This window comes from Nannobrachium achirus, assembly GCF_963921795.1.
Source record: "Nannobrachium achirus genome assembly, chromosome: 22".
Taxonomy (NCBI): Eukaryota; Metazoa; Chordata; class Actinopteri; order Myctophiformes; family Myctophidae; genus Nannobrachium; species Nannobrachium achirus.
The window spans coordinates 43,829,651-43,931,488 of NC_137829.1; the positions used below are offsets into that span (position 1 = coordinate 43,829,651).

General features: G+C 42.6%; 1 protein-coding gene across 1 annotated transcript; it reads right to left on the reverse strand.

Annotated features, from left to right (window-relative positions):
• Positions 1-17,779: 17,779 nt before the first annotated feature.
• On the reverse strand, positions 17,780-96,302 carry bard1 (BRCA1 associated RING domain 1; the record flags this gene model as incomplete). The annotated part of the gene is made up of 14 exons (XM_080752912.1): positions 17,780-18,348; positions 21,579-21,676; positions 49,998-50,090; positions 53,584-53,719; positions 55,021-55,138; positions 70,643-70,815; positions 80,736-80,816; positions 82,247-82,510; positions 83,020-83,200; positions 84,005-84,216; positions 85,034-85,413; positions 90,260-90,408; positions 92,750-92,806; positions 96,226-96,302. 14 exons carry the CDS (start codon positions 96,300-96,302, stop codon positions 18,007-18,009), a joined length of 2,361 nt encoding a protein of 786 aa, XP_080609038.1. The 3' UTR covers positions 17,780-18,006.
• Between the last annotated feature and the right edge of the window lie 5,536 nt (positions 96,303-101,838).

A 101,838-nucleotide genomic window follows, 5' to 3' on the forward strand; every position in this document is an offset into this window, starting at 1 on the left:
AAGTAACGCACACATCCTCCCGAAAAGCCGTGGGTGGACAGCATTTCTACACAAGAGTCAACCCAAGTCTGGGCAATCCCTTTTCGCTTAATTGCCCTTATTGTTTTCCCCCCCGCGGACGGACGGTCCGTATCCTACCAAAAGAATATTCCTACTAACAGCTTGAACTTGTTATCTAAGCAATTAGTGAGCCAAGAGCAGGCCGCTTTAATTTCCCTTAATCAAGGAGTATTGTGTGATAAATCACCCGGCCGGAGGCTTGGCACCAACAATACCCTGCGTGCAGAGATCGCTTGGCGCCGACCAGGAGACGAGAAAACGGGGGGGGGGGGGATCTACATATTGTCACTGTCCGGCGGAAACCTCGTATGGCTACAGTTCGCTTTGTATTTATCATTTTAAAAATGATTTAAACTAGTGTAAATAGACAATCTAAAAGCTTGGCTATTTTCGTGCTCGTAGATCTGCTATTTTCACTCGTTTTGTGCGACAGTCTTGTGTGATGAATCACGGCTTCCTTTATGAACTTTATGAAAAAAAAAAAAAAAACGTAACGATTTGAAACTTGGAGATACGAGGTTTCTGCCCGACAGTGACGATATGTCTTCGTGCTTTTAGAGCGGCATTCGTAGCCCCATCATTCACATGCATGAAACACGTGCACACACACTTTCATCAACACGCACTGTAGCTCATTTCAGTTCATCTCAATAGCGTTGCCTCCCCCCCCTCCCCCCACACTGCACCATGTGAAGCACTTAAGCCGACACGAAACTTGATGAGACAAAAGGCTGTTACCCGCCACTCCTCCGCTATAGATTACAACAATAGATTTTCCCTTTTGCCACCTCCTCCATATATCTGCATAGCTCAGCCACTGCGGCGCGGTGCCTGTTAACACCGGCCCCATAATAACTTAGGACAGACCAATGCATTGGCTCGATAGATTTCAATTCCAGGTTGGCTTTTTAAGAGTTAAAGGAGTAGTTCACCCCAAAATGACTTTTTTTTCTATTGATTACTCACACCATGGAGACTTGATTTCAATAATATTTTTGTTTTATGTCACTTTCCTAAGACAAAATATGTATAGCGATAAAAGTACCCCCATTGATTCCCGGATGGGGACCCAAATACATTCGAGTCCCCATTTGTGTATATTTACTATAAACAGAATTTTGTCTTTAGGAATGCGATGAATACAAAAATATATTATTGAACTCAAGTCTCCATGGCGTGAGTAATCAATAGAAACATTTTCATTTTGGGGGTGAACTACTCCTTTAAGGCAACACTCAACCCAACAAACCCTGCCTTATCTTGGGCCCCACCCCAACCACATCCCAGCTTTTTGAGATGATAAATACTAGTCATTAATTCAAAGGTGAATTCTGGTAAGCTTGCACAATTCATCACCAGGACTTTTTTTCATTTCCAGAAAATCCGTTCCCGTTAACCTTACAGACCCTATTTCTGGGCTCTGATGGATGGGCTGTTTAACTCTCAAATACCGGGAACGCGCCCGAGTCGCGTTAGATTTTAACCACTTTAACCATTATTTTATGCTTTAACTTTAGAAAAATAGCAGATATACAAGCTCACAGCGCGGCACTGAGTGCCGCGCTGCGAGCTTGTAGATCTGCTATTTTTGAAAAATCGTGAAAATGAGTCTTTGAATATCTTTGACCCAATCTTTGACCCGACTTCTAAATCCTTCCACTAAATCATGCTGTTCTCAAACCTTTTCATGTCAAGGACCCCCAAAATTACAGGTATTTGGCCGCGGACCCCATCTCAAAATATGTTTTTTCACACTTTTTCAAGTCAAGGACCCCCAAGAGGATATGTATTTGGCCGCGGACCCCCATCTCAAAATATTTAGTTCCAGGGACACCCCCCCCAGAAGTGAAATTTGAGTTACAAATGTTTGCTTAAAAAATACATATATTCAAAGATTTGCACACATTTTTACGACTTTTCAAAAATAGCAGATAGGGACCACCCAGAAGTAAATATTTAGTTATAAATGTTCGCTTTTAAGTAGATATATTCAAAGACTTGGGAAAATATAAAATAGTAGATCTACAAGCTCGCAGCGCGGCACTCGGTGCCGCGCTGTGAGCTTGTATATCTGCTATTTTTCAATGCAGTCAATAATCCTAGGCCTAAATGGGTTAATAACGGCTCCCAGCAGTCTGTAATGAGACAGAAATGAACATAGCATGAGGACCCCAGACTAGAAGAGGTGGCAGACTGAAAGAGGGAGTGGAGGAACACGTCACCTTAACCCATTAAGAGCCCCTGAAATTAACGGATTAAAATGTCCACGATGCCTCCCTCAGGCTGCATTCACTCCCGTTGTCTTATTTTGAAGGCCAGAAGTCCACAGCGTAAACACTTCCGGTCTGACGTCATCGCGTCCTGTGCCGGAATCGATCATTGTTTACGTGGTGTCATGGCGGATCGGATCGATGCTTTTCAACATGTGTTTTATAAGCGAGCATCTGCCTCCATCTTCGCTTCTAAAGTGTAGTTTTGAGATAATGGACATTAAAGATGAGATCCCCCGTCTGCCTCAATGTTATGGGATTACTATTTTGTGCTCGTGGATCCGTGATGATGAGAAATCAGCGACGGAGATCGGCTCGGGACGTTCCGCCATTGTACACGGTAGGATGACCGCCGTTACAGTAATATATTACTTTTCGCGAGATATCTCGGGAATGGCACTCGAGATACTCGAGTACATTTCGCGAGATATCTCGGGAATGGCACTAAATCGGTTAAAAGCCACTAAAACACACTCTTCTGGAGTGTGCAGGGCTCACGTTCTGCAAAGCTGCGGTGTACCTCGAAGGAACGCAGATCCTCAAGGACGCCAGGATTTGTGCCCATAGCGATTTTAGCGAGTCACAGATCACCCATTACTGATGTTGTGACTGTCAAAAAGTCAAGTGAAAAACATTTTCTAATTTGAAAAACTTGATTTGATTAAAGTTTATATTTATATATTCTGAAAGAAACTAATATTTTTCATAGGTTAAAAAAAATAACCCATTTAATTAAGTAAACTTCAATAATATTTAACTTTATACATTTTTTTTTTTTCAATCACTTAAGCCCTATTTACATATTCAAATTAGGCTAGATATACATCAATTTGGGCTGGGACTTTAACTGATTAATTGCGATTAATTAATTACAGAAAATTAACGCGATTAATTTTTTTTACGCATTTTAATCACACTTAGTTTTTGCACAACAGAACCTTCAGTTTCGGGCATACTGATCATAGCGATGCACCAACCAAGAGACAACAAACGCAAAGGGAGAAGTAGCCGATCAGAGCACTTTACGAAATTTAGATTTAAAAAACTCACTCGTACAACAAAATGTGTTTTACTTGAAAAAAAAAGATTCTCGGGTCAAATATTAATATGCGATTAATTAATTACAAAGCCTGTAATTAATTCGATATTTTTTTTTAATCACATCCCAGCCCTAACAACAATACAATGCGTCATGCTGTAAGCTTGTAGATTGGATACTTTTGAAATGTTGAAAAATAGAAACGCCGATGTGTGGTTTTTGAAAAACCACACATCGGCTACGGCTACATAATTGCAGATAACGTTCCTCAGAAAGGTGAAATAACGACCTGTATATATCGGTCTAGCCCCTGAAACAACGTGGGTGTAGTTCAATCGTAAGTCCAAAACTGTACCCCGGGTCATTTCTACCGTTATGATGATTTAATGATCTCTCACTGTAGAGAGACAGACCTCATCCATCTGGACTTGAGACTGCACGGGTCTGCAGGCAGTTATGAAACCGGCGTCTATGTTTTATCAATCAGTCTCAGAACTCCAACCTTTTGTGATTAACGGGGGCGTTTCATTCATGTTAATTACCTTAACTGTCAAAGGATTATTGAGTCTGTAGACGCGTCTAAATATGTGGCAGTGACGGGTATTGAGGGAAAGTGAGTGTTCCACGCGGCTGCCCGCTGATGCCTTATTGCAGGGGTGGGCAACTTTGATGATGGCGAGGGCCACTATATTTCTGCCTTCACTCTCTCCGACGGAGGACGATTTTGCGTCCTCTGTCGTGAAATCGTCCTCCGTCAAATGTATAAAGATGTTTGAAAATAGCAGATCTACAAGCGGAGCTTGAAGATCTGCTAAGCTGTAATGACCAAAACTAAGACTAAATTGACAATTTCGTCAACAAAATAAAAACTAGACTAAAACGTAAGGAGGGACTAGTGGAGAAGAGAGTCATTTTGTGTTTGGTTGCTCTCAGGTGTTGCGTGCTGAAAATAGCCGATCTACAAGCTCACAAGCTTTGAGAGCTTGTAGATCTGCTATTTTCAGCACGCGAAACAAGAGTAAAATCAGTCATTACGATGCCATCAAGGCCTGCCAAAATACATTTTAGTTGACTAAATCAACTGTAGATTTAGTCTCTAAAATTGTATATTTAGTCAACTAAAATTTGACTAAAACTAATACTTTTCAGGTGACTAAATTATGACTAAAACTAAATGAAATGTTATTCAAAAGAACATGATAAAACTAAATCAAAATTTGCTGTCAAAAACAACACTGGCTGAGGACCTGAGCCAACACTTCATTCTCATTCCCTCAACGCTGACTAGACAGGACGTTTTTCACCCTCATGCTTTTGACCCCCCAACGCTGCTCACCAACGCTCATCCCTTCTTCATCAACTCGCCACCAGCTGGGCTGCACAAAGATGAGCGACGGGATTGAGAGAGACTGAATTCAGGTAATAGTGGAATAAATATGTAACAAATATAGGCTAATGTGTTCACTTCCGGCAGAAAGCGTGAAAATTTGGACCTAGGGGTATTTTTGTGCGCCGAATTCAAAACTTGACGGTCCCAAGCACTTTTCCCCTGGGATCTGGCTCTAATTCACTTACCATACTAGGGAAAAAAGACCCCCCAAAAAATCTTCTTTAAATAGCATGTGAGGGGTCTATCTAGGGGGTTTTCATGATTCTGAATCCATTGCAAGCATTTGTTTTGCACGAAAAACATTCCTTGGGCAAGAAATGGACCCTACACAACTGTGAAAAGTGATGACTCATCACTAAACCATAGTTTTGTGGGGTCCATTTCTTGCCCAAGGAATGTTTTTGTGCAAAACAAATGCTTGGAATGGATTCAGAATCATATAAACCCCCCCCTAGATAGACCCCTCACATGCTACTTAAAGAAGATTTGTGGGGGCTTTTTTTCCTAACCCTATGGTAAGTGAATTAGAGAAAAGTGAATTTGAGAAAAGTGCTTGGGACCGTCAATTTTTGAATTCAGCGCACAACAATACCCCTAGGTGCAAATTTTCACGCTTTCTGCCGGAAGTGAACACCTTTTTCACATATTTCTCCCACTATAATGTGATTAAGATAAAGGAAGAAGCAGGGACAGATAGGGATTGCTCGAGTGGGGAACGAGGCACTTCTACGGTACAGGACTTTGTACATCGCAAGAAGTAGGTCACTTCGTTAGCTTCCTGAAACTGAGTTTGAAAAACTTTGATCACCTGCGAGTCGAGAGTCAGGGTGTGGCGGTAATGCCCCAAATTAGATGCAGGGCTTCTGATGGGACTCCAGCAGAGGCACGCGAATAAAACCCAAAACTCAGTTTTTGACGGCCCCCCTCTCGAAGGCAGGGTCAGGGGCATCACAAGGGGGGGGGGAGTGGGACTGAGTTACTAGGGCCCAAGGTGGAGGGGCCCTAGTAACTTTAGCTATTGAAAAATAGCAGATCTACAAGCTCACAGCGCGGCACCGAGTGCCGCGCTGCGAGCTTGTAGATCTGCTATTTTTGAAAAGTCGTAAAAATGTGTCTTTGAATATATGTATTTTTTAAGCAAACATTTGTAACTCAAATTTCACTTCTGGGGGGGGGGGGGGGGGGGGGTCCCTGGAACTAAATATTTTGAGATGGGGGTCCGTAGCCAAATACATATCCTCTTGGGGGTCCTTGACTTGAAAAGGTTTGAGCACCACCGACATGGAGACATAGGTTTCTTGCAAACATTATCACAATCTTTCAAAAAAAATAGCAGATCTACAAGCTCGCAGCGCGGCACTCGGTGCCGCGCTGTGAGCTTGTATATCTGCTATTTTTCCAATAGTTAACATTCACGGGGGGGCCCCGCAGTGAATCCAGGGCCCAGAATTTGGTGTGACGCCCCTGGCAGGGGTTCCTGCATCGATGTCAAGGTGTACGTATGCACATCTTTTGTGATTTGATAACATACAGTATAGGCTGCATTTGAACAACCACAGGACATACGGAAATACATACATGGTTGTCTGGCAACACAGCCACTGTAAAATCAGATTTTATTGTAAAACAATATCCTTTTATGTTCCTATGTAAAACAAGGACAACAACACACAGCCCGGTGGGCTCCGTCGTGTGAGCGAGGCCGACTATAACTTGCAAACCTTGAGAGAGATGACCTTTCTCCCGTGAGCTATGTGAAGCTGTGAAAAGGGTTTCAGGAATAATCCACTACGATCTGTCAGTGTTCATTCTCCTGTCGAGAGATTGATTCTTTTGTGTCTGTCCCCCCCCCCATGTGTCTATTCATATTACCACCCCCCCCCCCCCCACTCAGGGACGTGCTGGCCATTGGGAAAAGCGGGACAACTCCCGAACGGCCGGTTCATTCCCTGGCCGGTCCAGGCCGGCCATTAGGAAGAAAAATACAAATAAAATGCCGGCCTTCGTTCCATTTTGGGGGCTGGGCTGCCAACAAAGTATATCGTCACTGTCAGGCAGAAACCTCGTATCTCCAAGTTTCAAATGTATACATTTTTTTGCAAAGCAAAGCCCTGCTTCATCATACAAGGCTGTCGCACAAAAGTAGTGAAAACAGCAGATCTACAAGCACACAATGCCTCGCACCGCGAGGCATTGTGTGCTTGTAGATCGGCTGTTTTCACTAGTTTAAATAATTGTTTAAATGATGGTTTCCACCCGACAACGACGGAATATAACTCATGGCCCACTGGCTTGTCACTTGTCATGATCTGAAATGGCAAATCTTTGAGTAGCAGCAGCGCTATAGAGAGAGATCTCTCTCTATAGCGTGCAATGAGGGCCTCTCCAACTCTTTTTCTTCGTGCTGGGCTGAATCAGGGCCCCAGCACGTCCCTGTTACCACCCCCCCACTGGCCCACCCACCAAATCCATTACAAACCACAGGCTTGTACATGGGCTGTTTTGTAATAGGTGTTACCACTTGCTCTTTACACGAGACACCGACTTACTGTAGCTGGAAGCTATGAAAGATTGTTTAGTTTTTTTCCTTTTTTTTTAAAATAACAAAACTGTTACATAATGTGTGCCTGAAAAACCAAGAGAGAACTATCTGGATTTAAGGAGAGAGAAACACTGTTATTATACAATCAATTATATTCCTTTTCAGGGGCACCAGGGGTCTGTTGAAACAAATGTGGGATTACTATAATTACGTCTTCACAGAGTCAAACTTGTATGTAAAATGGAAAGAAAACTAAAAGTTTCTGGCAATCCCCCACAGCACGCGCGCCCAGCCCACACAGGGTCATCACTAACTCAGTAGAGACAAAGGGTAAGCCAGGGAAATATATATATACAGATCCTTCTCGAAAAATTTGAATATTGTGTGAAAAAGCATTGCAGATGCCATAGCACCCCAAATCATAACAGACTTCGGAAACTTCCCACTGTTTTCAAACAACTCTGACTTCAGAAGGTTGACATTTCGCTATTATAAATCCTTGTTTTGAGTGGTTTCGTGTAACAGTGTAATATTTTGAAATATGGACTTTTGAAATTCATGAGATGTATGCCATAGAAATTCAAAATTTTAACAAAAAAAGGGTTGGAATAATTCACTGAATGTCCAATGTATCTAGAATATATGAAAGTTTCAAGAAATATATGACAGTTTCAAGAAAATGTACTTTTACACAATATTCAAATTTTTCGAGAAGGATCTGTATATATGCAGTCAATTCAAATTACAAATTAAAATTTGACCTTTTAAAAGTGAAAAAACAACCTTTGGTGCTCCTCATGCTGTGAATATGTAAATATCTTCAAAAACGTATAATGTGTATTCTGACACCCTGAGGTTGGAAAAGAGGAAAAATGTGTATTATTTATGGAGAAAAAGACTATTTTGTTAAATAGACTTGAAAAACAAAGTGTTATTCAGAAAAAAAAATGGTACGTGTGTGATTTCTCTTCTTACTCGACTCTTACCTTTTGTTTGAATGAATTGTTTTATTTGCGATGCTGCTACCTACATCATTCACTGCCCTGCGGGTCACGTTATACAGCAGACTCTGCATGACAGTAACGCCGATAACAGATAGTGCAACACACACAATTCCTTAACTGCTGACGAGCGCAGTAGCCTCCCAGTGTCTAAATGTACCGTACGCTGGGCGGGCGCTGCATGGGGATGGGACGATACGCTGTATTATCGTTTTTCATGATAAAAGACACTCACGATAATCGTTATCGTGGAGATTTAATATATCGTGAAATTATCCTCAGTCATGCACTGGGATCGATTCAACTTTTATTTGGCGACAATGCCGAGCTGCAAATCCGTTACCACTTAAACCCTCTATAATTGGTAGGGTTGGGTATCGTCAGCGATACTTTTAATGGTATCGATCGCATGACGTCGATACTATAGAGTATCGGTTAAGGTAAAAGCGAACGATACCTTGTTTCGATACTCTTGAACACACCCCTGGCCGGTCACATCTAACAGTTGGGCTACTGAAAGTTTAATGACTGCTTTAGTAGAGTACACTCATTAGCCTACTGTGAAAATAGCCGACCTACAAGCAGATCTACAAGCAGATCTACAAGCACACAACGCCTCGCGGTGCGAGGTGTTGTGTGCTTGTAGATCGGCTGTTTTCACTCGTTTATTTCATTTTATTTAATGATAAAAACAAGCGGTTTTGGACATACAAGGTTTCCACCCGACAACGACGATATGTCCCTGAGCCCAGTCCCATCGCCCCTCCTCTCGGCACCTCAATGTCATACAAACCAACCAACAAACCATACAAGCAAAAAAAGCAAACAAATCACGCTGCACTAAGATTAACGCTAACCCTGGCGAAACACAAGATCCAACCCATTCCACCAGGTAGAGCTGTGTATAGGGCTGTCACGATTATTACATACTCGTCCAATCGCAGTTATTTGACATAATAGCCATTATTTGACATAATAGCCATTATTTGACATAATAGCCATTATTTTTCATTTTTTTTTCTCAATTTCTTTCCGCATTTTTTTTTCGCATCACGTTGTGAGCTTGTAGATCGGCTATTTCCACTATCAATGTTCTTTTTTAAGTATAAAGTTGTCAATTATGTAATTTCTTTGTATATTTAGGTTAGGTGTCATATCTATCTACCATGTGCAACTTCAAAGCCTAAAAGCCAAACGGAGATGTAATTTCAAAAACACAAAACGACAAAAACACAATTACAATCGCAATTATTCGAATGACAATTAAATCGTCATGTTAAAATGTCATAATCGTGACAGCCCTAGCTGTGTATTTAGGTCCAGATAAAAACCATTTCACCCTGACTTGCTGCCGTGGGAGACGAGAGAGAGCGTGAGTGAGATGGTAAGAAGATTGCGGTGGCTAAGCGGTGGTTCTGCGCCGCGCGGCGAGTTAAAGGGCATTACTCACAAGTTCACCCCGTCCGTCCGTCCTCCCTCCCTCCTTCCAATCAGGGACGTGCTGGCCATTGGGAAAAGCGGGACAACTCCCGAACGGCCGGTCCACGTCGGCCATTAGGAAAAAATGTAAAATAAAATGTCGGCCTTCGTTCCATTTTGGGGGCTGGGCGGCCAACAAAGTAAATCGTCACTGTCGGGCAGAAACCTCGTATCTCCAAGTTTCAAATTTGTAGATTTTTTTCGCAAAACAAAGCCCTGCTTCATCATACAAGGCCGTCGCACAAAAGTAGTGAAAACAGCAGATCTACAAGCACACAACGCCTCGCGGTGCGAGGCGTTGTGTGCTTTTAGATCGGCTGTTTTCACTGGTTTAAATCATTTTTAAAATGATAAATACAAGGATTCCACCCGTCAACGACAAAATATAACTCATGTAATTGGCCCACTGGCTTGTCACTTGTCATGATCTGAAATGGAAAATCTTTGAGTAGCAGCAGTGCCATAGAGAGATCTCTCTCTATAGCGCGCAATGAAGGCCTCTGCAACTCTTTTTCCCAGGCTGAATCAGGGGCTCAGCACGTCCCTGCTTCCAATACATTACCAGTCAGTCTGGGCTTCGGTCCTGTCCGCACCACTAATTGCCTTCTCCCACCTCCCCCCACCCACCCCACGGACGGGAAGGGGGAAGCAATTTAATGCAGCACGCACCAATCAATAGCAATTAGGCGCATCCCTGACTAATCCTATTGAAAACAGCATCTTGGGAGATGGCCAGTATAAGACCTCTGGAGGCGCAGGGCCAGAAAGATGCTGCCTTGCACTGGTGTGTGGTGGTGGTTGGTAGGTGGACACACGCACGTACACACACACACACAGGCTTGTACGCCTACCTTGTGGGGACATTACATAGACTTCCATTCATTTTCTGTGGCCTTACCCTAACCTCTATCCTTAAACCTAACCTTAACCTTTTTCCTTGTGGGGACCAACTTTTTGTCCCCAGAATGTGACCGTGTTAACAGTTTTTAGTCCCCAGATGGTGGGTAAAACAGAAACACACACACACACACACACACACACACACACACACACACACACACACACACACACACACACACACACACACACACACACACACACACACACACACACAGTAAATTTACCCCCATTGATTCTGGATGGGGACCCGAATCCATGTGGGTCCCCATCCGGAACGAATGGGGGTACATTTATTGTTATCACATTTTTGTCTGAAGAATGGGACAAAAAACGAAAAATATTATTGAACTCAAGTCTCCATGGCATGAGTATTCAATAGGAAAGAAAAGTCATTTTGGGGTGAACTACTCCTTTAAGTACAATTTTGAGGTAATTGTACTTTGCTTGAGTATTTTCCAATACTTTTACTTCGACTCCACTACATCTCAGATCCAAATATTGAACTTTTACTCCACTGCATTTATTTGAAAACCTTAGTTACTAGTTACATTGCAGATATAAATTATAATATTATAAAACACACATTAACCCACTCTAGCCCTATGTTATACCTTGGCTATTTGAAAATAGCCGATCTACAAGCTCGCGATGCGACGCGTTGTGAGCTTGTAGATCTGCTATTTTCAAAAATGTAGTACTTTTACTTTTGGTACCTTAAGTACATTTGTGACGACAATACTTTCATACTTTTACTCAAAGTACATTTTGAATTCTGGACATTTACTTGTAACGGAGGACATCTACAGTGCAGTATTGATACTTTTACTTAAGTACAAAATGTGAGTACTTTTTCCACCTCTGCATACGGTACACACACCTTGCAGAGACAACGGGGAGAAGAAATGTTTGTTGCATCCTTTCCAGCACCCAACGTGCCAACGTGATGACAGAGCGATTAATTGCCCTGGCTTTTCCTCGTTCTATAATTCATCTAGCTTTTTAATCGATTTTTTCTCTTTTTCAGGGGCTCATTTTCTTTGTGTTTGTTTGTTTTACCAGTAGCGTCGGCAATTAAGTTAATTAGATAATTAACTATTTCTGGTGAGTGTTAGCTCACGGCGAGACTCAGCACCAGGGACGTGCTGGGCCCCTGATTCAGCCCGGGAAAAAGTGTTGGAGAGGCCCTCATTGCGCGCTCATTTTAAAAATGATTTAAACTAGTGAAAACAGCCGATCTACAAGCACACAACGCCTCGCACCGCGAGGCGTTGTGTGCTTGTAGATCTGCTGTTTTCACTACTTTTGTGCGACAGCCTTGTATGATGAAGCAGGGCTTTGCTTTGCGAAAAAAAATTATACATTTGAAACTTGGAGATATGAGGTTTCTGCCCGACGGTGACAATTTACTTTGTTGGCCGCCCAGCCCCCAAAATGGAACGAATGCCGATATTTTTTTTTTTTTTTTTTCCTAATGGCCGGCCTGGACCGGCCGGGAATGAACCGGCCGTTCGGGAGTTGTCCCGCTTTTCCCAATGGCCAGCACGTCCCTGCTCAGCACTAGCTGAGATTTGCTGTTGACAAGAACACAAAGCAGACCATCGATTCCTGTACGGTGCACACGCGGTGCAAACCAGGGACGTTCATTTTATAAACATGCGTTTAACATGACTTTTATACAAAAAGAAACACCTGTACAAAACACAACATATATTCTATAACAGGGGTCTTCAACAGGGGGTCCGGGACCCCTAGGGGGTCCTCAGAGTTACTACAGGGGGTCCTCCAAATCTTTGTGTCATAGAAATATTTTTCTTCTTTTTTTATATTAACCACTTGAACCCTAGTGTCCTTATTCTGAGAACTTTAGCCCAAAATAGCCGATCTACAAGCTCACAACGCCTCGCAGCTATTTTTGGCAAAGAGCTTTGGTGTAGAGGGGAAAAAGAGCAGACTATACAGAGTGAAAGGTCAAGTTTATTAAGTATTGACGGTTCAAGTGGTTAAATATCTGAAAACACAAATTGACATGAATCCAAAATACACTGATGATTGTGCTGTCAAACGATGAAACTATATGGAATCTATGAAAAGGTTGTGGGGGGTCCCTGCTTCATCTCCCTCTCAACTAAGGGGTCCTTGGCCTGAAAGTGTTGAAGACCCCTGTTCTATAAAACATAGGTCTGTATGATTAAAACCAAAATAAATTGTCATAGCATGTATGCAACACAGTATACAGGCATTGAGTCATGTTATGGTGATCTGCAAATACTTATGCGAGGTCTATAGCGGTTATCCAAAAAAAAATATATAATAATAATAATAATACCATAGTCTTCAAAGAACCATGCTGGCATCAATACATGTCATTATTAATGTATCAATATTATACATCGAAGACTAGATATTCTAATCTAGACTTCACTTAAGCCCAAATTTTATATTTTCAAAACATTTCAAAAGAATTGCAGATTTAAAGCCTCACAGCGTGTTGTATCGTGACCTGCTATGAACTTGCAGATCTGCTATTTTAGGGGGTAAAAGTTCATATTATTGTCACAATAGTGACATCGAGGTATTTGGTCCAAAATGTCATATTTGATTTGGTCCATATCGCCTAGCCCTACATGCCATTGACTATTCACGGCTTGTGACACAAGTATCCACAATGGGGTGGAGGGGAAATGATGTAGCCTACCATTTGGGCAATAGCAGTGGGTGTGGTTTACTGGTGCCACGCCCATAGAGCAGTGGTTCTCAACCTTTTCAGGCTGTGACCCCCCCCCCCCCCCCCCCCCCCCCAAAATATCAAATATCAATTAAAATCAATTATTATCAGAATCCTGGTGATGTTTTCTTCTTCACAGAAACGTTTTACGGTCATGATTCATCAGGATCCTGGATGGCGTGATTCTAGGTTTAACATAATCGTTATTATCTCTATGGGAAAAATGAATGGCAGATTTATTTGTGGCACGAGAAAACCACGGCCATTGCTATGCCCTATATGTATTTTTCAACATGGAGAAGATTATGCAAAATAATTTAAAGTTATACCATGTAACTTTTTTTATAAAACAAATCTTAAAATTGTCCTAACTCTTAAATCGCTAAAGTTTTAGAACACCCACTCCGTTATTTTCAGCTTCTGAAGCCTTCTCTTTATATATTTTCTTCTAGCAGTGACAGGGGCGGGATTTCCCGGCAAAATGACGTCATCATACACTACCGGCCAATCACAGCGAGGGTTATACACTGCCGGCCAATCACAGCGCATCTTGAAGTGGGGTCGCTAGCTATCACAATAGGGCGGCCATATTTGTAGGCGCCCGTGTGTCTCTATCTATGCTCGGGTGAAACACTCCGTTTCTCCGGAATGCCTGAACGCACAGGAACCAGGGACCCCTCCAAAGATAGATCTCGGCGAGATGGAGGCAGACGCGGGGGTGACGCGGGGGTGTGAGGCCCGGTCCGCGGCGAAAAACGGCCGAAAGACGCGGACGCTACTGACCACTAGTTGAGCAACTTACACAGTATAGCTTTAACCCATTTAGGCCTAGAATTATTGAATGCTTTAACCAGTGAAAAATAGCAGATATACAAGCTCACAGCGCGCGCTGTCGTGAAAATGTGTGCAAATCTTTGAATATATGTTTTCAAAGCGAACGTTTGTGACTCAAATGTTGCTTCTGTGGGGTCCCTGGAACTACATGTTTTGAGATGCGGGTCCGTGGCCAAATAAATATCATTTTGGGGGTCCTTCACATGAAAAGGTTTGAGAACCACTGACACAGTAGTCTCTCAAGAACAGACTAACTGAGCTCCATTTAAGTGAAAAGAACCTTTTCTTTGACGATGGCTGACCAGATTGCTGACATAGAAACATAGGTTTTTCAAAAAAATCTTGGAAGCATTCAAAAGACATAGAATCGGGTAAAAATTCTAATTTTCACGATTTTTCTAAAATAGCAGATCTACAAGCTTGCAGCGCGGCACCCTTGAATATCTGCTATTTTTCAATAGTTAAAGCATAAAATAATAATACACTATAATGTGTACCCGTTCTAAATGGTTAATAATTATCTCAAATAATTGCTATTGGGCGATTATGTATTGTAACAATTGTGTCATGCCTGTATACCAAGGCTCGTCTATTTATAGAATCTGGAGTACAAATTGTGACTTTTGTGTCATGATAAGAGAGAATGGAAATGCTAATTCCTGTGATTTTTATGATGCCCGGGTAAACCGTACAACCCGACGTTTTACCAACATTGCATTAAAGTCAAGCTTCTCAGTCCATTTAGCATTTCCACAGGCTGCAAACACTGTATCTCAGTACGTTTTATTATTGGAGTCGATATTGCGATACTTAAAGGGGGAGTTCAGTCAAATAAAGATGATAACTAGTGTATTCTCAGTTTGTCACACAACAGAGTGATGTATTATTAACCAACAGACAAGATTTTAATGATGAAAAAAATCTAAAAGTTAAAAAAAAAGTGTTTCAAAGTGTGTCAAATCCAATACATATTTTTCTGGCCTTTCTGACAAGGACTGTAGGGGCGTGGCCTATGTACACAATGAAGCCACGCCCATTCACAGAAGTATCCACTTTGGTTTTCTTGATTAAAAAAAAAAAAAAAAAAAAAAAGGCACTGAAGTACATACTCAAAAAAGAAAGTAACTAAGTACATTTACTCAAGTACTTTGTATTCAGGCACTTTGACTTTACTTGAGTATTATTATTTTCATTAGTTAGTTTCCACAATGCAGTATAGTGTGATAATTTTACAGTTTTACTCAAGTAAAACATTTGAGTACTTTTTCCACCACTCTCACTCGCACGCACGCACGCACGCACGCAACACACACACACACACACACACACACACACACACACACACACACACACACACACACACACACACACACACACACACACACACACACACACACACACACACACACACACACACACACACACACACACACCGTGATTGGCTGAGAGGGGCAGCAGTTGCAGACAGTGGCGTCAGTTCAGAACAAGCTAAGGTATGGCAACATGACTGGTGTCTTATGACACCAGTCATGTTGCCATACCTTAGCAACAGGCACGATGAAAAGTACATTTTTATTATTTCCCCCTGTAGTCAAGGTATGGCAGCTGCATACCCCTGCCATACCCAATTGACGCCCCTGAGCAGTTGCCTGCTTCATCACCGCACCAGTCTGACACAGATACAGGGGGAGAAGGAACGCTAGGCTAGGCTAACTGCTAACCAAACGCCGTGGTCTGTGGAATGTCAGAGTGAAAGTGGAGTGTGGATTGATGCACGCACGCACACGCACAGTGTGTGCGTGTGTGTGTGTGTGTGTGTGTGTGTGTGTGTGTGTGTGTGTGTGTGTGTGTGTGTGTGTGTGTGTGTGTGTGTGGTGGGTCGGTGTGTGGTGGGGGGGAGCACTGTCTGCAGCAGCAGCAGTGTGGACGTTACAACAACAGTGTTAGCGTTAGCGACCAGGCTAGCAGGAAGAAGGGAGGAATTTGCCTAGTAACTGATCTCGGTAGCCTATCAAATGTAATTAATTAATAGCTATCACCGTGATGCGCAGATTACGCACCACGGTGACAAGCATTAAAATATGACACCCCAGTTATGATTAAAAAACGTAAAGCAGTCTTATATCACAATGCTGCAATATAAAGTTCCAATTTTTTTAACAGTATTTCAGAAATGAATATTCTACATATAAAATGTGTCTATAAAGAAATAGCTTAATTCCCTGAACTGGGCCTTTAATTACCCCCCGAGGAGGACAAAAAGTATACGACGAATAGCGTTATTGAATAATTTACATCAAACGGGTCCGAAGGCCTCCCGGGGTCCAAATGGACCACAGTCTTTATGAAGAGTGTACAAATGGAACCCAATGAACCCATAAGGGTCCATTTGGTCACATTTACACTCCGAGTCAAAACAACACAGAGGATTGTGCAGTGTACAGTCGTGGCTAAAAGTATTGGCACCCTTGCATTTGTAAAACAGAACAAAAACAAAAGAATCTTCCAGAAGCTTGGCAATTGAAAACATATTTTGCATCAACGTACAGTATTTGGTAGTGCAGAGGAACACAACATAAAACTAGAATAAATACAGAATCCTAGCTCATTCTTCAAAGAAACTTGCAGACATACTTAAATACACTGTACTTGAATTAGAAGCAGGCTATTCACCTGGAACTCACCTGTGGTGAGTCCAAGTTGACTTTAATCTTTAGTAACCACTAATCCACCCTGTTTAAATGGAGTAAATCCCTCATTCTGCTGTTTTGTGTCACACATTGAGCATGGACCAAATTAAAAAAATCACACTCGTGTGAACTGAGCGGTGGTGTGTGTGTGTGTGTGTGTGTGTGTGTGTGTGTGTGTGTGTGTGTGTGTGTGTGTGTGTGTGTGTGTGTGTGTGTGTGTGTGTGTGCAACAGCGCCCCTCCCTTAACATGTGTGGTCAGAAAAGGTTACTGCAGGCTACGGACAGGAGACAGACAGACAGACATACAGACAGACAGACAGACAGACCCACACACACGGCCACGTATAGGAGCGTTGTGACCACCGCTCGAAAAGGAGAGAATTGTCAGGAGGTCAGAGGTCAGATTGTAGCCAAGCATGGACAATCTGAAGGCTCCAAGTCCATCTCCAGAGACCTTGATTAGGGCTGTCCCGATATGACATTTTACATGACGATTAATTGTCACACAAATAATTGCGATTAACGATTTAATTGTGTATTTGTCGTTGACAATTACATTTCTGTTTGGCTTTTAGGCTTTGAAGTTGCACATGGCAGATATGACACATAACTTAAATATACAAAGAAATTACTGACATTTATCAACTTTCTACTTCTAAAAAATAACATTGATAGTGGAAATAGCCGATCTACAAGCTCACAATTGTGAGCTTGTAGATCTGCTATTTCCACTATTTCTGAAAATGTTTGTCAATGTATGAACATTTTTCAACATTCACGATTATGACGATTATGACAAAATATTTGCGATTATGTCAAATAATTACGATTAGACGATTATGTAATAATTGTGACAGCCCTAACCTTGATGTTCCTTCACTGTGCGCAATCTAGACGATTGTGTGTTGTGTTTTTATTTTTAAACAAATGCAGGGGTGCCAATACTTTTAGCCATGACTGTAGATCAAATTCGGGGTCCGAGAAAGAAAAGAAAAGAAAAGAAAATCACGGATTTACATCAAGAGTGCAAACTAAAACATTGAATTTGTGGGTCAAAGCGAACCAAACTTGAGGCTTAGAGCGAGTCCGGCACGGGCAAGAGGCGGAAGGCGGCGATGCAGTCAACGAGCCAGGTGGAGGGCGCCGACCACACCTTGCCGCGCCTCACCTCGGGGGGCGGCCCGTGGGGCCCCCGGGGGTCGTAGAGGATGTACTGGGTGCACAGGGCCTGGTCCGAGCCCGGCGGGGCGTGGTAGGCGGCGGCGCTCAGCGTCTGCGTGACGTCGCTGTCGGGCTTGGGCTGCCGGTTCAGCAGCTGGCCGCCGCCCGCCCTCAGCAGCTGGACGAGTTCCGCCTTGGGAGGCGCCGCGAACGAGCCCAGCAGGAAGAAGAAGCAGCCGTCGAAGAGGGGCGGGAGCTGAGGGGTGGGGGGGTAGGGGGGGGTTTCACGGAAATGGAGGACGCGAGATGGGGTAAGGGGAGCAGGGACGTGCAGAGAATGTTAGAGAGGCAGGGGCTGACATTTCTAAAAGGGCTTTGGGGAGAAAATATTGAAAATAGCCAACCTCCAAGCTCACAACGCGCCGCGACTTGTTGTGAGCTTGGAGGTCTGCTATTTTCGGTGCTTGATACCACAGTGAACTAAGCATAATCAAGTCAATACTGGAGGTGTGGCGTAACGGCATGGATTTCTACACAGAGAGGGATATTCTTTCAACATAAGATGCTGCACTCAAGTTTGGACAAGACAATTCTCTTGAATGCTGCCTTCAGGTATGGCATGGAAAGAGGGTGTTTGCATTTCTTTCACCATAGTAAAAACTGCATTCATGGTCTGGAGAGAGCACTTTTTTTACAGAGGGATAAAAGGTCAGGGGCTCAAGCCCCCTTTGATGTCTATGTGTGCAATGTGCCTGATAGGGCTGTAATCTATCCCTGTTCTAAGGATTCCAACTTCAGGGGGGGTTTTCCGAACGGACCATCGAATTAATTCGAACCATCGATTTTTTAATTAATTTAATAAAAACGAACAATTCGGCGCAGCGCCGCATTTTTGAGCTTGCAGATCTGCTACTTTTGATGCTTTTGTTTCTTTGAAGCGTAGCGTTGTGAGTTTCGACGCTGGAATCGAATTTGCGTCGTTTTAATCACAAGACTCGTAGCTTTCAGAAGGTATATAGCATGCTACGGTAAGCGGCACACACTCTTGTGTGTAGCCTAGTCTGTTTGTCAACATACGGTCCGCTGCCCCACGGGCGGGCCGTCAGGTCTTAATATGTGCGCAGCCTGCACCCGGCCGGCGATACTTAATTCTAATTAGCGTTCATATTAACAATTGTTAAATGAGCACTCAGATTTGCTGGGCCACCGTGGAATGCGATGTGCTGGTCTTTCACATTCTGATAATATTTTTTGTGTAAAAAAAAGAGAAAAAAAACCCTGAACCCATTAATTTAGAACTTCGATTGCTAACGTAAACGAACGGACGTTCGAACCTACGAACGTTCGGTTACAGCCTTATAAGAACATTGATAGTGGAAATAGCCGATCTACAAGCTCACAACGCGTCGCATCGCGGCGCGTTGTGAGCTTGTAGATCTGCTATTTCCACTATTTTTTACTTTAAAATATATATATGAACATTTTTCATCATGGAAGCGATTATGACGATTATGAAAAATAATCGCGATTATGTCAAATAATCGCGATTAGACGATTATGTAATAATTGTGACAGCCCTAGAGGAGGCAGAAACGCAGTGGGAGCCAGAGAGAGGGACAGACAGAGAAATCAAGACACGAACGCCCCTAACGAATCACAAGCGAAGTCGTTTCAGGATTCACGCAAAGCCCTGTTCCACATTAGCACTTTCTGCAAGCATCAAAGGCCTGGCTTCCGAAAGAGAAACAGCCAGGAGTTTAGATCCCTTATCTCTAGCCGTTTAAAAGATGTTAATCATTCAGCGGGATTCACAGGGTAAAACCTCACAGTCTTAACGAGAACAGAGGGCGGAGGGAACAAAGTGGCGCCCTGTTACCGTTTTCCCTTTGCTTGTAATGCATTTTAATGCTGAGTCATTGCATCGACTCGGTCTCACAGCTCTGCTGTTGCATTTCCAACAGTGGTGGGTACACAGCTGTTTGTTTTTTTTTGAGGCAAGAGACAACTTTCAGTGCTGCTGTGCTTTTAGCTCCCAAACTTGGGACCGCTTTGCGCCGCTTTTTAAAGCAGCAGGAACGGCAGCAAATCGGGCCGCCTGAGGCCATTCTATTCGCAGCGTCAATGAACTCAATTGTTTTCTGGCCCGTAAATTGGTTCTCAAGAGTTTCACCGATGTAGTGTGTCCACTGGCTCCCGTTCCCTCTCGCAGGCATGTCCTTAATTCATAATCGACATGGTCTTCGAACAGTGACCATTTCCACAGCCCAAAATGAAGAGGAAAGAGACAAGATACGTTGTAAAGGTAGGTTGCCAACCAATCAAACGGCAGGTCTTTGTCATCTCGTCTAAACAAAACGACATACATGACCTTGGCTAGAGATGGACTGAAGGCCTATTGTGACTTATCGTGTAATCGTGAGCATTCATGGGTTAATACAAAAATAAAATCTCACGACTAAAGAATTGTGTCCTAATGTGCCATTTGTGGAACAGTGTGAAAGGAGCCCCCACACTAGTGCTGTTTCCTACACAATATTATGTAAAATGATGATGTGTTTCTGCTGCTCTGCATACTGCCAACCAGGTGAAGACATCACAGCTTGAGGCTTTGCCTTTAACATTTGCTTTTATGAAATATCTGAGACCTTTAGGATTTTATGTGCATGTTTTTTGTGAAGGCACCTACCCTGGGGAGTCGGGGACACGGGGAGAACATGCAAACTCCACACAGAAAGGCCCTTTTGCCACTGGGCACTGATGATTAGGGATGGAGCTTGTTAATTGTTATTGATAATGAGCACCTTATCGATCCTGCTTATTGAGACGGGCTTTTATCAAGCCCACTATTGAACATTTTCTAATATTTTGTGAAAAGATATGAGACGACAAATTCAAGACATAACTGATATATTTTATATTGGCCAGTTTTTGCGACTCTGAGTTTGTTGCTGACCACCACCATAAAAAGATGACAATTGACAAAAGTAAAAAATATCCTTAAATATCATTAAAACAATCATTCATTAGTGTGCAATAAATGGCTTTATATTATGGATAGTACTGGAATAATTTCTTGATAGCCTCTTGTCTTGATTGTTTAAACATGACATCATGGGCCGCTATGCTCGATAACAAGCTTGATAAGCCCAAATCGGGTGTTATCGGGTTATCGAGCTACCCTTGTTTAGGGCTCCATCCCTACTGATGACGCGGAGGAGAGAACGCGTCCACAGCGTCCCCAGCGAGAATCAAACTCAGGACCTTCTAGCTGTGAGGTGACAGCTCGACCGACTGCGCCACCGTGCCCACTAAATGCTCTAATATTAAAACAACCGAATGTAGCCCATCTACTAGCTGTCCAAGAAGACATGCTGGCTTCCATGGACTCCAAATGACTGAATTCAGTGGTGGCGGCTGAGAACTTTAATCCATGAGCATTTGATGTGTGAGCGCGACCCTTTGCCCGTCTTCGCGTTCCATACTCACCAAGCTACATCTGTTGACACGGCTGCGCTGGGGGCCTTCTCCTGCCTCGTAGTCAGACTCAGGAATCCAGCTGCGAGCCTGCAGGCAGGCATCCAACCCTAACAGTGGACAGAGACAAAAAGAAACCCCAAGCTATGACTTTATCGAGTCAAAAGAAATGTATAAATAAAAACACACATAAAAACAGGGGCTCCAAGACAGCTGCAGATGAGGGTATACACGATGGCTGCGTCCCACTCATCGTCGTCAGCGGTTAAGATGAAAGCGCCGCCATCGCTGCGCGCGTTGACCAACGACAAGCGCCGTCCATGATGGACTTAACCCATTTAGGGCCTAGAATTATTGAATGCTTTAACCAGTGAAAAATAGCAGATATACAAGCTCACAGCGCGGCACCGAGTGCCGCGCTGCGAGCTTGTAGATCTGCTATTTTTGAAAAAGTCGTGAACATGTGTGCAAATCTTTGAATATATGTATTTTCAAAGCGAACGTTTGTAACTCAAATTTTGCTTCTGGGGGGTCCCTGGAACTAAATATTTTGAGATGGGGGTCCACGGCCAAATAAATATCAGTTTGGGGATCCTTCACATGAAAAGGTTTGAGAACCACTGACATAGTAGTCTCTCAAGAACAGACTAACTGAGCTCCAGTTAAGTGAAAAGGACCTTTTCTTTGACGATGGCTGGCCAGATTGCTGACATAGAAACATTATAGGTTTTTCAAAAAATCTTAGAAGGATTCAAAAGACACTTATAGAATCGGGTCAAAATTCTAATTTTCACGATTAAAAAAAAAGAAAAAATAGCAGATCTACAAGCTCGCGGCGCGGCACTCGGTGCCGCGCTGTGAGCTTGTATATCTGCTATTTTTCAATAGTTAAAGCATAAAATAATAATACACTATAGTGTGTACCCGTTCTAAATGGGTTTTAACGATGCAATTACTGTTAAGAATAACAGAAGACTTCAGGAGGGATCAAGCTCCATCTCTGCCTTGCCTCACTGGAGATGCGCCACAGTAAAGACTCCTTTATTCACATATTTTCAGAAAAAGATGAGAAACGTTTCCACTAAAGCGCTTGAGAAAACACTGTTGTTTTTTTTGGTGATTTTTATTTATTTATTAAAAGGCAGAAAATAAAAGTACAGTGAGACAGTGAAAATCAGCTGCCTTCACGACCCCATGTTGTCACCGATAAAAAAAAATATGTTTTTGAGCAATTATACTAGATATGGGGAGCTGTCTTCAGACGCTGCTATTTGCAGTAAATGCTCAGTTATTTGATTGTTGGTAAAAAAAACAAGAAAAGTAAAACACCTAGGCCGCATGGATCACAATTAAGAAACCTGTATATTGTGCATTTTAAATAGATAGAGCACAGCAATGCAGCTGAAATGACCGAAACATGGTCTGGAAAAAAGATGGCAAGCGTCATCCATCCCTGACATACAGTAGCATCGACATGATTGCAAATGTGTCTTGCCTTGGATCAGCGTTTCTCAACCTGTGGGTCGGGACCCCCAGGGGGGTCCCCAGAATTATTTTGGGGGGTCCCCAGATGATTAACTTAATGTGAAACATTGTTTTCTCACTCAACATTAAACAAAACCAACATAACGTTTAAGTGTATAGAGCAGGGGTCTTCAAAGTTTTCAGGCCGGGGACCCCCAAACTGATGGGGAGATGGAGCAGGGACCCCCTACCACCTCGTAGGGTGGGGGGGTCGGGGCTACGACATATTTTTTATTTTAAACATGTACAAGTTACAGCGAGCAGGGTGGGCCGTACCACTACCATTTCTAAACATACTACTTATTAACTGAGAACAAATGTCAATAATATCAACAATCTGTCAATTGCATAGTAATCATGTATTCAAGCTATTCAAAATGGATAGAATCATGATTTATTTTTAACATAAATGTGGAAAATGGCAAAAAAAAAAAAAAAAGAAAAAACATTTTTTGAAATCTGTTTTTTTTTTTTTTTTAAGCAATAATTTCGCGGACCCCCTGCAGTACCTCCGCGGACCCCCTAGGGGTCGCGGACCCCCTGTTGAAGACCCCTGATAGAGGGTATATGCACATTTCTAAAGTGACAATTTAAGGACTTTTTAAAGGAGCTATAGACAACTTTTTCTTGAGAAACGGATGCTAAAAAAAAAATAATGTTCGAAAATATTTAATAAAAGAATATGCTTCAAATATGTGTTTCTGTTTAAAAATGTCCACAAAAAGTGTAAAATAATGATAAAATAATAATTTTCGCCATTGTCGGGCCGACAGCCGACACTTTGTTTACATCCTATCAATCCATATAAAAGAATAGACTAGGATGTAAACAAAGTGTCAGTCTGACAAAGGCTAAAATGATTATTTTATCATTATTTTACGCCATGGACATTTTTGAACAGAAACACATATATGAAGTATATTTTTTTATAAAATATTTTCGAAACATTATTTTTATTTTAGCAGAAAAAGTTGACTATAGCCCCTTTAATACCTTTAAAATTGACAAATTAAACATTAACCAAATTGTCAAATATTAGAGGCAGACATTGTGAAAATAGCAGATCTACAATGCTCACAACGCCTCGCATTGCGAGGCGTTGTGAGCATGTAGATCTGCTATTTTCACAATAGAACCGTGTTATACAAAATGTGATGCCATAGCTCTTAGGGTGGGGGGTCCCCAGTTAAAATATGATTATTTTGGGGGTCGCGGCCTGAAAAGGTTGAGAACCACAGCCTTCGATATACCAGTAAGACTCCCTAAATCGGGAGATAAGTGACCGTCAGGTCGCATACACTTTAGAAGGCAATGGTAGCCAATCAGGAGGGAATATGGGAAATGGGACAGATCCATGTTGATGACATGAGTCTAGACATACTGTGTACCGCAAAAATGTGTTTAGCAAGAATCGGCCTCATGGTGGCGCTAGAAGAGGGCCATGTGAGAAATGGTGGTTGTGGTTTGGCAGCCAAGGAGTGTGTGTGCAAAGTTTGGCATGGATAGGGGCAACGGTGGTGGAGATATGAGTAGGGCAAAAGTGTGACGTGACGTGATGGAGAGACAGACAGACTGACAGCCGGGGGAGGTTTTGATAGTAACTGGGACCTGACGGTCGCAACACAATAAGCTAAAGCAGCTGTGCAGCAACATTGTTTGTGATGATAATTCATAGATTTTGCATCAAATACCGTTGACGCAAATGGCCTAGCTGGCCTATAATGAAGATCCACAAGGTAACGGTGCGTTTCACCCACACAACCACCTCTGATTCATTTCACCTCCCCTGGCCATTTAATTCCCCATGCGGTCATGCCTGGCTGCGAGATACAGTGACATTAACAGATTAGGTTACAATGTGTGTGAACGCCCTGTCACAACACGGCCATCTAAAGATCACAAATAAATTAATATACACACACACACGGGCCGGGCACCCGCGCGCACGCACACACACAAAGTCTCCGTAACAGTGGTTGGGTATAATTACATTTCCTCATCCCCCTTAATTACAGCTTTCATTTGGAGACCTTGTTAGACTTAGGCAGGAAGGGGGTGGGGGGATACTGGGGACTAATCCAGCCCTCGCTCTGGACGATAGCACTGGTTCGTTAGCCCAGTACCAAGCACTCATTATTAGCATATCAGCTAATTACAGTCGCACAGGAGAAGGAGACGCGTGTGATCTGCAGACCCTTCAAACTCTTGCCTTATATCCTAAATGAGTATTAGATTAAACACAAATTAATGCTTGTGCACTGACTGTAAAAGTATGAGGGCTTTAGTTTCCGCCTCGAGTACCAGCGACTCCACTTTGGGGCCTTTTCCACCGGGCAAATAACCGGTTCTGGTTCTTCCTCCCGCCTATGGGATGAACCAGAGGTGAGCTTTTCCACCGAGAACCGGAGTTGGTTCCGAACCGTAAAAGTTGGTCCGGAACTGGAACCACAAAATCCTTGTTTTTTGTGGTTCCGGAGCCAAACTCCTTGGCTCTGGTTCAATCTGGTGGAAACGCAAGCTGGTTCGCAAGAACGAACCAAGGTTCCCAAGCAAGTTGAACCGGCACTGGTTCTGGAACCGGTTCCTCTAGTGTGTTGGGATCGTGAACCGCAGCCATGTCAAGTTTCAGATGGGCTTTGTTTTACGAAGGCAGGGTCAGAGACACACAATAAATAACGGAAGGGGGGCATAATGCGCTCGGGTGGCGCAGTGGTAAAGTGGTTAAGGACCTCCAGGGACCCCCAGAAGCAAAGATTAGATTTTCGTCTATTCTGCATCCAATTTAAAGGACAACTTTGTTTTTTTACAACAAGGGTTCATAGTTTAGATTGTAATTAGAGAAAAGAAAAAGTGAGTGTTAAAATGTTTTCATTTGCTTCGTTCTATTGTTTTATTGTGTTTACCGTGCTAAAATGTGGGGCATGCGTACGCATGGGGGCATGCGTACAAGTGGCTAAATATGTCTTATTAGACACAATAAGCCAGCAGTTTCTTTATTGCTAATAACAGTAACACTTCTATCCCCCATAAGTCACATCCAACCATGAAAGGTTGCGTTGTATCTTGGGAATGGGCTTATTCTGTGTAAAATTACATATTTAGCCACTTGTACGCATGCCCCCAACCACTGAAATAAGAATCTCTAAAACAATAGAAAGAAGTAAATTAAATAATTTTAACACTCATCTTTTATATTCTTTAATTAAAATATGAACCCTTGTTGTAAAAAACGAAAGTTGTCCTTTAAGTCCACAGACCTGTTGGAAAACACGCGGTCGAGGTCGACTTTGTTTTAGGTTGAGTTTTCTGGTATTCAAAGATCTCTGCTCCACAATAAGACAACGCTCAGAATGGAGGAGCAGGACCGACAAGAAGCAAACCGTGGCTCCATCTCGCTGTCAGTGGCAGGCTACTGAGGCATGGCACGCCCAGAGCTGCACGCACGCACGTGAACACACACACACCCCAACGTGCACATGTATGTACACACATGTGCACACGAGGAACCGGTGAGGCAGAGACGTGATGCCAAAGTGATTGTGGAGAGGAAAGACGAGAAGTGTCAAGTGCTCGGCTGCTGTGGAGAGGACGGGGGAACGGGAGGGGGCTTCTCCACACACACACACACACACACACACACACACACACACACACACACACACACACACACACACACACACACACACACACACACACACACACACACACACACACACACACACACACACACACACACACACACACACACACACACACACAAATAGGCATGCAATGCACGCATCGACGCACAATTCAGATTTCTAACTTCTAAATAAAAGATGGCAGGGACACAAGAGGTGTGCGCGCCATTTTGCATTCATTTATGTACACACATACACACACACACACACACACACACACGCGCGCGCACGCAAAGAAACAGTAAAGAGATGCTGCTGCTGCTGCATACACCAGTCAAAGGGAATACCACAGACAGCTCTTTGACAGGACGTCCTTTTCACTTCCCCACCCAAAGCCAAAGCGTCTCTGAATGTCTAGCTTGTTGTTGTCGCTAGAAATGCCGCTCAAGGATGCCAGTGAGGCAGGTTGAGGACGGCTCCATTTTGTCTGGACCACACACAGCGGGACCAGCCCTATAAAGGTGAGTGTCTCTGACTGACTTGAGTCGGTCACAGAGTCACCGACTCATGAAATGACACCATTGGTCGGCCAGTTGGCCCAGAAACGAACAAGCCAATCGCAGAGTCAATCTTCCCTCCAGGAATGGGGTGTAGTGTCTTGTAGTGTGAGCATTTGCCCCTCAAAATAGATATGTACAAACCGGAAAAAGAATAAGTAATTTATGTGCAGTTTCACGTACAACCTATTAGGGATGAAACAAATACTCACGCTACAGTAATATCATGATGCAATTACGCAATCAACATTTATCACAATATTAAAAAATAGCAGGACACACACAGCGCGGCACCGAGTGCCGCGCTGCGAGCTTGTAGATCTGCTATTTTTGAAAAAGTCGTGAAAATGTGTGCAAATCTTTGACTATTATGTATTTTCAAAGCGAACGTTTGTAACTCAAATTTTGCTTCTGGGTGGTCCCTGTAACTAAATATTTTGAGATGGGGGTCCGTGGCCAAATAAATATCATTTTGGGTGTCCTTCACATGAAAACGTTTGAGAACCACTGACATAGTAGTCTCTCAAGAACAGACTAACTGAGCTCCAGTTAAGTGAAAAGGACCTTTTCTTTGACGATGGCTGGCCAGATTGCTAACATAGAAACATAGGTTTTTCAAAAAAACCTTAGAAGGATTCAAAAGACACTTATAGAATCGGGTCAAAATTCTAATTTTCACGATTTTTCAAAAATAGCAGATCTACAAGCTCGCAGCGCGGCAATCGGTGCCGCGCTGTGAGCTTGTATATCTGCTATTTTTCAATACTTAAAGCATAAAATAATGAAACACAAATTGTGTACCCGTTCTGAATGGGTTAAGGGTGGAAAAAGAGGAAAAAAGACCTTTAAAGAAATCAGGCTACCATTGGCTTGTTCTGCATTTAGTCTTTCAATTAGATTATCTAACTTAAATATTTTAGAGATTGGCCATAAAGTTAGTTGGTTGAATTAGTTCATTCATTGCGATCTCAGAGTGATTTAGAATCACAGGGGTTTAGAATCCTGCATCAAAACCAACCCAGTCAAAGGCACGTCTCCTGCACTTGACACTCTCTCAGTTCTGTCATCTTTTTCTGTGAAGTCAGGAGAGTTTAGCTTGTTCTGGGGGGGGGGGGGGGGGGGGGGGGGGGGGAGGTGCTCGGCTCACTCTTGACATTCAAGAGCACCCAGTGTCCTGTGAGACGTTCAAATAGAATTTAGAAATGTTTTTCCTGCTATGCATAGAAATGGACGATGTTTTCTGCTATGCATGCATATCCCTAGAGTAGACGCCATTCTGGCAGTGTGTATCTGGGGGTGGCGGGGGGGGGGGGGGTAAACACGACTAGGACAAAACCAAGTATCTGGCCGAACCAAGGGTATAGTATCCGGCTTGTAAGTTAAAGGAGTCATCCAGACCAAAACACATATAGGGTTAAATCTGCCTTTTATCATACCCCTTCATACCTGCTTTAGTCGATTTTTTTCATAGCTGCCCCTGTTGCTAGATTTCGGCTGCCCCTGTTGCTAGATTTCGCAGGCTCTCTCATAACTAACACAGTGGATTGTCCTTAGGCTAGTGCGGTCATTTCTTTAGCTTCAAAGTTAGTATTTTTTTATTGGATTGTGTTTACACAACGTCCTGAGATCAACCAAACCGCTGTTTTGACCTCACAGGCACCCTTACTTGTCAAACGGCTTCTGCTCTGCACCAGAGCAGGGAGAGGAGAGGCTAGAAAGGGAGGGAGGGAGGGGTCTGTTTGACAAGTAAGGGTGCCTGTGAGGTCAAAACAGCGATGTGGTTCGTCTCAGGACGTTGTGTAAACACAATCCAATAAAAAAATACTAACTTTGAAGCTCAAGAAATGACCGCACTAGCCTAAGGACAATCCACTGTGTTAGTTATGAGAGAGCCCGCGAAATCTAGCAACAGGGGCAGCCGAAATCTAGCAACAGGGGCAGCTATGAAAAAAATCGACTAAAGCAGGTATGAAGGGGTATGATAAAAGGCAGATTTAACCCTATATGTGTTTTGGTCTGGATGTCTCCTTTAAGCCGATATAGGAAGAGACTTCAAGAGAAAGTTCATATGAATGGCCGCTAGTTTCGCCGTTTCCCCCCCCCCCCCCCCATGCTGGTGCCAAAAAGTATTATGCTTTTGCCAAACTTTACACTTGATTGTATTACCTTAATAAACATTGTCATAAATACTTTATGCTTCCAGTCACTCGTTTAAAGTCTTTTTTCAATCACCATGACATGCGTTTTGTTTAATTATTGTCCCATGTATTTTAAAATTGATGATAAAATTGCGTATGCCGTAGGAGGGGCTTGGCTAGCTTGATTGACAAGCTCCCAACCAATAGCATGTAAAAAATACTTTTCTAAAACCTAAAAATGCTATCTAGCTTCATGTGTGGTCATCGAGGGAAGGGGAGTGTTACAGTAGTGCTATAGGTTTAGGTGGAGTCTGAAGAGGTGAGTCTTCAGGCCACGGCGGAAGCTAGGGAGTGATTCTGTAGTTCTAAGTGCGACAGGGAGTTTATTCCACAGTTTGGGGGCCAGGAGGGCAAACTGTCTAAGACGAGCGGATTTTTGTCCTGGGGTTTTTAGCGAGGGTTCTGTCAGCATCCCTGTGTTGGCTGATCTGAGTGAACAAGTGGGGTTGTAGGGGTTGATCAAGTTTTGGAGGTATGGAGGAGCTGTACCTTTGGCTGCTTTGAAGATCAGCATCAGTGTTTTGTATTCAGTGCGGGCCACAACCGGGAGCCTGATGATTAGCTATAGCTGGCTGTCCAGGACCACACCAAAGTTTCTAGCAGTTGGAACCGATGCATTATCTATGGAAATAGTGAGATCTTGCATGGGGCAAGACTTGAACCAGGGCCCACCAGCTCTGGTCTCCTCTCTCTCTCTCTGCTTGATTGACTGCTGAGCTCAGCACAGGTGGATACTGCAGACGGGGGCTGCAGGAGCTCATCCAAACTTATCAAACAGTATGGGCACAAAACCTCGCTATATCGACCATTATGAATAAAAGGCTGTCTTTTCATCGTTTTATTCGTGTCATCCTTTCACTCGAAATGAGCGTGTTCCATAGACTGTTCAAGAAGAACATTCACTAAATGCCTGCAAGCCTCTATTCTAACCTCCATGCTGTTGTCTAGTGGTTCAATGTGCAATAGGGGTGCAATAGTTACATCGAAATTATTTTAACTGAATTTAAAAATAATAAAACATTTTTTAAAGACAATTATTGTAACTATAAAGGATTGCTCCTCTGAGCATATGTCTTCGCATGGCTGTCCATCCATCCATCCATCTTCAACCGTTTATCCGGAATCGGGTCGCGGGGGTAACAGTTCCAACTGAGACCTCCAGATTTCCTTATCCTGAGCAACTTCCTCCACTCCCTCAGGGAGTATACCGAGGCGTTCCCAAGCCAGTTTGGAGATATAATCCCTCCATCTGGTCTTTGGTCTACCACGGGGTCTCCTCCCAGTGGGACGTGCATCGAGGACCTTCCTAGGAAGGCGCTCGGGGGGCATCCGTACTAGATGCCCGAACCACCTAAGCTGACTCCTTTCCAAGTGTAGGAGCAGCGGTTCTACTCCAAGTCTCTCTCGGGTGACTGAACTTCTCACCCTATCTCTAAGGGAGATACCAGCCACCCGACCTTATACTTTCGGTCATGACCCACACTTCATGACCATAGGTGAGGTGAGAGTAGGAACGAAGATTGCTCGGTAAACAGAGAGGCTGGAACACCCTTAATCATTATTGACACTATTGCCACTGTATTACCAATCGACTATATCATGGGCACGATACAGCCCATATGCCCATTTAGAAGATCTCGGCTTTGCTGATGACATGTTGGCCTCTCTCCTCAAAGAAGAAACATCTACAGGAGAACATTTATGCAAAGCTTAATACAAACCTCTCAAAGACAAAAGTGGTGTGTATTAACACCATCAAACTTAGACCTAACACCATCAAGGGTGTACCTGTGCCACTTGACTTTGCAGGGGACTTCACATACCTAAAAAGGTATACAAGGAAAGCAGAGCAAAAAAAAGGAAACAAGCGAGGCTCACCAAAGCCCATGGGGCATTCGCAAGACATCAGCCAATCTGGAAATCGAGACAAAACAATTTAGGGCTAAGATTAAACTCTACAACAGCCATGTCAAATCTGTCCTCATGTATGGCTCAGAATGCTGGCGAATGGTTAAAAGTTGAACACAAAGGGTGCTTGAGAAAAATCGACAGAATCTTCTGTCTCAACAAATTAACAATAAGGAGCAGTACGGCAAAAAGGAATGCAGATATGTTGTATTTGAAATAAAACCAGATCACATCCTAAGAATGGACAAGGAAACGACACAGAAGGTAACATTAAGATACCTTTCTTGCAACAACAACCTGGTTGTAGCCTGGACGGCCAAACACCTGGCAGAGAACTGTTGAAGGGGAGCTCAAGGAAATGATGCTTACTGTACATCAGGGGTGGGCAACTTTTATGATGGCGAGGGCCACTATATTTCCACCTTCACTCCAGAGGGCCAAAATGCATATTTCTACATCCTACTTTTGCTTATTTTGAATTGGAATCCTGAATTATTTTTTGGTATTTTTGAATTGGAATCCTGAAATCTAACATTTTGATTTAATTTTAAACGCATTTAGTTATATAATTATTTTAACGTTATGATCCTAAATACAAATACATTGCACATTAAAAAATAAATAAATAATTAAAAAACTACTATTAAGCTACTAAGATAGACTGATTTTGACTCATTTTTGGAATTATAACAGCTGAAATCAATAATATATTAGTATTCCGGTATTAACCTGCGGGCCGCATTAAGTGAAGGCGGGGGCCGCATGTGGCCCCTGGGCCGCCAGTTGCCCATGTATGCTGTACATGGAGCGAGTCACAGAAAGTAGCACAACACCAAAATGATTGGCTTCCTATCTGGGAATAAGAGAACTACAGTAAGTATGTAACCAAGCGTTTGTTTTCACCCCATTCTGTCTGTCTGGTTGTCTGTCTGTTTGCAAAACAATGAGGATGGATGGGTGGATTTGTATTTAACTGAGAATGATGATCAGTAAGCTGCTCTGCAGGGTTGTTTTTGACAGCAAATTTTAATTTAGTTTTAGTCATAGTCTTTTGAATAAAATGTATTTTAGTTTTAGTCATAATTTAGTCACCTGAAAAGTTTTAGTTTTAGTCGAATTTTAGTCAACTAAATATCATAAGATTTTAGGCCGTCAACTAAAATGTATTTTGGCAGGCCTTTGATGGCATCGTAATGACTGATTTTACACTTGGTTGTGTGCTAAAAAATAGCAGATCTACAAGCTCACAGCGCGACGCGTTGTGAGCTTGTAGATCTGCTATTTTCAGCACGCAACACCTGAGAGCAACCAAACATAAAATGAAAAACATAAAAGTCCCTCCCTAACGTTTTAGTCTAGTTTTTATTTTGATGACGAAATTGTCAATATATTTAGTTTTAGTTTTAGTCATCACAGCTTTGTTTTTATTTTGTTTTTATTTAGTTTTCGTCAGTGAAAAAAAACGCAGTCGACAAAAAAGTTCGTCAGTTTTAGTCGACTAAGTCAACACTGCTGCCCTGATGACATGATGAACTTTAGGGTCGTGAATGTCAAGGTCAAAGTCAAAATGACATAAATCAAGAACAAATGCATGTAGCACTGTAGGTTGAAGTTTGATGCGTTTGATTCCTAGTGCACAATTAGATCAACATATGTCAAAATGTTACAATTCTGTATGTAAACAAAATACAATTAACTCATTGACTGCCAAGGCCCGAGTTTCCCGAGTTATTACAGTAGTCCCAGGCTGCCACAGCCTGAGTTTCCCGAGTTGGAAGCCATTTTGAAAAAAAAAATAAAAAGAAAAAAAAAAAAATCTAAAAATGCCTCAAATGTATTAGGCATGATCGCAATTGCAAAATTGCATGTTTAGCCCCATAACAAACACATCTTTCAAAATGTCAAAAATGGCTGTTTTGTCTGACTTTGAAGGCTTGTATCTCATGAATGCCTGAACGGATTTCCAAGCGGATTTTTTTGTTTGAAAGCTGTTAAAAAGTACTACACATATGGTGCATGATCTAGGCATGGGCGTGCACGATCCGTGCACTAAAAATTGATCCGTGCACTAGAAATTTAGGAAGGTGGCAGTGTTTGTTTTGTCTGACTTTGAAGGCTTCTATCTCATGAATGCCTGAACGGATTTCCAAGCGGAATTTTTTGTTTGAAAGCTGTTAAAAAGTACTACACATATGGAGCATATATGGTACATGGGCGTGCACGATCCGTGCACTAAAAAGTGATCCGTGCACTAGAAATTTAAGAATGTGGCATCCTGGTACTTGGCGGCCATCTTGAAAAGGGCATTCAATGAGTTAAAATGCAGTTTCTGTGGACCCACCCCACAGTTCATTCCAGGTTGGACTTTAGGGCCACCAACTTAATAAATATTTCATATCTGCTGCTATACTTGCACAGGAGACTGAGGCACTCTGACTTTTATTTCCATTTTATTTTATTTATTTATCGAGTACACGCTCCTTGACATTGATGTTTGTTAACCCATTTAGACCCGAGGCCGACTCTAAAAATGCCTTCTAAATCCTGAAAGTTTTCTGAAAAACTTAAAATATTCATTCAAAGATTACAAAAATGTATGTTGCTACCGTCCTAAATGGGGTAACTGACGTTTTCTTTTTTTCTTCTCTCTAATCTCAAGATTATCTATTTTGTAACAATTTGTAAACTTGTGACATGACAATAAACATGAGAATGGACTCTTAAGGTATGTCCTCACCGGCGAATTAGCGAAAGCGACGTGAATAAGCGAACCAAAAAGGCGAAGAATTCGCGATTCGCCTTTTTCCATACACACCAAAAAGCGACGCGAATATGCCTATAATATTCGCTTAATTCGCCTAAATACGAGGGGGTGATATCTGCCTGTAGCCACAGGAGAAAGGAGAGAGGAGAACGGACGGGGAAATGGACCCCCGGCCGCACAATGTTTTCGATGACTGATCAGTCATCGAAAACAAAAGCTCTCAACGCATCACAGACTGTCACACAATGTCAAATTGGTTGGTTCTATTTTGTCAGACGCCCGTGGCTGTCCATATGCGCAGTTGCGCACGAAGGCCTATATTGTCTCCAAAAACGGTCTGGCTATGTTTATGGGCATATACTGTAGGCCTATATATACCCTACTTGAAATGTAAAGCATATATTATTTTCTAAACCTGCTGTCGTGAAAATAGGCCTACTTGTGCGTGCGAAACGCCAGGCGCCAGGCGCATTGTATACGGGGCACGGAGTGCGTCTGATCTATCTCCCAGCTGGTAAATAGATCAGACAAAGTTGATGATGGCCCATCAATTAAGCTACACAATGTACCTAAGTGGCCAATTGAAACTTCAAAGGAGTAGAGATTACTTAACTGCACGGACCATCAGAGAAAGTGACGGAAGTGGTGAACTGCTGTTTTTTAGCCTATACGCGCTCCCTATTTGCGAGACAGTGCGCTCTTCGTATATCGCCTCTCTGCATGCAGTGCATTTGGCCAGAGAGAGAGGGGAAGGGGAGCAGACATACAGTAGAGTTATAATAAGAGGGGAGCAGAGCGTTGAGTCCTGCACGGGTCCAATTTTGACAACCCGCGCCCGCCCCGCCCGTCATTAATCAGATCCGTGGACCGCCCCTACCCGTGATTATATAAAAAATCAAAACCAGATCCACCCGCCCGTCAAAAAAAGGACCCGTCGCCCGCCCCGTTACCCGTGATTACGTGCAATAAAGTATGTTAAATAGCCTACAGCCGTGCGTGCGTACTATGGCATCCCATTCTATTTTCACTCCATAGTTGATTGTCCCTGCACGCCGTCGCTGTCGGAAAATGCTGTTATAAGCCTATCATTAATATTATTATTTGGATAAAGTAGAATGACCTTTAAAACCAATCATAATCATTTAAAATTGTATCATGATCTGACACTGTCATGACAGCTTGTTGCTGCTGATGCCTTCTGCCTACGCTGATGTGTGCAGTTGTATTTGTCATACGATGGTGTCGCGCATTGAACATATCAGAGCTACAAGCTCACAACATGTCGGAACTTGCAGCTTTGTGAGCTTGCATGTCTGCTATGCTCGACACGCACCGTCATACGGCGAAGCATATGTCCAGCTTTTCACAATCACCGCTGAAAGAGGGAACTCCACTGGCGCGGTCTGTCTTGGTTCGCTTGTCACTGTTTAGGCTACTGTTATGATAAACAGCCCGAGATAATCTAAACCAAACCGGACCCAGTTGGCGATAATAAAACAGGGATCCGAACTCCTAATAGTCGTGGAATCACGTGGATATCAAGCACCTTTCTGAGCGCAGCAATGGATGTGGTTGTGAAAGTTGGATGATTGCAGGCAAGTCAGTTATTCAGTTGTGTGCAGGCTGCTGCCTCACTGTGACTGTATGCGCTCCAGCCGACAAGTGTGTGACTGCATGCCGTGGTTCTGTCCTGCTGCTCACTGTGCGCTCTTGTGACGTTGTTTTAGGCAGAAACAGTTGTCTGATTTTCACAGTAAAAAGTCACCCGCCTGTGTTTAGTCGCGCACCGCCCGTCCCCGTCCCCGCACATTTATAATTATATTCCGCCCGTCTCCGCCCGTTAAACACGGGTCCCCGACCCGCTGCAGCAGTTTACCGTTCCTCCTCCGCCCGTGTCCCTGCATATTGGCAGGTCCCCGCAGCAGCTGGTGGAAAGTAACTAAAAGTGCATTTACTTGAGTAGCCTCTACTTGTAGATGAGTCCAATTTCCAGTACTTTCCTTCTACTCCACTACACTTCGGATCCTTTTGTATTTAATACCCAGCGATGTATTTTAAAACATTAGTCTTTTTGCAGTTATAAATTAGCCTAAAACATACCATGCTTTTACCAGTATTATTCGAGTAGGCTACTTTTTCCAAGCAGCCACGCTGCCACACAGAGAGACACGGAAAAGGAGAAAAACACCGTTCCCCTTGGCCTCAATGCAACGTGAAGGTCCCTCCACCATTCTCTCTCTCTCTCTTGAAATAGGGTCGAGTGAGCTTACTTTGATACAGAGAGAGAGGGGAATTCGCCTTTGAACGTTCGCTAAATTCGACACAAGGGCGAATAAAAAACAGACGCCTTTTCGCTTTTTCGAAATTCGCGTTTGGTGTGGATGCTTCCATTGACTTTATAAGGTTTTAAACAAAAGGCGAATAATACGCTAATTCGCTATTCGCCAATTCGCCCTCTATGTGTACGGACCTTTAGCCTCAGGAACACCGGACTGCCTTTAACCGCTCTGAATCTGGTGCAGTGGTGGAAAAAGTACTTGAATGTTTTACTTAAGTAAAATAAAATTAAACTTTAAATAACTTAAACTAGCAGATCTACTGTACAAGCTCACATTGCGGCACATTGTGAGCTTGTAGATCAGCTATTTTCAAATGGCCAAAAATGTATATAGGGCTGAAATGGTTCATATATGTTTTGTAATAATTGCGACCGAAGGTCGCATCTACACTGAAAAACCTTGTCACTTGAGTGTATTCTGTACAGGAAGTGATGTCAGTGTGATGTCAGTGAGTCGTGACATCACTTCCTGTATGGGGCGGCTACACAAGACTAAGAAAGACAAAACAAAAAGAGAAGGATACACAAGACTAAGAAAGACCAAACAAAAAGAGAAGGATACACAAGACTAAGAAAGACAAAAAAAGAGAAGAATAAAAGAGAAAAAAAGGAGGAGGAGGATAAAGATACCAAAAGGAGAGAGAAGAAAGGGTGGATGAGGTACAATGTGCGGTATCCTCCTCTGATACGGGGCGGCTGGACTTAGATCACCTATGAAAGAATGTCCATCGACCTAGAGAAAAGAAAATGTAACAACGGGGCGGCCATATAAAGTTATTAGGCCTGGATCCGACTATAAGTCGACGCACAGGATTCCAGAAGTGTAGCGCTTATTCGCTCTTGTATCAAACCGGTACTCGAAACGTTCTTAGAATTTAACTTATTTTCTAACGTAAATATGGGGGCGGCTGTGTTAAGAACGTTTCGTTGTCAAGCTCAACGTTGGGCATTTGGACCTATACATGGAGAAATGGAGCAAACCTGTTTGGCCTAAACATGGAGATGTGGAGAACACTATATATGGAGATAGTCCAGTCCATCATGTCATATGGGACTACTGTCATAGACAGTAGCCATTGTTAGGCCGGAGTCAATGGCTGTCTGTCTGACTGTCTGTACAGGAAGTGATGTCACATGACATACTTTTTATGCCCATATATGAGTCATTCTGTACCACATCTCCATGTTTAGGAAAACTCCACACAGAAAGGCCCTATCGCCAACCCCACCTAGGGTGTGGGCGATAGGGCGTTTCTGTGTGGAGTTTGCATGTTCTCCCCGTGTCTCCTAGGGTTGATACCCTCACAAAAACATGAACAAACTCCCCCCAGAATGACAACAACTAGAATCGTCAGAGAAACGCTGTGGTTGGCCAGATGCAAGAATTGGCGCGACCTCGCCCTTTAGGGCGAGGTCTCATGTCACCCTGAGGTCGCACCCTCAGGTGTCTTACTAGTAATCAAAATCTACAAAGTAAGCTAAAGTAACTCAAGTTTTCAAATAATTGTAGTGGCGTAAAAGTACAATATTTTCCTCTGAGATGTAGTGGAGTAGAAGTAAAAGTACTGAAAATTGGAAAAATTCCAGTTAAAGTAAAAATACCTGAAAATGTTACATACTGTACAAGTACGGTACTAGAGTAAATGAGCTTTACCTTACACTGATCTGGTGATGACCATGTCTGTATGCTCAGATCCCAGCTTGTTCATTAATCATGTAGGAGTGCACATTTTTTTTAAACACTTCAAGTTCTTTTATAACATGGCTTCACAAGATGGTGTAAGACATTAGCTGTGTGTTTTACATGCATGGATTACACAGCCTATCAAGAGGTCCCACATTCCCTTTACTATACATTTCCTGATTGGTGTGACACTACAAATGCTGGATAGTTTTATTATGTGATTTGATATTAATGAATGTGATGGGAGGTACTGTATATGGTCTTTATACACAACAAGTCTTGTCTGTTTCAATTCACTCATTTGACAGAAGCTTTCCGCTTACAAATAAGTGAAAACACCCATCCTTGCATAATGCATATTTTAAACAGCAGATGGTCTCTAGAATATAATGAGTAAAGTCAACTCCATAAATGAGTACAAAACAGAAAAAAGTACAACAATCCTGGCACTGCCTCTCGAAAAGTAATCAACATGAATAGACTAATATTGTGCATTGCATTACTATTGTAGATCCAGATCCAGAATTGTTTCCCACAATTAAGACCATACATTTCTGACCGGTGAGATTCAACCATAGTTACAGTAAAACATGGTAATGTTAATGGAATATATTGGAGTTATGGCCCAGAGTATTTATTTTGTATTTTTAGATATATTATTTGGCATTATTTTGTATACTTTGTATTGCTGTGTCTTGGTTGTTGGACAGGGAGAGACCGGGTTAACTGGCTGATTGACACTGGCAGCTTTCTGCATGGGGGGGAGATTGGAAGCTTTAGTTTCTGTCTGAGGGGAATTGGTGCTCCCAGCTAGGGATGGGACGATATGAAAATGTCACGTCATGATCAAAATAATTGTGATTTACGATGGGACGATAATAGCGATTATCGTCCCATCCCTACTCCCAGCTGGACCCTGCGGATGCTTCCATGAGCTGTGGGTTAGAGGTCTGCGCGGGACAGATTTTTTAATCGCGCTCCCGCATCATTTCTGAACACTCCCACCTGCCCCCGCAATGATTTCATTTTTGACCGCCCGCAGAAAATTCGACGACGGAGCCACGGCACGGAGGGAGAGAGCGAGAGGCGAGAGAGAGAGAGAGAACTTGGCGGAGAGAAAGAGAGACTCCAGTCCACGTAGGCTTACGGTATCAATGTGGGTGCGTTGTCCTCAGGGGTTCTCTTCACATCTTGACTTGCTAAAGAAGGCACATTGACGTTTGTATCTTATCCATTGAAATCCAACAGGACTAGTATGCGCGAGAGAGGAGCATTTGTGAGGTTGTTAACAGAGGTAAAGTGTTTATAGGCGATGGGACTATATTATAATAAATGGTTGTTATTTAGGCTAAATAGTGAGTGACAATGCCGCCGCAAATATCTGCCCACCGGTTAGCCGTTAACAGACGAGAGAGGGAGGGAGGGGGATTTAGAGCGAGAGAGAGAGAAAGAGAAAGTCCACGTACTGTAGGTGCATGCGTTGTCCTCAGGCTCAGCAGGCGAAATTACATTCCCTACATATTCACATCTTGCTAAAGTATAGATATAAGCTTATTGCGGGATTTTGCGGCGCCCGCCGCAAAATGTTGACCGCATGTCCCCGCCCGCGGTGATTAAAATATCGCCCGCGCCGCAAAATATATGGCGACGGGTCCTGCAGGTCCCGCGGGAGTGCGCTCCCGTTGCAGGCCTCTACTGTGGGTTTGGCTGGAGCAGAGCTAGCAGAGTCCTACAATAGCGAGGCAGATAAAGTGCATATTACAGGTGAATCGTTCACTTGCGGATACAAGCACCAAAATTGGCACACATACTCCTTAGGCATTGCTCTTTTCAGAAAACCATCTGGCCCAAAAAAAAATCAAGATGGCGGCCAATTTTCATGATGGCCGCCATTGAATATACAGTAATCTTGCATTCCGCAATAAAATCCCATAGACTTGTCCTATTTGAATAATTTTGGTGTCAAATCATACATTTATCACTATGTAGAATCCAAATTTGGACCCATGGACTTACTCAATGGCTTCCTTGTACCATATATCAGTCCCGGAATCTTAATATTCTGCTAATAGTGTGGTGCGATGCGTCCAAAAAACAGCTCCCGTAGGATTTTTGTGCTAAAATTGATCTTTTTGCAGATCCTGGTTCTATAGAGTCCAAACTATGAGAAAATGATGGGTGTCAACTTTTCCGGACCCCCACCCCCTTTCTGGGGGTCATCTAGTTTGGGACCTGCATGCCAGAACAGTACGCCAGCCAGTTAATGTCCAATTTTCTTAATATTAGGGTTGTTTTGTAGGTTTTAAAACATTCTGAGTTCATTTATTACACTTTTGAAGCAGCCAGAATAAGCTTTCTGACTTTTGGTTGGGGTCTTTCCTCACCTGGGACCCCCCCAGATGGACCCCTGAGCCTTTCTCAGTACTCGCTCTACTCCTGCTCCAGAACAATGTCATATTAGATCATAACTTTTTTTCTGAAAACAAAAAAAAAGTAGTAACAAATACCAGGGGTCTTCCACAGGGGCTTCGGGACCCCTGGGGGTCCTCGGAGTTACTACCTAGTGTGATAAGAAGTGTACTTCTAAGGATTTCTTTGCTAAAATGTATTTTTTTACTGCTTTGGCTTTTATAGGGACCAAACTGTCAGAAAATGATGGGTGTCAGATTTTCCTGACCCCAGCCCCCTTTCTGGGGGGTCATCTATGTTAGGACCTCGCAGAACAGTATGTCACCCAGTTAATGTCCAATTCTCATAATATTAGAGTTGTTTTGAAGGTTTTAAAACATTCTAAGTTCATATATTGCACTTTTGAAGCAGCCAGAATAACCTTTATGACTTTTGGTGGGGGTCTCTCCTCACCTGGGACCCCCGGAATGACCCCTGAGCCTATCTCAGTACAGTCCTTGCTCTGCTCCTGCTCCAGAACAATTAGATCATACTTGAAGCATAAAAGCTTTTGTACCTGTACCTGGGCTCTGTAGCTAATACCAGGGGTCTTCCACAGGGTCCGGGACCCCCAGGTGTCCTCAGCGTTACTACAGGGGGCCATCCAAACGGCTGTTTACCCATATATGGAGACCCCTTGGTACCCATATATGGAGGTCCATGTACTGTATATGGAGATATGCTGTGAGAGCCCAAACATGCTTACTCAGTTATTTGTTATGTGAAAGTACTATGATGTCCATGACAACTGACAACATACCCTTTTATGCCCATACATGGAGATCCCTGTCTGTAGAACCAGTCACACAGATATGGGCTGTCTTGGCCATCTGTCTTGGCCATATATGGATTCTGTTAGTGTGGTATGTGGCCAATGTGGCCTCCATATATGGGCATTCCCATATGAAGTCCTGTTAGATATGGGCTTAATATTGAAGACATCAGGGAACTCCATATATGGACCTTGTCATACATCTTGAATCTATGACCTCAGCATCAAAGGCTGGATTGGGGTATGTCCCTGTGACAAACTATTATCATGTCCACTAGGGGTACTTAATGTACATCAAGCAGCCTCACAGAAACAGGACATAGACTCCTGCCCTATGAGCCTCAGGGCTGGGCAGTGGGTTGCCTTTGGCCAAAGACAGAACTTAAAGTGGATTCTGTTCATGACCTGTGTTGCACTCTTGCAGAAAAGAGCAAAGGGATGCTCTTCTTCCATGCCTTCACTGGCTGCGATGTTGTTTCAGCATTCCGCGTAAAGGGGAAGAAGTCTGCGTGGCAAACCTGGAATGTTTGTGATGAGGCTTCTGGTGTCTTCAGCAAACTCAGCCATTACCCACCTGTAGTGGATGATGAAGACCTGAAAACCTTGGAGAAGTTTGTGGTCACGATGTACGACCGATCCAGCACAGCTGAAGGTGTCAATGATGCGAGGTTGGACTTGTTTGCTCGGAAGCAGAGGCCATACGAAGCCATTCCTCCAACGCAAGCAGCACTGAAGCAACATGTGAAGCACGCTTCCTATCAAGCGGCCTGCATCTGGAGTCAGTCAACAGTATGTCAACCAGAAATGCAGACTCCTGACAACTGGGGCTGGACCAAGAAAGGAGATCTGTGGCAGATTGATTGGACTGAGCTCCCACCCATTGCAGAGAGTTGCCAGCAGCTGACCAAGTGTGGATGCAAGTTGGAATGCTGCAGTCGATGCAAATGCTACCACTTTGGTCTGACCTGCACGGCACTGTGCAGCTGCAGGTGCGAGGTTTAGAAGCGTTGTAGTATAGGCCTACTATACTATTGTACTATACTGCCTAGGCCCTAGAAAAAAAAAACTACCTCCTGCCTCGACGGGATCATCACCTTATCGTGGTGAGGCAGTTTGCGTGTCTCCATGACCCCCAGAGCTATGTCGGCAGGAGTCTTGTACTCCTGTACTCCTGGCAGGGTTACCCAAGTCGAAAAGGTCGAAGAATAGACTAGACAAAGAGTGATCCCACGGCGCTATTATATCTACCATGCATTTTAGCCGCGTCAGCCGCTGTGCATTGAAATCCGCTCTGTTGAGTTACTACATTACTACATTACCCCCCCCCCCCCACCACACACACACACACACACACACACACACACACACACACACACACACACACACACACACACACACACACACACACACACACTATAAACCTCTAACAATACTAAGATATACACTACCACCCATTTTATCCGAGTCAGACATAACACAAACCTCTAATTTAGCAGAATATTAGGATTCCGGGACTGATATGTGGTACAAGGAAGCCAGTGAGTAAGTCCATGGGTCCAAATTTGGATTCTACATAGTGAAAAATGTATGATTTGACACCAAGATCATTCAAATAGGACAGGTCTATGGTATTTTATGGCGGCCATCTTGAAAAATGGCCGCCATCTTGAAATTTGATTTGGCCAGATGGTTTTATGAAAAGAGCAATCCCTAAGGAGTATGTGTGCCAATTTTGGTGCTTGTATCCGCAAGTGAACGATTATTTCTGTTATCTGCCCGGCTACAAAGACAACAATTGGTGACAGCAGCTGAGAGGACCCACAGCTGAATGGTAGGCACTCTAATGTTTCCTCCCACAAAACCAACCTTTGGACGCTGGACTCATGAAAGACTTTGTGCGGGGAAAAAAACGGGATGTTTGGGGCCTTGGTGAAGGAGACTGTATGGTTTAGTTCGGTTTTAGGACTTAAGGTGGTTGCACACTGCTGCGTTTTTCGTTGCGAAATGCGTTTTTCAGGGCAAGGAGAGAGAGGGAGATAGAGAGAGCAAGGGACTGAGTGGTGCGCGAAACGGGCGGCAGTGTGCAAACGTGACTGACATAACGTGAGGTTGATTTTTTTATTTGTGTTCTCCGAAATTCACTCCGATATTCGGTCCGAAAAACGCTGCAGTGTGCAACCAGCTTTACTTGTGTTAAGTTTAATTACTTTGGGTTTACCTCATTTGTACTTAAAATTTCAGTTCACATCTCTGTAAATAGTTATCATGTTGTAACTTATGAATTAATCTTTCCCGCTATGCAGTCCTCCCTTCATTGACTGTCTGTTATGTACTTTAAATTTATACCACATAGACTAAGGGGCTCCACAATTGGGTGGAAATAAATAGTCAATTTGGAGTGTCCTTGCCTTCTATGGAATACATTGAAATACCCCTGCTACAGCATGCAAAATAATATTCAATGTTCATGGTCACCTGGTGCGGCTGAGTGGAGAGCTTTGAGGTTCAGTTTAAGCAGTGTTGTGAATGAAAAGTGCCAGCCAGTAGCCTGTTTATGCGAACCAAGAAGTGGGTGGTGGGAACTGCAAATAAGTAGGCTTCTCTCTTTTTATTTTGTATTTTCTTCGTTGACAATCCCAATCACGTGTAGTTCCTGTCACCGCTAACCTCTACAGTTGGTCATGTGGGGGCGGTGTACAGGGGCGTCACACCAAATTCTGGGCCCTGGGTACAAGGATTGACTGTGGGCCCCCCATGAATGTTAAGTATTGAAAAATAGCAGATATACAAGCTCACAGCGCGGCACCGAGTGCCGCGCTGCAAGCTTGTAGATCTGCTATTTTAGAAAAAAATGTGAAAATGTGTGCAAGAAACCTATGTTTCCATGTCAGTGATGCTCAAACTTTTTCATGTCAAGGACCCCCAAAATGATATGAATTTGGCCACGGACCCCCATCTCAAAATATTTAGTTCCAGGGACCATCCCCCAGAAGCAAAATTTTAGTTACAAAAGTTCGCTTAAATAAATACATATTCAAAGATTTGCACACATTTTCACGACTTTTCAAAAATAGCTGATCTACAAGCTCGCAGCGCGGCACCGTGAGATCTGCTATTTTTCAATAGCTAAAGTTACTAGGGCCCCTCCACCTTGGGCCCTAGTAACTCAGTCCCACTTTCCTACCCCTTGTGACGCCCCTGGCGGTGTAGACAGTCATTTGTCTCCTTACTACACACAACGGGAGTTTCCAGGAGCTTCTGTTCACCTGACAGTGAGATGTTTCACCGAGAGGATGTAATGGCCGGAATGTAGACGGCACCCGGGAGCAGGTTGGGTTAGCGCCCCAGCCTGTGTCTTCTGTGAGGAAGAAGCCCAACAAATCCACGGTGAGGCCTTTAGGAGGGCCATTCAAGCCGCAAGCAGAGCCTGCAGCGCCAGCTTGCCAGGGTGGAGCTTGCAGTACTACCACCAGCCAACCCTTGCAGCCAAACCACCTGCAGCAGCTGAATGGAATGTTTGGATTGGGGTCTGGTGCAACGCACAGGTTCTGAACCTGGTGAGAGCAGGAGAGGACCTGGTGAGACGTAGGAGGAGCCCGGCCAGGAGTCAACCCATAGAGCCTAGTTCTTCCACGCACCAGAATAGTACCCCCAATCCCGGCAGAGTAGTTCCGGTGCAGCACATTGAGTGACCCTGTCTTTCCCTAATAGGACTGATCGTGGATAGCTACTGGGACGTAAGTCGGGACTTGATCAACCCCGGCTGGGTCACCTGGGCGAGGGTGTATGATGTTGCGAGACCCGAAACACCCGTCGACCCCAGGCTACATCACTGATGATACGTCCCAGTTGCATCCTTGTGATGTTTTTTTTTTTCATAATGCATGCGGAGGAGGAACACACCATCTCTCCCCACTGAAACAGACAACCTGACCACCACCAGCCTATAGGAGCCACTATAGCAGGGTTCCCCAATTAGTTTTCCCCAAGGGCCGAATTATGTCTAGGGTACCAAGCCGAGGGCCACAACATTGCAGGGTGCGACGGTGGTGTTCCCGCTACTCCAGTGACAGTTCAGATATCGTCGTTGTCGGGTGAAAATCTTGTGTCCAAAACAGTTCGTTTTGCATTTATCATTTTAAAAATGATTTTAACTAGTGAAAACAGCCGATCTACAAGCACACAAGGCCTCGCGGTGCGAGGCGTTGTGTGCTTGTAGATCGGCGGTTTTCACTACTTTTGTGCGACGGCCATGTATGATTTGCGAAAGAACGTACACATTTGGAGATACGAGATTTCCACCCGACAACGACGATATACCAGTGTTGTTGCTGCTCTTATACCACCATTATTACTGGGGTTGGTGTGGGCCAGACAGTAGTCCCCCACGGGCCGCAAATGACCCGCGAGCCGCCTATTGGGGAACCCTGCACTATAGTATAGTGCAGCAGCCGGCCAAGGCTCCATATATTGGAGCAGCCGGCAAATCCGGGGCACCGTGGAGAATTCAAACCCCTCATCTCTATGGTGTTGGGCAGGAACTTGAATCCATGTGTATTGGTTATGTTTGTTTAGATCATTTATTGCTGGCCAAGGCTAGACTGAATAGCACATTTACTGCATGTAAAGAAACAAACTTTTTGTTGCAAAATAATAATAAAAAAAAAAAAAAACTGATGGATAGTAGCTACTGTCAAGAGTGTTTGTTTTTTATTTATTTTTATTTTTTAATTAATGAGGGGCTAAATACCCATCTCCACATTAACGGTCAAAAACTTGAGCTGGATTTGGGTAAAGTGATGATAATATTTCAAGACACATTATCTGACAATGTATAAAGTCACCGTACCAACTTTGATGAGGTATTGTGCACTAAAAACATGATTTATTTTTTCTCCATTTCCTGAAAAGTCTATGCCCGACAGCAGAGATAGGATACTTTTGACGGAGAAGAGGAATATACTGTACATCAGGGGTGCCCAAAAGGTAGATTGTGATCTACCAGTAGATCACAAAGGCTGTGCAGGTAGACCACATGACATGCCCTAAAAATATATAATTCAAATATAAAGAAAATTATTTATGAACAATTCTGTCACATCTGTCACTTGAATTAAAGTGACTGATTGATTGACATAAATGGCTTCTAAAGTAAGCAGACCACCCAATGCAATGCTTTGTTTTCAAGAGTCAGTAGCATTACAAAGAACCCCCAAAACATACCACTTCCATACAGAATGAGAAGAAGACCTTTTCCCCCACTATTTCCCATTTCAAGTGTGTTTGTCTTATATGTAACGCCAGTGCCCCTATTCAAAGCAAGCCACCTCAGGTACTACATCTTTATTGTGTGGGTAGATCATGTCGAGCTGGCCATTTTAAAAGTAGCCCTTGAGTCAAAAAAGTGTGGGCACCCCTGCTGTACATACTACTGTGTCATATCGATCTGAACCAAGAAGAGGAATATACAAACTACCGCGTCGTATCGATTGGAACCAAGTGTACGGAGAGAGTCATGCAGATATACAGTATGTGGAGCGGGCCGTTGTGGAGCGGGTCGCGTTGCACACATTACCCATTCAGAACGGGTACACATTTATTGTGTATCATTATTTTATGCTTTAACTATTGAAAAAAAGCAGATATACAAGCTCACAGCGCGGCACCGAGTGCCGCGCTGCGTGCTTGTAGATCTGCTATTTTTGAAAAATCGTGAAATTTAGAATTTTGACCCGATTCTATAAGTGTCTTTTGATTTTTAGAAAACCCTATGTTTCTATGTCAGCAATCTGGCCAGCCGTCGTCAAAGAAAAGGTCCTTTTCACTTAACTGGAGCTCAGTTAGTCTGTTCTTGAGAGACTACTATGTCAGTGGTTCTCAAACCTTTTCATGTGAAGGACCCACAAAACTGATATTTATTTGGCCATCACGGACCAAGAAGAGGAATATACAAACTACCGTATCGTATCGAATTTCAACCAAGTGTACGGAGAGAGTCATGCAGATATACAGTATGTGGAGCGGGCCACTGAGGTTGTGTATGACAGTAGTGTTGCTGCTGGTACAGCAGCTGCAGTACACAAGACAAACGGGAGCGATGGGATTTGTTTGGTGACGTCAACAGAGGGTGAGTCACGGTGCGGCCCAAGGATTCAACCTTCCAGAGACGATAATTGATGCCAACTTTGACTCCGTAGTGTGTGTCACTGGTGGTCACTCCCAATGTCATCACTCACTTGGTGAAATGACGGCGTTCCAGAGCCAACTAGAATCCATCGTACTGTTCCACAGCTAGCAGCAGCGTTTAAAATTTAGGCCTAGAATTATTGAATGCTTTAACCAGTAAAAAATAGCAGATCTACAAGCTCGCAGCAGAAAATGTGTGCAAATCTTTGAATATATGTATTTTCAAAGCGAACGTTTGTAACTCAAATGTTGCTTCGGGGTGGTCCCCAGCACTAAATATTTTGATATGGGCGAGGCGCTGTGTGCTTGTAGATCTATTTTCACTAATTTTGTGCAACACATTTTGCATGGTTGCATGGATTACGGACTACCTCTCGGGCAGACCGCAGTACGTGAGGCTGCATAACTGTAGATCTGATGAGCTGGTGAGCGATACGGGTGCACCGCAGGGTACTGTACTCTCTCCTTTCCTGTTCACTCTCTACACTTCTGATTTCCGCTTCAACCCAAGACCTGACAACTACAGAAGTTCTCAGATGATACCGTGGTGGTCAGCCAGATCTCTGGTGAAAACACGTCTGAGCATGATGGTGTGGTGAAGGACTTTGTGCAGTGGAGGCCAAGCATCTCTGGCTTAATGCTTAAGCAAGACCAAGGAGATGGTCGTGGACTTCCGTACGACTAATCGTGTTCCCCCGGTGCCTAGCACCATAAACGGAGAGGTGGTGGAGTTTGTGGACAACTACAGATTCCTTGGAATGCACCTGAACAGCTCTTTGGCCTGGTCTGACAACGCTGAGGCGATCCTCAGCAAGGGGAAGAGCAGGCTGTTCCTCCTGAGAAGACTGAGATCGTTTGGTGTGTGCAACAAGATGCTTCAGATGTTCTACTAGACAGTTATGGCTAGTGTTCTCTTTTTTGGAATATCTTGCTGGGGGGGCAAGAACAGAGCGGGCGACACTGCCAACCTCAACAGACTGGTGAGGAAGGCGGGCTCTGTCATTGGGTCCTCCTTACAGGGGGTGGAGGAAATAGCCAGGGTGCGTACAGCTAGGAAGCTGGTCGCCATCTTGGAGAACTCCTCCCATCCCCTCTACCCTGAGATCTTTAGTTACTGGAGTATGAGAGGAAACAACCGTTTCCGTTACCCAGGACGGAGGTGCGAAAGACTTGGAAAGTCCTTTGTGCCGGTCGCTCTCAAGCAATACAACGAGACTCATGATGGTCGCTTGCCAAGGCCTAATAGGATTACCTAGGACAACTGTTACCTTGCACTACTGGAACAAAAGTTGTACCGACTCTGACCTCTAACATACTTTTCCCTGAGAGGGTTGTTGTGGCGTCTTGCTGTGGCTCCCATTATTGCTTTAAAAAGGAAAAAAATATATATATATATTCTTGACTTATTTGCACTGACTTTGGTCACTTTTTTTCTGGCCCTGCACTATTGGGTTGTGTTGGTTGTACTGTGTATTATTGTGGTGTTGATATGGCGGTGTGATACTTGTGTTGCATGACTGCATTGACTAGCAGTGACTGTTATGTGCACTCTTTTGTTTGGCACTGTTTGTTAAGTTATGCTTTGAGTATAGCTTCTTTGTGTGTGTGACGTGCCACTTATGAGTGTTGAATGTTTCGTGGTCACTTTATGTATATATTCTTCTTCTTTTTTTTGCAATAGCTTTCGACACTTTGTTTTATTTATCTTTTTTGTGCTTGCTCTTTGGACTGTACACTACAGTACTCTTTTTCTTTTTCTTACTTCTCTGTAACTTGTAACCTTAACTGCTGTGCTGCCTCTGGGCAACGGAATTTCCCCTGTGGGATAATAAAGGTATCTATCTATCTATCTATCTATCTATCTATCTATCTATCTATCTATCTATCTATATGATGAAGTAGGGCTTTAATTTACGAAAGAACATACTATTTTGAAACTTTGAGATACAGTAAATATAATATACTGTATATATATAAAAAAAATACCCCTTCATTTTTAACACATACCCAGGTGGGTGTAGAACCTTTGGTAGAACTAGTTTGAGTACATTTCTTCAGAAAATAGGATTCTTTGGTAATATTCCCCAGCCGTTCCATGACAGAGAATGTATCTTATCAACACTTATCATTACTTGGTGAACACGAGTGTTAAGAGTTGTGGGCCTGTGTAGCTTAATGGCATAACATCACAAAAAGCGTAATGGCTAAGACATTAGAGTACTGAGGTTATTAGCCGTTATCTGCAGGGGCCTTCTATAAATAAAAAGGCATGCAAGTAAATATACTTTTTTCGCAAGCCGTTTCTGGGATATATTGCAGCATCACATACAGTAGCCTAGGAGGTTGAGCAGTAATACAGTCTGATACCCTATTTGAATTCATCATTCACACACAGACAGACCCCCCCAGGCGAGAGCTCTGCACATACTCACAGCTATATCGGAGCACCCAGCAGCCAGCGAGCACACCCAGGAGGGTGGACAGGGTGGTGGGCATGGGTCCCTCTGGTACCACAACATGGCTCACTGGGGGAAGAGAATACAGGACACAGTAAAGTAGCATACTGGATGGGTACTAATAGAGCTCCAGTAGCCTGGTTAGGCACAAGCATATCGTCGTTGTCGGGTGGAAACCTCGTATCTCCAAGTTTCAAATGTGTACGTTCTTTCGCAAAGTAAAGCCCTGCATCATCATTCAAGGCCGTCGCACAAAAGCAGTGAAAACAGCAGATCTACAAGCACACAACGCCTCGCGGCGCGAGGCGTTGTGTGCTTGTAGATCGGCTGTTTTCACTAGTTAAATCGTTTTATTATGATAAATGCAAAACAAACGGTTATGGACATACAAGGTTTTCACCCGACAACGACGAAATGAAAAGGAACAAATCATTGCATTCAACATCAAACCTCAGGTGGGAAAGACTATGACATTTCATTATCCCTCACTTGTTCAAAAACAGACATAACACTTTTTATTTTATTTTGTATTTTTTTATTTGGGAGGGGCAGTACTGGAAAGAAACAGAGAGTCCTTTGTTTGTGTTGAAAAGCCTTTGTTCTGATCGACTGCGATGTTATGCAAGTCTGAGAAACCCGCCTAATTCATAAGAGACCGAGACAAAGACACAGAATTATGAGTTAACCCATTTAGGCCTAGGATTATTGACTGCTTTAACAATTGAAAAATAGCAGATATACAAGCTCACAGCGCGGCACCGAGTGCCGCGCTGCGAGCTTGTAGATCTGCTATTTTTGAAAAATCATGATTTATTTTACAAGTCTTTGAATATATCTACTTAACTCATTGAGTGCCAGCCTATCACCACTAGAGGGCGCCCAGTGACCAGAGAATAATAGAGATATGCTGGTAATGCATGCCCAAGCCCTGGAGCCATGACTTTTTTTACAAAGGAAAGGACACTTTCCTTTGTGCATGTACAGGAAGAGGATGAAGTTAGCTTGAAGTTAGCTATTGGCTACCAAGCATTTTAGAAGCCTTATTTTCGTCAACTTAGCCATGATTAAACCTTGCACACCTCATGCATGGGAAAAAAACAGAGAAGAATGAGCTCTAAAAAATCCAATGCAATCCTGGATTGCATTGGAGTGGATTTGTGCAGTTTGTTCACAGCTTTCAGACAAAAAAATCCGATTGGAAATCCGTTCAGGCATTCTTGAGATAATCGCCATTATGTTTTACATGTAATGTAAACAAAAATGGCTGCCCTGTATGTTAGATGGGGTTGTATGGGGGTGGAACATGCAAAATCGCGATTGAAATCATGTTCACCAGATTTGATGGGGTCCAAAAAAAAAAAAAAAAAATTCAAAAAAATTGTTTTCAAAAAAAAAAAAAAAATTTTTTTTTTTTTTTTTTTTTTTTTTTTTTAAAAGCCGAACTTGTTCGGGATCGGCACACTACGATACGCTAATAAAGCCGAACTAGTTCGGGATTGGCACTCAATGAGTTAAAAGCGAACATTTGTAAATCAAATATTTGCTTCTGGGTAGTCCCTGGAACAACGTATTTTGAGATGGGGGTCCGTGGCCAAATACCTGTAATTTTGGGGGTCCTTGACATGAAATCTTTTGAGAACAGCATGATTTAGAGGAAGGATTTAGAAGTCGGGTCAAAGATCGGGTCAAAGATATTCAAAGACTTGCACTCATTTTCACGATTTTTCAAAAATAGCAGATCTACAAGCTCGCAGCGCGGCACTCGGTGCCGCGCTGTGAGCTTGTATATCTGCTATTTTTCTAAAGTTAAAATAACGGTTAAAGTGGTTAAAATCTAACGCGACTCGGGCGCGTTCCAGGTATTTGAGAGTTAATCAAAAATTAAGCACAGGCTTATAGCCTCTTCAGTCAACAAAGCCACGGTGGCTGACAACTACGAAATGACTATAATTATATCTCCGGGGGCGAAAAGATCCGTGCGTAGCGCGTCAAGTGTGGATTCGCCTCGCCTTAAGTTCAACGTGCGAGTGATTTTCCGAACGCGTCAACTTCATTCAATCCCCTCCGGTCAGACTTTGGAGACGGGTTGGAGAGAAACACTTCTATTTTCCATTACGGTTTGTTCGTCACTCTGACAGTGCTTGCAAACGGCTTATGAGGAATCGCTTCAATTACTTTTGCATTCTGCTGTTCTATCCCAGCCATTACTAGGCAACAGTGAAGAAGCTGCCACCTCGGCTACTCGATCAGAATGACATACGGAGCTATGAAAGCTCTCGCTAGTTACTGCTGTGTTTCTGTGTTGAGTGATAATCCTTAAGTTGCTACCATCTGGAGGTTCGCTCTTCTTCGTTGTTTTATTAACACAAAAAAGGTCAAATGTAGCTGGTAAAACTTTAACCCATTTAGGCCTAGAATTATTGAATGCTTTAACCAGTGAAAAATAGCAGATATACAAGCTCACAGCGCGAGTGCCGCGCTGCGAGCTTGTAGATCTGCTATTTTTGAAAAAGTCATGAAAATGTGTGCAAATCTTTGAATATAATAATTAACTTAATGTGCAGCATTGTTTTCTCACTCAACTGTCAACAAACCAACATAAAGTTTAAGTCTATAGAGGGTATCTGCACATTTCTAAAGTGACAATTTAAGGACTTTTGAATGCCTCCATCAAATTAAACATTGACCAAATTGTCAAATATTATAGGCAGAAATTGTGAAAATAGCATGTAGACCTGATATTTTCACACTAGAACCGTGTTATACAAAATGTAATGCCTCAACTCTTCGTGCTTGTCAGGGTGTGTGTGTGTGTGGGGGGGGGGGGGGGGTCCCCAGTTAGAATATGATTATTTTGGGGGTCGCGGCCTGACAAGGTTGAGAACCACTGACTTATGTGACTATTTACCTTGTTTGTTCACAAGGGTTCATGCTCGCACTCGTTGAGAGCGTCTGCTAAATGCCTAAATCAGGGTTCCCACACATCTTTACCAATTAATTTCCAAAACATTTCCAAAACCTTTCCAGAATATTTAACCCGATTTCCAGGACTATATAACAATAATTCAGCTCAATAACGAGTCGCTTACTCCTATGTGCAATGCCTAAAGACAGGTAGTGTATGCCAGTGGTTCTCAACCTTTTCAGGCCGTGACCCCCGAAATAATCATACTGTATGTGAACTGGGGACCCCGGCACCCTGACGAGCACTAAGAGTTGAGGAATTTTGTATAACACGGTTTTATTGTGAAAATAGCCGATCTACATGCTCACAACGCCTCGCAACGTGAGGCGTTGTGAGCATGTAGATCTGCTATTTTCACAATTTCTGCCTCTAATATTTGACAATTTGGCCAATGTTTCATTTGTCATTTCAAAGGTATTAACAAAATCAATAACCAAAGACGTTGCATAGCTATTTTTTCCAGGACCTTCCAGGACCCTTGATAAATTCCAAAACTTTTCCAGTACTGGAAAAATATTTTTCTAATTTCAAAATATTTTCAGGAATTTCATGACCGTGGGAACCCTGTAAATGCCTAAATTGTCAAATAAATCCTACCTGAGCTGGAGAAAGCCTCTGCCTTTTTCCCTCCTAGCAACTGGCCCAGTTTGGCCACTTGGTTCTGCTGGGCTCGGGACAGTTTGCTGGCCAGAAGCACCACCTGCTCCTCCCTTCTTGCCACCCCGCTGCTCAGCTAGAACAGCACACAATAAAATAGCACAGGGTAAAAAAAAAAAAATCACACCCAATGTGAAGTGAGCAGTGGTCGTGCTTGCATAACGTCTTCAGACTAGGATTTGAGTCTAGGATGTACAGGCTATGCTACACACACACACACGTTTTGCTATGGCAAAACGCTGAGGAAAAAGGCTACAGACACACGCACAGTCACTCTATGGAGCGGTATGCTACACACACACACGTTTTGCTATGGCGAAACGCTGAGGAAAAAGGCTACAGACACACGCACAGCCACGTATAGGAGCGGTCTACCACCGCTCAAAAATAGGATGCGCTCTTCCATGCCCTCACATAATGAAACGTCTTGTACTCTGGAGGAAAGAGACGTCAAAGAGAGAAAAAAAACTAGGTTGGTCTTTTTTTTAAGCAATGGTTACTCATTAAAATTGTGTTGTACCCCAACGAGAAGGGTTCATCTCCTCGGGGACCCAGCGCACGGCACATTGGCGAGTCGACACTGTGCTTTATGAATGCATGCATCATTTAGTTTCAGGCTCATGTTTTCTACTACAGTGGGGTCGAGGTCAAATCTGACTTCATGTCCGTTTAACCCATTTAGGCCTAGAATTATTGAATGCTTTAGCTATTGAAAAATAGCAGATATACAAGCTCGCCGCGAGCTTGTAGATCTGCTATTTTTGAAAAAGTCGTGAAAATGTGTGCAAATCTTTGAATATATGTATTTTCAAAGCGAACGTTTGCAACTCAAATTTTGCTTCTGGGTGGTCCCTGGAACTAAATATTTTGAGATGGGGGGTCTGTGGCCAAATACATATCATTTTGGGGGTCTTTGACATGAAAAGGTTGGAGAACCACTGACATTGTAGTCTCTCAAGAACAGACAAACTGAGCTCCAGTTAAGTGAAAAGGACGATGGCTGGCCAGATTGCTGAAAATAGAAAATGGTAAATGTAAATGGTGCATTTATATAGCGCTTTTATCCAAAGCGCTTTACAGAGATTGTGCATTACATTCACCCATTGACGCACACATTCATACACCGGTGGCGGAGGAAACCATGCAAGGCATAGGGTAGAAACATAGGGTTTTTCAAAAAATCTTAGAAGGGTTCAAAAGACACTTATAGAATCGGGTCAAAATTCAAATTTTCACGATAAAAACAAAATAGCAGCTCTATATCTGCTCTTTTTCAATAGTTAAAGCATAAAATAATGATACACAATAACGTGTACCCGTTCTAAATGGGTTTTAATCTTGCACCGTACACCATTCTAATTCCCGTGTGGCCCTCACCGAGGCTGGGGGAGTGATCGCCGTGCCGGCCGGGTCGGGTCCTTCAGAGACGGTGTGGAACACGGCCTGCATCTCCGGAGTCACCGCGTAGTCCGCCGGACGCTTCCCATGCAGATTCCTGTCGTTAAGAAGGAGGTTTTTACTTAGTTTACTTCAAAACAAATCAAATAGACACATGCTTATTTTTATTCATGTCAAGCAGTTAACACATCGGACGCCCACGTGGTTTTGACGTCTTAATTTGCTGGTGCCCATGGCAACGCGTCATTTTACCTACCGGCGAGAGTACTGGCGAGAAAAGTAATCCGAGTAAATGTAATCCGAGTATGTCCTGTTTATTTCGCGAAAATCTTTTCTTTCAGTCAGGACCGTTTTTTATCATTTCTAAGCCACAGTGTTTGTGTTACGGCATGTAGAAGAGGCTGCCGTTTTGAGAAAAAAATGAAAAAAGGAAGAGAATCCGGAGAAAACAGCATTTTTGTGCAGCCGCTAAACAGGAAGTCAACGAGACACACAGCACGTCCGGGTGATGTAATTGTTGTGTGTAATTGTGTATGTCTTTTGGTAAAGCAAAGCCCTGCTTCATCATACAAGACCGTCGCACAAAACTAGTGAAAACAGCCGATCTACAAGCACACACGTCGCAACGCGAGGCGTTGTGTGCTTGTAGATCTGCTGTTTTCACTTGTTTTGTACATTTTATAGATGATAAATACAAAATAAACGGTTTTGGACATACAAGGTTTCCACCCGACAACGATGATATGCTATAAATATCAGGTGCTGGGAGTGAAATAAAAAAAAAATATTTATGGGGTGCCCTGAGACTTTGAAAATTGGGGTTCACTACATGTATGGATGCTAACGCTACATTTACTTGAAGCTGTGATGACACGCAAACAAAAACGATAAATCAGGCTCATCTCTAATATTGTTGATGACGTCACAGCGCACCTCTGTACTTCACTGTATGTACTGTACTGTCGGTCGGCCGGTCCGTCTCCCCCTGCCCACACTATGAAAACCAGGAAGTACTGTACATATAAAAGCACATGTAACCTCTCAGATAGCCTCGGAAACCCAGGCTTCTTTTGGCGATCGGAAGATAAAGAAGCCTGGGATGATCGCGTTATGATCACTGTTGCAGAAAGTGCAGAGAGCGTCGCACCGAATGTGTTGACGTCATGGCGCAGCAGCGTTCTCTGCGCTGAGCAGAGGAGCAGAGGGGGGCGGGGGGAGGAGAACACATGCTATTGGCCAGAGACTCGCGGAGAGATTCGCCGCGCCCGCCCATCTGCCTACGCAAACCGGTCCGCGTTAGCTCAGAGTGCCTCTCAGATATCTAAGTTTTATTCATGTCAAGCAGTTAAGTTTGGCTTATTTGTTGAAATGATAAAAATGGCTACGGTGGTCGGTCGATTACGACCCCCGCTGGTTGGCGGTTGAAGGCTGGATTCCAGCTGGAGGAGGGAGCTAAAAGACGGGCAGATTTGGTAGTAGGGGTGGGCGATATGGTGATAATTATCACTGAGAGTATACAATGTCTCCTCGATATGCCTTTTCAGAGGTATCGTATACATTGTGATACATTTGAGGGAGCCTTGTAAAAGATCCTGTCGAAAAAATATATATATTTAGTATCATTTTAAACTTGAGGGTTAAGTTTTCCCCAGTCTACAACAAGCCTGTGAGCTTCCCATTATTCTGACCGTTATAGCCGAGGTTAGGGTTAGGAATAGGCTTAGTTATAATTGGGCCAGTCGGATCAATGGGACGCCGGAAATAATGCACATGTCAAAATAACGACAGGTTACCTCCAGAACGCGGATGCTGGGGTTCAAGTGGTTAATAGTAAAGTACACTTGGAGGTATATTTTGTAAATCATTTTGTATGTTTGTAAATTAATACACATTAGAAGAATACAACAGCTACGCTAATAAGACTGGGGACAGGTTTGCCTTTGGCCGTTCAGTGATTAGTTAGTTCATTACAGTGTGCACGTTGTAACACTTTGGCACGCCATGCATGCATGCAGTTAGTGAGAACAAAGATGAACAAAGATTACAAACTCAAAACGCCAGAAGTGCTAAGGCCTAGAATTATTGACTGCTTTAACCAGTGAAAAATAGCAGATCTACAAGCTCGCAGCGTGGCACCGAGTGCCGCAATGCGAGCTTGTAGATCTGCTATTTTTGAAAAAGTCGTGAAAATGTGTGCAAATCTTTGAATATATGTATTTTCAAAGCGAACGTTTGTAACTAAAATTTTGCTTCTGGGGGTTCCTGGAACTAGATATTTTGAGATGGGGTCCGTGGGCCAAATACACATACTTTTGGGGGTCCTTCACATGAAAACCATTGACATAGTAATCTCTCAAGAACAGACTAACTGAGCTCCATTTAAGTGAAAAGGACCTTTTCTTTGACGATGGCTGGCCAGATTGCTGACACAGAAACATAGAAACATTCAAAAATAGCAGATCTACAAGCTCGCAGCGCGGCACTCGGTGCCGCGCTGTGAGCTTGTATATCTGTTATTTTTCAATAGTTAAAGCATAAAATAATGATATACAATAATGTGTACCCGTTCTAAGTGGGTTAACAGCATGAGCACTAGCGTCCCATATTAGGTAAACGTTCTGCGAAAATAGCTGATCTACCAGGTCCACAAGGCATTGCAACGGGCTATGAGCTTGTGGATCGTCTATTTTCGGCGAAGGATTCTCAAGTCAGTGGTTCTCAACCAGTGGTCCAGGGACCACCAGTGGTCCCTGAGGGGGGGTTCCAGCCAAATGATGGAGAGTTGGTAACCAAATGGACCCTTAGAGATCTCTATTACATTATTGTTAAAGGAGCTATAATCAACTTTTTCATTGTAGGGCTGACACTTTGTTTACATCCTAGTCTATAGACTAGAATGTAAACAAAGTGTCTGACAATGGCCAAAAGGTTTATTTTATCATTATTTTACGCTTTTTGTGGTCATTTTTGAATAGAAACACATATATCAAGCATATTTTTTTATAAAATATTTTCAAAACATTATTTTTATTATAGCATCCGTTTTTCAAGAAAAAGTTGACTATAGCTCCTTTAAATCTGCATTACTTAATTTACAAGTAGCTCCTTTCGGAACCTGTCCAACAGCTAATTTAGGTCTACACAATTAGAGAATGTGGAAGAATTGTTATTTTGAGCAACATTTGCCTGTTATCTCTCCTATGGTACAAACATCAACACAGCATGGAACTGTGGGGAAGATCTTATCCAACGATAACCAAATCTTCTACGTTTTGGGTCTGAGAGGCTAACTGTCATCACATGGTGGTTCCAAATGCTGAATAAATAATGGATCTTGATATGAAGAGGGTTGAAAACCACTGGTTTAAGTGGTTAAGTGCCCACATAATTACCCCAGAGTTACTTGAAAGTACTACCAATCTTTATGTCACATGATAGTACATTTATTAAGAGAGCCAACAGGTCTACAGACTCCTTAATAGTTTCTGCTAATTACGCCAAGACCGACGACACCTTGCAGAGCGAGAGAGAGAGAGAGAGAGAGAGAGAGAGAGAGAGAGAGAGAGAGAGAGAGAGAAGACAAAGAACGGAGGGAGAAATGGAAGAGGGAGGAAGGAGGTGGGAAGAGGGGGAAATCAGCGGGTCGTCTCTAAAAGATTGGGCGTCAGCAAAGATAACACCTGGGGGACAATTAATAGGTCCAGTGGTCCATAAAATATTTCATTTGGATTCACACACACAGACACACGCACACGCACACACACACACACACACACACACACACACACACACACACAATCATGGTATTATATGCAAACTAAGATCCACAAACACTCAGGTGGCAAAGACATCACTTTTGGTTTATGCGGCAGCAAGCCGACAGAATATCTAAAGAAGGGGGGGGGGGGGGGGAGAGTGTGGAAAATTGTGCGGGGGAGGTGAAGTCTGAGTGCTGCTCTCCGTACAAGTCTCCACTCGCATGCAGGGATGGTACGATATGAAACTTTCATATCACGATTATTGTGACAAAAGAAACCACGATTTACGATATTATCGCGATAATCAAAATCCATTATCCTGGGCGAAACATTTGCCAAAAAAAATTGCAGATCTACAAGCTCACAACGCGCCGCGAAGAAATCGTGATTTACGATATTATCGCGATAATCAAAATCCATTATCCTGGGTCAGAATATTTGCCAAAAAAAATTGCAGATCGACAAGCTCACAAGGCGTCGCGAGTCGCGACGCGTTGTGAGCTTGTAGATCGGCTATTTTTTGGCATAGACATTTTATAGAGAGTGAAAAAAAGACAGTATCAAGTACGTATATTATAAGTACCTTTTACCATTATAGAGGGTTTAAGTGGTACCAGATATGCAGCTCGGCAAATAAAAGGTGAATTGATCCCAGTGCATGACATATATCAGGATATCACGATAAATAAAATCTCCGCGATGCGATTATCGTGAGTGTTTTTTATCACGATATACGATAATATCGCTTATCGTCCCATCCCTGCTTGCTTTTATTTTGTCAGGAGGAGAAGCACCAGGGAGGAGGTGCTGCTTGCTGCTGGCGGAACCACAGCCGCTGCCGCAATTCTAATCAGGAGAGGGGGAAAAAAATGTGTTAATTTAGCAGCTCTGATCGGAATACTGATCACGACTGCGGCGGGCGCAGCATGTCGGACTTCATTAACACCAAACAACCAAACAGACACGTCGGTCTCATACATCATCAAGCACCGAGCTTTTCAAATGAGTCAATCTGGCTATTGATACAAAACAAAAACGCACGACAACCCCTGATCGTGATCTGTGGAGCGGATCTAGAGAAGATGACACAAGGCGCCGAGGGGGGGGGGGGGGTGTCACGTCACGTCACGGCACAGGAGGTGGGATTTGATCATCTGTGGAGCCACAGATCCCTGCAGATCTCCCGCAGAGAGCGTCAAAGCAGAGGCATTATAATATCTGCATAAACACAGGAGGTGTGCCAGTCCAAACCCAAAGCATATTTATTTTTACACACCTACTATAGCTTATCCCATGGGGCATACATGGGCAACTGGCGGCCCCCACCTTCACTTAATGCGGCCCTCAGGTTAATACCAGAATACTGATCTATTATTGATTTAAGCTGTAATTCCAAACATGACATGCTTTAATTCCGTCAGTATATCTTAGTAGCTTAATAACTAGTATTAAAATGTATTTTTTTTTATGTCCAATGTATTTAGGTTCATGAAGTTAACATGAGTAACTAAATGCGTTTGAAATTGAATCAAAATGTTACATTTCAGCATTCCAATAAAAAAAAGAACAAAAAAAAATCAGGATTCCAATTCAAAAGAGGCAAAAATAGCCGATCTACAAGCTCAAATCTACAAGCTCAAAACGCATCGCAGCGCGATGCGTTTTGAGCTTGTAGAGCTGCTATTTTTGCTTCTTTTGTATGAGATATGACAAAGTAGGACGTAGCAATACGCAATGTGGCCCTCTGGAGTGAAGGTGGAAATATAGTGGCCCTCACCATCATCAAAGTTGCCCACCCCTGCCATGGGGGAACCTCCGTTTTCATCTTCACCCAGCTGAGTGCGGCCCACAGAGGAACGCAGAGGGGGGAGCAGTTAGGGGTTAAGATGTCTTGCTCTGGGACACTTGGACACATTGCTGGCCTGGAATCGTACCTGCGACAACCAGGGGCTCTGGTTCCCCAGGCAGGCTCACTGACCACTCAGCTATGGCCATACATGAAGAGTATTCACTCGCACAAACACGGTACAACACATCTACACAATTTGATTACAATAAATGTACCCCCATTGATTCCGGATGGGAACCCAAAAGCATTTGGGTCCCCATCCGGAATCAATGAGGGTACATTTACTATAATCAATTCTTTGTTTTAGGAATAGGAATGTGACAAATACCAAAAAACATTATTTTACTCAAATCTCTATGGCATAAGTAATTAATAGAAAAAAAGTCATTTTGGGGGTGAACTATTCCTTTAATGTATGTAACTGAAGTTGTCAAATAAATGCAGTGTAGTAAAAGTACAATATTTGCCTCTTTAGGTGACAGTACCCCTTTAAGTAAATGTACTTAGTTACTTTACACCACTGTTGCGGACATGGTACTGTACTACGAAGCTGAATTTGCATTGTTTTGATTGATGGATTATTAGTCAAAGATGCAAACAGCACAGAAGTACAGCAACAAGATAACACGCAAAAAATTACTCGTTTCCATCGTGGTCCCAGTAACTTGACTTCAAGCTTACGCGTCGTGACGGTGGTTCACTTCTTACAGGAGGAACATCAGCATTTATGCCACACACCTAGCCTTCTGCAGAGCAGGTTATGAGGTAAGAGTTCAACGAGTTCCATGGAGTCAGTGGTGGAAAAGGTACTCTGCTGTTTTACTAAGTACATGCCGAAACAGTCGGATGAAAAGCTCGGGTCACTATTTTAGGGACTATTTTCAGTTCTGTTAGCGTGGTTCCCCTGACATCACAGTGACATCAGAGCATGATGTCAGAGCGACAAACCCATAGAACTACAGTGTCAGGCGTGACAGAGATACATACATACATACATGTCATACAGTACATGTCCGTATATGAATACGGACAAGCTGTGACCGTTTACATACTAATCTGCGACCTACGGTTGCAATAATAATATTGCCCACTTGATCGGATCGGTGATTGATCGGTATCGGGTGATCAGACTTAGGTGATCGGTTGCAAAATACCTGATCGAACCATCTCTATTAAACACAGTACTTAAAACACAGTATGCTTAAAATGTGCAGATCATGGTGAAAGCCTTTGGCTTTCCCTGGCGTTGTTTATATGAGAGGTATAAACCGTCATGGGAAGCAGTGTTATCTGTTTCGGCTGCTTGAGCCGTGAGCTGTTGGCTGCAAAGCAATATCAAAACCATTTGTGCTTTTGTATACCCATATCACCCCACAACAGAGACTGATTGACGCACTAAAGCCTTGTACTTGTACTTGGAAGATATGAAAGTAAGCCTACTTACCGCCTTGAATTGTAAAATGTAGTTTCTATTTCCTCCCTAGTCTGTTTTAGGCCGCCAGAGTAGCAGCTGAGAGAAAGGCTAAAGTCAGGGTTGCGAGTTATAATCTGAGCTTTGCGAGGGTCTCTCTAAAATAAGAAACATTAGGGGTGGCAATGAATAAATAATAGCTTAATAGGTTAGCGCACCTAATGGGTGCGCTTTCTCAGAGATAAAAAAATAATACATTTACTGCTCATTACGCGGTTCTACACTTTCCCTCACTCTCACACACTACTCTTGCAAGCAGATTGCAACAACAACCCCAAAACCGCCCCAGATCTGTGCTTTCATCTAGTGTCATGTTAATAAAGTAAATTGATTTGGCATTTGCGCACACCAATATTTGGGGTGTTTCCCTGAAGTTCTGAACTGCCTTCCCTGAATGTGTGTGCCAATCCATGCTTCATTTTATAGAAGTATCTTCTGAAGTTCTGTTGTATTCTATGCTAGTCTGGCCAATGTTGACATTATAACTGCTTTTTAGTTTGAAGATCACTTGACTAGCGTTTTGACAACTTTGTCATTCACGCCACGGCCATCGCTACACCTCCCCTTATTCATTTATTTTTGCGGATCTGCACTGATCTCAGAAATAACCCCTATGGAATCCTCAAGACTGAAATCAGTCCCCAGGACTGATAACTTTAACCCCTGTGCTCTACAGTCAGGCACATGACTGATGGGATCAGTGAGCCAGGCTGACTGTGCCATTCATCTCGTTACGTTTAATAATAGGATTCCTTTTGTATATAAAAGGCAACCTTTCTTCACAGCCCTGAACAAACTAACTGTCTCTTTAAACATGTTGGCGCTGGGCTCTGCAACTTAATTAATTGGCACACGAAAGTTGACGAAACACACCTTGAGAACGATGCCATGCAACATGTTAATTCCTAATGGAATACACAAAATGTCAGATGTCACAAACAAAAAGCAGAACGCAAAAACTTGTTGTGAACTTGTTATACAGTATATCCATTTTCTTCTTCTTCAAAAATGTTAAAAGTAGCTGTATTTCTGTGGACACATACAACAGCTCGTTCAGTCAACTGTACATAGTTGACCGGATTCCCAAGGGTTCTATAGACCTGGTCTCGCTTTCGCCCTACACCAAAATACCTTCACTGAAAATGGCTGATCTACAAGCTCTCAAGGCTGATATTTCTGTTGAATGTTATCCCTAAATTATAATTGCGATCAGACAATGATGTAATAATCGTGACCTTAATAACGACACCAACGAAAGGTCCATGATCATCTTATCCCAATTCAGCACACTTTGGATCCAGTAGTGGAAAAAGTACTCGCATTTTGTACTTAAGTAAAAGTATCAATACTACTAATAAGACGCTTCAGGGCGACATGCAACCTTGCCCATTTCTTGCCATCTGGCAGGTGATGTATATGGGACCAGTTACACATACTGTATATGGAGACCCCTGGTACTCATATATGGAGATCCATGTACTGTATATGGAGATATGCTGTGAGAGCCCGTGAAAGTCCTATGACGTCTATCAAATCTGACATCATACCCTTTTATGCCCATACATGGAGATCCCCGTCTGTAGAACCAGCCACACAGATATGGGCTGTCTTGGCCATCCGTCTTGGCCATATATGGATTCTGTTAAGCCCTTTGCACACAGGACAGTTGCGTTTCTTCCGTTTGCTGTATGAATAAAACGCATTGGATTTGGTGTGCAAGGCTGTGCGGAATCGGCGCTGCGGATCCCAAAAGGAGTCATAAAAGGAGTGATGAGTTTCTTACCGCATGCGACAAGACGCACAAATCGAACTGGGTTCGATCGAGAAAAAAACGCACGACCGCAGCCACTCGTCGCACGGCTAATTCGGATCTGGTGTGCATGAGGTCGTAGAGAATCATTGTTTTCTTTTAAAAAAATGAAATTGTCCGTTTTATCCGTGCGGATAAACGCGGCTGTGTGCAAAGGGCTTTAGTGTGATATGTGTGGCCGATGTGGCCTCCATATATGGGGCATTCCCATATGAAGTCTGTTAGATATGGGCTTAATATTGATGACATCAGGGAATTCCATATATGGGCATAATAGGTATTATGTTAGTGTGACATCACAGTGAAGCCAGAGTGTGATGTCAGAGCGGCAAACCCCTTCTGTTAGAGTGGTTCCCGTGACATCACAGTGACATCAGAGCATGATGTCAGAGCGACAAACCCATAGAACCACAGTGTCAGGCGTGACAGCTAGATAGAGAAGCTGTGACTGTTCACAAACTAATCTGCGACCTACGGTGGGAAAAAATATAGAAATACACTGTACAAAAGTAAAAGTACTCATTGTGCAATGTTTCACATGTTAAAAATGTATACACATATTTTGAGCATTGCAGATCTACAAGCTCACAATGCGTTGCGATGTGACGCATTGTGAGCTTGTAGCTCAGCTATTTAGAAACGTCCGAATTGTATATAAAGTGGTTAATTTATGTTTTGTAATAATAATCTAAATCTACAACGTAACTAACTAAAGTTTTCAAATAAATGTATTGGAGTGAAAGTACAATAATGTGGATCTGAGATGTAGTGGAGTAGAAGTAAAAGTATTGGAAATTGAAAATACTCAAGTAAAACGTTACACTAGGGCTGTCACAATTATTACATAATCGTCTAATGGTGATTATTTTTCATAACAGTCATAATCGTTTCCATGTTGAAAAATGTTCATATATATCCTTTTAAACTAAAAAATAGTGGAAATAGCAGATCTACAAGCTCACAACGCGTCGCATCGCGACGCGTTGTGAGCTTGTAGATGAGCTTGTAGATCGGCTATATTATCAATGTTCTTTTTTAAGAATAAAGTTGTCAAATATGTCAGTAATTTCTTTGTATATTTAGGTTATGCGTCATATCTACCATGTGCAACTTCAAAGCCTAAAAGCCAAACAGAAATGTAATTGTCGACGACAAATTAAATCGCTAATCGCAATTATTTGAGTGACAGTTAATCGTCATGTAAAATGTCATAATCGTGACAGCCCTACGTTACACCACTGTTTGGATCTGCTCAAGCAGCCACAGCAGCATTGACTGTCCAACTGCACTGCACTCAGGGCAGGTTTATAAATAGGTCTGTGCAAGATTGAGTCCCATTGACGTAAGCCTTGCTGCCGTGTGGGGACACTCTGCAAGCTAAGCTTAACCCATGCAGAACGGGTACACATTTTGTGTATCATTATTTTATGCTTTAACTATTGAAAAATAGCAGATATACAAGCTCACAGCGCGGCACCGATTGCCGCGCTGCGAGCTTGTAGATCTGCTATTTTTGAAAAATCGTGAACATTTGAATTTTTACACGATTCTATAAGTGTCTTTTGAATCCTTCTAAGACTTTTTGAAAAACCTATGTTTCTGTGTCAGCAATCTGGCCAGCCATCGTCAAAGAAAAGGTCCTTTTCACTTCAACTGGAGCTCAGTTGGTCTGTTCTTGAGAGACCACTATGTCAGTGGGTTCTCAAACCTTTTCATCTGAAGGACCCCCACAATGATATTTATTTGGCCACGGACCCCCATCTCAAAATATTTAGTTCCAGGGACCCCCCAGAAGCAAAATTTGAGTTACAAACGTTCACTTTGAAAATACATATATTCAAAGATTTGCACACATTTTCACGACTTTTTCAAAAATAGCAGATCTACAAGCTCGCAGCGCGGCACCGAGTGCCGCGCTGTGAGCTTGTATATCTGCTATTTTTCAATAGTTAAAGCATTCAATAATCCTAGGCCTAAATGGGTTAAAAATGCCTAGAACCGTCTCGTCCGAGATAAATGGCCCATAGTGTAAGAATGCGTCGATATTCACAGAGCACTTTACTTCATACCTTATACTTTTGTACAAGCAGTCTATTAAAACAGATTTTTTTATGGAGCAATGTAGAAATATTCCTTTGGCAATTATTGATTTGGGGGCACAACTGGAGGCGCAATTGTGAAAACAGGCACGAAACTCCACTTCTTTATTACAGAGAGTGCACAATAGAGTAGGGATGGGACGATACGCAATATTATCGTTTATCGTGATAAAAAACACTCAACAGATAAAACTTATCGTGATATCGTCCTCCGTCATGCACTGGGATCAATTCACCTTTTATTTGACGCGCTGCATATCCGGTACCACTTAAACCCTCTATAATTGGTAAAAGGTACTTATAATTTACTGTAGGTACTTGATAAAGTCTTTTTTTCTTGGCCAAAAAATAGCTGATCTAAAAGCTCACAACGCGTCACAACGTGACGCGTTGTGAGCTTGTAGATCGGCTATTTTTTGGCAAATGTTTCGCCCCAGGTTAATGGATTTTGATCATCGTGATAATATCGTAAATCGTGATTTCCTATGTCACAATAATCGCGATATGACATTTTCACATCGTCCCATCCCCACAATAGAGATCTGCAAGACGCCACGTTTTCAACCCTGTGCCAATCACTCCATTAGGGAAAGCATTGGCAGATGCAGGCCTCGCCGTCTCACTCCCAGCTTCAGCCTTCAGGGAAATAACTTATGTTTGGGGAGCGTGGGGGGGGGGGGGGGGGGGGGGGGGCAGGACTCCACTGGGCCGTTTGTGTGCGTGTGCAAGTGAGTGTGGGGAGGTTAATTGATTGTGCGTGGCGGAGAGAAGGATAGCATTTTGTCTTGCGGCACTGTGACAGCTTCTCCCACCGTCTCCTTCCCTCTCTCTCTCCCCCTCTCACACACTTTTTGCCTAAGCCGAGGAGGAGTAGAAGGGTAAAGACTTTGTAAATCTGTCACCACCACCCTCAGTCGGCTCGGGACACGGACGGAGCCATCGTAGCAAAGAGACAAACAAAAGCGAAACAATGGAGGGAGGGGGGGGGGAAGGGAAGGTAGATATAAAAACTCGTGCCAACTGCCAGGGGAACGAGGGGAGAGAAGAGGAGACCGCAAGCGCACGGCTGGCCCCAGACCGACTGTCTGGTCTGTCGATGGACATTGATTAAGCCATTCAGGCCTAGAATTATTGAATGCTTTAACCAGTGAAAAATAGCAGATATACAAGCGCACAGCGCGGCACCGAGTGCCGCGCTGCAAGCTTGTAGATCTGCTATTTTTGAAAAAGTCGCGGAAATTTGAGTGCAAATCTTTGAATGTGTATTTTCAAAGCGAACGTTTGTAACTCAAATTTGGCTTCTGGGTGGTCCCTGGAACTAAATATTTTGAGATGCGGGTCCGTGGCCAAATACATATCATCTCCGGGGTCCTAAAAGGGAAAAGGTTTGAGCACCACTGACATAGTAGTCTCTCAATAACAGACTAACTGAGCTCCCATTTAAGTGAAAAGGACCTTTTCTTTGACGATGGCTGGCCAGATTGCTGACATAGAAACATAGGTTTTTTCAAAAAAAATCTTAGAAGGATTCAAAAGACACTTATAGAATCGGGGTCAAAAATTCTAATTTTCACGGTTTTTCAAAAATAGCAGATCTACAAGTGCCGCGCTGCGAGCTTGTATATCTGCTATTTTTTCAATAGTTAAAGCATAAAATAATGATACGCAATAATGTGTACCCCGTTCTGAATGGCTTAACTGCCGTCCTCTCCTTCCTGACGTGGGCGTCCCGCGGTGTACATGCCACGCTCCCACAGGGGCCAAGAACGCTGAGGTGGCATCACCTGACCCGCCCCGCAAATAATCAGTGTCCCTCGCCGTTCCCCCGGCGATCCATCTGCCTCTGACCGCACGCTCAGGAGCACGGGGGGGGAGCCGAGGCCCATTTACTGGCTTTGACTGATGAGAGGGCCGACAGCCCAACAGCCTGACGGACGACCGGGCATTTATAGACTTCGCTCAAAAAGAACACGGGCGCAGCAATCAGCATTAAGGCTATAATGAACAAATAAGGGTTATATAATACTAATACGAACGGGGTGTTCTAGTGAGCGTCAAATCTTTGCCTCACTTGCCACCAAGTTGTCGGAAAAAAACAAAGGTCATTAACTGTAATACTGCCAGATGTTGTTATTTATTTATTGGGTTTTGTGCCAGCAAAAGCACCTTACCTTTGCGATGTTATAGACAAAGATGTATTCATTTTTTTTCATCATTATTATTTTCTTTTCTCCTTAAATAGGTGTACCTTGGCTATACGAGCAGTAGAGGGCAGCCTCATGCAAGAATTAATGTGAAAATGGCCGCGGTAGGCTCCCGTCCGTCAAGACAGCTCAATCGCTACAGACCAATAGATCCAGAGAAAATAACAAGGAAGAGTGTTGTTACTCCATTGATGCTAACGTCCAGTGGGTTTTTGAGAGCACTTTTACGGGAGCTGTCTCTACGGTACACACCTGCGCGACCCCTCATCAGTTTACAGACATCAAAACAAGGTACAAAAGAACGAGCCAAAGAACGTACAATTGGCGGCGCGCCGCCAGGAAAAATGGGGCGAACGGGAACGTTCAAAGCGGTAAAAGAGTTAACATTCGGGATTCAAGCTTTAAAACAGTGGTTCTCAACCTTTTCAGGCCCTCAAATTAATCATATTTTAACTGGGGACCCCCCCACCCTAACGAGCACTAAGAGTTGAGGCATTACATTTTGTATAACACGGTTCTATTGTGAAAATAGCAGATCTATATGCTCACAAAGCCTCATGTTGTGAGGCGTTGTGAGCATGTAGATCGGATATTTTCACAATTTCTGCCTCTAATATTTGACAATTTGGCCAATGTTTAATAATTTGTCATTTAAGAGGTATTAAAAAGTCCTTAAATTGTCACTTTGGAAATGTGCATATACTATCTAAGGCTCTATACACTTAAACTTTATATTGGTTTGTTTACTGTTGAGTGAGAAAACAATGTTGCGCATTAAGTTAATCATCCGGGACCCCACAAAATAATATGGGGAACCCACTGGGGGTCCCGACTCCGACCCACAGGTTGAGAACCACTGCTTTAAAAGGATAGTAGTTAACCCATTTAGGCCTAACCTATAGAATAGGGCTAAATCAGAAATTAGCCTACAAAACAAATATGTTGCTAAATACTGTACATGTACTGTAAGCCCCTCCCAAACAGCAAAATGTGTTCCCGGCCTGAATTTAATAGTCGTAGTTCATTTAGAACCCTTGTAGGGTTGTGCGCCGCATCCAATTTCACTGACATTTCACAACGTTTAGCAAAGTTGAACTCGAGTCCACATGAATCACGTGATGGTAATTTGCTATGACCCTTTGCTCACATTTGCTCGCATAGAACGAGCAGAATATTCAGAATATTGCGTATGTGCATTGTGCCCATAAAAACTGTATATTTTTTAACCAACTACATGGCTAGTGTTCCCTTGTACTTTTGCTGGTCATGCATAATGCTAGCACTGCTGAGGGTGAATAGTCTAATCCAGGGGTCTTCAACAGGGGGTCCGCGGAGGTACTGCAGGGGGTCCGCGAAATTATTGCTTAAAAAGAAAAAAAAAAAAAAAAAGATTTCTTTTTTTTTTTTTTTTTTTTTACAAAAAATAAATCATGATTCTATCCATTTTGAATAGCTTGAATACATGATTACTATGCAATTGACAGATTGTTGATATTATTGACATTGGTTCTCAGTTAATAAGTAGTATGTTTAGAAATGGTAGTGGTACGGCCCACCCTGCTCGCTGTAACTTGTACATGTTTAAAATAAAAAAATATGTCGTAGCCCCGACCCCCCCACCCTACGAGGTGGTAGGGGGTCCCTGCTCCATCTCCCCATCAGTTTGGGGGTCCCCGGCCTGAAAACGTTGAAGACCCCTGGTCTAATCGATTAAATTATCTAATGCACTCCTACTGCCAGCCAAGCATGGCAGTATCCCTTTAAAGTAAAATAAATAATAATATTGCAACGCTTAAAATACACATAACACCCACAATGAGCGAAGGCTCCCTTTTGGTATGGTACTAGCTCAGCCCATGAAGATGACAGATGTCAATTGGTAGGGCTGTCACGATATGACATTTTACACGACGATTAATTGTCACTCAAATAATTGCGATTAACGATTTAAATGTGTTTTTGTCGTTGACAATTACATTTCCGTTCAGCTTTTAGGCTTTGAAGTTGCACATGGCAGATATGACACATAACCTAAATATACAAAGAAATGACTGACATATTTGACAACTTTCTACTTAAAAAATAACATTGGTAGTGGAAATAGCCGATCTACAAGCTCACAACGCGTCGCACCGCGACGCGTTGTGAGCTTGTAGATCTGCTATTTCCACTATTTCTGAAAATGTTTATCAATGTATGAACATTTTTCAACATTCACGATTATGCCGATTATGAACAAATATTTGCGATTATGTCAAATAATTACGATTAGACGATTAATGTAATAATTTTGACAGCCCTATCAATTGGATAAATCTAAATCTATCAAAATAAGTAAGTAAGTGGATCAAATCTAAAGTGACACAGAGACTTGCGTCCAGGTCTGAACGGGTAGAACCAGGGTACTTACAGGACGTTGGCAGAGGCTCCGTGCTGCAGCAGCAGCTTGGCGATGGCCGGGTAGCCGTTGGTCACGGCGTCGTGAAGCGGAGAGTCGTTCTCGTAGCCGGGCGTGTTGAGCAGGGCTCCTCTGGACACCAGGACCTCCACCACAGCCAGGTGGCCCAGGTTACAGGCCTCGTGCTGGAGGAGGACACAACAACTAGCTGGGTCATTTATGGCACTTCCGTGACCACGAGAGCGAAGGTCCGGTTCTCAATGGATTTGTCATCTAGGAGGGTTATTAAAATGTTTTGGCCGGGATGTATTTTTCAAAATGGCTGGGAAAATGTTTGACAGCTAGGGTAATTTTCAGTCTCATTCACTTACTATACACTACACCAGGGGTCTTCAACAGGGGGTCCGCGACCCCTAGGGGGTCCGCGGAGGTACTGCAGGGGGTCCGCGAAATTATTGCTTAAAAATAAAAAAGATTTCATAAAATGTGTTTCTTTTTTTTTACATTCATGACCGATAGGTGTCGCTCTTTCTTCTTTGACGATGGGTTCCCAGATTGCATTCATGTTAAAAAATAAATCATGATTCTATCCATTTTGAATAGCTTGAATACATGATTGTTGACAGATTGACAGATTGTTGATATTATTGACATTGGTTCTCAGTTAATAAGTAGTATGTTTAGAAATGGTAGTGGTACGGCCCACCCTGCTCGCTGTAACTTGAACATGTTTAAAATAAAAAATATGTCGTAGCCCGACCCCCCCACCCTACGACCCCCCCCCCCCCCCCCACCACCACCACCTGGTAGGGGGTCCCTGCTCCATCTCCCCATCAGTTTGGGGGTCCCCGGCCTGAAAACGTTGAAGACCACTGCACTACACTATAAAGGAAAAAAAGACTCCCAAAAAATCTGCTTTAAGTGGGATGCGAGGGGTCAAACTAGGGGTTTTTAATTATTCTGAATCCATTGCAAGCATTTGTTTTGCACGAAAAACATTCCTTGGGCAAGAAATGGCCCCACAAAACGATGGCTTAGTGATGAGTCATCAATTTTCAGTCTTTTGAGGTCCGTTTTTAGCCCAAGGAATGGTTTTTTTTTTGGGACTCATTTTTTCCTTTATAGTGTAGTGTATAGTAAGTGAATGAGACTGAAAATTACCCTAGCTGTCAAACATTTTCCCCGCCATTTTAAAAAATACACCCCGGCCAAATTTGTTTAATGGTTAATCCATTAAGCCATTCAGGCCTAGAATTATTGAATGCTTTAACCAGTGAAAAATAGCAGATATACAAGCGCACAGCGCGGCACCGAGTGCCGCGCTGCGAGCTTGTAGATCTGCTATTTTTGAAAAAGTCGCGGAAATTTGTGTGCAAATCTTTGAATGTGTATTTTCAAAGCGAACGTTTGTAACTCAAATTTGGCTTCTGGGTGGTCCCTGGAACTAAATATTTTGAGATGCGGGTCCGTGGCCAAATAAATATCATTTCGGGGGGTCCTTCACGTGAAAAGGTTTGAGAACCACTGACATAGCAATCTCTCAATAACAGACTAACTGAGCTCCATTTAAGTGAAAGGACCTTTTCTTTGACGATGGCTAGCCAGATTGCTGACATAGAAACATAGGTTTTTCAAAAAAAATCTTAGAAGGATTCAAAAGACACTTATAGAATCGGGGTCAAAAATTCTAATTTTCACGATTTTTCAAAAATAGCAGATCTACAAGCTCGCAGCGCGGCACTCGGTGCACGGTTGAGAAACGGACCTTCGCTCTCGTGGTCCGGAAGTATCGGATTTGCCCCAACTAAACAGAGGACCAGGAACCAATGTTATGAAGACTGTAGAGGATTTACATCACGTGTTTCAAAGCATGATCCTGACATGATTAGAGTTGTTCCGATGCCAGAATCGGGAGTTCAATGGAGGAGTGGTGGAGGTGTGGTGCAAGCTTGAGGATTGGTCGAACCAATGCCCAAAGCTTGGTTTCATTCTGCCCAAACCCGACTCCAACCGACCTGACATTTTCGGGCCGGGTAGGGACAAAAATCTATGCCAATTAGTCTGACCGGCCTGGCCTCGGGCCTTCCCAAATGTTGGGCTGGGCCTCAATTGTCAGGCCTGTTGAAAACTCTTAACGCAAGTTATGGTATAATTTCTTTCAAATACCATGATGTTTTTGTAAGTTTTGTTTTTAAATTCATGATTGAACTCATTGATTGCCAAGGCCCGAGTTATTACAGTTAAGTAGTCCCAGGCTGCCACAGCCCGAGTTTTCCGAGTTGGCAGCCATTTTGAAAAAAAAAAAGAAAAAGAAAATGCCTCAAATATATTAGGCATGATCGCAATCGCGAAATTGCATGTTTAGCCCCATAACAAACACATCTTTCAAAATGGCAAAATGTTTGTTTTGTCTGACTTTGAAGGCTTGTATCTCATGAATGCCTGAACGGATTTTCCAAAAAGTACTACACATATGGTGCATATATGGTGCATGGGCGTGCACGATCCGTGCACTAAAAATTGATCCGTGCACTAGAAATTTAGGAACGTGGCATCCTGGTACTTGGCGGCCATCTTGAAAAGGGCATTCAATGAGTTAAAATAGGCTATACTTCTAGGGGTTCTACTGAGTGAATGGGTATCATTTTATTCCCTCTATACACCAAATCTCTTCAGCTATTTTAACAGGTTGTTCGCTTATTATGACATGCTCAGAATAGGTTCAAATAATTAAGCCCTATATTATACTTTGTCATGCAACAATGTTGCAAGACAATATTGGAAGTAGTATCAATGTCCATTGGTAGTAGTAACACTACAAAGAATGGAAACAACTTAAATATGATATCATTGCAATGTGTAATGTTTTCCCGTATCAATATGTGGTCACATTGTGCACAACAGTGTTTTTGTTGGCTAAACGTGTCGGCAACGCGTCCACGATCACAAACTAAACTGTGCTGGCGAGATAATAAAGAGCTGAATTAAAATCAGGCAAAACTAGAACTATTATAGGAAGATAAGAGCGGATCAGGAGTAGGGCTATTACGATTATGACATCTTACATGACGATTAAATGTCACTCAAATAATTACGATCAACGATTTGTGTTTTTGTCGTTGACAATTACATTTCTGTTTGGCTTTTAGGCTTTGAAGTTGCACATGGCAGATATGACACATAACCTAAATATACAAAGATATTACTGACATATATGACAACTTCATTCTTAAAAAAGAACATGGAAATAGCCGATCTACAAGCTTGTAGATCTGCTATATATATTTTTTTTCAAACAATATGTTTATCTTGTGTTTTTTTCCATTCTTTTTTAGACATACAAGACAACAAAGACAGTACAATAAAAACCTATACATTCAGACAAAACAAAAAAAAGAATACAACATACAAAAAAACTAAAAACAAAATACCTGACACTAACACGACACATAAGAATATTAAATAATTATGAAACAAAGAGCACATATACCATTAACATCCAGAGTCCTGGAACGCGCCCAAGTCGCGTTAGATTTTAACCACTTTAACCACTATTTTATGCCTTAACCATTGAAAAATAGCAGATATACAAGCTCACAGCGAGCTTGTAGATCTGCTATTTTCTGCTATCGTGAAAATGTGTGCAAGTCTATGAATATCTTTGACCCGATCTTTGACCCGAGTTCTAAATCCTTCCTCTAAATCAGTGGTTCTCAAATGTTTTCATGTCAAGGACCCCCAAAATTACAGGTATTTAGCCACGGACCCCCATCTCAAAATATGTTGTTCCAGGGACCCCCAGAAGCAAAAATTTGATTTACAAATGTTCGCTTTTAAATAGATATATTCAAAGACTTGCAAAGAAAAATCTCGATTTTTCAAAAATAGCAGATCTACAAGCTCGCAGCGCGGCACTCGGTGCCGCGCTGTGAGCTTGTATATCTGCTATTTTTCAATAGTTAAAGCAGTCAATAATCCTAGGCCTGAATGGGTTAACATCCAGAGTCCTATACCACAAGGCCGTACAAGTGACTGTAGAGAGAAAGCAGCTACGCTACTCCCGCTTCCTCCATCAAATAAGAAAGATCGTTGCCCTTGACATACTGCTATTTGACTTAAAAAAATATATTAACAATTTTCAACATGGAAACGATTATGAAAAATAATCTGCGATTATTGCGACCATAGGTCGCATTTACTACCAAAACCTCCACCGGCTGTCCGTCCGTCTGTCTGTCTGTGAGTCAGTCACACTTTTGCCCTGCTCATATCTCCACAACCGTTGCCCCCATCCATGCCAAATTTTACACACACACTCCTTACCTGCCAAACTACAACCTCCAAGGACCCCCGGAGCTCCAGGGACCCCCAGGTCCCTGGGGGACCCCCAGGTGTAAAAAAATGTCCCTCCGTGAGTCAGACGTCACACGTCACACTTTTGCCCTGCTCATATCTCCACAACCGTTGCACCCATCCATGCCACATTTTGCACACACACTCCTTACCTGGCAAACTACAACCTCCAAGGACCCCCGGAGCTCCAGGGTACCTCGGGGACCCCCAGGTGTAAAAAATGACCAAATGTGCAAAAATGACCAAATGACCACCCCAACGGGGCTGCTCACGGGGAATTCCTGGGGACCACCCACTCCTGGTGCTCCAGAACGGATGCAAAAGTGGTGGCGCCCCCAGTGGAGGACCCCCTCCACTGCAGCTCACATAAAATGCCGTAACTCGGGCTAGGAGCGTCCGGGAGAGCCGGGGCCGGTACCTATTCGTCCGCCAAGGCAACGCGGAGACCCCACCCCTCATTTCTCACATGCCCCTCTTCTAGCGCCACCTTCAGGCCGATTTTTAAAACACATTTTTGGACACTGCTCCTACAGTTTTTGCCCTAAAATCACGCAAATCGCTACACAGTATGTCTACACTCATCCCATCAACATGAATCTGTCCCATATAGCGCCACCTTCAGGCCGATTTTTAAAAACACATTTTTGGACACTGCTCCTACAGATTTTGCCCTAAAATCACGAAAATCACTACACAGCATGTCTACACTCATCTCATCAACATGGATCAGGAAGATTTTGGAAAAACATATTTTTGCCCTATTTGTGGAGATAAGCGACCTACGGTCGCTTATCTCCCGATTAGGGAGTCTTACTGGTGTAAAATAATTGCGATTAGACGATTATGTAATAAGTGTGACAGCCCTAAGCAAGAGGAGGATATTTTCAGCAGAATGAATTTGAGAAAAACTGAATGTGTGAGGATGTCGTGACCCACACTGAACTTATTCCAAGCACACAGTTGCCTCAGGAGCAGAAGTGAAGTTGTTGCACCCAGCACCAACTGGTGCCAGGTTAAATGGCACAACCCCAACAGCTAATATGATGCCAAAACGGGTAACTGTGGCAAGTGTGTGGTATGTGGTGAAATTCTTAGTGCAGTAATTAACCCATTTAGGCCTAGGATTATTGACTGCTTTAACCATTGAAAAATAGCAGATATACAAGCTCACAGCGCGGCACCGAGTGCCGCGCTGCGAGCTTGTAGATCTGCCATTTTTGAAAAATCGTGATTTTTCTTTGCAAGTCTTTGAATATATCTATTTAAAAGCGAACATTTGTAACTCAAATATTTGCTTCTGGGGGGTCCCCCTGGAACAACATATTTTGAGATGGGGGTCCGTGGCTAAATACCTGTCATTTTGGGCGTCCTTGACATGAAAAAGTTTGAGAACCACTGATTTAGAGGAAGGATTTAGAAGTCGGGTCAAAGATCGGGTCAAAGATATTCAAAGACTTGCACACATTTTTCACGATTTTTCAAAAACAGCAGATCTACAAGCTCGCAGCGCGGCACTCGCTGCCGCGCTGTGAGCTTGTATATCTGCTATTTTTCAATGGTTAAGGCATAAAATAGTGGTTAAAGTGGTTAAAATCTAACGCGACTCGGGCACGTTCCAGATATTTGAGTGTTAATGCATGAAAGAAAGTGCTGAAAGGCACCACCACTTGTTTTCTTAAGAGACAAATGTAATCAGGCCACGACTAAAAACTCTGTTACACCTGTGGCCAATTAAAATCACATATCGCACCAGCCTCCGCAGTGCAAAAGCTGGTCAGGTTCAACTTCGTTCTCATTAGCTGTGTGTGTGTGTGTGTGTGTGTGTGTGTGTGTGTGTGTGTGTGTGTGTGTGTGTGTGTGTGTGTGTGTGTGTGTGTGTGTGTGTGTGTCAACTGAATGAGATAAAGTGCCAGTTTTAGCGCTACCAAAACGGTACCCAACTGTGAAAAAGTAATTCTTATTAGGAATAAATTTGCCTCGTGTGCAAACTGTGCATAGCTCCTGAATAGGAACTCTAGACTCTATGCTACTGTATTTTAACATCATACTGGCGGTACTTTGATAGCCAAAAATCTTCTGAGGTGGTACACAGTGTAACAAGGTTGAACGCCACTGCTCAATGTTATTAACAATTTTCAACTATTGAAATGAATGGGGGGAAAAAACAATTGAATTAATTTAAACACATTTTGAATGCATCGATAATACAGAACCCATCTTGTATTCAACTTATCAGAACTCACAGAACTCATCTTTTATCAACCATGCTTCTTGAGTATCACTTTCGGACAGTATATGGCAAAATGCAAAGATGAAAGCACTGCAACCCGAAATCAGGGGAGTCGGGAGTGCTTTGCTAACCTTCTCTAAAGTCTCCGGCGGAAACGGCAGCCTAGGCTGAATTAAACACAGAAGATTAGGCTGCGAGGGGAAACGAGTAAATTGGAATTTAGCGCGAGAGTGTTTGGGAAGGCGATTAAGACCCATTGCAAAAATATTATGAACGGCATTTAACGCATTTAGAACAGGCACGCATTATTGTGTATCATTATTTTATGCTTTAACTATTGAAAAATAGCAGATCTACAAGCTCACAGCGCGGCACCGAGTGCCGCGCTGCGAGCTTGTAGATCTGCATTTTTTTTTTTTATCGTGAAAATTTGAATTTTGACCCGATTCTAACTAACCCTAACCCTAACCCTAAGTCCTTCTAAGATTTGTTGAAAAACCTGTGTTTCTATGTCAGCAATCTGGCTAGCCGTAGTCAAAAAAAACTTGAACTGGAGTTCAGTTAGTCTGTTCTGGAGAGACTATTATGTCAGTGGTTCTCAAACCTTTTCATGTGAAGGACCCCCAAAATGATATTTATTTGGCCACGGACCCGCATCTCAAAATATTTAGTTTCAGGGACCCCCCAGAAGCAAGATTTGAGTTACAAACGTTCGCTTTGAAAATACATGTATTCAAAAATTTGCACACATTTTCACGACTTTTTCAAAAAATAGCAGAACTACAAGCTCGCCGAGCTTGTATATCTGCTATTTTTCAATAGTTAAAGCATTCAATAATTTTAGGCCTAAATGGGTTAAATATGGCCACAGTCCTTTGCTCAGAGAGAAATGGTGCTAAACAGGTTGCCACTTTTTTTTTTATTCCAAAGCACCTCGTTTTATCTGGCTCAAGGCAGCTAGAGCAGCAAACATGCATTCTCATGCTGTGTCTCCGGCTGCGGTAGCAGCCACCAGGCTCACTAAATGCTTTGTGTTCTTGACTGTTGCCATTGTAAATCAATGGCACGGGAACAAGACCATAGCGGAAATAATACTCCATTAGCTGCGTGCCCCATTTCCCAGGGGAAGAAAACTAATAATTTTTGCTTTCGTTTGTTTCAATATAACCCAGTATATTATTTGATTGAGGATCAAACAATATTATTTCATGCTGAATGTATAAGATTGAAGAGATTAAAAAAAGGGCTCACACAGCGCTCTATTTGAGTCCATGTTAAGCCTCAAAGACCTGGAATGTGCCCGCGTCGCATTCGATTTGAACCACTTTAACCATTATTTTGTGCTTTAACTTTTGAAAAATAGCAGATATACAAGCTCACAGCTTGTATATCTGCCATTTTTGAAAAAGCATGAAAATGTCTTTGAATATCTTTCACCCGACTTCTAAATCCTTCCTCTAAATCAGCTGTTCTCAAACTTTTTCATGTCAAGGACCCCCAAAGTTACATTTATTCTTAAAATATGTTGTTCTAGGGACCCCCCCAGAAGCAGAGATTTGAGTTATAAAAGTTTGCTTTGAAAAATATATATTGAAAAAATGTCAAGCCGCGCTGTGAGCTTGTATATCTGCTATTTTTCAATAGTTCAAGCATAAAATAATGGTTAAAGTGGTTCAAATCTAACGCGACACGGCCGCATTCCAGGTATTTGGGGGTTAATGTCTGGCGGCGTGGCTCAGCCCACAGGGGAAGAGCCATGAGCTGTGGCTCATGTCCATACAATTACTTTCAATTATTTACTTTTGGATTGATTGAGTTTTCATTTCATGCAGTTCCGCACCTTTATACAGATAAAGACACTAAATTCATTTGGTGGAAAACACTTAGCTGTGCACACACACGGGGTAATGAAGAGAGAGGACTAGCTAGGGCTGTCACGATTATGACATTTTACATGGCGATTAATTGTCACTCAAATAATTGCGATTAACGATTTAATTGTGTATGTGTCGTTGACAATTACATTTCTGTTTGGCTTGTAGGCTTTGAAGTTGCACATGGCAATCATGACACATAACTTAAATATACAAAGAAATTACTGACATATTTGACAGTTTTATACTTAAAAAAATAAAATTGATAGTGGAAATAGCCAATCTACAAGCTCGCGACGCGTTGTGAGCTTGTAGATCTGCTATTTCCACTACTTTTTGAAAGTGTTTGTAACTACATTGACATTTCTCGACATGGAAACGATAACGACGATTATGCAAAATAATTGCGATTTGCGATTACTTCAAATGATCGCGATTAGACAATTATGTCAGAATCGTGACAGCCCTAGGGACAACAGCAAGAGCTGTGCATGAGTTACCATGATGCTCCCACGGTAACTAGGCAACGCCCCTCTGGGCGAAGGACGCAGACAGCAGTCAAAAATAGAGAAGGCAAGAGAGAGAGAGAGAGAGAGAGAGAGAGAGAGAGAGAGAGAGAGAGAGAGAGAGAGAGAGAGAGAGAGAGGGAGAAAGAAACTTGCTGTTGCGGTGCCTTTCTCAGAGATCGATAGCATTTACGTCAAGAACACCGGTTGAAACAAAAGAACATTATGAAGCCAAGTTCCTTTAGTTCCACTTTTCCCCCCACCAACAAATATTGGATTTATATTGCATTATAGCTTTCATTCCCGAACCTTGTTTTTTCTTAATATACCATACATCAGTGGTTCTCAACCTTTTCAGGCCGCAACCCCCAAAATAATCATATTTTAACTGGGGATCCCCCCACCCTGACGAGCACTAAGAGTTGAGGCATTACATTTTGTATAACACGGTTCTATTGTGAAAATAGCCGATCTACATGCACACAACGCCTCGCAACGCGAGGCGTTGTGAGCATGTAGATCTGCTATTTTCACAATCTCTGTGTCTAATATTTGACAGTTTGGCCAATGTTTAATTTGTCATTTTAGACGTATTAAAAAGTCCTTAAAATGTCACTTTAAAAATGCGCATGAACCCTCTATGCGTGCGTGCGTGTAGGGTTTTCCGATTAATCGATTTTTAATCGAAATCGGGATTTTTTCCTTTGGACGATTTAAAAAATAAGAAATCGTAAAATCGATTTTCACTTTAATTAGGGTAATTCTTACTCATTGGAGCCTTGCACGGGGCAAAAAGTGCACAGCCCGGTCCTCCTAAAGCAGGACGACAAGGTCCGACACCAAATTAATACTACTTTATCTCTGATGTGTAATTTCTTTGATGCACGTGCCGCGCACGTCAGACTGGGCAGGGCTCACCACATTAGATTTATCTATTTGGCTATATAAAAAAAATTAAAAAATAAAACAATAATAAAAAAAATCATGTCCTTGCATTTTTTAAATGAAAACAACATAGTTGAAACAATGTATTATTCTTTTACCAAAAAATCGAAATCGGAATCGAAAATCGACTTTTCTGAGAAATAAATCGAGATTTTATTTTTAGGCCACATCGAACAACCCTAGCGTGCGTGCCTCACCAGAGGTGTCCACCCAGCATGGTCCCTCAGGTTGGGGTCTGCCCCTTGGTCCAGCAGCTCCTTTGCAGCGTCCACGTCTCCCTGTGGGGCCAGGAGAGAGAATCAACTCGGGATGGGACGATAAGCGATATTATCGTTTATCGTGATAAAAAAAACACTCACGATAATCGTATCGCGGAGATTTAATTTATCGTGATATCGTCCTCCGTCATGCACTGGGATCAATTCACCTCTTATTTGCCGAGCTGCATATCCGGTACCACTTAAACCCTCTATAATTGGTAAAAGGTACTTATAATATACGTACTTGATAGTCTTTTTTTTCACTCTCTATCAAATGTCTTAAAATGTCTTAAAAATAGACCTACAAGATCTACAAGCTCATTGTGAGCTTGTAGATCTGCAATTTTTTGGCAAATGTTCCGCCCCGGGATAATGGATTTTGATTATCGTGATAATATCATAAATCACGATTTATTTTGTCACAATAATCGTGATATGACATTTTCATATACGCGATATTATCGTTTATCATGATAAAAAAAACACTCACGATAATCGTATCGTGGAGATCTAATTTATCGTGATATCGTCCTCCGTCATGCACTGGGATCAATTCACCTCTTATTTGCCGAGCTTCATATCCGGTACCACTTAAACCCTCTATTGGTAAAACGTACCTTTAATATATGTACTTGATACAGTTGTTTTTTTCAATCTCTACCTTATCTCTTTGCCAAAAAAGTAGCCGATCTACAAGAGCTTGTAGATCTGCTATTTTTTGGCAAATGTTCCGCCCCGGGATAATGGATTTTGATTATCGCGATAATATCATAAATCATAAATTTATTTTGTCACAATAATTGTGACATTTTCATATCGTCCCATCCCTAGAATCAACAACAGACCTCAGGTCAGCGGCCGGAAAACCGCCAAACCATAACCCTTCGGACGCAGCGGCTGATCCGCGAGCAGCGGGGAAGCCCCGCGGATTATCAATCGTGCCCCACAGCGGGCCATTGATTACCTTGTCCAGGATCCAGAGAGGGATTACGGCTATGTTTACAGGGATTATCCTAAAACGGTTTTATTCTTGCCGGGGCCCGGGGAGAATGGCTCTGATCATCTGAAGACTAAAAGCAGGATTTATGCTTAGTTGTGGAGCCGTGTGTCGCGCGCCGAAAATAGACGATCTACAAGCTCTCAATGCGTTGGTGCTGGTGCGCTTGCGACGCGTCAGTTTGTAAAACAGCCATTTTTGGCGCTGCGCAAGCAACAAAGTATATGTCAAGCCCATCATTTGGCAGATGGTGGAGACGAGAGGCACAAACCCACTGCAAGGGGAGATTTAGACAAGCCGCTTTGAGGCAGAAGGCGGCCAACCCGGCGATGCCAGAAACAAAGCAGAGAGAGTAGAGAACATTAACTCATTTCCTGCTATCCCCGTGGTTTCTTTTGTCACAATAACCGTGATATAAAACGTTCATATCGTCCCATCCCAACTTCCAGACCTTGATAGCAGCAAGATGCAGGGGTGTCTCCCCCTTGTGGTTCCTCCTCAAGACACCAGGGCTGCCAGGAGAAGAAACCCTCCCGGCGATGGCTCTGGAATCAGGGCTGACCATTTTCTCAGCTCGGGGACTTTTGATGCCCTTTCCGGTCGTCCCGAGGGTGGCCGGCGAGGCTGGAGCGAGGACGCCCGAAACCGTCCTGTGCGCCGACAGTCTCCTTTGGCCCGCTGATGCCCTGGGCCTCTTCGGGGTGCTCTCCTCCTTCTAGGGGTGGGCGATATGGTGATAATTATCGTTGAGATGATACAATGTCTCCACGATATGCATTTTCAGAGGTATCGTATATATCGTGATACAATTGAGGGAGCCTTGTAAAACATCCTTTTTAATCGTTAATACAGAGATTCATTGCAGAATTCAATCTAAACCTGCATTTTGGTCTAAATCAGTAGTTCTCAAACTTTAAAATGTCAAGGTCTCCACTTAACGCTGACAGTATACAAATGAAACCAAATGGACCCGTAAGGGTCCATTTGGTTTCATTTGTATACTGTCAGAGTTACATACTTGTAAAGTTCAATTTAGACCTCCCAAAAGGAACCCAGAGAGTCTAGTTTTTGTCAAGTACCTTGAAAAATAACCATAAAAACCAACGTGAAAAAGAATCGTGATAACATCGTGTATCCTGATACAGCTTGGGAAAATATCGTGATATTGTATTTTTCCATATCGCCCACCCTTACCTCCTTCTCCTCCTCTTCCTCCTCTGCCACGCGGCATCGTTTTGGGGTTCGTTTGTGAGGAGCTGCACCGCTCTGCTTTCCGCCGTCCTCGCCGAGTTCGAGCTGCCGATCACGTCGGAAGGAGCCGGCCGCCTGGCCGGGACTAGAGGAGGAGGCTTCGTCTTCCGAGGCGGGAGCCGTATCTCCAGAGAGACCGAGGCTCAGAACCCTGCTGTTAGAGCCGTCACGATTGATTAGAATTGACGATTAATTGTCACACAAATACGATTTAATTGTTTTTTTGGCATTGAAGACTGGAATATATGAATACAAATGTAATTTCTGTTTGCCATTTAGGCTTCATAATCACAAACTGCACAGGGCAGGTTACTAACACATTTAATCATTTTATATTGATATAATCATTTATTATAAAATAGCGGAGATGGCTGATCTATAAGCTTACAACGCGTCACAAGTTGTAAGCTTGTGGGTCTGCTATTTCTGCTATTTTTCACATTTTTCAACAGGGAAACGATTATGCAAAAATAATTGCGATTATCTCAAGTAATTGCGATTAAAAGATTATGTAATAATTGTGACAGGGCTACTAGAGACGGGACGATACGCGATATTATCGTTTATCGTGATAAAAAACACTCACGATAATCGTATCATGGAGATTTATCATGATATCGTCATCCGTCATGCACTGGGATCAATTCACCTTTTATTTGCCGAGCTGCATATCCGGTACCACTTAAACCCTCTATCGGTAAAACGTACTAGATAATATACGTACTTGATACAGTCTCATTTTCAGTCACTATCAAATGTCTTTACCAAAAAATAGCCAATCTAGAAGCTCGTAGACAAGCTCGTAGATCTACAAGCTTGTAGATCGGCTATTTTTTGGCAAATGTTCCGCCCCAGCATAATGGATTTAGATTATCGCGATAACATCGTAAATCACGATTTCTTTTGTCACAATAATCGTGATGTGACATGTTCATATCGGCCCATCCCTAGGGCCTACCTGCTGTGTGGGCCTTGAGGCCCATCAGGCTGGGGGTCCTCAGTGGAAGCCGCGGGGCTGACGAAGGACACCCTCTTACTGGAGCTCCTCGCCTCCTTCCTCTGAGCACAGGCTGGCTCCTCCACCCTCGCGTCATCCTCCACCTCGTTGTCGATGCCCCACTGGCGGTTCACCGCCTCCAGCCTCCTGCTCTTTGTGCCTTGCGCGCAGAGCTGTCACGATTAGGACATTTTACTTGACGATTAATTGTCACTCAAATAATTAACGATTAACGATTTAATTGTGTTTTTTGTCGTTGACAGTTACATTTCTGTTTGACTTTTAGGCTTTGAAGTTGCACATGGCAGACAGACATGACACATAAGACATAACCTAAATATACAAAGAAATTACGGACATATTTGACAACTTTACACTTTAAAAAGAACATTGATAGTGGAAATACTATCTAAAAGCTGCTTGTAGATCGGCTATTTCCACTATTTTTTTTTTATAAATTAACACAGGCACCCCAAAAAGATCACAAAGGCTGTTCAGGTAGAACACATGACATGCCCCTAAAAGATTATAATTAAAATATTTATAAACAAAAATCACAAAACTCATTTTGGCATCTGTCACTTGAATAAGGAGACTTCATTGACTGACATCAAGAAGGGCCTGTCAGCTCCCTTCACAGCTTCGAAAGTAGGCAAAGCCCTCAATGCAAAGATTTTTGTTTTTCCTGAGAATCAGTAGCATTACAAAGAACCCCAAAACCTACCACTTCCATACAGAATGGGGTGAAGACCTTTTTTCCCCCATTATTTCCCATTTACAAAGGCAAGCCACCTTCTGTAAAACATTTTTGGGCGGGTAGATCATGTTGAGCTGGTCATTTTAAAAGTAGCTCTCAAGTCAAAAAAGTGTGGGCACCCCTGAATTAACATATATAAATACATATTTGTCAACATGTAAACGATAATTGCGATCATGTCAAATAATTGCGACTAGGCGATTATGTAATAACTGTTGACAGGCTAGCCCTACCTGCGTGCGAGGTGCCCGTCTGGCGCCAGCCCCGCCTGCTGCCAGCTTTCTGCCACCCCCGGCTTTCTTGGTCGCCCTCTTCCTCCTGCCGCCGCCGCCGCCGCCGACGGCAGACTCTTGGGAGGACTCTTGGGAGGAGCTGGGGATGAAGTTGTAGACGGACAGGTCCTGGGGTTCCGTCCGGGTGGTCTCCGGCGGTACGGCGGGGACGACGGTCACGCCGCTAGCCGGTGGCGGTGGGATGACCTCTTGTTGCGGCTTCTCCGCCCGGCAGCGCACCTTGCGGCTCCGGGGGCTGAACCAGATCTTGTAGTTCTTTTTGTGCTTCAAGACGGAGCTCTCGGCCTGCGCCTGTGGTGGTAACCCAGTGGGAGATGAGTCTGCGGGCCAGAGAAAGAAAGAAGTAAAGAAAGTGAGAGATAGAGAGAGATTAACCCATGTAGGCCTAGGATTATTGAATGCTTTCACTATTGAAAAATAGCAGATATACAAGCTTGCAGCGCGGCACCGAGTGCCGCGCTGCGAGCTTGTAGATCTGCTATTTTTGAAAACGTCGTGAAAATGTGTGCAAATCTTTGAATATATGTATTTTCAAAGCAAACGTTTGTATCTCAAGTTTTGCTTCTGGGTGGTCCCTGGTTCTAAATATTTTGAGATGGGGTCCGTGGCCAAATACATATCATTTTGGGGGTCCTTCACATGAAAAAGTTTGAGAACCACTGACATAGTAGTCTCTCAAGAACAGACTAACTGAGCTCCAGTTAAGTGAAAAGGACCTTTTCTTTGACGATGGCTGGCCAGATTGCTGACATAGAAACATAGGTTTTTCAAAAAAACCTTAGAAGGATTCAAAAGACACTTATAGAATCGGGTCAAAATTCGAATTTTCACGATTTTTCAAAAATAGCAGATCTACAAGCTCGCAGCGCGGCACTCGGTGCCGCGCTGTGAGCTTGTATATCTGCTATTTTTCAATAGTTAAAGCATAAAATAATGATACACAATAATGTGTACCCGTTCTAAATGGGTTTTAAAGGGGGTTCAAAAAAAAGACAAAGAGCCCACAATGGAATAAATCAGCACCATAATCTTTTTATAGTGAAGGTACATTTTGGCAAGACCTCAAATGCTACTCAAGCAGAGCTTGCCATAAGCCACTTTTATACAGAGATCTTGCAATAGTGGCGTAAGAACGTCTTATTTTCTTTTTTTACTCACGAGTTGGAAGCGAACAAAGCCAGCCACCCTGTGTGTGTGTGTGTGTATGTGTGTGTGTGTGTGTGTGTGTGTGTGTGTGTGTGTGTGTGTGTGTGTGTGTGTGTGTGTGCCTTTACATGACGTTCAGGAATCAGAGAAGTGCTGTGTAAGAAGCAGGGACGTGCTGGGCCCCTGATTCAGCCTGGGAAAAAGAGTTGCAGAGGCCCTCATTGCGCGCTATAGAGAGATCTCTCTCTATAGTGCTGCTGCTACTCAAAGATTTGCCATTTCAGATCATGACAAGTGACAAGCCAGTGGGCCAATTGCATGAGTTATATTTCGTCGTTGTCGGGTGGAAACCTTGTATGTCCAAAACCATTTTAAAAATGATTTAAACTAGTGAAAACAGCCGATCTACAAGCACACAACGCCTCGCGGTGCGAGGCGTTGTGTGCTTGTAGATCTGCTGTTTTCACTACTTTTGTGCGACGGCCTTGTGTGATGAAGCAGGGCTTTTGCTTTGCGAAAAAAACACATTTGAAACTTGGAGATACAAGGTTTCTGCCTGACAGTGACGATTTACTTAGTATGTTTCCATGTCGGGCGGCATAGCTCAGGGGTAGAGAAACCGTTATTAGAGCACGAAGGGTTCCCGAAGGGTTCCCAGTTCGAATCCGGGCTCCACCTGAGTTAATGTCGAAGGGTCCTTGGGCAAGACTCTGAACCCCACATTGCTCCCGGTGAGCTGGTTGGTGCCCTGCATGGTTTCCTCTGCCACCGGTGTATGAATGTGTGCGTGAATGGGTGAATGTAATGCACAATCTCTGTAAAGCGCTTTGGATAAAAGCGCTATATAAATGCACCATTTACCATTTGTCAGTGGTGCTCAAACCTTTTCATGTGAAGGACCCCAAAATTATATGTATTTAGCCACGGCACGGACCCCCCCCCCCCATCTCAAAATATTTAGTTCCAGGGACACCCCAGAAGCAAAATTTGAGTTACAAATGTTCGCTTAAAAAATACATATATTCAAAGATTTGCACACATTTTCACGACTTTTTCAAAAATAGCAGATCTACAAGCTCGCAGCGCGGCACTCGGTGCCGCGCTGTGAGCTTGTATATCTGCCGCCTATTGGGGAACCCTGGTATAGCGTATGCATTTAATGCACAAACACGATGTAGCAGACTGCAGTCACAAAAGCTCCAGTACTGAAGCACTTTCCATCACACTGAGCAACATAAAGGATTTTATATTTACATTTTGTTTTCAAATAAACTAAAGCTGTATAACGGTGAGGCAGAATAAAGCCCTTTGCACACAGGACATTTTTTTTGCATTGGATTTGGTGTGCAATGCTGTGCGGAATCGGCGCTGCGGATCCCAAAAGGAGTCATAAAAGGAGTGATGAGTTTTTTACCGCATGCGACAAGACGCACAAATCGAACTGGGTTCGATCGAGAAAAAAACGCACGGCCGCAGCCACTCGTCGCACGGCTAATTAGGATCCGGTGTGCATGAGGTCGTAGAGAACCATTGTTTTCTTTAAAAAAAATGAAATTGTCCGCTTTATCCGCGCGGATAAACGCGCCTGTGTGCAAAGACCTTTGCGGTTGAACAGTGACACCTTGAAGAGGCTGCGTAAAAGCTAAACAAACCTAGATTTATCACTAGCAATTTGCAAATCTTAAGTACAACATGTTTCACTAAACAAAGCATCAGCAGCAAAATAATGATAAATGACATCTACGTTCACTTGTGGTCTTGTTCACACACACCATCGAAAAATGTGAGAGAGTTGCCTCGCAGGGTCTGTCTGTCTTACACACGCTTTCAAAAGTTACGTTTTGATAGCTGTTAGCTTAATTGAGACATCATCAACGACGCCACAAGAGACGGCAGCTCGCGGGCGAGGTGCAGCCGAGCCGCGGCATCCGCTTTGTCACAGCCCGGATCTAACTTGCAAGCCAAACACCACCGTGGCTTAATTGCATTACATAATTACTGTCAGGGCAAGCATGCTGCAAAGGAGATGACGATAACATGCCACAGGGACAGCAGACTTAATACGATCATTCAGAGATTACGCAGCAGGGGGCGGAATTAAACCCATTCAGAACGGGTACACTATATTGTGTATCATTATTTTATGCTTTAACTATTGAAAAACAGCAGATATACAAGCTCACAGCACGGCACCGAGTGCCGCGCTTGTGAGCTTGTAGATCTGCTATTTTTAAAAAATCGTGAAAATTAGGATTTTGACCCGATTCTGTAAGTGTCTTTTGAATCCTTCTAAGGTTTTTTGAAAAACCATGTTTCTATGTCAGCAATCTGGCAAGCCATCGTCAAAGAAAAGGTCCTTTTCACTTAAATGGAGCTCAGTTAGTCTGTTCTTGAGAGACTATGTCAGTGGTTCTCAAACCTTTTCATGTGAGGGACCCCCAAAATAATATTTATTTGGCCACGGACCCCCATCTCAACATATTTAGTTCCAGGGACCACCCAGAAGCAAAATTTGAGTTACAAACATTTGCGTTGAAAATACATATATTCAAAGATTTGCAAACATTTTCACGACCTTTTCAAAAATAGTAGATCTACAAGCTCGCAGCGCGGCACTCACGCTTGTATATCTGCTATTTTTCAATAGCTAAAGCATTCAATAATCCTAGGCCCTAAATGGGTTAACATCTCAGTCAACAATAGATAGAGGCGTGGGTTGATCGGGGGAGGATGGAATGAATAAATTGGGAGGTTAGCATGTGGTGGAAATCAATTCATTACATATTACAGTACCTTCCTGCAGGCCAGTCACAGTTATTAGATAATCTCTCCCAATCGCATTTTTTTTTCTTTTTGCCTAATTGTCATAATCGTGTCCATGTTGAACATTTTTCATACGGTACATCAAAATAGTGGAAATAGCAGATCTACAAGCTCACCACGCGTCTCACCATGGCACGCTGTGAGCTTGTAGATGGGCTCCACTATTAAAGTTTCTTTCAAAGTATACAAGTTATTACAAATGTTAGTCATTTCTTTGTACATTGGGTTATTTGTCAAAACAGCAAGATTAACATAATGAAATCATTCATTGCAATTATTGTATTATTATTATCATTACAAGTAATTATCAGGCAAAATAAAATGTCATAATCGTGACAGCCTAGTACCTAGTAGGGATGGGATGATATGAAAATGTCATATCACGATTATTGTGACAAAAGAAATCGCGATTTACGATATTATCGTGATAATCAAAATCCATTATCCTGGGGCGGAACATTTGCCAAAAAATAGCAGATCTACAAGCTCACAATGTGTCGCAAATCTGCTATTTTTTGGCAAAGACATTTGAAAGGGTGAAAAAAAAGACTTATTCCTTTTACCAATTATAGAGGGTTTAAGTGGTACGGTACCGGATATGCAGCTTGGCAAATGAAAGGTGAATTGATCCCAGTGCATGACGGAGGACGATGTCATAATATATTAAATCTCCACGATACGATTATTGTGTTTTTTTTAGTGTTTTTTTATCACGATAAATGAAAATATCGCTTAACGTCCCATCCCTAATCTTGACAGCTTAGTACCTCGTCCAGTGTTTCACAACCACTGTGCCTGGGGACCTTTGGTGTGCCCCTGAGAAGGGTCAAGTGTGCCCCTTGAAACTGCTTGAAAGCCAGTATTGTATTCATCATTTTAAAAATGATTTAAAATAGTGAAAACAGACGATCTACAAGCACACAACGCCTCGCGGTGCGAGGCATTGTGTGCTTGAAGATCTGCTGTTTTCACTACTGTTGTGCGACAGCCTTGTATGATGAAGCAGGGCTTTGCTTTGCGAAGAAACGTACACATTTGAAACTTGGGAGATACAAGGTTTCTTCCCAACAGTGATGATATTTACACCCCCGTATTACAGTATGTTGGTGTGCCCATGGATTCTTGGGACATGAAAAGTGTGCCCATGCAGAACAAAAAGGTTGAGAAACACTGACCTAGTCTACCTGCCAGACCTACCTGGTTTCTGGGTGGGGTTGAGTATGGCCTCCAGGCTGCAGAAGGCCTGCGTGACGTTGTGCAGCTGTCTGTTGATCTTGATGTCCTGCACCCAGGCAGGGCTGCCACACACCACGCAGCCATCCCCCACCCGAGGGGCAGCACAGGACCTGCAGGAGTAGGAACACAATGGAAAGGAAGACTCAAGCCCCTATCATTGTAGGCACCGCGGTGATAAGCCATCCACCAGTGTCATCATAGTCTTTTGAATAATGTGTCACTTAGTTTCAGTCATAATTTAGTCACCTGAAAAGTTTTAGTTTTAGTCTAATTTTAGTCGACTAAATATCATAAGATTTTAGGCGACTAAATCTACAGTTGATTTAGTCAACTAAAATGTATTTTGGCAGGACTTGATGACATTGTAATGGCTGATTTTACACTTGGTTGCGTGCTGAAAATAGCCGATCTACCAGCTCACAACGCGTCGCAGCAGCGCGACGCGTTGTGAGCTTGTAGATTTTCAACACGCAACACCTGAGAGCAACCAAACATAAAATGACTCTCTTCTCCACAAGTCCCTCCTTAACATTTTAGTCTAGTTTTTATTTTGTTGACGAAATTGTCAATATATTTAGTCTTAGTTTTAGTCATCACAGCATACTTTTTATTTTGTTTTTATTTAGTTTTCGTCAGTGAAAAAACAGTCGACAAACATTTTTCGTCATAGTTTTAGTCGACAAAATCAACACTGCTATCCACCGCGTTGTAGTCTTTTTAAGTCATAAAACTACAACATTACGTCATTACTCGCGGTGAAGAGCTATCCACCTCTCTCTGTTTTTGAGCGGTGGTAAACCGCTCCATAGAGTGGCTGTGCGTGTGCATGTGTCTGTAGCCTTTTTCCCCAGCGCTTTGCCATAGCAAAATGTGTGTACGTAGCATCATGTTTGTCTAGTGATGTCATATGTCGTATGTTTGTAGCCTTTTTCCTCAGCGTTTTGCCATTGCATAACGTGTGTGTGTGTGTGTAGCACAGCCTGTACATCCTAGACTCAAATCCTAGTCTGAAGACGTTATGCAAGCACGACCACCGCACACTGATTTTTACTTTCAGAAGATCGGCCCATCACCCCGTTCACTGATTGGTCGATCTAGACCAGTCAGTCACAGTGATAGGACTTCACCGTGACTGACTATGATGGACTCCACTTGTTTTCTCACTTTAGGTGGATAGCTTATCACCTAAATTTGAGGTGATAGGCTCTTCACCGCAGACTCTGATAGAGGCTTCAGGGGTCATCGCCATGCTGGCTTGCGGTGGACATTTTTGCCAAAATAATTTTTTGCCACGAACATATAGGGCTGTCACGATTATGACATTTTACAAGACGATTAATTGTCACTCAAATAATTGCGATTAACGATTTAATTGTGCATTTGTCGTTGACTATTACATTTCTGTTCGGCTTGTAGGCTTTGAAGTTGCACATGGCAGATATGACACATAATATAAGCTAAATAAACAAAGAAATTACTGACATATTTGACAACTTTATACTTAAAAAAGAACATTGATGGTGGAAATAACCGATCTACAAGCTCACAACGCGTCTCATCGTGAGATTGTAGAATAGTGGAAATACACTATTCTTTTTTTAAATATATGAACATTTTTCAACATGGAAACGATTATGACGATTATGAAAAAATATCGCGATTATGTCAAATAATTGCGATTAAACGATTATGTAATAACTTTGACAGCCCTATCTGTAACTCTGAAAGTGTACAAATCTCTCTATTTGTTGTGACCGTAGGTCGCATTTACTATGAAAACATGCAGCTCATGTGCGTCAGTCAGTCACATCACACCTCATGTCACTAGTCTCCATATCATATATGGAGCGTGACAGAACTTGGCCATATTATCAATATTAATCCCATATCTGGGAATGCCCATATATGGACATTTGTGTCAGTCTTGACGCGAGTCACACTTGAAAATGAGTTCTGCCCTTGTCGCTTTTGTGCCCATATATGGAGATCCCTGATGCCATCAATATTAAGCCCATATTCGGGAATGCCCATATGGACATATTGTGTCAGTCTGTTTCAGCACGACCTCGCTTCTCGCTCTTAGGGCGTCTTATTAGTAAAAAGTGTTATAATGCCTTATAAGCGCATTATAATGCATTATAAATGTGAATATATAGCATTATAGAGTCCACCTTTAAGTAAAGTGTTACCAAAATAACTAAGTGTACTCTAAAATCAATCAATATCTCAATAAATCCACTGCCTTACTACACAGGGGAGGATGTAGTGTACACTCTATGAATCCAAGATAACGGTTCCAATATAACAACGGAAATGTAGACTTGTGCAGAAAATGGCTTGCGACGCAGAGCTAGGAATAACGGCGCTTTTAGACTCAAATGTAACTCATTTCAAATAAGTTATATCTGCTTTAGAAAAGAACAATGCAATTTGACCTATGACTGCCATTACCTGCAAACAATGTGTTCACACGATCCCAGACACACTGGCTCGTGCAGCAGTTCGGAGCTGTGGAGGAGAGGACACACACATGAATCAGGGTCAGTTAACCCATTTAGGCCTAGAATTATTGAATGCTTTAACCAGTGAAAAATAGCAGATATACAAGCTCACGGTGCCGCGCTGCGAGCTTGTAGATCTGCTATTTTTGAAAAAGTCGTGAAAATGTGTGTGAATCTTTGAATATATGTATTTTCAAAGCGAACGTTTGTAACTCAAATGTTGCTTCTGGGTGGTCCCTGGAACTAAATATTTTGAGATGGGGGTCCATGGCCAAATAGATATAATTTTGGGGGTCCTTCACATGAAAAGGTTTGAGAACCACTGACATAGTAGTCTCTCAAGAACAGACTGACTGAACTCCAGTTAAGTGAAAAGGACCTTGTCTTTTGAAACCTTAGAAGGATTCAAAAGACACTTATAGAATCGGGTCAAAATTCTAATTTTCACGATTTTTCAAAAATAGCAGATCTACAAGCTCGCAGCGCGGCACTCGGTGCCGCGCTGTGAGCTTGTATATATGCTATTTTTCAATAGTTAAAGCATAAAATAATGATACACAATAATGTGTACCGTACCCGTTCTAAATGCGTTAAAGTCTGACAACACAAGAAGTGCTTATTGTATTGATGTATCACCTTGCTTATTGCACGTCGCTCTGGATTAAGAGCGTCTGCGAAATGCCTAAATCAGGGGTCTTCAAACGTTTTCAGGCCAAGGACCCCTTAGCGGAGAGAGAGATGAAGCAGGGACCCCCACAACCTTTTCATAGATTCCATATTGTTTCATTGTTTGACAAATCGTCAGTGTATTTTGGATTCATGTCAATTGTGTTTTCAGATATTTAACCTTTTGAACCGTCAATACTTAATACACTTTTACCTTTCACTCTGTACTTAGTCTGCTCTTTTCCCCCTCTACACTAAACCTATTTGCCGAAAATAGACAATCTACAAGCTAGCTTGTTGATCTGCTATTTGTGGCTAAAGTTCTCAGAATATGAACACTAGGGTTCAAGTTGTTAATATAAAAAGGATTGGAGATTTGGAGGACCCCCTGTAGTAACTCTGAGGTCCCCCTAGGGGTCCCGGACCCCCTGTTGAAGACCCCTGGCCTAAATTGTAAATTAAAATTGTAAAATGTAAAAAGTGATATTATTCAGGAGTCTGCCACCTTTTTGACATGAAGTGCCACGTTTTTCTTTTCTGGACAGTCAGTGTGGCATATTATCAACATCATCACGTTTAATTATGACACCACATCAAAATAAATTATTTCCAAACGATTTTGATCTTTAGAAGTATTGTGTTCTTTCACATCAGGGTGTAACGGTCATTACTCATTAGATTCAGAGCAATAACCAACGTATCTCCCAGACTCCCTCCACAGTCAGAGTTTAGAATTAGGTGCAGGATGTAATTTGTATATAGATGTGAGTGGACTTAAATTTAACCGACTAAACTTTTTAGAAAATTACATTTTAATAGAAAAGAAAAGAAAAACTCTCTCCCACACTTATGCCAGTGTGCCAAGTGATCACCCTCCCCTGTGCCAATGTTGGCACCAGGCTGTGCCTAAGGTTCTCTACCCCTGAGGCAGGGGTTGACCCTAAGGTCTCAGAGGCACTTGCCAATCGGGCAAGCGCAGGTCATGTTCTACTTGCCCAAAAGGTCATGCCCACTTGCCCGAAAAGTAAATCCTCCATTATAAAATGATAGGTAAGACTTTAATTTTAGTTTAGTTTTTTTCTGTGTAATTGATACAAAGCCAAATATATGTATTTTCGTTCTGTTTCATTTGTTCTGGTGTGCAAGACTTTCAGCGTTATTGATATTGGTTTCCTTTTTTTCTATTATGACAATTCATTTAAATATTAATAAGGTGGTCATAATATGCTTACCTTATCTTGTTGCCTTTATTCTATATGTTCAACTGTTTAGTTAAATCGTGACTGAAATAAACTAAACTAACTAAATATAAAAGCTTGCAACGTGAGGCTTCACAACGCGCTGTGAGCTTGTAGATCAGCTATTATCGTCAAGCGACAACGTCGTAAGACGGAGGGCAAAAAACTAATTTGAGTTTAGTTCAGTGGTTCTCAAAGTGGAGTTCAGGGACTCCCAGGGGTCTATGAGGGGGTTCCAGGGGGTCCCCAGCTAAATGAAAGTTAGAAACCAAATGGACCCATGGGTCTGTAACAGTAAATGCCATTACATGGGGGTCCGTAGCCTAATGCATGTCAAACTGGGGGTCCTTGATATTTAAATGGTTGGGAATCACTGATAGAGCTGTAAAAAAAAATCATCTCTTATGGGGGTCCCTGGCTTATATTTTCAAATGGGGGTCCACGGGATAATAAGTGTCAATTTGGGGGTCCTTGACATGAAAAGGTTTGAGTACCACTGGTTTAGTTAACTTCAGTGGAGTAAACTAACTAAGTTTTACTCAAGTACTGTACTTACTGTAACAATTTCGGGGTACTTGTACTTTACTTCCAATTTTCAATACTTCACTACATCTCGGAGCCAAATATTGTACTTTTACTCCACTACATTAATTTTAAAACTTTAGTTATAGTTACTTTGTATATTTTGATTACTACTACAAAACATTCATTATCCACTTCAGCCGTATATAGACTACATTTCGGCCATTTGCGATGCATTCATTGTGAGCTTGTAGATCTGCAATATAGAAATACTCCGACCGTTACAAGTAAAAGTCTGTAATTCAAAATGTACTTGAGTAAAAGTATGAAAGTGTTGGCAACGTTGGCATCAACATATGTACTAGCCATAAATCATAACTCTTGTAGAGTGATTTTATTTTGGGACGTTATCTCTCTACAAACACTCTACAAGAGTTATGATTTATGGCTACTTATGTACCAAAAGTAAAAGTACAAAATGTTTGAAAATAGCAGATCTACAAACTCAAAAGTGAGCTTGTAGATCTGCTATTTTCAAATAGCCAAGGTATAAAATCGGTCTGAAGTGGATTAATGTATGTTTTATAATATTATAATGTATATCTACAAAGTAACTAGTAACTAAAGTGTCCAAATACATGTAGTAGAGTAAAAGTACAATATTTGGATCCGAGATGCAGTGGAGTAGAAGTAAAAGTATTGGAAATTGGAAGTACTCAAGTAAAGTACAAATGCCTCAAAACTGTATTTAAGTACAGTAAGTAAATGTAGGCTACTTAGTTACTTTACACCCCGTTGATACTTTTCTACTGTAGTGTACATTTTGAATTACAGACTTCTTACTTCTTGTATTACAGAGTATTTCTACATTGCAGTAAGCAGTATTGATACTTATGACATGTGACTACTTTTTCCCAGCACTGATCACAACAAACAAACAAGCGCTTTAATACAGTAGCGCTATCTTCCAGCCACACAGCCTGTGTGTCTCTCTTCTTACCACACAGAACACAGCAGCAGCTTCTTGAAGTTGGAGACAGCCTGTCTGGTCCTCATCCAGGCTGCGTCGCCGTCCATCATCAATAAACTATGATTATTATTATTATTATTAACAGTGTTGTTAACTGATCTGACAGTGTTTTCATAACGTTCTTATCTTCCTACTTCCTGCCATTTTCTCGTATCTCCCGCCAGCAGAGGTGGGACGTTCGCGAACGAATCGAGTCTTTTGAACCGGCTCTTTGAAATGAACCATGGGATCCGGTTCTCAGTAGGACTATTAGGGAGCCGTTCCTTTCTGAATGAACCGTTGTGGGGAAAAAGTAGCTACTCGAATTCTTTACTTAATTAAAACTGCAACGTGGAAAAAGTTCGGAATTGAGTAAAAGTACAAAAGTATTGGTAGGCCTGCCCTATGTAGTAGCCTACTTAAAGTAGGCTTAAAGTAGGCTACCAATAGTCAAGTAGGCTATTCATTATGCAAAATGTCCCATTTCACAAGTTCCAATGAATAAAATGTAGAAAAATCTTTTGAAAATAGCAGATCCACTGAAGCTCACAATGCGTCGCGCTGCGAGCCTGCGACACATTGTGAGCTTGTAGATCGGCTATTTTCAAATGCCGGAAATGTATACTATACAGGGTTGAAGTGATTTGTAATTATAATCAAAATCTACAAAGTAACTAAAACGAGCCAGTCTTTTGAACGGCTCTTTGAAAGGAACGGATCCCAGAGATCCTGCTCACTTCAAAGAGCCATAAATCCCATCTCTACCCGCCAGAGACTCACGGAAGTTGTAGTCCTCTTCTTTTTCTTCTTTTTCTTCTTCTTCTTGTTGAGTTTTATGGCGGAACACACCAACGTAAAAAGGTGTATACCGCCACCTACTGTACCGGAGTATTGTGTGACTCGTCCTGCACTACTTTGTGCAAACAGCAAACTAGTGTCCACCCATTGTGATCCGATCCCGTATATTGTCCACTCCATTCAATTAGTAGCCTATACCCAGACTTTACAGAGTCGCTGCGACTTCTTCTCGCAGTACGCGTCGCTACGCTCTCATCCTCACCAGTGACATCCACACAACATTAAGAAATCTTCTGGCTGCTTCTAGTAGCCTACCATCTTAAAGGACATTTTTTTATTTTTTTATTTTTTTACAACAAGGGGTCATATTTTAGATAGTCTAATAGAGAAAAGAAAAGATGAGTGTTAATATGTTTTAATTAATACTTCTTTCTATAATTATAGTGATTTTAACGATTTTGATTTGCATGCATGCCCCCAATGCAAGTGGCTAAAGCCGCTAAATATGTCTTTTTAGACACAATAAGCCCATTCCTAAGATGCACCACAATCTTTCATGGTCGGATGTGACTTATGGGGGATGGTGCAAATAGTAACAAAGAAATTGCCGGTTTATTGTGTCTAAAAATGACATGTTTCGCCACTTGCACGCATGCCCCCACCCACTGAAATCAAACAACTAAAATCGCTGAATGAAAACATGTTAACACTCATCTTTTCTTTTCTCTAATTACAATCTAAAATATGAACCCTTGTTGAAAAGAAGTTGTCCTTTAATTCTCTCTGACTTAATTGCTTGTTATTCCAACAGCATTCCAACAGCACAGTTGCAATAAAAGCTATAGGAATTGTGTCTTGTCCATGTTATCATGCCCTTTTCCTTTTTCCATCTTGTTCATTGTCTCCACCAGCCGAAGGCTGAGGGAGAGTAGGTTTTCCCCTCCGTCCGTCCGTCCGTCCGTCCGTGCGTGCGTCCGTCCGTCCGTCTGTCCGTTTGTCCGTTACCAGCTAATCTCCGGCGCCGTTGGCCCGGTCGCTGCCAAACTGTGCACACACACTCCCTCGACACCAATTCAGAACCTCTGCCCCAAATATTTCACATGGGCCTGTTCTAGCGCCACCAGGAGGCCGACTTTTGCAAAACTAACTTTTGCCAGTACTCCTACAGATTTTGTCCAAAAATCACGTAAATCAGTAGACAGTATCTCTACAGTCATGTGATCGACATGGATGTGTCAGATTTTCCATATTCCATCCTGATTGGCTAAAACTGGCTTTCAAAGTTTGCAGGATTGGTCAGTTTTGAATAAAATGCCTGAAATCCTGAACGCAGTGTGAAATTTTGGTGAAATTGTGCATGCACATTCCCAATAGGCAGAGGAATAAATGCCACTTAAGAAAAATCAAATCAGCCTCATGGTGGCGCTATAACAGGCCGATTCATGTTTTCACCTATAACTCCACCGATTAGTGTCAAACTTTGTATGCGCACTCCTTAGAGGCCAAGGTAAAACCTTTTCCCTGCATTTTTTACATCAGCCTTTTATAGCGCCATCAGGAGGCCGACTTATGTAAAACACATTACATGCCTGACCTGGTGGAGACCTGTGCTCGGAAGAGCACTGCTTCTAGTTCCGTTCTGTCTTTCTCTTTCTGATGTGGCCCTCCACTCCTTACAGCCTCTGCATAAGACATTTCCCTCTTTTCTGCTCTCATCTTGTGTACCATTACCTCCTTAACTTTCCTTGGGCACTGCGCTGACCCTGCATGCATAATGCTGTCCTCCACAATGTACCAGTATGCACTTTACTTCTTCTTTTCCTTCTCCTTCTTTGCAGCCCTCTTTCCCACACCTCCCACATGTTTTGTGTTTTAGTCCTCTTAGTTGCCATGACAATAAAAGGACGTGACGACGTTCGACGTACGGACGTTACAGTAAGTGCAACTCAGGGCATTTTCACGAATAGTGATTTTTAGTATTCGAATTATTCGACCTCAAAGTATTCGAATATTCGACAGGACTGGCCAAACTGTCCCATATTAAGTCAGCAAGAGGCGAACATAAAAAACGTAAAAATAGCCGATCTACATGCTCTGCTATTTTCACAATATTTATTTGCGGAACCGAGTCACATTAAATGTAATACCTACAATTCCAAGTGTTCGAATATTCTAATATTTGGTGAATGCCCTAGTGCAACTTGCAATGGTTGAGAGCAGAGGCCAATGAAAAAGTGTTATGACTTTGATTGCTGATTGCTTTTTAAAAAAAAAGGGTTGTGTCATCTGCTAGTTGAGTAATGGACTACCGACTATAGAGGCCCATTACATTATTGTAAAATGAATAGAAAGTCATTGCATAGGGAGAAGGAAGAGATATGCTGAAATCGGACAGCCCAAATATTGTTGTTTTTATAAAGCCCTACTATTGTCATACTTAGAAACCTTAAACCATTGTACAAACACTAAAGCTATGAAAACCAGAAGAATCTGAGATGAATATATTGCCTAAATGTATAACCGAGCTTTTTCTTTTATAATTTCTTTATTTATTTTCTTTATTTTTATATTAATGCGACCGCTTTTTGTCCTGTTCTCTCTGTATGTACTGTGATATTTTGTCAAAAAACAAAACAAAAAAAGATTCATATCTGCCAAAATTAGAGAAAAACTGTGCAGATTTGCAGCTGGGGGGCCTGACTTCGTATTCACTTAATATCCACATAGTATTTTTTTTTTAAGTGATTCCAGACTATCCACATAGTATCCCCAAATAGTATTATCCTAGTATTCACGTTGTATAGTACACTTATTTAGTATTCACTTTTGAAGTCTGGGTTGGGTAAAACATTCAGGAGTCTCCTGCTAAATGCAGGAGTGCACTTGGCAGGCATTTTTACAATATATTGGCATGGGGGGAAACAAAATATGCTTACAACTTTGCATTGCCATTTTTGCCAAAGCAAGTGTGAAGTAAAAGGAAAAAAATAAGAAATGTTATGTATGCCTTCTACTAGTCTAGTAAAGGTAAACATAGCTGTGTGAGTGACATTGCAACACTGCAATCAAATATCTCTAAAAAAAGAACTTAAAAACAAAACAATATTGTGCTATCGTGCGTGCGTGTGCGTGTGTTTGTGTTGTGTGTGTGTGTGTGTGTGTGTGTGTGTGTGTGTGTGCGTGCGTGCGTGCGTGCGTGCGTGCGTGCGTGCGCGCGTGTGTGGGTGTGTGCATGCACATGCTTGTGTGCGGATATATCTTTTATCTATGTGTATTTAAGGGTTTCTGCTCTGTGTACGTCTTCGAATGAGTGACAGCCTTTATTCCACAGGATGTTCTTTTTCTGTCACAACAGCTCACATTGTACTTCACCCAGCAGATATGGGAGTCTTCTTTTAGCTTTTCAGCCCTATAACCATGTTTTAACATTATTTTGGGGTGTGTTTGTTTGTAATCAGTGGGAAGTATGTGTCTCTGATGTAGGCTACTCTGTACAGTTGGCCGGTATGGTTAGAAAGTGCAACTGGGTTTCCATCTCACTTTGTGTGCAGTGGGTGTACAGTCTGTCTGTCTGCCTGTGGAGGCCTTATAATATACTCGATTGCAAGGCTGGGCTCACTGAGTCTGAGCATATAGCCAAGGACTTCCTTTGTTTTGGATCAGTCACAGTGCTTAGGTATTCTACGCTGTGTGTATTCTCTGTTTAGGGCCAAATACAATTTGCTCTGTGTGTGTTGATTCTTTCCAATGGGTCAGATAGTTTTCTTTGTGTTTTCTTATAATTTGATTTAATTCCAGTGGGGGTTTCTGTTTGGCTCTGCTCGTGTTTATGAAGAGGCCCATATAACCAGCATGAGGGGGGGGGGGGGGGGGGGGGGGGGGGGGCATCTCTCTCTTAGTCTAGGGGTCTCTAAACTGGAGGTGACAGCTTTGTTGTGGAGCGTGCGTCTGTCTGCACTTTCTTTTAGGTGCTTATGAAATTTTAATGTGCCCTTTTGAAGTTTTATAATTAGCAGGATTCATCCCAATTCTCCTCTGTGTGGATTGTTTGGTGTTTTCTGTTGGAAGTGAAGAATGGATCTGCAGAACGTGTGTGTCCCATTTTGCAAAATGGTTGCCTGCTCTCTCTCTCTCTCTCTCTCTCTCTCTCTTTGTGTCTGTCTGTCTGTCTGTCAGTCTGTCGGTCTGTCTATCTATACAGTTAAAGAGAAACATCTGAACATAGCGACGGTAATATCAACTTCTAAAGACAGGAGCAGATGTATTTTTAATTGCACAGCATATTTCAGGCCCTCGGCAGATCTGGTATATCAATGCAACATGCTAATCCTGCATCTACAACGGCAACGGGGAAGGCATGACAATGAACAGCGGATGCATTTGAAAAATTGCTTTATTAGACGTGTATAAAAAAAAAATAAAGCTCAATAAAGTTCCAGACTATGTGGAATAGGCCTAGAGCCTTAAGCAGGAAAGGAAAGTATCCATGAAATATTCAGCACGTTCATTCTAAAAGTTAGACATGGCCCTAGAGGAGGTGTTAACCCCTTTAGGTCTAGAATTATTGAATGCTTAAACCAGTGAAAAATAGCAGATATACAAGCTCACAGCGCGGCACCGAGTGCCGCGCTGCGAGCTTGTAGATCTGCTATTTTTGAAAATGTGTGCAAATCTTTGAATGTATATATTTTTAAAGCGAACGTTTATAACTCAAATTTTGCTTCTGGGGGGTCCCTGGAACTAAATATTTTGAGATACGGGTCTGTGGCCAAATACATATAATTTTGGGGGTCCTTCACATGAAAA